A 128,326-nucleotide genomic window follows, 5' to 3' on the forward strand; every position below is an offset into this window, starting at 1 on the left:
AAACTGGTTTCAAATCTTTTGTGTAAATATGAAACAAGGATTGTTAGATCATATGGTAATTCTATTTTTAGTTTTCAAAGAACTTCCATACAGTTTTCCACAATGGCTGTATTAATTTATACTACCACCACCATTGTACAAGGATTCTCTTTTCTCCACATCCTCACCAACACTTGTTACCTTTCGTTTCTTTTCTTTTTAAAATACGGAATGCTCCGTGAATTTGCATGTCATCCTTGCACTGGGGCCATGTTAATCTTCTCTGTATCATTCCAATTTTAGTATTTGTGCTGCCAAAGCGAGCAGTCTTTTGTCTTTTTGATAATAGTCATCTGACAGACATAAAATGACACCTCATTGTGGTTTTAATTTGCATTTCCCTAAGGATTAGTAATGTTGAGTATTTTTTCGTGTACCTGTTCATAATTTGCATGTCTTCTTTTAAGAAATGTCTATTTAGGTCCCTGGCCCATTTTTAAAATGGGCTATTTGTACACAGTTGTTTGCATTCCTTATATATTTTGGATATCTTTTCTGACGTATGGCTTGCAAATATTTTTTCCCAATTTGTAGACTGTCTCTTCACACTTTTGTTTCCTTTGCTGTGCAGCAGCTTTTTTGTTTCATCTAATCCCATTTGTTCATTTTTATTTTTGTTGCCTGTGCTTTTAGGGTCCAATTCAAAAACTCATTGCCCAAACCAATGTCATGTAGTTGTCCCCTTATGTTTTCTTCTAGTAGTTTTACAGTTCCTTGTCTTATGTTTAAATATTTAATACATTTGGAGTTGGATTTGTATATGGTGTGAGATAAAGGTCAAATTTCATTCTTCTGCATATGGATACCCAGTTTTCCCAACACCATTTATTGAAGAGACTTTTTCCCATTGTGTATTCTTAGCACCTTTATTAAAAATCAATTAATCATAATTGATTAATCATAATCAAGTTAATCATTATTCTGTTCCATTCATCAATGTGCCTATTTTTATGCCAGGAACATGAAATTTTAATTATTATTCCTTTGCAATATAGTTTGAAATACTACAAAGATAAAGGCATCACACTGCCTAAATAGCTTTGTTCTTTTTGCTCACGATTGCTTTGGCTATTCGGGTTTTGTTTTGTTTTGTTTTTTCAATCTTTCATTTTTTTTTTTATACTTTAAGTTCTAGGGTACATGTGCACAATGTGCAGGTTACATATGTATACATGTGCCATGTTGGTGTGCTGCACCCATTAACTCGTCATTCACATTAGGTATATCTCCTAATGCTTTCCCTCCCCCGACCCCACAACAGGCCCTGGTGTATGATGTTCCCCTTCCTGTGTCCAAGTGTTCTCATTGTTCAATTCCTACCTATAAGTGAGAACATGCGGTGTCTGGTTTTCTGTTCTTGCAATAGTTTGCTGAGAATGGTGGTTTCCAGCTTCATCCATGTCCCTACAAAGGACATGAACTCATCATTTTTATGGCTGCATAGTATTCCATGCTGTATATGTGCCACATTTTCTTAATCCAGTCTATCATTGATGGACATTTGGGTTGGTTCCAAGTCTTTGCTATTGTGAATAGTGCCACAATAAACATATGTGTGCATGTGCCTTTATAGCAGCATGATTTATAATCCTTTGGGTATATGCCCAGTAATGGGATGGCTGAGTCAAATGGTATTTCTAGTTCTAGATCCTTGAGGAATCGCCACACTGTCTTCCACAATGTGGAACATTTGGAAGTTGTTCAACCACAAACAATGGTTGAACTAGTTTACAGTCCCACCAACAGTGTAAAAGTGTTCCTATTTCTCCACACCCTCTCCAGCACCTGTTGTTTCCTGACTTTTTAATGATCACCATTCTAACTGATGTGAGATGGTATCTCATTGTGGTTTTGATTTGCATTTCTCTGATGGCCAATGACGATGAGCATTTCTTCGTGTGGCTATTCGGGGTTTTGTGTGTGTGTGGTTCTATATGAATGAGGATTTTTTTCCTACTTTTGTGAAAAATGACACTGGAATTTTGGCAGGGATCTCACTGAATCTGTAAACTGTTTTGGGTAGTATGGACATTTTAACAATATTAATTATTCTACTCCATGAACATAGGATTCCTTTTTATTTATTACATCTTCTTCAATTTCTTTCATGTAGTTTTCAGTGTACAGGTCTTTTACTTCCCTGGGTAAATTTATTCCTAAGAATTACTTTTTTTGGTAGCTATTGTAAATGAGATTGTTTTCTTGATTTTTCAGGTAGTTTTCTGTTAGCATATAGTAAACTACTGATTTTCGTGTGTTGATTTTGTATCCTGCAACTTTATTTATTAATCCTCACAATTTTTTAATGGAGTCTCTAGGATTTTCTATATACAAGATCATGTCATCAGCAAATAGCAACTATTTCACTTCTTCCTGTCCTATTTGAATGCCTTTTATTTCTATGGTCTGACTGCTCTAGCAAGGACTTCCAATACCACGTAGAAGTGGTAAGAGTGTTCTTACCACTATGTTCTTCAATACTCTGTAGAATGTAGAAGTGGTAAGAGATCTTGGAGGAAAGGCTTTCAATTTTTCATTAATGAGTATAAGGTTTGTTGTGGGTGTCTCTTATATGATCTTTATCGTGCTGAGGTACTTTCTTTTTGCACCTAATTTGGTTAGTTTTTTTTTTCTTTTTTCTTTTTTTGAGACGGAGTCTCACTCTGTTGCTCAGGCTGGAGTGCAGTGGCCCAATCTTGGCTCACTGCAAGCTCCACCTCCTGTGTTCACGCCATTCTCCTGCCTCAGCCTCCTGAGTAGCTGGAACTACAGGGGCCTGCCACCACGCCCGGCTAATTTTTTTGTATTTTTTAGTAGAGACAGAGTTTCTCTGTGCTAGCCAGGATGGTCTCCATCTCCTGAACTCATGATCCACCCACCTTGGCCTCCCAAAGTGCTGGGATTACAGGCGTAAGCCACCACGCCTGGCCTAATTTGGTTAGTTTTTAACCATAAAAAGATGTTGAATTTTGCTAAATGATTTTTCTGCATCTACTGAGATGATCATATGGTTTTTGTTTTTCATTCTGTCAGCGAGATGTATCACATTTATTGATTTGCTATGTTCAGCCATCCTTGCATCCTGGGGATAAATCTCACTTGATCATGATGGATGACCTATTTAACGTGTTGTAGAATTCAGCTTGTTAGTATTTTGTCGGAAAATTTTTGTACTTAATGCTCATCAAGGACATTAGCCTGTAATTGTCTTTTCTTGTAATAGCCTTGTCTATATTTGTTATTAGACTAATACCGCCCTGGTAAAAAGAGTCTGGAAGTAATCCCTCCTCTTCAATTTTTTGGAAAAGTTTGAGAGGGATTGGTATTCATTCTTTGTTAAATGTTTGGTGAAATTCAGGAGTGAAACTGGTTCTGGGCTTCTCTTTGATGGTCAACTTTTATTACTGATTCAATCTCATTACTCATTATTGGTCTGTTCAGATTTTTCATTTCTTCATGACTCAGTCTTCAAAGGTTGTCTCTGTCTAGGAATTTGTTCATTTCTTGTAGGTTATCCAATTTGTTGGTATATAATTGTTTATAATAGTCTCTTATGATCCTTTGTGTTTCTGTCATATCAGTTGTAATGTCTCCTCTTTCATTTCTTATGTTATCTGCATCTCTCTAACTAAAGGTTTGTCGGTTTTATCTGTTCAAAAAATCTACTCTGGCCAGGTGCGGTGGGCTCACACCTGTAATCCCAGCACTTTAGGAGGCCGAGGCAGGCAGATCACTTGAAGTCACCAGTGCCTCCTCTTAGGATCAGTGGTATTATTTCTATAATGAGTGATCATTTTATTTGGTATCTGTATTAGTCAAGGTTCTCCAGAGAAACAGAACCAATAGGATGTGTGAATATTATCTATATAAATGTGGAAAAAGATACGCGAGAGGAGGGGAGGAAGAGGTTTCCTTTTTTTTTTTTTTTTTTTTTTTTGAGACAGGGTCTCACCCTGGCCAACATGATGAAACCCCCATCTCTACTAAAAATACAAAAATTAGCTGGGCATGGTGGTGAGTGCCTGTAATTCCAGCTACTCAGGAGGCTGAAGCAGGAGAACCACTTGAACCCAGGAGGTGGAGGTTGCAGTGAGCCGAGCTTGTGCTATTGCACTGCAGCCGGGGTGACGAGGGAAATTCCATCTCAAAAAAAAAAAAAAAAAAAAAAAAGTTGCTCAGTACAATAAAACCTTGCTCATTGGGTTCTGTCTGTCCTTTAGTTAGAGATTTCCAGAGATACGAAATAGCCCAAGAGCACTGCAAAACTTTAGAAGTCAGACAGCTGTACAAAGGCAAGGAAAAGGGGGAGGGAAAATAGCCGTGGTGCCCAGATATTTGGCCCAGATATTCTGGATGTTTCTGTGAAGGTGTTTTCTTGAATGAGAATAACATTGAAATCAGTGGACTCTGAAGTAAAGATCACCTTCCATAATGTGGGTGGGCCTTGTCCAATCAGTAGAAGGCCTTAGGAGAACAAAGACTGATCTCCCTTGAACAAGAAGTCATTCGGCCTTTGTACTCAAACTGCAACTCTCCCCTGAGTCTCCAGCCTGCTGGACTACCCTATCAGATTTGAACTCGCCAAGCTTCCACAGTCATGTGAGCCAAATCCTTAAAAGTTATCTCTTGGACAGGTGTGGCGGCTCATGCCTGTAATCCCAGCACTTTAGGAGGCTGAAGCAGGAGGACTGCTTGAGCCCAGGAGATCGAGACCAGCCTGGGCACATAGTGAGACCTCATCACCTCAAAAAATAAATAAAATTAGCTGGGCCTGGTGGTGGTGCGTGCCTGTAGTCTCAGCCACTCAGGAGGCTGAAGTGGGAGAATCACTTGGGCCCAGGAGGCAGAGGTTGCAGCGAGCCGAAACCACACCAATACACTCCAGCCTGGGTGACAGAGTGAGACCCTGTCTCAAAAAAAAAAAAAAAAGAAAAAAAGGAAAAGAAAGAAAGAAATCTCTTCCTCCCCTCCTCTCTCGTATTCTTTCTCTGTGTGTACATATATATAGAAATATACACACATCCTGTTGGTTCTGTTTCTCTGGAGAACCCTGACTAATACAGACACCAAATAAAATGTTAAGTCATTATAGAAATAGTACCACTGATCCTAAGAGGCATCACAACACAGGAGGCACTGGCCTAAAGCACTGGGTAGGATGGGAGCTGTGAGAGTCATTGCCAAGTTTCCATTTCCTCAGATTTCTCGTGGCCCATAGCTTTATTGCACTGCCTTTGTATTACTTTTCCTACTATAGTCTCTAAAATATTACAAGTTCTTAAATAATGATGATGAGTAAAGAAAGGACCACAATAAAGGAAAGGAACAGATGGCTCATGAGACAAGAAGTTCAGTAATACTTACAACAACAAGAGGCGTTACCAGGAGATACACAATAATACATGGTGTTATTATCTCGAACATCCCATAATCTCTCCACTGTTCAAACCACTTTATCACTACATTGATATAATCCAAGACTGCAATTATAGAATTAAAACACAATTATTGTTGCAAATTCACAACTATAAATGTAAAAATATTTATATTTACTGTAAAGTCTATAAATATCAATATGAAATTAAAATATTTGAGAACATCCTATGTACCAAGTCCAAACAAAGTACTTGATAAGTATTTTCCTTTCTACATTTTGTAAAATTTAATTGTTTGGTTGGGTGCAGCGGCTCACACCTGTAATCCCAGCACCTCAAGAGGCCAAGGTGGAAAGACTGCTTGAGCCCAGGAGTTTGATACCAGCCTAGGCAACACAAGAAGACCTTGTCTTTACAAAAAATTTAAAAACTAGCTGGGCATAGTAGTACAGCCCTGTGGTTCCAGCTACACAGGAGGCTGAGGCAGGAGGATCACCTGAGGCAGGAGGATCACCTGAGCCCAGGAGGTTGAGGCTGTAGTGAGCCATGTTGATGCCACTGCACTCCAGACTGGGTGACAGAGCAAGACCCTGTCTCAAAAATAAAATAAAATAAAATAAAATAATATAACATAAAATTAGCCAGCATGGTAGTGTGTGCCTGTAGCCCCAGCTACTCATGAGGCTGAGGCAAGAAGATCACTTGAGCCCAGGAGTTCAAGGCTGCAGTGAGCTATGTTCAAACGGCCACACCCACCCTGGGTGACAGAATGAAATCCAGTCCAAAAAAATTTTTTATTTTTCATTTTTTGCTGAGACAAGGTCTGCTATGTTGCCAAAGCTGGTCTCGAATTGCTGGCCTCAAGCCATCTTTCTGCCTCAGTCTTTCAAAGCTCTGGGATTACAAGTGTGAGCCACTGTGCCTAGGCTTGGTAAGTATTTTCAAATTTCATCTTTTCGACAACCCTATGAGATTATCATCACTATTTTGCAGATAAAGAGACAAAAGTTCATGGAGATGAAGTAACTTGTTCAAGTTCACATAGCTAGCACTTGGCTAAGATGACAATGAATTACTTCCTTTCGACAAATGTACTGGATAAAATGAAAACAAGTTCACAGACACATCTAAGTATATAAGGAAACAACCAACAAAATGCCATATTAATTTAGTGGGAAAGTAGAATTTATCTAATAACTGTACTGTGAAACTGATTATCTATATAAAAAAAAAAAAAGGTTAAATCCCTATTTCACCACATACAAAAATTCCAGGAAGATGTAAGCAAAAATGACAGAGTAAAAATCTCTCAAAATTCTCTCCTATAAAAGCAATGAGAAAGCTACCCAAATTGGTGAAATCAACTTTTTAAACTTTGGAAATTAATCAAAGATTTACAGCAATGCAGAAAGCATTTATTCATGAAAAATGGATGAATCTCAGCAGAAACAGGAATTTTGTGGTGCTTTTCCATGCCTTCTCTCCAGCTTTCAGGCAGCCTTGCAAACCGACAGCCCACAATCATGGTGAAAACCAGTAGCCTGACAGCCACTGTAGAAGGCAGAATAGCGTTAATTGGAAAAATGAATTTAAAAACATGATCTAACTATACATCTACAAGAGACATAGTTTAGACTAAAGAACACGAATAGGTGGAAAGTAAAAGGATAAAAAGATACACCATGTAGGCCAGGTGCAGTGGCTCACACCTGTAATCCCAGCACTTTGGGTGGCTGAGGTGGGCAAATCACTTGAGTTCAGGAGTATGAGACCAGCCTGGCCAACATGGTGAAACCCCGTCTCTAATAAAAATACAAAAATTAGCCAGGCATGGTGGCACATGCCTGTAATTCCAGCTACTTGTGAAGGTGAGGCAGGAGAATCACCTTAACCTGGGAAGTGGAGGTTGCAGTGAGCCGAGACTGCACCACTACACTCCAGCCTAGGCAACAGAGTGAGACTCCATCTCAAAAAATAATAATAAAATAAATTAAAAATAAAAATAAAAAATTAGATAAGCATAGTGGCACACTTTTGTAGTCCCAGCTACTCAGGAGGCTGAGGTAGGAGGATTACCTGAGCCTGGGAAGGTCAACACTGCAGTGAGCCATGATTGTGCCACTGCACTGTAGCAAGGGCAACAGAGTGAGATCCTGTCCCAAAAAAAAAAAAAAAAAAAAAAAAAAAAAGTGTAAATCCAGCATAAAGACATAACAATTATAAACATATATGCATCCTGCAGGGAATCCCAAAATACATAAATCAAAAAAAGCTTCAAATGGATTGAAGCTACAAATGTTAAGAAGTCAAATAATAATTTATTAGAATAAATGTAAGAGAATATTTTTATCATCTTTTGAGGCCTTAAGCAACAAAGAAAAAAACATCTGGGTATAGTGGCACATGACCATAGTCCCAGCTGCTTGAAAGACTGAGGCAGGAAGCTTGCCTGAGACCAGGAGTTGAAGACCAGCCTGGGCAATATAGTGAGACTCCATCTCAAAAAAAAAGAGAAAAAAGATAGATTAATTTAGTAATAAAAAACTTAAAAATTTTTCTATACGTGGCAAAAGCATGATAAATGAAGTAAAACAATAAACAACTAGGAGAAATATTTATAATCAACATGAAAAAGGGGTATTATCTCTAACTTATAAAGAACTCCTACAACGTGAGAAAGGGAAAATTAACCTAAAAGACTGGACAAGGAAAATAAACAGGCAGTGTACAAAGAGAAAATGCAAATGGCTAAAACCTCACTATAGTACTGGAAATACAACAATAAGATGCCATCTTTCATCCATCAAATTGGGCTTAAAAAATAAAAAAGATCTATAATATCCAGTACTGATAAACTGGTAACAACAGCATTCATACACGCCTGGTGGGAATGTGCTTTGCTATACCTTTTTTAAAAAAAAATGTAGTATGGCAGTTTCTATTAAAATTTACAGTGTAAACAGATTTTAAATCAGCAATCCCAGTTTGGGAAATCTATCCTGCATAAATAAAAGCACTACTACAAAAGTAACATATTTATCTATTATAGAAAATTATGATGGACATCAATTTTTATTTTTCCCTGTAACCTAAATCATTTTTTTCTGGCTTATTCCCTAGACTACTTCTGCCATTTTCCCTATAAATCTCTCATTCTCAGCAAAAGAACAGAAAACATAAAGAGGGTTTTCTTCTCCAATATTATTTTATAAAAATTTCAAACATACAAAACATTAAAAGAATTGTTTAATAAACACCCTCACAATCAGTAACCAGCTCACCTAAATTCTGTAATTAACATTTTGTTATATTTGTTATCACGTATCTGTTCATCTACTCATGCCTTAAAGAGGTTGTTTTTAATTCCTTTACCCTTTTCCATGGCAAGGCAATGTTTAAACATAAACAGTGAACAAAGCCAGCCAGAAAATAAACAGTTTTTACCTTATTAATCACTCCAATCTCTCTTTACCATTCATACTTCAGGATTAATAGTTTCCCCAAATACACAGCTTAAAGCTAAATCCAATTCTTTTTATCTGTAACAACTGAATTTATTACTCTATTTAATCTTCATTTTTACTGAAAGGTTTCTCTTTTTTTTCTCTTGAGACAGTCTTGCCCTGTCACCCAGGCTAAACTGCAGGTGCGTGATCACAGCTCACTACAGTCTCAACCTCCTGAGCTCAACTGATCCTTCCACCTCAGCACCCTGAGTAGCTGGGACTACAGGCACATGCAATCATGCTCAGCTAATTTTTCTATTTTTTTTTGTAGAGATAGGGTTTTGCCACGTTGCTGGGCTGGTCTTGAACTCATGGGCTCAAGCAATCAGCCCACCTCAGCCTCTCAAAGTGCTAGGATTACAGGCATGAGCCATTGTGCCTGGCGAGAAGGTTTGATGCTTTTGAGGAATATGCTCAATGCAAGAAAGCACTGCAAATTATCAGCTTAAGAATGGTTCTTGTGTGTGGGTATCTCTCTCCTCCTTACTTAAACATCGTTATGTAAATATTGCCTATCTCACAAGTTATGTTTTCATAAAATGGCCTCTTATATCCTATTTTATTATCTACAATTTCCTTGGGTTTGCCATAAAGACATTATTATTTATGACATCTAATATGCTATGATTCTCAGATTCTAGTCTTGGCACTCTTCTAATAGAGGAGAACAAGAACAAAAATAAAAAATACCTATAATTAAAAAGTGGGAGGCCATCTGCAAATCTTGAAGTGAGAGGATTTCCATCTTTATCATGGTAAAATGCAAACAGCCCAGCAGAGAAACCCTGTAAGAAAAAGTTCAAAATGTCTTAATGTGAAAAATATCAAGGCCGATTACAGGCCTGTGATCAAAAGAGAGCACTGATACCAACTGGGACATAAAAGCACCACGCCAATGCTTCTATAGGAACTTCTCACACATTGGAATCGAACAATTAAGTGTTCTATATTTATAAATTTTAAATTCTAATTACTTGAGGTAAATATTTCTAATGAGAAATTTTCTAAAATACAACATTTTCAATTTATATACAGTATAAATACTATAAACATCAATTACTGTGCTATAATTATATTTCCAGGTACCATTAAGAGTTTTAAAACCATAAAGAGCACCAGCTGTTGTGTTTTTAATTCCTGTCTGCTGTGTGTGTGTGTGTGTGTGTACTTTATGAAATGGTTCTGAAAGTCTGTGTTTTAAAGTTATTTTGGCCTTCTTATATATATAGAAGAATCCTCCCAAAGTGCTGGGATTACAGGCGAGAGCCACCACTCCCAGGCTTTCTTCCTTTTTTGAGAATGTATCAGGTATCACTTCTGAACAAGAGCTGAAAAGATAAAAGCAGTACACTGAGATGCATGGCCAAGACTGACATTTGCTTACAATAGATAAACTTAATTCAAAATGTCTGTGAAGACAAGCATTTGTATGTGCTCAAATATACATGTAAAAAATTATTTAGCTGATCATTTCCTTTCCTTTAATTTGAGAAAGTGGTAAGTCATCACTACTTTCTCCCTGTAAGGATTTTCACATGGTTATCAGAAGCGGCAACATAAGGGCCAGGCACAGTGGCTCATGCCTGTAATCCCAGCACTTCGGGAGGCTGAGGTGGGAGGATCACTTGAGCCCAGGAGTTCAAGAACAGCCTGGGCAACATGGCAAGACCCCATCTGTACTAAAAATACAAAAATTAGTGGGGCGTGGTAGCGCATGCCTGTGGTCCCAGCTACTCTGGAGGCTGAGGTGGGAGGATTGCTTGAGCCCAAAAGGTTGCAGCAGCAGGGAGCTGGACACAGTGGCTCACCCCTCTAATCTCAACACTTTGGGAGGATCACTTGAGCCCAGGAGTTTGAGACCAGCCTGGGCAACATAGCAAGACCATGTCTCTACCACTAAATAAATAAATAAATAAATAAATAAATAAAATTAGCTGAGTGTAGTGGCACATGTCTGCAGTCCCAGCTACTTGGGAGGCTCAGGTGGGATCACTTGAGCCCAGGAGGTTGAGGCTGCAGTAAGCCATGGTAGTGCCTTAAAAAACAAACAGCAGCAGCAGCCCAGGTTCTGCCATATCTACATACTTTCATAGGCCTTTCAGTATCATTAATTCTTAAATCTTAGAATTTTAAAGGAGGAAAAAGCTTTATAAATCTTTTGTTTGTTTGATATAAGGTCTGCCTTTATCACCAGGCTGGAGTGCAGCAGCACAATCTTGGCTCATTGCAGCCTCAACCTCCCTCGACTCAAGCCATCCTCCCACCTCAGCCTCCCGAGCAGCTGGGACCACAGGTGCGCACCACCATGCCCCACTAATTTGTGTATTTTTATCAATACCAGTCCTTTTCAAATCTCCCAAAAATTTAAGAGGAGGGAACAATTCCAAACTTATTTTATGAGGCCAGCATTACCCTGATACAAAGCCAGAAAAGGACACTATAAGAAAAGACAATTACAGACCAATATTCTTGATGAGCATAGATGCAAAAATTCCTCAACAAAATACTAACTTGCAAACTGAATTCAATAGCATGTTAAAAGAATCATCCCCTATGATTAAGTGGGATTTAACTGTAGGATGCAAGGGTGGTTAAACATATGCGAATCAATAAATGTGATACACCACATTAACAGAATGAAGTTTAAAAAAATCACATCATCTCAATAGATGCAGAAAAAACATTTGACAAAATCAACATCATTTCATGTTAAAAACTTTCAACAAATTAGGTAGAGAAGGAATGCAATAAATATAATAAACATTATCAACATAATAAAGGCCATACATGCCAAGCCTACAGCAAACATCACACTTAATGGTGAAAAGCTGAAATATTTTCCTTTAAGATCACAAGGAAGACAAGAATGCCCACTCTTAACTCTTCTATTCAACTTAGTACTAGAATCTGAAATAGAGCAATTAGAAAATAAGTCACTCAAATTGGAAAGGAAGAAATTAAAAAATGTTTCTGTTTGGAGATGATCTTATATGTAGTAAACCCTAAAGATGCCACCAAAAAAAAATCAGACTTTTTTTGGGTGAAGTTGCAATTTTTTTTTTTTTTGAGACACAGTCCTGCTGTGTTGCCCAGGCTGGAGTGCAGTGGCGCAACCTCGGCTCACTGCAAGCTAAGCCTCCCAGGTTCACACCATTCTCCTGCCTCAGCCTCCCGAGTGGCTGGGACTACAGGTGCCCACCACCATGCCTGGCTAATTTTTGTATTTTTAAAAATTGGTAAAGTTGCAGAATATAAACCCAACACACAAAAATCAGTTGTGTTTCTGTACACTAATAACAAATTATCTGAAAAAGAATTTAAGGGGAAAATATCCCATTTGAAACAGCATCAAAAATAATACAATACTTAGGAATAAATTTAACCAAGGAAGTGAAAGATCTGTAATCTGGCAACTATAAAACACTGATAAAAACAAATTGAAAAAGACACAAGAAACAGATACCCCATGTCTGGATTGGAAGGATTATCATGGTTAATAAGTCCCTACTACCAAAAGTAACTGACAGATTCAATGCAATCCCTATAAAAACTTGAATTTCCACTTGCAAAGAGAATGAAACAGGACCCTTACCTTACGCTATAAACAGAAATCTATTCAAAATGGATTAAAAACTTAAATGTAAGATACAAAACCATAAAAATTGTAAAACAAAACAGAAAGGAAAAGCTCCTTGACATTGCTCTTGGCAATGATTTTTTGGCTATGACACCAAAAGCATAGGTAACAAAAACAAAAATGAGTAAATGGGACCACATCAAACTGAAACATTTTTGCACAGCAAAGGAAGCAATCAATAAAATGAAACAGTAACATACTACATAATAGGAGGAAATAATTGCAAACCATATGAAGGAGGCTAATATCCAAAATGTGTAATGAACTCATACAACTCAATAGCAAAAAGACAACTAACCTGCTTTTAAAATGGAAAAGGACCTGAATAAGCATTTTTCCAAGGAAGACATACAAATGACCAACAGGTATGTGAGAAACTACTCAACATCACTAATCATCAGGAAAATGAAAATCAAAACCAGGCCTGGCACGGTGGCTCACGCCTGTAATTCCAGTACTTTGGGAGGCCGAGGTGGGCAGATCACTTGAGGTCAGGAGTTCAAGACCAGCCTGGCCAACATGGTGAAACCCATCTCTACTAAAAATACCAAAATTAGCCGGGCGTGGTGGCATGTGCCTGTAATCCCAGCTACTTGGGAGGCTGAGGCACAAGAATTGCTTGAACCTGGGAGGCCAAGGTTGCAGTGAGCCGAGATTGTGCCACTGCGCTCCAGCCTGGATGACAGAGGAGGGGAGGGAAGGAGGGCAAAGGGGAGGGGGACAAAGGGGAGGGGGACAAGGGGCAGGGGGAGATCAAAGCCATGAAGAGATATCACCTCCCACCTGTTAGAATGGCTGTTATCAAAAAGTCAAAAAATAAGTGTTGATGAAGACGTGGAGAAAAGGGGAACCTTTATACTCTGCTGGTGGGAATGTAAATTGCTACAGTCATTATGGAAGACAGCATGGAGGTTCCTCAAAAAACTAAAAGTAGAATTACCCTATGATTCAGCAGTTCCTTCTTCTGGGTATATATCCAAAGGAAATAAAATTGGCATCTCAAAGACATATCTGCACTTCCATGTTCCATTCAGTATTCACTATAGCTAAGATAGGAAAAAATCTAAATTTCCATTCACAAACAGATAAAAGAAAATGTGATGTCTGTGTGTGTATGCAGTTGATTATTATTCTCCCTTAAAAGAGAAGAAAATCTTGCCATCTGTGACAACGTGGATACGCCTGGAGGACATTATGATAAGTGAAATATGCCAGATGCACGAAGACAAATACTACATGATCTCACTTACATGTAGAATCTATAAAAGTCAAACCCAGAAAAAGAACAATGGTTACCAGGTGCTTGGGTGTAGAAAGAAAAAGGGCAATGTTGGCAAAGGGTGCAAACTTTGAGTTCTAAGATAAATAAGTACTAGACATCTAATGTACAACATGATGCATATTGTCAACATAGGTACTTGAAATTTGTTGCTCTCGGTCTAACTTTAAAAATGGCCATCTAATACTGCCACCTAGTGGTCACTGCAGTTTAAAACACAATGACTCAATCATCACTCCACTTCCAAGACAAGCAAAAATGGCTTTATAAAAATGACATTGTTGGCCTGGTGCGGTGGCTCACGCCTGTAATATCAGCACTTTGGGAGGCCAAGGCAGGTGGATCACTTGAGGTCAGGAGTTAAAGACCAGCCTGGCCAACATGGCGAAACCCTGTCTTTACTAAAAACACAAACATTAGCCAGGCATGGTGGTTCACGCCTGTAGCCCCAGCTACTCGGGAGGCTGAGAGGCAGAGTTTGCAGTGAGCCGAGATCACACCACTGCACTCCAGCCTGGGCAACAGAGTGAGACTCGGTCTCAAAAAAAAAAAAAAAAAAAGGTAAAAACAGCTAACAATGCCCATGAAAAACAATTTAAAATATATACCCCATTAACAAAACCATAATAACTAGAAGACCTAGATATTCTAATATACCTTGTTAAAATATCTGACAATCCATTTATCTTTACATGTTCTGCATTCTTGAGTATTCTAAATGATTCAGTTTAATCAAGCTAATCTCAGGTGGGATTGAAAAAAAAAATTCATGCTTAAGTATAAAGAGACTAATAAACTCCACATTACTATTCCCATTCATGGGTTTTTTCCTAACTTTTCAGGTTATGTTCCTTTTATAAATTTTAGAAAATGCAAGTCTTTTTATTTTTCTTATCCCAAATGAATTTCTCTCCATTAGCATTTTACCTTCTTGACCCTCATTCCCACTGATTCCTCTCTCTCTTTTCTCCACGTTCTTGTCTGTACCTTGGGGCCTGTACGTTGTTTTTTCAATAATAAGGGCCATTCCCACTTCAGAGAGGAGAGTGCTGCCTCAAATGCAAGCTGGCCTAGCCTCCTACACACCTGGGACTGTCCAGAGGGACAACCCCAGAATGCAATAGGGAGAACCAGGATAAAAGAGGTTCCTTAGCTCATTCAATAAAGACAAGCAAACTTCCTGTTAGAAACCTAGATGGAGGCCGGGCGCGGTGGCTCATGCCTGTAATCCCAACACTTTGGGATGCCCAGGCAGACAAATCACCTTAGGTCAGGAGTTCGAGACCAGCCTGACCAACATGGCAAAACCTGTCTCTACTAAAATACACACACACACACACACAAATTAGCCAGGGATGGTGCATGTCTGCAATCCCAGCTACTTGGGAGGGTGAGGCACAAGAATCACTTGAACCTGGGAGATGGAGGTTGCAGTGAGACAAGATGCAAGATGGTGCCACTGCACCCTGGCTTGGGTGAGAGAGCGAGATTCTATCTCAAAAAAAAAAAAAAAAAAAAAGCCTAGATGGAGGAAACAGCCACTGCCCTCAGACTCTATCACCTAGCAGTGGAATCACATGGATGCCTTGGTGAAACACTGAATACAGTAATGACATGAACATACACGTTAACAGAACAGGGGAGAAAAGACCTAGCAACAGCCGGGCGCGGTGGCTCACGCCTATAATCCCAGCACTTTGGGAGGCCGAGGCGGGCAGATCACGAGGTCAGGAGATTGAGACCATTCTGGCTAACACGGTGAAACCCCATCTCTACTAAAAATACAAAAAATCAGCCAGGCGTGGTGGCAGGCGCCTGTAGTCCCAGCTACTCGGGAGGCTGAGGCAGAATGGCGTGAACCCGGGAGGCAGAGCTTGCAGTGAGCAGAGATCGCACCACTGCACTCCAGCCTGGGCAACAGAGCGAGACTCTGTCTCAAAAAAAAAAAGAAAAGAAAAGACCTAGCAACATCTTGCCTCTCCAACATAAAAGAGCAACTCCTTTGGATGTGTAATGCTCAGGAAACACAAAAATTCTACGAAGAAGGTTTTTAAACATTCCAATTCAGTTTTGCTAAGGATATAGTTGAATAGAGTATACTTTGTTCATGCCAGCTCAGTCTTCATTGCTAGATATGTGCGCAGTGTGGTTGTCTTTTCCACATTTAGAGAAAGGTATATTAGTCCGTTCTCATGCTGCTATAAAGAACTGCCTGATATAGGGTAATTTATAAAGAAGTTTATTTGACTCAGTTCCACAGGGCTTGGGAGGCCTCAGGAGACTTAAAATCATGATGGAGGGAAAGCAAACAAGTCCTTCACATGCTGACAGAAGGAGAAGTGCCAAGCAAAAGGGGGAAAAGCCCCTTATAAAACCATCAGATCTTGTGAGAACTCACGATCACGAGAACAGCAGCATGGGTGTAACCACGCGCATGATTCATTTACCTCCCACCAGGTCCCTCCCAGGACACAGGTTTATGGGAACCCCAATTCAAGATGAGATTTGGGTGGGGACACAGCCAAACCGTATTGTTCCACCCCTGGCCCCTCCCAAATCTCATGTCCTCACATTTCAAAACACAATCATGCCCTTCCAACAGTCCCCCTAAGTCTTAACTAACTCCAGCATTAACTCAGAAGTCTGAGTCCAAAGTCTCATCTGACACAAGGCAGCAAGTCCCTTCCACCTATAAGCCTGTAAAATCAAAAGCAAGTTACTTTCTATATACAATGTGGGTAGAGGCATTGGGTAAATACACCTGTTGCAAATGGGAGAAACTGGCCAAAACAAATGGGCTACAGGCCTCATACAAGTCCAAAATCCAGCAGGGCAGCCAAATCTTAAAGCTCCGAAATGATCTTCTTTGACTCCATGTCTCACATCCAAGGAACTCTGGTGCAAGAGGTGGGCTCCCACAGCTTTGGGCAGCTCCGCCCCTGTGGCTTTGCAGGTGTTGTCTGCAGAGTAATTTATAAAGAAGTTTATTTGACTCACAGTTCCACAGGGCTGGGGAGGCCTCAGGAGACTTAAAATCATGATGGAGGGAAAGCAAACAAGTCCTTCACATGCTGACAGAAGGAGAAGTGCCAAGCAAAAGGGGGAAAAGCACACAGTGCAAGCCATTGGTGAATCTACCATTCTGGGGTCTGGAGGGCGGTGGCCCTCTTCTCCCAGTTCCACTAGGCAGTGCCCCAGTGCGGACTCTGTGGGGGCTCTGACCCCACATTTCCCTTTCGCACTGCCCAAGCAGAGATTCTCCATGAGAGCACCACCCCTGCAGAAAATTTATGCCTGGACATCCATGTGTTTCCATACATCCTCTGAAATCTAGGTGGAAGTTCCCAAACTTCAGTTCTTGACTTCTGTGTACCCACAAGCCCAACAGCACGTGTAAGCCACCAAGGCTTGAGGCTTGCACCCTCTGAAGCAACGGCCTCGGCTGTACATTGGCCCCTTTTAGCCACAGCTGGGACACAGGGCACCAAGTCCTGAGACTGCACAAAGCAGCAAGGTCCTGGGCCTGGCTGAGGAAACATTTTTTTCCTCCTAGGCCCCTGGGCCTGTGATAGGAGGGGCTGCCATGAAGACTTCTGACATGCCTGGAGACATTTTCCCCCTTGTCTTGGTGACTATCATTCGGCTCCTCCTTACTTATGCAAATTTCTGCAACCATCTGGATTTTCTCCTCAGAAAATTGGTTTTTCTTTTCTATTGCATTGTCAGGCTTCAAATTTTCTGAACTTTTATGCTCTGCTTCTCTTTTAAACATAACTGCCAATTCCAAACCATATTTTTGTGAATACATAAAACAATGCTTTTAACAGCACCCAAAGCACCTCTTGAACCCTTTGCTGCTTGGAGATTTCTTATACCAGATACCCTAAATCATCTCTCTGAAATTCAAAGTTCTACAGATCTCTAGAGACATGGCAAAATGCTGCCAGTCTCTTTGCTAAAACATACAGAGTCACATTCAGTTCCCAACACATTCCTCCTCTCCATCTGAGACCACCTCAGCCTGGACTTCATTGTCCATATCACTATCAGCATTTTGGCCAAAGCCATTCAACAAGTCTCTAGGAAGTTCCAAACTTTCCTACATCTTCCTTTCTTCTTCTGAGCCCTCCAAACTGTTCCAATCTCTGCTTGTTACCCAGTTCCAAAGTCACTTCCACATTTTCGGGTGTCTTGACAGCAGTCCCCCACTATCTGGTACCTCATTTGATGGAAAATGGAGCCAGGTGATGGCTGCACAGAAGCACGCACACATACATGTAGCAGGTGTGTTGATGGTACCAATGATTCAGTCTCTCAATTCTCCTGTCGTCCTCTGCTCAGCATACCCATTTCTCCTTTGTCGACTGGCTCTATGTTATTTCTACCAACAGAGGACACTAGAGGGAGACTGCAAATTGAAGAGGAAGAGGCACTGACTCCTTCCCGCCTGCTTCCCACAGCTTAATTCCAACAATGCTCCTTCACCCTAGCAAAGGCAGTGCCCTCCCATAGCTGCAGCTGAACTGAGTTAGCAGTTTTGCAGGTCTTCCAACATATACAAATTCGGTACACTGTGCCAGCCCCAGCCACCACCCCCCATGGACCTTTTCTCTAAACCTAGAAATACCACCCAACCAGCAAGTGGCCCCTCCTCAGACGTCTGACTCAATTACACAGGGACCCTTCTGGAAGTTGCAATAATTCTATTAGTTGTGGATTTTTCATAGACACATTTTATCATGTTGTGGGAAGTTCCCCTCTAGTCCTAGTTTGAAATAGGGATGTTTCTATTTCAAAGGAACAACCCTTTGTTCCTTCAGCCCTGGGGAAACTGCAGTTGTTACCCCTACAATAGCTTAGGGTAGTTCTCAAACTGTGACCCTAAGACCAGCAACACTGGCATCTCCTGGGAACTTGATAGACATTCAGGTTCTTAAGCATCCCAGCCTATTGAGTAAGTAACTCTGATGGTTATCACCAGGAATCTGTTTAATGAGCCCTGACACATGCTGAAGTTTGAGAACCACTGCCCACTGACTTGGAGTTCTTATTTCACTCTCTCAGTTGCCTCCTTAACATTTACAGTTAACAATTCTTTCTATGTTATCAGTTTCAATAACTGGTGTATAACAGTCTAACAGTTGCTATTGGAATAAAGAGATCAGATGGCTTCAGTGACGAATTCTATCAAATGCTTTAAAAAGTATTAACATAAATCTCTCTCAAGCTCTTCCACAAAACAAAAGGAAACATTTCCTAACTCATTTTGAGGCAAACACTACCCTGATATCGAAGCCAGACAAAGACATTGTAAGAATGAAAACTACAGGCCAATATCCTTTATGAATATAGATGCAAACATCAAAAAATACTAGTACACTGAATCGAGCAGCATATTAAAGGCATTATTCATTATGAACAAGTGGGATCTATCTCAATAATGCAAGGGTGAGTCAACATATGAAAATCAATGTAATACACTACATTAATAGAATGGGGGGGAAAACACCTCATCTGCTGCTGCTGCCAAAAAAAAAAAAAAAAAAGGATTTGACAAAATTCAACACTTTCATGATAGAAACGCTGAACATCCCTATTTCAAACTAGGACTAGAGGGGAACTTCCCACATGATAAAATGTGTCTATGAAAAATCCGCAACTAATACACTCATTGGTGAAAAACTAAGCTTTCCCTCTATGATCATGAATAAGACAACGATGCCTGCTTTTGACACTGCTATACAACAATGTACTGCAAGTTCTAACCAGAAAAGTAGGCAAGAAAAAGAAATAAAAGACATCCAAAGACATTCAAATTAGAATAGAAGCAGTAAAATTATCTCTATTTGCAGATGACATGATCTAATGCGTAGAAAGTCCTAAAGAATACACACACACACACACACACACACACACACACACACACACAAACACACACTACTGGAGTAAACAAATTCAACAAAATTGTAGGAAACAAGGTCAACATACAAAAATCAGTTATATTTCTATACACTAGCAATGAACAATCTGAAAATGAAATCTAGAAAATAATTCAATTTATAATAGCATCAAAAAGGAAAAAATACTAGAATAAATTTAAGCTAGGAGGAACAAAACTTGTACACTAAGAACTACAAATCATTACTGAAAGAAATTAGAGGCATAAATGGAAAGACATCTCACGTTCATGTGTAGAAAGACTTAATACTGTTAAGACAATCGTACTACCCAAAGTGATCTACAGATTCAATACAATCCCCATCAAAATTCCAACTTTTTTTTTTTTTGTTTTTGTTTTTTTGGTGGGAGAACGCAGGGAAGAAGAATGGAAAAGCCAAAACTAAAATTCACAGGGAATCACAACGGATACCAAATAGCCAAAACAATATTGAAAACAAAGGTGGAAGACTTATACTTCCTAATTTCAACACTTAACCACATAAAGCTATGGTAATTAAAGTCATGTGGTACTGGGCATAAGGATAGGCATATTGACCAATGGAATAGAACTAAAAATCCAGAAACAAACCTATGTATCCATGGTCATCTGTTTTAGACAAGGTGCTAAGACCATTCAATGGAGAAAGTATAGTCTTTTCAATAAGTGGTACTGAGACCACAAATACCAAGACACAAAAGAATGAAGCCAGACTCCTATCTGACATCATATACAAAAATCCACTCATGATGAGTTAAAGAACTAAATACGTAAGAACTAAAACTGTAAAACTATCAGAGGAAGACATAGGGATGAATCTTCATGACCTTGGATTTGGTAACGTATTCTTAGCCATGACACCAAAAGCACAAGCAACAAAAGAAAAAAATTGCTAAACTTGATTTCATCAAAAACTACAACTCTTGTACATGAAAGGGTACCATCAACAAAGTGAAAAGACAACCCACATAATGTAAAAAAATACTTGCAAATCATGTATCTGATAATCATATATCTGACAGAATATCCAGCATACATGAAGAACTGTTTGTAATGCAACAACAGAATTAAAAAACACAGAAAAGGACTCGAATAGATTTCTCCAGAGACAATATACAAATGGCAAACAAGCACATGAAAAGATGCCCAACTTGGTTAGTCATTAGAGAAATGCAAATCAAAACCACAATGAGGGGCCGGGCGTGGTGGCTCATGCCTGTAATCCCAGCACTTTGTGAGGCCAAGGTGGGCAGATCACCCGAGACCAGCCCAGCCAACATGGTGAAACCCCGTCTCTACTAAAAATACAAAAATTAGCCAGGCATGGTGGCGAGTGCCTGTAATCCCAGCTACTCAGGAGGCTGAGGCAGGAGAACTGCTTGAACCCAAGAGGTGGAAGTGGCAGTCACTCTAGCCTGGGTGACAGAGCAAGACTCCATCTCAAAAAATAAAAAAACACACACACAATTAGAGATCAATTCAAACCCACAAGATGGCTATAACCAACAAAACAGAAAATAACAAGTGTTAGTAAGGATATAGAGAGATTGGAGCCTTCCTACACTGCTGATGGAAACTGAAGTGTGTAACTGCTGCAGAGAACAATTTGGTCGTTTTTCAAACAGTTAAACAGAGTTATTACAGAACCCAGCAATCTAACTCCCAAGTATATACCTATGATGAATTCAAAACATATGTTCGCACAAAAACTTGCACACGAAATGTTCACCACAGCATTATTCATAATAGCCAAAAGGAGGGAGAAAGCTCAAATGTCAACTGATAAATGTTTAAAACGTATATATACATACAATGCAGTATTAGCCTTAAAAAGGAATAAAATTTTAACACGCTGTAACATGAATGAAGCTTGAAAACATGTTATGTGAAAGAAACCAGACACAAAAGGTCATATATTGTATGACTCCATTCATATGAAATGTTCAAAACAGGCAAATTTCGAGAGACAGAAAGTAGATTAACGGGGAGGGTACAGGGAGGGTTGAGAGTGAATGCTAAAGGGCACAGGATTTCTTTTTGGGAAAAGAAAAGTTCAGGCATAACCTTGTGAATATATTTAAAAACACTGAATTGTACACTTTTTTTTTTTTTTTTTGAGATGGAGTCTTGCTCTGTCACCCAGGCTGGAGTCCAGTGGTGCGATCTTGGCTCACTGCAAGCTCCACCTCCCAGGTTCACGCCATTCTCCTGCCTCAGCCTCCCGAGTAGCTGGGACTACAGGTGCCCGCCACCATGCCCGGCTAATTTTTTGTATTTTTAGTAGAGACGGGGTTTCACTGTGTTAGCCAGGATGGTCTCGATCTCCTGACCTCGTGATCTGCCCGCCTCGGCCTCCCAAAGTGCTGGGATTACAGGCGTGAGCCACCGTGCCCGGCCTGAATTGTACACTTTAGAATGGTTAAAATGGTAATTTTTTTCGAAATTTAAAACTAATTAAAAAAATAGGGCCGGGCGCGGTGGCTCACGCTTGTCGCTTGTAATCCCAGCACTTTGGGAGGCCGAGGCAGGCAGATCACGAGGTCAGGAGATCGAGACCACGGTGAAACCCCGTCTCTACTAAAAATACAAAAAATTAGCCGGGCGTGGTGGCAGGCGTCTGTAGTCCCAGCTACTCGGAGAGGCTGAGGCAGGAGAATGGCGTGAACCTGGGAGGTGGAGCTTACAGTGAGCCGAGATTGCGCCACTGCACTCCAGCCTGGGCGACAGAGAGAGACTCCGTCTCAAAAAATAAATAAATAAATAAATAAATAAATAAATAAATGACGTTTGTCATGCTGGGATATTTGCTAAAATGGGGAAAGTAACTGCAATTGTGATAAGCAATGATAAAAAAAGATGCCATGAGAGCATTTATTTCAAACTGTGGTAAATAGACATAAAAAGTTATCCTTTTAATCATTTTTAAGGATACAGTCCAGTGGCATTAAGTACACTTTCACACTGTTGTACAACCTACCATTACCATCCCAGAACTTTTCTTACCTTGCAAAATGAAACTTTGTACCCATTAAATAACAGCTTCCTACTTCTCCCTCCCCCAGCCCGTGGTGAGCACTACTCTGCTTTCTGAATGTTAACTACTCTAGGCACATCATTAAGTGGCACCATACAGTATTTGTCTTTTTGTGATTGTCTCGTTTCACTTAGCATAATGTGTTAAATGCTCATCCATTTTGCAACATGTGTCAGAATTTCCTTCCTTTTTAAGGCTGAATAATAGTCTGCTGTATGGATATACCTATTTTGTTTATCCATTCATCATCAGTCAATGGCCACTTAGGTTTTTTTCCATCTTTTAGCTGTTACGAATGCTATGAACGTGGATATACGTGTTTCTGTTCTGTCCCTGCTTTTTAAAAATAAAAATACAGATGGTCTCCAATTTCATGACAGTATAAAAGTGATACACATTTAGTAGAAACCATACTTCAAATTTTTATTTTTTTTCCCAGGCTAGCAATATGTGGTATGATTACTCTCTCGGGACACTGAGCAGTGGCAAGTGAGCTGCAGCTCCCAATCACTATGCAATCAGGACGGTAAACAACCAATACTCTACTGTGCTGATACCGAAAGTGCTGAAACTTCTAAGCTGTATTAAATGCATTTGCAACGTATGATATTTTCAACTTACAATGGGCTTATCAGGATGGAATCCCATCGGTAAGTCAAGGAGCATCTGTAGTTATGATGTTTTTGAAGGGAGACTTTGAAGGAATTTTGTTAAAAATAAAATTTTTTTGAAAACACATACCTTTTGCATCAGCTGAAAGATTACAACTCAGTTTAATTGAAAGCCACCCAACAGAGAACCCAAAAGAGCAATACTATTTGCTTTAAAAAAAAGACACAAAAGACATAAAAGTAACCACTGTAAATTTATTATGCATTAGGAAGCTTAACCTAAAAACCAACAGCATAGTAAAAAGATATGTTATCTCTGTTCATAGCAGAACAGGCTTCAAAATATATTTTCTTTTAAATGTATTCAGTCAGTACACAATCCTTTATAAAAGTTGTATATATTTTTTCTGTCAATACCTTCATTACATTTATAAATACAAGATTTACACAGCACCCCATCAAAAAAAAAAATTAAAACCCTTTACAAATATCTACATATATTTCATACCTATAAAACTTTCAAAGGAGTGCTCTGTTAAAGGTGGGCCCTAGTTAATGGTCCATTTACTGGTGCAGCAAAATACATATAAATCTGTAAAGTTTTCTTTGTCCATAAAACATCTCAAAAAATAGCAAGACACTTATCGTGAAACTCAGCTTCATAAAACCTTATTTTAGAAAGGAACTTAATGTGCATATTCCCATGCGATTCAAAAGTTAGACAGATTGAAATAAAGATGAATTGAAAACAAATGCATACTACAGAGCAGTTAAGGCAGGAGTGTGATGGATGAGAATAACTTTGAGAAGTAGGACATGGGAGACATGGGAAGAAGCAAATCATAATAACGCCTATGAGTCTGAATGTGGATATAAACTTCACTCGTATCCAGTTACTAACTCTCAACCTACTTAGGAATTTCCAAACTGTTAGTAACTTTCTTAGAAGCAGCCTACAATTTCTATGTTGCCACCAGAATGCTTGAGTTGTTTTTTTCTTCTGTAAAATCACCTTGGACCCAACCAGGAAATCAGGTCCAGGAATCTGAGTTGTGAGTTTTACATGATTTAAGTTTGCAATAAAAATTTCTTTCATCTAGTAAAGGTAATTACTATTCAATTTATTTATGTCCAGAAGTATATATATATGCTGAGTTTCATTCTAGCCAAGAATAGGAAGTAGAATAAAAGGAGACTAGGTTTTTATCTGACCTTTGAACAAAGACAATAGATCCCTGATACTGAGTGACTCTTAAGAGTGGCCATTCATCAACACCTATGGGCTGATTCAGAGAAACAGGAAGGTAGAAATTAAGAAGAGATTCTTTACCTGGAATCTTGGCCAGAGATGGCAGTCCCACTGTAGTTCTGTATGCCTTCTGCTGAAAAGGGCATGGAAAGATTGCTGCCACTCTTACTCTATAGTCGTTACAGGAAAGCCATCCTTTCTACCAGAGAGATGACTTTTTCTATTTGAGTTTCACCTTGGGAATTGCACATTAGTTGCAAGGAAGTATTTCAAATTTTATCTTATTCTAATGTATAAACAGGAAAAAAAGAAAAAAGAATGTAAGAGAAAAAAAAAAACAGGAGGAGGAAGAGCAGAATGATGGCGGTGGTATTTATCAAACTTGGCCCTGAAGGATGCCGCTAGCGTCTCCCATCCAGCACCATGAAGTCACCAGGGATGTGGCTACCTCCACGGCTCTCGGAGATGGCGTATGCAGAATCCCACTTTCTGCCGAGTTTACAGCTCAGTGCACTGATTCCCAGGCTCCTCAAATGAAGAGAGCTCCCAGATGCTGCTGTCTTGCAGTAGTGGCTCAATGTCCTCATCACTGCCCCGTTCTGGGGTGTTGGTCAGGCTGCCGCTGCTGCTGCTGTTATGTTTTTGAACTCCACTGGCTTTACTGTATTCAGGAATGAATAAGGCAACCAGAAAAGACATAAGAACTATACATGCCCCAAATAAAAACGGCGGGCCTGGGATGACAGCTCCCTGATGGATGTGGAAAACAAGTGGAGACAAAGAATATAGTTAGTCTCTTAACTCAAAATTATTCCTAGATTACCCAAAAAAACACACCACCAAAAAGTGAATCATTTTCTCATAAGCAAATGTTTCATTAAATGTCAGGTCGACACTCCACTAGAGCTTGGTGTTTGGAATATGACAAAGGACGACTGATTAACTGCTTTTTGTACCACTTCTAAATAGCTTAAGCAAAACTGTAAGCTTGTAAGCAACAGCTGTTTACCTATAATCCCATCCTATGACTTCAGATCATGCACCTTTGTACATGAACATTAATTCCAGCTTTGTATAGACATCTATACTAAATATGGCTTAGAGGGAACAAGGGAAGAAATTTCAAATAAATAGTACAAAAAGTACCCTAGCTCAATTTTTAGCTGGATTTTTAGGTCATTTCAAATTTTAACTAGCTTGGGCTTAGCCAGAGAATAGTGTAGTGATTGTGTAGGTGAAAACAGAATCTGATCAAAGTTAAGACATATCTTTTACATAAGATATTAAATCACTAAAATGACCCCTCCCTGATCCCGAGAAGCAATGAACACAATACTTATTGCTGTCAAATAAAATATAGTAACATACAAGTAAGAATGCTCTCCAAATTTAAGGTCACAATATTTTGCTATAATCATACATAACTGTTGTTACACAACTAGACTTATGACCAAATTACCTGCAGGGGAACGTTGTTAGAGTTCAATTTCGGGCCCAACTCAGTCAGTTCCACATGGAACATGTAGAATATGAAGCCATACAGTGCTGGCCCCAGGCCATTGCATAGTCCTCTTATTCCAGTTATGATCCCCTGGGCAACTCCTGAATCAGAACAAAGAAAATAATGCCAGTCTTCTCAGAAAGGCATCTCAAGATTTGGAGCTGCACAGTACTTTCTCGCAACCATGATACACAAATTCGGCAAGACTGAGGAGAAAGCATGCTCATGACAGTAGATTAGAAGACTTCATCCATTATAAAATAAAATCCAAAACTTATAAAATCACATAAAACATATAAAATCATATACAATAAAAAACTTTAATATCTTCCAATTTCAGGCAATGTCCACTTTTCTGTCAACTGAGATTTCCCTGCTCTGGTCATTTACTGGTGCTTTCACAACAAAACCTTGCCCTTCACCTCTGGCAGCCCTGGTTTCAGGAATACACACCAGTCCCCAGTAGGCAGACTTCATCTTCACAGGTGTATTCCAGCCTGTCTCCCTAGAGACCTACACTGAAAAACCCAGAAGTGCCAAATTCCTAAATATCTCTGCTTTCTAACATAGCAAGCAAAAAGTTAGCTTGAACTGTATGAAATGAATGTTTCTGTAAATCAAAAATGGTAGTATATAATTCAGCCTAATACAATGTGTTCCAAAACTTTTATATTCTGACATTTAGAAACATGTATATTGACATGAATAGGTATAAAAACAGTCAAAAGAAAATCCATGCCCCAAATGACAGGACAGTGTCTGTCAGATGCCAAGGCAGTGACCGTCCTCCACGGATGGGTCACATCTTCACTTCAGACACAGCACCTCCCTAAGGATGCAAGCCAACTGAGTTACTGTAGCCAGGAGTGACATACAGAATGTGTGGTCTTCAAGGGACAATATTTAACAATGAATATGAGTAAGATACCTAACTTCTGATATAGAAAAAAAAATGCAATGAATAAACCATCCTTTCCAATATAGTTTTTTACTAAAACTTTTGAAAGGGCTCTTAGGCATTAAAAAATTTTTCTCCCTCTAAAATTGTCTACTACTTCTTCCTGAATACAATAAGGTGAGCCATTAGGAGACAGAGAAGGAAAGAGATTAAATTTAGCCATGGGAACTGCTTGAAAGGAAAGCAGTCCAGGCATGGGGGCTCACGCCTATAATCTTAGCACTTTGAGAGGCCGAGGCAGGCAGACTGAGCCCAGGAATTCGAGACCAGGCTGGGCAACACGGCGAAACCCCATCTCTACTAAAAATACAAAAAATTAGCTGGGCATGGTAGTGTGCATCTCTAGTCCCTGGTACTTGGGAGGCTGACTGGGAGATCACTTGAGCGCAGGAGGTGGAGGCTGCAGGGAGCCAAGATTGCACCACTACACTCTAGCCTGGGTGACAGAGTGAGACCCTATAAGGGGCAGGGGGTAGGGGGTGGGGGGAGGAAGGGTGGGAAAAGAGGGAGGAATGGAGGGAGGGAGGACAAGACAGGACAGGAAGGGAAGCAGAGGCACGGGAAGGATGGGATACGGATCTAGATGGTGGAATGCTATTTTCCACACAGCAGTCTTAATTTTAATCTCATCTCTCACTCAATGTCTAACTATCAACAACCACACAGACTTTTTCTTACTACTCTCAAATAACTATTTTCTAAATTAAGCTCACAGACTTTGAGTTATTCCAAATAATTAGTGAATAAAGTAATTAAGTAACTCGTGGTTAACTGGTTTTTCATTATTTAATAGACATCTGTTAAAATGTGATTATAGTCTGCTTAATTGTGACACTAAAGAAGAAAAGACGTATCAAAACTGAAAAGGGAAAATGAATAGTTCTATTTCTAATTGTTAGTAATCTGAACTGCTAAGTCTAGCTTTAAAAAATATAAGTGTAAGACCAAAGCAGAGAGGAAAATAGAATGTTCCTATCTGCCAAAGTAAATAGGTATGATAGAAGGGGCCACAAGGCTGTCAGCTCCTGCTGTCGATGGGGAGAACTCAGAGCTTCTCCTGCTTCTAGCAGGGAGGTCTCCCGCTGAAGGAGAAAAACAAGGGGTGGGGCAGTGACCTCACCTTGCTGATCTGACTCTGCATTCCGAGAGACGAGGGCACTGATTGCCGGAAACGTGATGCTGGACATGGCGGCGACGGTCCCTGCTGCCCACATCATCCTGCAATGACAGGACAGGCACAGTCAGGCAGCAGGCCAACCTCAAGGAGCTCACTATTCGGAATGCAATCAGTGGCAAAAGTACAAATGCCTTCTGCTTTCTCCTGTTACATTTTATTTATTTTTTCCTCTTTAAAAATGCATTTTTTTTTTAACCTACAAGGTTACACATCACATTGTAGAAAACGAATGGCCTAGGATGGGGACAGAAGGGCCAGGAAACCTTTGTTTCTTGATTTTACTTCTTTTACAAACTTTTCTTCTCCCTGGTCTCCCTATTGCTATCTTTAGACATAAGCTCAATGAAGTTCGCAAGGAGATTTCTTTTGTTGCTATAAATACATTTTCTCCACTGACTTTTCATTTTTTCTTTGTACCTCTCAAAGGCTCACTTTCACAATGCCCTCGAGCTACAGTTTGCTACCCCTCAACAGAGAGAGCATGGTGTGCCCCCAACTGGAAAAACCGACCCTGCCTTCCTCTTTAGACCTTTGTCCTTCTCTCAACAAAAGAGTCTTAACTATGTATCAGTATGAAGTGTGAGTGAGTAAAGTGAGGCCCCAACTTTGGGATGGTCATTACTGAAAAAGAAAAACCTTACATGATGACAAAGTCTTTTTAACGCTACATGAATGTGACAAAATCAGCTACTGAACCAAAGTTCACAGGAGCAAAATCAAAAAGAACAAGGAGAATCAAGCAAGTTAATCTGGCAAAAAGTCACAGATGGATAGGGGCAGTGGCTCATGACTGTAATCCTAGCACTTTGGGATGCCAAGGCAGGAGGATTGCTTGAGCCCAGGAGTTCGAGACCAGCATGGGCAACATGAGACCTTGTCACTATAAAGAAAAAAAAAAGAAAAAAAAAAAAATCAAAACATTAGCCAGGCGTGGTGTGAACATAAATAAATAAATAAAAATATTAGCCAGGCATGGTGGTGCGTGTACATACTCCCAGCTACTAAGGAGGCTGAGGTGGGAGGATCACTTGAGCCTGGGTGCTCGAGGCTGCAGTAAGCCATGATTGTGCCACTGTACTCTGGCCTAGGCAACACAGCCAGACCCTCTCTCTCAAAAAAGGAAGAGCAAGCAGATCAAATGAAATTCCGAAATTCAGAATGGGCACATGTACTTACTCCCCAAACTAAACACTGATAACTAAGGCAATTCTAGTTTCTCTAAATTATGTTGTCTGTTTGTGTCCAAAGTAAGGACCAGCTCTACCGTCTAAAATGGAGAAGGCATTTCTGCATTTACCCACCAGGCACATGGAGAAATCTGCCACATTAACAAAATAAAACTCATGATTCCTTCTATTTTTTCTTATTCCGCTGAGCTTATTTTGACCTTCCTTCCTGTTTATGGGAATCTAATATGGTAGTAATAACTGCGGCAGAATGCACATGGTTTTGGAAGAAATCTTAGTGTTCAAATTCAAATGATTTATCAAGGTTATGTTATTGCCCCAAGGTCACTCAGTCAATGATAGCTAATGATAGTCAATCATAGTGAAGCTTGCCATAATCAGTCATTTTTTTGTATCTTCTTGTTTTGCTTTTGACTATATTCAATGTCTCTAAAAACTGGCATACGTGGCCAGGCGCAGTGGCTCACGCCTGTAATCCCAGCACTTTGGGAGGCTGAGGCGGGCAGATCACAAGGTCAAGAGTTCGAGATCAGCCTGGCCAACATGGTGAAACCCCATCTCTACTAAAAATACAAAAATTAGCCGGGCATGGTGGTGAATGCCTGTAATCCTAGCTACTCAGGAGCCTGAGGCAGGAGAATTGCTTGAACCCGGGTGGCAGAGGTTGCAGTGAGCTGAGATCGTGCCACTGCACTCCAGCCTAGGCAACAGTGAGACTCCGTCTCAGGGAAAGAAAAAAAAAAAATTGGCATATGCTTTAAAAAGTAGACATAAAATTTTATTTGGGGGCTGGAGGGGAGAGAGAGACACATTCAATTAAGGAACAATTCTGTGAAAGTCCAATGACATAAAGGCAGTCTTTATAAATAATCCTGTTATCTAGCTCCACATTTCCCGAAATTAAAGCCTAATGGTTTCTGCAACGTTGAATACATCAAACCAGCAAAATAACCCTTGCTTCCTTCTCATCACACCCAACCACCCCAAGCTCCTCTAAGAGGCATCTGTCTGGCAGTTCATAAGAATCTAAGAGTGAGGCTTACCAGGCCTGTGATCCAAAACCATACCAGGCTAACTGGAGCATCTGGAAGCCCAAGCCAAGGAGGACAGTATTCTTATTTCCTAATGATCTCATCAAGATGCTAAGAAAGGCCGTCTGCAAAGTAAAGGAGACAACTCTGAAAAACCACATCAACACACGGAATTAAAATACAAGCTCTGTGTGTGAAGACCCTTCCCTGATGACCAGGGACCTCTAAGGGCACACTGCCTGACTCGCGACCTCAGAGTCTGGACAGTACTGATGACCTTCTACAGGGGTGTAGTGTTGGGGGCTCCCAGCCTGATCCGGGGCTCAAGGCTTTCAGCCTCCTCCCTAAGAAGCCTGTCTACCTGGTGCTTTGCTGGCACTTCCTGAAAGGATATCACAACTGTTCACCAGTTACTATGATTGAGAGGGACAGCCTCAGTCTCTGGAGAAATGCTAATCACTTAAATATCTGTGAATAGCAAACTCCTGCTGAACATTTACAGAATATGAGAGCTTCTGCTGGAAGTTTACAAAGTTGGAATTGACGTTAAGTTTGATTTTAACAAATACATACTCTGCTAAATATAACTAGTTGAGATAGTCTGAAAAGGGGTTGGATAAAAGATGACTGGGCTGGCCGGGTGCGGTGGCTCATGCCTGTAATCCCAGCACTTTGGGAGGCCGAGGCGGGCAGATCACAAGGTCAGGAGTTCGAGACCAGCCTGGCCAGCAGGGTGAAACCCTGTCTCTACTAAAAATACAAAAATTAGCCAGGCATGGTGGCGCACACCTGTAGTCCCAGCTATTTGGGAGGCTGAGGCAGTAGAATCACTTGAACCTGAGAGGTGGAGATTGCAGTGAGCCGAAATCACACCACTGCACTCCAGCCTGTGTGACAGAGCGAGACTCCATCTCAAAAAAAAAAAAAAAAAAAGATGGCTGGGCTAACTAGAGTTAATGTTTGATTTTGTAAAAAACCAAAATGATCAACTTGAAAGGTTAACATAATTTACATTTGCAACACATTTCAACAAAAAAATATAAACGGCCTTTGCCTTGATACATCCCCATAAGCCTTGTCAAATGTATTATTTTCATAAAGCAGTTTTGCAGCCTTCTCATTTCTCCTTGAGAGAGGTTACCACAGAAGAATGCTCTGCTTTCCTGGTAACCATTTCAGGGAAACAACCCCTAGACAGTACCATACAATATAGTGAATGTGCCTCAGCACAACAGTGAATTAATTTAAGGACAATATGCTTCACCTTTCCTGGTACTGTATTTACAATAGATGGGGAAATGCTTAATGCTCTTTACTCACTGAAAATTATATATATATATAAAAATATATATATATTTATATAACATATATATTATATATAATATTTATATAAATATTATATATAAATATATATAATATATATTTTATATATATTTAAAAAGATATTTACATAATATATTTTATATAGAAATTTATATATATATATATATTTTTTTCCTCTCTGTTTTTTGAGATGGAGTCTTACTCTGTCACCCAGACTGGAGTGTAGTGGCACGATCTTGGCTCCCTGCAACCTCCACTTCCCAGGTTCAAGCGATTCTCCTGCCTCAGCCTCCTGAGTAGCTGGAATTACAAGCGCGTGCCACCACACCCGGCTGATTTTTGTATTTTTAGTAGAGACAGGGTTTCGCCATATTGGCCAGGCTGGTCTGGAGCTCCTGACCTCAGGTGATCCACCTGCCTCGGCCTCCCAAAGTGCTGGGATTACAGGCCTGAGCCACCGTGTCCAGCCCTCACAGAATATGTTTTAAAGCTCTGATTCATATTTCTTCAGTCCTGGGAACAGTCGGAGTTGAAGCAGTTACAGATTTTCATTTCTGCTTTTCATTTCTACTTACTTTTCAACATTAAAATAACACTGAAACATTTTCCTAGTTGATTTTGCAATCCAGAGATAGATGATAATTATTTACTATTTTGGTTAGTGTAAAAGCAAACAAAATAATTGACCCAGCAGAAGTTAACGACAAATATTCTAAAAAGTAGGGAAGTTGTATCAAAGTTCTCCTAAATCATCTTCTCCAAGAAAACACTAAATGGCAGATGATGCCGGTGCAAGGGGAGCGCCAGAGGCCCCCAGGAGCCTGGAATGGGGAACCACTGTGGCTTCCGAGGAGGCTTAGGCAGTGGCATCGTGGGCCAGGGCCCCTAAGCTGAGGGAGGCAAGGCTGAAGACAAGAGTGGATGCCAGTCACCAAGCTGGGCTGCCTGGTCAAGGATATAATTTTAAAAACATTGTTTTAAATAAAAACAAAAAAAATTTCCCCTAAATTACAACCTCAAAAAACAAAATAACCTCTACACATTATATAAGAAGGAATAGTTCTGTGGACCACATTCACATCAGTTTCTTGATCTGATATTATACTATAGCTGTGCAAGACCTTACCATAGCAGGGGGTGAGGGACTGCCGTAGCAGTTCAGGGAATATCTCCCTGTATTTTTATATGTGGCTTCCTGTGAAACTATGGTTATCAGGGTATTTTTAAAATTTTTTAAATACAGATAAAATGATACCCACCTGAGCCACAATGGACAGAATTCCTACCATAGCTATGAATGCTGCAATTTTAACAGATCCAAAACCTATGACCTGTGGAAATGGAATGAAAACACTTTAGTAACATAGATATTATAAAATAAGGAATATTATGTTCTATTACAATGATAAGCTGAGGAAAATTCATAAAACCAGTGGCAAATTAAGACATGCTGAAAGCTGAACCTATGTAACCAGCAATTTATATCTAAAACTGATATAAGAAATCATTATAAGCAGGCACAACTTAGATTGTGAAATGTTTTTTAGACATTTTCTATGTCTACCTGTTGTTTTATATACCCTCTCCATCCCCAACCCCCAAATTGATAAATATAATGGTATCAAGTAATAAAAAATGAAAGAAAATGACTGACTTTTGATGCTGCCAATACAGCATTGCTCACTAGCAAACCCAGTGGCTCTCAACTTTGCCTGCACATTAAAATCATGATGTGAGCAAAAGACAAGGGATAAGGAGAGCAAGGGAAGGAGACCAGTGAGATGCTGGAAGACCACTGGAGACCAATTAAATCAGGCTCTCTGGGGGTATGAACCAGGCACAGATCTCTTTTAAAAGCTCCCATGGCGATTCTAATAAGCAGCCAAAGTAACTTGGCAATGATTTCTAAGCCTCTGACCATAACAGTATCTCTGAAATGTCTACAACTTTTAAGTCTTAAACATCAAGTTTCTTAAGTTACATTATTTTGGGGCTAGGCGCGGTGGCTCACGCCTGTAATCCCAGCACTTGGGAGGCCAAGACAGGCGGATCATCAGGTCAGGAGTTCGAGACCAGCCTGACCAACATGGTGAATGAAACCCCATCTTTACTAAAAATACAAAAAATTAGCTGGACGTGGTGGCATACGCCTGTAATCCCAGCTACTCAGGAGGCTGAGGCAGGAGAACAGCTTGAACCCGGAAGGCAGAGGTTGCAGTGAGCCAAGATTGCACCACTGTATTCCAGCCTGCGTGACAAAGCGAGACTCTGTCTCAAAAAAAAAAAAAAAAAAAAATAGTTACATTATTTTGCCCTATATTAAAATTCAGGAAAAGGACCTTAAAAATTATGAGATTAAATTATATACCTTATTCTCATTTCATAAATGAGTGTCTTGCTTCCAGGCACACAACTGGCTAATGAAAAGTCCTAGGACTAGAACCTCTGACAGTCAATCCAGTGCTGCTGACATTAAACATTTTGTTAGACGTTTTAAAAATTGGAACCAGAAAAATGTAGATTTAGGGATTCTCAGCCTTTATTTGTAAATATATATTATCGTTAAAAAGCTTTATTAAGATAGAATTTAAGTACCACACAATTCACTCATTTTAAGTGTGTTTTAGTATATCCAAATGGTTTTAGTATATCCAAAGAGTTGGGCAACCATCAGCACAATCAAAAGTGATTTTCATCATTCCTCAAAGAAACACAGCAGCCATTAGGAGTTCTACGCCCCTAACCTTCCCATCCCCCAACCATTAGTCTACTTCCTGTCCCTATGGACTTGCCTATTCTGGGCATTTCATATAAATGAAATCATATAATGTGCAGTCCTTTGTGACTGGCTTCTTTCTCTGAGCATGTCGTCAAGGTTCACCCATGTTGTAGCACATATCTGTACTTCATTGCTTTTTACTGCTGAATAATTAACATTCTAATGTATAAGCATATTTGTTAATCCATTCATTAGCTGATGGACATTTGAGTTGATTCTACTTTCTGGACATTATGAATAATAATCTGTGTACAAGTTTCTGTGTTAGAAGTGTGTTTTCATGTCTCATGGGTATATATACCTAGGAGTAGATATGCTGAGTCATATGGTAACTCTATGTTGAATATTTTGGGGAACTGCCAGGGTGTTTTCTATAGCAGCTGTACCATTTTACATTCTCACCAGCGAGTATGAGGGTTCCAATTTCTCCACATCCTTGTCTGTCTTTTTGATTATAGCCATCCGAGAACATGTGAAATGATTATCTCATTGTTGGTGTGACTTGCATTTCCTTGACGCCTAATAATGTTATTCTTCTTTTCCTGTGCTTATTGGCCTTTTGTAGATCTTCTCTGCAAAATCCTTTGCCTATCTTTTCAATTGAGTTGTCTCTTTATTGTTGAGTTATTGTTAAGATGCTATTGAGTCTTTTATTATAAGAGTTCTACATGTATTCTGGATACAAGTTATTTATCAAATATATGATCTTCAAATATCACATGCAACTTTAACTAAAATGTTAGTGTGTTAATTGCTCTTAGCAGCCAGCAACAATATAAAATAACATGGAATGATTCCGATTTGTCACAATTGGTGGTGGTGGTGACATGAGCATATGTGTAGGAAAAAAGCTAGAATAAAGTAGTCATCGTTGTTTATTACCTACATAAAAAGATACAACTGTTTTTTTTTTTTAGCTTTCTTCCTTGGACTGTCTCATCTTCCTACATTATTTTCTGTGTTAAATGCATATTTAATGTAATGCAAAAATTAATTTAAATGCAAGTATAATTTTCTACATTATCTCACCATTCTTCCCTCTAAATCGCTAGCATACAACCACTAAAAATGAGCGAAAGAGAAATGCCTGGGAAAGGTCGGGTGTAGTGGCTCATGCCTATAATCCCTGCACTTTGGGACGCTGGAACAGGCAAATCACTTGAGACCAGGAGTTCAAGACCAGCCTGACCAACATGGTAAAACCCTGTCTCTACTAAAAATACAAAACTTAGCTGGGTGTGGTGGTGCATGCCTATAATCCCAGCTGCTTGGGGGGCTGAGGCACAAGAATTTCTTGAACCTAGGAGAGAGACTGCAGTGAGCCAAGATCACACCACCGTACTCCAGCCTGGGCAACAGAGCAAGACTCTGTCTCCAAAAAAAAAAAAAAAGTAAAAAGGTTTTATTTATATGCCACCACGTAAAATATGAGTCCCATACTCTCGGGAAAACTATCAGAATGAAGAATTTAATACACTTCATTTTTAAATATCACTAGAAAAAGGGGAATTTATCTTAGGAGGAAGCTTGCTCTGTCAAAGTAAACTATTAGGAAAAGGCCTGCCTTCCAATGAAATCAGTAAAAGACCACAGGATGCAATGGAAAGGCAGCTTAGGTCTGAGCAATCCCAGAGAGCTGAAGAACAGTTGGAAAGGGGAAGTTTTTGGTTTTCTTTTTTTTAATTGCTTTACGTCAATTATCTGTTTTGGGGGACAAAATAGGGTATAAATTTTTTTAAAGTGTCCAAGACTCTAGAGAGGGAAGATTTTGATTAATGCTTTTGAGCCCCCCTGAAGTCCACAGCAGCAGTTGAGCTATGACCTACTGAAGATGCCTCAGCAAGCTGGCTTCAATCAGACCTGGAACAAGGGCATGTCTGAAATAAGTTTTATCTGTTAAATTTAATTAATATTATTAAAGATTTAAAACATTACAGTATATGAATGTTACAGCAGCTTTATGCACAACTGTCAAAACTTGGAAGCAAGTAAGGTGTTGTTCAGTAGGTGAATGGATAAACTGGCAAATCCAAACAAATGCCAAAAACAAAATGAGCTATCAAGCCATAAAGACACGAAAGAATCTTAAATGCATATTATTAATTGAAAGAAACCAATCTGAAAAGGCTACATGCTGTATGAAAAAGGTAAAACTATGGAGACAATACAGAGATCAGTGGTTGCCAGGAGTTGGTGGTGGAGGGAGAGATGAACAGGCATAGCACAAGGGATTTTTGCAGTGAAAATTCACTACGTGATATTGTAAGGGTCGATACATGTTATCATGTCATCATACATTTGTCCAAACCCACAGAATGTACAACACTAAGCATGAACTCTAATGTAAACTGTGGACTTTATGTTAAGATAATTTGTCAATGTAGGTTCATCAGTTGTAAAAATTTCCCACCCTTGTGGGAGATGTTGATAGTGGAGGAGGCTACATATGTGTGGGGATAAGGGATACATGGGAAATCTCTGTATCTTACTCTCAATTTTGCTGTGAACCTAAAACTGTTCTAGAAAAATAGTCTATTTAAAAAAAAAAACAAAACAGGCTGGGCACGGTGGCTCACACCTGTAATCCCAGCACTTTTGGAGACCGGGGCGGGTGGATCACTTGAGGTCAGGAGTTCAAGACCAGACTGGCCAACATGGTGAAACCCTGTCTTACTAAAAATACAAAACTTAGCTGGGCATGGTGGTGCACGCCTATAATCCCAGCTACTCGGGAGGCTGAGACAGGAGAATCGCTTGAACTTGAAAGGTGGAGGTTGCAGTGAACCAAGATCGTTCCATTGCACTACAGCCTGGGGGACAAGAGCAAAACTCTGTCTCAAAAAAAAAAAAAAAAAAAAAAAAAGATAAATTATGTTTCTGCTAATTCTGGTTAATTCTCAAGAAAAAAAATTTTCCACGGTAATTATCTTAATATAAATCATTGCATTAAAGGTGCCCTGTTTACTAATTATATGCCAGCACCTACATTTGTAACTAGAAGCAAGTTCACATGTTTTTTCCTCTGCAGTGGTTTCCTCAAAATATCTTTAGACAAATCTCCATCTTTGATTTTCCTGGTATTGAAAGGCTACTAGCCACTCACTACTCACCTGCCTGAGATAGAGAAAAAAACTTGAATACTGTCCAGCTTCAGGAAGGTATGAAAGAAATACGGTGATGCAGATTAGTAAGACAGTAGAATCTTTTCCAACTTTCTTCAGCGACTGAGAATAAGCAGAAAGAACACACTTAAAATGCCAATACACATTAATGTTGCCAATGTTCTGGGACATCAGCTTCATTATTTTGATCTATTAAGATGAATAACAAAAGTCAAATGGTTAATAAAAGGAAGTTCTATCACCATCTTTCTGAGGAAGTTACAAGTCTTAATTTCAGAGGTATGTTATTTCAAATCATATAGCTAAAAAAAAAGAAGAAAAAAAATAAACCCACAAAACACACTTACCCATCTTTGTTAACATACTGATTAAAATCCCTGAACAGATCCTGAACTTCCTATAAACAGAACCTGGAAATATATTCCTACAGAACCTTTTAAGAAAATCACTTCTCTTGATTTATAATGTAACTTCTTTAAAACCATATTCAGTACAGAGGTTTCCATATATGTAAATTCACTCTACTCTTCAATGTGTTCATGTTCAATTTATCTGTATATCTGGTAGACAAATAAGTACGCTCCAGCCATAAGGTCAAACAGGTAAGAACTTGTTGAATGTTACAACCTTGTTGAAAAATCCTTCTTACATACATAGGATTGTTGAATAGAACCAAATGGTAAGTTAATACCAAAGGAGTGGAAAGCGCTGCAGAGCTTCTAGGTCACCAGACCATAGCTTTTATGTAATTAATAAGCAAAAGCAGCTAATGTTTGTTGAGACCCTGCTGGGCAACAGACACTAGGCTAGTTAATTTACACACATTAACAGTAATCCCCACGACTGCCCTGAAAAGTAAGCCACGGTAGCTCTACTTCACAGAGGAGCTTCGATGTATAACTTGATCACTACAAAGGAAGGTGGGAAGCCTAACTGGCTGGCTCCCAACCCCACTACTGGCTTCCTTCTCTAAATATTTCTTTTGGTGTCTGACATTGTGACAATAATAGAATAGGCAGGATCCCTAGGTCATGCCCTCAGGGGGTATTTTAGAAAAAGTAATTTCTGATTAATTATATGAATCTTTCTGAAAGGTAAACTTGGGGTAGGAAAAGCAAAAACCAAACTGCTGGTTCTTTTTTTTTTTGTCTACAATTTTTTTTTTTCCCAAGAACAATTTCAAACCAGGTAGGGTAGAGAGAAGGTGAGAGATAAGATACTTTTTCCAGTTGTGTGACACATAACCTTCCCATGCCAGAAAAAGAAGGGGGTGGAGAAGGAGAGCAGAGGGAGGGAAGTAGGGAGGGAGAGAGAGAGAGACATATTATAAAAAAAAACAATACTCAATCTGTAACATACAAATTAAATGTCTCTGGTCAAAATTAAAATAACTCATTCAAACCAAAGGCATTTATCCTTATTGAGTTAAAATGAGTGAAAATGACCACTTCAAATGACCACTTTCACTTATTTTGTTTAAAAAGGATGAAAACAACCATGCAAAAAGAAACTTTCTTCCCAAACTCTCATCAAGAATTAACTAGACATTTTCTCTCTTCCTTTATGACATGCTTAAGCACCAATTCTATGTATTTCTTAATACAAACACTAACTCAATCCCTTACTTGCAATTAATTTTGTTTTTCTATTTTTACTAAAGAAATAAGTCAACAACTGCTAGGATCCTTGAGGCTGCACATACATACTTTCATTTGCTTGGCTTAGAAAGACATTTAGGAAAGTAAATATTTCCATATTTTTATTTACCGCAAAAGGGTCTGCTTGTTTCCAAGAAATCTGAGCTCCCCAGGAAACCGGTCTCATTTTCTCAGGCAGAGATTCTGGAACAGCCACTAAGATGAAGCAGATGTCCAGAAGAGCCACCACTGTGGCCACCAGCACAACGAGGCTGTCTCCGTAACTGGCAGAAAGATATGCTCCAATGGCCGGGCTGCTGACAAGACTAGCCGCGAAGGTGGCTGAGACCTGTGGGAAAGCATACTCTCACCCAGGGTCCCCAGGTGAACACCTGTGGGGAAAGCATATCCTTACCCAGGTCCTGCCTGCTGCAGATGCACACCTTCAGGAAAGCACACTCAACCAAGGTCCCACAGGTGCATACCTACAGCCATGCTTCCCTGGCTTTAAGTAAGACAAAAGAAATGTGTTGCATATAAATTTTAAGAATGAAAGAGAATTAAAGTGATTTAAGAATGTGTTCATAAACTATTAACTAACTGGAGATACCCTGCAGAGCTACAAGAGTAAAAAAGGATTATCTTATTAGAAATAAAAATTGTAAAAACCTTCCCCATAAATAAAACATTAGCTCTTTGGTCTTCTTTAACTGGGGACCGGGGATGTGAGATGGTATGAAAAGAATTCCTGCAGGGCTGATGGTAAAACCTACAAACTACTGTGCTTGATTTAATCTTCTAAAAACACTGCACTGTTTGAACATTTTATCATTTGGTGGTCATTTCATTAGCACTGCCGGGGGTTGGGGGGAACCCTCTGCTATTCTTAGAAAAAAGACTATTAACAACAACAAAGGAATTTGTTGAGGTGGAATTTTGAAGCTTTTTGACTAGACAGCTGTAGATTTCTGTCACTCTGTCACCACCTGACCCTATCCAGTATAGAGACCACAGAGCTAGCTAAGCACACCCACAACCTGAAGCCACAGTGAGCCCCTTCACACTGCACTCCCATAAGCACGTGGAATGTCCACTTTATTTTAGAACACAATCTGAATGGTCAGATGCTTATTGGGCAAACTCCAAATTATAACCACACTAAATGTCAAATGCATACCTGTAAGTTAGCTTTTTAAACTTCTAATAGATTTTATTAAAAATCACAAAAATTCTGGTAATAAAAAATTCTTTTTCATCCATCATCTTCAAACTGAATTTAAAAAACAGTATATCTGAAATTAGTATTATATTAAAAGTACTATAAAAGCTAAAAATCAAGTATTTTTGGAGGGAAAAAAAGAATGTGGAAAATTCCAATGTGGGGAATAGGAATCTTTCGTTCAATATTTACTGAGTATCTACTATGTACCAGATGAAGAAAAGTAAGCTTTTGCCCTCAGGCTTTCCCGCTTTATTCAAGAATATCAGGGCAACCAAATAACTGCATTATAAACTGCAACGACACACAAACAGTTATGGGAACATTCCTACACCCTTCTCAGGTGTTAAGGGAGCACTGCTGCAGCATCTTCAGGTGTTAAAGGGTCTATGGCCTCATGAAACTCTATGCAAAATGTGTCTATCTTAAAGCCTAAAGTAGTCTACTTGCTTAGTTTATGTTTTTATCTAAACTCCTCTTTCACTTAACATTCAATACGACTCCAATGAATAAATCTAAAGAATGACTTCACCACAACAAACTCTTAGTGTTAAGTCACTTATTAATATGACTAATCATTGCCGTAGCCCTGAAAGAATTACCACTTTCTTGGTTTACTGAAGAAGTTTGAGTAAGGAAGGTGTACATATCTTTATATTGTTCTTTAATGGGTCTCAAAATGCTCCTTAGAACTTGACTGACACGTTCTGTAATTAATTGGCAATAAATTCTCCTATATCTAGAAGATAGGTAGACTGCAATCCAGGCAGCCTTGCATGCTGAGTTGCTTATGCTGGCTGGGAGCACACTTCAGCTGAGTGCCATTCAGTCTGGATGTGTGTTCTCACTGATTTCTCTCAATGCCCCTTTGAGTAGATACTAACCCTAACTGTCATTATACAATGAGGAGCTGAGCTGGAGAAGGTAATTAAGTCACAGGCACTTCTGGTTAGAAGTCTCTTAAATCTTTCGTGAAAGCACTACTGCTCAGCACAACAGCTGTGTGAAGGGTTTCCCAGCTGAAAGCGAGGAACAAAAATCTAATAATATTGCAGAAAAATGAGTATCTCAACAGGTATTTCCTATGCTGTAGAAGAAAGCTGTCCCTCACTACTCTGTTGGCCAAGCCTTATGGACACACCTTGAATATGAACAACCTGCCTTCTTGTTTTTGTTTTTTCTTTTCTTTTTTTGGCGGGGCAGTCAGGGGGTGTTAATTTTTGGAGTTTTGGGAGGGCATTTTTTTTTTTGAGGTGGGTCTGACTGTCACAACCTGGAGTGCAGTGGCACGATCTCGGCTCACTGCAACCTCAGCCTCCCAGGTTCAAGCAATTCTCCTGCCTCAGCCTTCCAAGTAGCTGAGATTACAGACGCACACCACCACGCTCAGCTAATTTTCGTATTTTTAGTAGAGACGGGGTTTCACCATGTTGGCCAGGATGGTCTCGATTTCTTGACCTCATGATCCGCCCCCACCTCAGCCTCTCAAAATGCTGAGATTACAGGGTAAGCCACTGCAGCCGGCCTATTTTTGTTTTTGGTGTTCCTGAGTGAGCTCCAAATCTTGCCTTCTTCGAAGCTTTCCTATCAGCTTCTATCTCTGTCCTCCTCCATCACGACTGGAGATGCCCCTTTTTAGGGCATGACATGAGAGGGACATTCAGGAGTGGAGGGAATAAGCAAGGAGAGAGAGAGAGAAGGTAGAAGAGTCAGAGGGAAGTGGGGTTGAAAGAGTAATTTTCAAACTACTGATGTCTAAAGTCAACAAAGTAAAAATTGTTGTGTTTTGTGGAATAGTAGTAACTCATTTATATGCCCATCGTTGATTCAGGAAGTTATTCATTCAGTCAGCAATGAATGAGAACTTACTCTACTCCAGGAAGTAGATTTAAAAGACCCAGGAAAAGGAGATAAATAACCTAAGTTTCTGGCATTCAATCTCCCTCCAACCTATTCCCCACAACCTAGCCAGATCATCTTTCTTCTTCCAATTTCTTATTCTGAATATTTTCAAATATGGAGGAAGATGGGAGAAGGGTACAAAGCATACTTCCATGCCTCACAGGTTCAGGCATGGAACACACATGCCCACACATGCCCATCCACATGCTATGCTATCCTTTCCCCGAACCATCTGAAAGTAACTGGCAGAGTCCTGACACTGATGTAAAATGCTTCAGCTGTCTTCTAACAAGTCTTTCTTCTACATAACCATGATGCTATTATCATGCCTGAGAAAATTAGAAACACTGTCAGGTGTGAAATTATCAGAAAAAAGATCTCCTATAACTTTTGTTATTCAGCAACTATGTATTTGATGAATGAGTGAATGTAGTCCTTTTCTACACACCATGTTCCAAATGTATGTCCAAAACACACAACCACCAATAGAGTTAACAATGGATTAACATTGCTGAGGTTTAGCACCTCTCCAAATTAGGTGCACAAAGAGCTTGTGCAACTTGACTGCTTAACGCTCCTCAGGGGATCAGATAACAAGAAACAAATCAAACTAATTTTTTAAAAAATTCAAATGTTCAACTGTAATCCCCAATGTTGAAGGTGGGGCCTGGAAGGAGGTGATTGGATCATGGGGGCAGTTTCTCATGAATGGTTTAGCACCACCTTCCTTGGTTGTTAATAGTGAGTGAGTTCTTGTGAGATCTGGCCGTTTAAAAGTGTGTAGCACCTCCCCCTTCACTATCTCTTCCTCCTGCTCCGGTCATGTGAAGATGCCTGCTCCGGCTCTGCCTTCCATCATGAGTAAAGGCTCCCTGAGGCCTCCCCAGAAGTAGAAGCCTCTGTGCTTCCTTTACAGCCTGCAGAACTGTGAGACAAACCTCTTTATAAATTACCCAGTCTCAGATATTTCTTTATAGCAGTGCAAGAAAGGATTAATAAACTCACTTTCCAGTAAATTTCTAATACAATGTTAATTACTATTCTGGTTAAAAAATATATATAGTCTATTATCTTACCCATCCATAAGCTGTACTTCGCTCGTGCTCCTGAGTGACATCAGCTACATAGGCAAATATAACAGAAAACGTGACCGAGAAGACTCCAGACACAGAAATCATCGCAAAATACCACCTATAAAAAGATTATTTTAATGACCCAAGAGAAGGGGAGTGTATGTACACTTTCATTACCTGAGCCAAAGACATCATGTAAAGATTACACACCAAGAAATAAGTATACTTGTATATGTATGTATACTTAAATATATCAAAAAAAATTTAAGTTAAGACAGGAAGAAGTAGAAACATATTAATTTCATCATTGTTCAAAGGGGGTCAGTACATGCCCCCTAAAAAAAAACAAAAGAAGAGGAAAAATGGAAAGAATAAGGGGATTGGGTAAAAGTTATATTTTTAAAGGTAGCCAACAGACAGAAAAAAAACTTTCTCAAATATCCTAGCTATAAGTAAGGAAAAGACATACAACAAATGATTTGAAAAGATCTACATAAAAGCAGAAATCATAATGAAAAATATTAGTGTACTTAAGACCAAAAATTTATATCATGTGATAGATGCTTTTTTTAAAAACCTAGCTTAAAATTAACAAAGAAAAATCTTATAGAACAAAAAGTGGGGTTTACTCCAGGATAGAAAAATATTTTAATATTTAAAAATCTATTAATATAATTATTCATTTTAATAGCTCTAAAGAGAAAAGGTGGGCGGATCACGACGTCAGGAGATTGAGATCATCCTGGCTAACATGGTGAAACCCTGTCTCTACTAAAAATGCAAAAAATTAGCCAGGCGTGGTGGCAGGCGCCTGTAGTCCCAGCTACTCAGGAGGCTGAGGCAGGAGAATGGTGTGAACCCAGGAGGCGGAGCTTGCAGTGAGCCGAGATTGCGCCACTGCACTCCAGCCTGGGCGACAGAGCAAGGCTCCGTCTAAAAAAAAATAAGAGAAAAGGTAAATAATATCCATTAAGGCTATAAAGTCATCAAATAAAATCTGACATGTACTCAATGTTTTTTAAAAATCTGTGGATACAATAGGAATATTTTTCAGTCTAAAAACCAGCTTAACACCTAATGATGAAACATTACAATACTCCCTTTATATATATGATGAAAATACGCCCAAAATCATCACTTTGATTTACTAATATTCATTAGTCAAAGCAATTAGCAAAAGCAGTGAGCAGTATGAAAACTGGAAGAGAAAAAATTATTTACAGATGACAATAACATACCTAGAAAACCAAGCAATTAGAAGAGCTCATGTTGTAGCAGAACAAAAAAGATAAAATTTATAGGAACAAAACTTAAGAAATGTATAAGATCTAAAGAAAAAAATCTTAAGCTAAAAAAAGGACATTAAAAAGTCCCAATTCATCGGAAAAGCATGACATCTTGGACATAAAGACTCAATACCAAAAAATTCATCAACTCGTAGAAAATAAAATGATTATGGGTATCCAATAAATTCAGCATGTGATAGGTGTTAGCATAAAATTCCTACCAAATAATCAAATGAAAATATTTTCACACGAGCTAAAAAAAAAAAAATCTATTAATAGGATTAAAAACCGAAACAAAACTTCCATATGTAAGTGTGTTCTTCACATAAGAAAGAGCATCTCTGCAATAGGAATACACACCAAAATACCATCTTCTGTTATCCAAAAAAAAACAACTAAGTTACAGCTCACATGCAAATTCCAACCTACCTTTGGTAACCAAATGGGCTTTGGTCACATGCTAAATACTCTCCCGATTTATACAAAGGAAAAAAAAAAAATTGGGCCAGGCACTGTGGCTCATGCCTGTAATCCCAGCACTTTGGGAGGCCGAGGCAGGTGGATAACCAGGAGTCAGGAGTTCAAGGGAAGCCCCACCAATATGGTGAGACCCCATCCCTACTAAAAATCCAAAAATTAGCCGGGCGTCTGTAGTCCCAGCTACTCAGGAGGCTGAGGCAGGAGAATTGCTTGAACCTGGGAGGCAGAGGTTGCAGTGAGCCAAGATCGTGCCACTGCACTCCAGCCTGGTCATCAGTGCAAGACTCCGTCTCAAAAAAAAAAAACAAGGAAAAAAAAACGAACTCAAATTCACATTATGATTTAAAATAGGCTATCAGCCTTATTACAGTATATTTTAAAGTGACTCCCGCCTATTATGATATAAACTATGTTTGTGTCAGTGCCCCACAGCGATGAGCTGACAAAAATAATATATTTACAAAGTCAACTAAAAGTCACAGTGATGAAGATGGGATTGTTAGCCCATTCTCAGGGTTAAGCTCCCATATCTGACATCATGGCAACATCAGCTGCCTGAAGAGGCATCTTTTATTTCTATTTCTTCACTTAAGTAACTTATCTCAGACTAGAATGTCTTCATTCTAGAATGTCTTCACTACCCCATTTATAAAATGGATATAATGACAACTGTCCAAACTGGTTTTCAGTATTACCAGAGAGATCAAATGAAAACACAAGTACAACTGCTTTGTAATAGTTAAGAAGTGCTCTGCAAATATAAGTATAATTCACATGTGACTCAAAACAAGCAGTCAGGAGGTGAAGGGCCAAGTCACTCACCATGGGCTGATCCTCATCAGTGGGATTGGGAAGCAGGTAAAGAATACAGTGCCGAGGAGAAAGGGCTTCCTCCCCCACACATCAGACAGGGCACCTATGAGTGGGGCACTCAAAAAAGAGAGCAGGCCCTGGAGAAGAAACCAAAGCAAAGGTTAGTTTTATAATCTGATCCCTCAATTACCTGTAATTCATATTTTCTAAATGCATTAGCTCTAATTCATTGTATTGCCCCCAAAACAGAATAATACTTTGAAACATTAAATACAAACTACTACTAAAAAAATAAAATTAGGCCTGGCGTGGTGGCTCACGCCTGTAATCCCAGCACTTTGGAAGGCCGAGGCGGGTGGATCACCTGAGGTCAGGAGTTCAAGACCAGTCTGGCCAACATGGTGAAACCCCGTCTCTACTAAAAATACAAAATTACAAAAAATTAGCCGGGCATGGTGGCAGGTGCCTGTAATCCCAGCTACTCGGGAGGCTGAGGCAGGAGAATCACTTGAACCCCAGAGGCAGAGGCTGCAGTGAACCAAGATCACGCCTTTGCACTCTAGGCTGGGCAACAAGAGCAAAACTGCTGTCTAATTAAAATAAAATTATAACCAAAAATGTAAATGTTCTATCAGAAAGGGAAGGAAGAAGTAAAAAAGCTTGTTTTCCAGAAGAAATTAGAAAAGAGAGATGACATGATATATATATACCCACATTTGGCCCTTAAGATGAACACACATCAAGCATATGAGAAGAAGCTAGAAATTTAAATCACTTTAATAAATATATATGGCATATCAATTCTGCACAAAACTCTGCATTAACTGGTACAATGACACCCAAATGAATGTACACCATATACTATCCCCAGGGCCTCACAGGGATAAAGAAGAGGAGTGTACACATGCTTAATGCTCAAAGAAAACTAGATTGTCAACTTTGTCAATCAAAGTAAAGTTCTCTCTGCCTGATGAGTTTAGGAAGGAGATAATCCAACCTGAACAATAACTACAGTTGAAACTAAGAGGAAGAGAGTCTGACATAGCTAACACCACACAGAAGCAAAGGAAGCCAAGGAACTCACATTCACTGCTTCCCCACTATTTCCCAGTCACCCTGTTGGCTGGCCACCTTCATTTCAATGCTACAGATAAGCAGCAGGGTGGGGAGAGCAGGGATGGACAAGAGTAGAAAAATGCTGATGAATAATGAAATAGGTGATGAGTACACAGGTATTCATTACACTATTCTTTTGTGTATCTGAATTTCCATGATCCATCTTAAAAATTCCTCAGCACATCACATAAATAGGACACTCCAAAACCTGGCTTCTGACACACATCCTCTGCTGTGGCTGCCTGCGATACTTCCAGTTTTCTGGACATAGAATGTTCCTGTGTGCCAATGGGCCTTTGCATGCACATCCATCCCACACTTGGAGCCTGGAAACTGCTAGTGATTCTTCTCAATCCTGGGAGAGAAGCACCTCCTCCTCTATCTAGTCTCTTAGCTCTTCTATTATGATTTCAGCACTCCATTAAATCACTTGTTATTTGTCTGTCTTCTCTACTGGATTCAAAATTGAGATTAAGGTCAGAAGGATGACGTTTCTTCTTATCTCTGTACCCATGGTGCCTATCACAGGGCCTGATAAACACTGGTTTTCAAATACGTTTGGTGAATTGAATAGAACTTTTCAGAGAAAATCAACTTACAAAAGTCTCCAAGTTCACATAATTGGAAAGAAAAAGGAACAGATTCCAATCCCCTATCAGCCACCAACTGATTAATCCCCTATCAGCCAATCCCCTATCAGCCACCAGGACAGCAGACATAGGTAAACTGGTAAGGGGTGGGACTCAAAGTGAAGCAGCTTCATTGTCTGGGGAAATACCCGCAATTCATCATCTTGCACCAAGAAGATTAAGGACATGGGCACACATGGGTGGGTGAAGGAGGGGAAAGTTTAATAGGCAAATGAAAGAAGAGAGCTTCCTCGTACAAAAGAAGGATTATTATTAATACTTTATATAAAAGAAGCTGTGGGTAAGTTTAGCTTCAGGCATAGCTAGATGGACACAGGGAAGGAGTCGTTCATGTAGTGTCATCTGGGTTCTCTCACCAATTCTTAGTAAGGTGTCTCAACGTAGTAAGCAGGACAGTTTCTGCAATCCTAGGCTTACTACAAGTCAAGTAACCCCAGTAGACTGAGAAAATCTCAATACCTCTAGCAGAAAATTCCTCTGGAGAAATATCACTGATCTGGTTTGGATCATTTGCCCATTGTCCATGCATCTAGTTTAAATCACTATGCAGCCAACCCTCTGTATATGCAGGCTCCATATCTGTAGATTCATCCAATCATGGATGAAAAATATTTGGAAGAAAACAATTACAAATAAGAACACAACCATAAAAAATACAAATTAAAAAACAATATAGTGTAACAACTATTTACACAGTATTAGGCATTATAAGTGATCTAGAGATGAATTAGAGTATAAGAAGACTGAGAATGAGTGGCCTTACAGGTAGAAAGAAAACTATGCTAGGTCAAGTGAAGAAAGCAAGTAAAGAAAGCCTTTTAAGAATGAAAAAGGGGCCAGGCGTGGTGGCTCACGCCTGTAATCCCAGCACTCTGGGAGGTTGAGGTGGGCAGATCACCTGAGGTCAGGAGTTCAAGACCAGCCTGGCCATGGTGAAATCCCATCTCTACTAAAAATACAAAAAATTAGCCGGGCATGGTGGTGTGCACCTCTAATCCCAGCTACTCGGGAGGCTGAGGCAGGAGAATCGCTTGAACCCAGGAGGCGGAGGCTGCAGTGAGCCGAGATCGCGCCATTGCACTCCAGCCTGGGCAACAAGAGCAAAACTCTGTCTCAAAAAAAAAAAAAAAAAAGAAGGAAAAAGGATCAGAATAATTCTGGTGGAAGAGTGTGGAAGTCTACTTAGTAATGAATGTAAGATAGCATGGCAAAGAAAGAAATGGGGTAGTAGCCTGAGGAGAAAAGGAAAAGAGGTTTTGTTTTTAGATTGGAGAAATGGAATGCTTGTATGCTGGTAGGAATAATTTAGAGGGAAAATTAAAAATACTGGGGAAAAAAGGCATAATTGCTGAATTCTTGAGAATGGATGAGATATGTGAAGAAGCTGGCTTTAGCAAGGAATAAGGACAGTTCATCCTTAGAAACAGGAGAGGAGGGAAAGTATATGAGAACAGATACACGTAGGTGGATAGGAGATGTGATGATGGGAGACTGAAATTTCTCTTTGGATTGCTTCTATTTATTTAGTGACATAGTTAAGGTCATTAGATGGTGGAAAAGGTATTGCCTCCAGACAGAGTAGCTGGAGAATTAAATTCTCAAGGGTTGGGGTTTAGCCAACCAAGTGTGACAGAGTAAAAAGAGGGCACGCTTTATATGCAAAGCAGTAATTATAATGATTGACCACAGAATTTAAGCCAAGAAAGATGAAAGTGAGGATACAGGGGTAGGGGTGACAGTGAAAGGCAGGTAGGATGGGTTTTCAGTGCTGATATACTAAGCTGTAGTACAAAATAGAGTAAGCTAGAATGGTAAGGAGGTAGTGGTTGACTACTAGGATATATAGAGAAACAGTACGTATAATGGTCAGAGTTCGGATGCTGGAAGCAATACTTTCTGGGATAAAATTCTGGTTTGAGCAATTGTAGCTGTGAAACGATGGGCAAATTATTTATCTTTCTTTCTCAATTTACTTACCTATGAATGGGAATAATGAGTACCTATCTCTTAGAAAGTTTGCCATTATTAATACTATGTAATGGTTAGAGTTATTATAAGTGAATGGCTAACTTAGAGTGGAGGGAAATAGATCAAGGAACTGAAAGACCACTATTATTGGAAGGATAATCTGTGTGGATATTGAAACCACCAAGAAATAAGACAGGTCTTTGCTGGGCGCGGTGGCTCACGCCTATAATCCCAGCACTTTGGGAGGCCAAGGCGGGAGGATCACGAGGTCAAGAGTTCGAGACCAGCCTAGGCAACATGGTGAACCCCCATCTCTACTAAAAATACAAAAATTAGCCGGGTGTGGTGGTGTGTGCCTGTAATCTCAGCTACTCGGGAGGCTGAGGCAGGAGAATCACTTGAACCTGGACAGCGGGGAGTTGCAGTGAGCCGAGATAGCACCACTGCACCCCAGCCTAGGCAACAGGGTGGGACTCCGTCTCAAAAAAAAAAAAAAAAAAAAAAAAAGACAGGTCTTGAATACTGCTAAAATTTCCTATTCAGCCACTGGTAGGATTACATTATTGCACATTAGTGGTAAACACAAATTACCTAAATTTGCTCATAATAGTTGTTAAAAACAAAATTTTTAAAGTATTGATTTCAAAACTATTTAATGTAGAATATTTTTTGCTAAATTTAAAATTTTACCCTAATTGTTATTTCACAATTTTTTCTTTTATATTTGTAGAATATACTCCAATAACAGCAACAAAAGGTTTCTCAACAATCTAGAATTGTTCAGAGTGAGACTGAAAAGTTATATTAGCAGTTCATAAAGGTCTGTTGTATGTGGCAACACAATACATTGTTATAAAGCATAATGTATTTATGGAAGTAGAAGGTAGTTCTTTCCAAGTTTGAGAAAAAACATTTCAGATTTTTAACTACTTTCCATTTTGAATTCATTGTTTCTTTCCAAGTTTATGAGAAAAAACTTTTCAGATTTTTAACTACTTTCCATTTTGAATTCATTGTTTCTTTCCAAGTGTATGGGAAAAAACATTTCAGATTTTTACTACTTTCCATTTTGAATTCATTGTTTCTTTCCAAGTTTATGAGAAAAAACATTTCAGATTTTTTAACTACTTTCCATTTTGAATTCATTGTTTCTTTCCAAGTTTACGAGAAAAAAACATTTCAGATTTTTAACTACTTTCCATTTTGAATTCGTTGTTTCTGATGTAAGTAATAAATGTATTTTTACTTTAGGATTCTAATGGTTTTGTGAGGATTATTCCAAACAAGAGTGGTAAATTGTGAATTTTATTTAGAAATGCACTTATGCATAAATTCTGTATGTTACTAACACGTTAGTCATAGTTCTCTGTTTAACTGGAAACAGAAAGTCTGTAAATCATGTCTAGGTTGTGTTTCACTTGTTTATGTATCCACAGTGTTTGTTAAATAATAAAAAGTACCAAAATGGGAGGATGTCTCTGGCACACCCGGCTAATTTTGCATTTTTAGTAAAGACAGGGTTTCTCCATGTTGGTCAGGCTGGTCTCAAACTCCCAACCTCAGGTGATCCACCCATCTCGGCCTCCCAAAGTTGTGGGATTACAGGCGTGAGCCACTGTGCCTGACCTACCCTGACTTTTTTTTACACAATGTGTCCTTCTGAACACTGTAGACCAAGCCCCAGAACCTGCACCTGTGGGAAAGGCTGTATTTGCTATTTGTAGTCAGTCCAGGGGGATCCGAGGGCCACAGTGGTTGCCAGTGTGGGACTGACCGAGGGGGCAAGCCCAGAGCGTTCAGCCATGGCTGAGCTGCACACCAGCACCATGGTAGCCATCCCACCACTATGCCACATGGCCTGGCCTGCCCGGCAAGCTGCTCAGTGGCCCTGCGCACTGTGTACCGTCTCAAGGGCTGCAGGAAGGCCAAGTTACTGGCTGTATAAGAGTAGTACCCCAGGAGCTCCTGAAAGACCTAATGCCAGGACCAGTGTCCCTGGTGATGGAACGTTCATAGGAGCTCTACAAGGACCTAAACCCCTTTACTCCTCTTACAAGGTATCCGGATTCCTGATTATGCCTTTATGCAAGACTTGGCCAAAATGTATGAGCATCCTCTTGCTCTCACTAGTGCCAACCTCAGCTCCCAGGACAGTTCTCTGAATGTCATGGAGTTGTAAGACCTCTGGCCTCAGTCGTCCTTGGTCATTGATGAGGCACAAACTAGGGATAGCCAGATCCCTGAGTGTTGCCTTGGCTCAGCTGTGGTTGACTTATCTGTGCATAGAAAATTTGGCATCATTCGTCCAGGCTGTGCCCTGGAAAGTACTACAGCCTTCCTTAAACAGAGGTATGGGTTGCACCCCTCATGTGCATCCTGCTTGTGAAACTCAGGAAGCAGGAAGGCCCATGGCCTGGTGCTGGATACTATGTGTCCGTCCACTGATAATTGCCAAGCCCTCATTTACAGAGGCCATTGGAGCTCCTGCACTAGTCTGATTTTTTTTTTCTTTTTTTTTTTTGCGATGGAGTTTTGTTCTTGTTGCCCAGGCTGGAGTGCAATGGCACGATCTCGGCTCACTGCAACCTCCGTCTCCCAGGTTCAAGCAATTCTCCTGCCTCAGCCTCCCAAGTAGCTGGGGTTACAGGCATGCACCACCACAACTGGTTAATTTTGCATTTTTAGTAGAGACAGGGTTTCTCCATGTTGGTCAGGCTGGTCTCAAACTCCCAACCTCAGGTGATCTGCCCACCTCGGCCTCCCAAAGTGCTGGGATTACAGGTGTGAGCCACCGTGCCTGACCTAGCCTGACTTTTTTTTACACAATGTGTCTTTCTGAACACTGTAGACCAAGCCCCAGAAGCTGCACCTGTGGGAAAGGCTGTATTTAATATTTGTAGTCTCATATATCAGCCAAAAGCTGAATGGAGAGGTTAACAACATTCCTAGGTGGCCTTATTCTAATAAGTTTATTTTTTTTAATTGAAAAGTAATTTAAATAGCAGATTTAGAATCTAATGAGAGCCTCCTCTCTGCTGGGTGGTAGCATTCAAAATGGTTCAGACCAGCTAAAAGTGCCGATGCTATTTAAAAAGTCTCAGGTGACCAAAGGCATGGGTTGGCCTCCTGAAGCTGGAACCAGGTAGAGCTACAGCCAAACACTCTCTCCTCTGAACCAGTGGAGCTAGGGGTGTCGAGTACTGTAATTGCTGGCGGGGAGAGCAGTCATTTTGGTCTAACGCTAGGACGTCTGCTCAGTTGGTGGGGTTGTCCAAATTAAAGAATATTGAGAAATAAATCTCCACTATCCTTTTCAGCCAGGGACTTTTTTCTTATTTATTCATAAATTAAGTTGTAGTTATACCTATAACATTTTTATCTAAGTCCAGTGTTCTCAGTAGCCTTTTGTCTATTTACGTGTACTAAGTGTTCAACATAATTACTGTTGGGCATTTGAACTTTGCTTTTCTTTAGTAAAAAGACATACAGCTATTTAAAAAAAAGTACCCAAATGATAAAAAATAAATAAAATGCCATTTTACATATAAATATCCTCAAATTCTTTTTGAAAACAGGCAAATAATAAATATTTATTAATATTTAACATTATTTATTATATGAATGTTTTTTAAGAGCTATGAAAATAACGAATTACAATGGCTAAATTCAGCACATTACCAGGGCATAATTTTTTTTTTTTTTTTTTTTTGAGACAGAGTCTCGCTCTGTTGCCCAGGCTGGAGTGCAGTGGCACGATCTCAGCTCACTGCAACCTCCATCTCCCAGGTTCAAGCGATTCTCCTACCTCAGCCTCCCCAGTAGTTGGGACTACAGGGGCCCGCCACCACACCCAGCTAATTTTTTGTATTTTTGGTAGAGACGGGGTTTCACCGTGTTAAGCCAGGATGGTCTCAATCTCCTGATCTTGTGATCCGCCTGCCCTGGCCTCCCGAAGTGCTGGGATTACAGGCGTGAGCCATCACACGCGGCCTCAGGAATAATTTTAAGTATGTTGTTCAGTACAATGTATAATTATGCATAGATTGACATTATCTAAACTGGAAAGCACAAATTAGACCCTATACTCATATGCTTTACTATAAGAAACTAAAAAATACTATTATACTTTAAACCCCTATTTAACTCTTTTCCTATTTAGAAAAAACAAGTGCAGCTCACCGCCAGCATTCATATAATTTTACATATACAAACTCTTTGAGGCTGAAGCAAATCTGATTGATTTTTCAATGTGAAAATAAAATATAAAAAGTGTTCTTGGAGTTATTTCTAAACAGAACTAACATCGGAATCACCTGAATCATCAGAATTGTCTATTTCAAAAAACTGGATTCATCAAATGAATCTTCAGCCGGTAACTGTTCGAGAACAATGTTAACATCACACATAGAAGTGCTGTGTTTTCTAGGATTTGACATTTTCAGTGATACAGTGCTACTATAGTTTGTAACTAGAAACACCACTACTAAAAACAGAATACAGGCCAGGCGCAGTGGCTCATTCCTGTGATTCCAAGACTGTGGGAGGCCAAGGCGGGCAGATCACTTGAGATCAGCAGTTCGAGACCAGCCTGGCTAACATGGTGAAACCCCATCTCTACTAAAGATACAAAAATTAGCTGAGTGTAGTGGCGGGCACCTGAAATCCCAGCTACTTGGAAGGCTAAGGCAGGAGAATCGCTTGAACCCAGGAGGTGGAGGTTGCAGTGAGCTGAGATCACGCCACTGCACTCCAGCCTGGGCAACAGAGCGAGACTCCATCTCAAAAAAAAAAATCATTTAAAAGAATGAGGAACAGTCAGGCGCGGTGGCTCATGCCTGTAATCCCAGCACTTTGGGAGACCAAGGCAGGCAGATCACGAGGTCAAGAGATCGAGACCATCCTGACCAACATGGTGACATCCTGTCTCTACTAAAAATACAAAAATTAGCTGGGCGTGGTGGTGCATGCCTGTAGTCCCAGCTACTTAGGAGGCTGAGGCAGGAGAATCGCTTGAACCCAGCAGGCGAAGGCTGCAGTGAGCCAAGATCTCACCACACTGTACTCCAGCCTGGTGACAGAGTGAGACTCCATCTCAAAAAAAAAAAAAAAAAAAAAAAGAATGAGGAAAAAGAATGCTATCAATAGAATGATGTCTTTTGTTTCCAAAGTCTATATACTAAAGCAATGCGAAAATAATAATAAAAGCAACATGTTTTGTGGCAAAGTTATCTTGGAGTAAATGCAGCACGGCTGGTGAGTATTCTCGGTGCAAACAGGAAAACGGTTTAAAGCCGTTTTTATATATATCATATTAAAATCGACATAATGAATTAAGACTAATTAAATCAAGTGGTTGAGTTATTACAAAGCCATGGCCAGTGTTACCAGCTTGGCTTCCTTCTTCCTCAGATATACTTCTTTTTACTATACCTAAAAAGAAGATGGTAGCAATTGCCCACTTTATTCTGTTGATAGGCAGAGAAGTTAAAAGTTACATAATAATTAAGCCCTTTATAATCTGTTGTGTACACAATAATAAAAATGAAGTTAGGCCTATAGAGTATTCACACTGCTATTTGCCAGTAAACTATTCTATGCCTTATATATTTGTGTTGTATTTTAAAGTGACTTTTAATAACCCAGCTAAAATTTAGATTTCAGTCTCCAGAACAAATAGTATTTGTTTCCCAAACTCCCACTAAAACTTCCAGAGTTAAACTACCAAGGATTCTTGACTTTGGTTCATTACAAACCACATAAAAATTTTTTCTTACCTTTACACCTTGAATGAGACCATTCATGAGGAATGTGTGTTGAGAAAATGTTTCATGTAGAACCTACAAAAAGCAAACATGAAGACAAATTCAAATTTAAGTTAAAGGAAAAATTTTCTGCCTCTCTTAATGGCATGCTACATAAATGAGTCCTGCAATGAAAAATTATAAAATATCAATAAAATCCAAAAAAATAAATAAACTGTGGTACATCCAGACTATCACTAAAAAGAAATGAGCTACTAAGCCACTAAAAAACATGGAGGAACCTCAAATGCACGTAGTTAAGTGAAACAAACCAATCTGAAAAGGCTACTCATTGTATTGTATAATTCCAAGTATACCTGGAAAAGGTAAAACTATGGAAACAATAAAAAGATGAGTGGTGGCCAGGGATTGTGAAGGAGGGAGGGATGAACAGGCAGAGCACAGGGGATTTTTAGGGCAATGAAAATGCTCTGTATGATACTATGATGGTGGATACATGCATTATATATTTATCAAAACTCAGAGTATAGAACACCAAGAGTGAATCCTAAACTACAGAATTTGGGTGGTAACAGTATGTCAATGTAAGTTCATCAAATAAAACAAATGTACCCCTTTAGAAAGGAATGTCCATAGTGGAAAAAAAAAAAAAAAAAAAAAAAGGCTATGTGTATGCAGGGGAAGGGATACAGGGGAAATCTCTGTACCTTCCTCTCAATTTTGCTGTGAACCTTAAATGACTCCTTAAAAAATTAAGTCTTTAAAAAACAGAAATTAAAATCTACTCACAAATTATTTCCAACCTTTCCTCTAACATTATCTTTAAGGTTTAGAAAAAGTTTGTCATCTCAGCTACTGACATTTGAACTCTACTTGCCTGTACTGAAGAAAAAGAAAAGCAAATGAAGGACACCAAATATTTCAAGTGAAGTACCAAAGTTCTCAGAAAAAATCTTCCAAAAATAATAAATGTAAGTCACAGAGATACAGAAATTTTCTTTAAAGAGTAATATAGAACTGTTGAATAACTTGATTTGTCACATGCATCACAAAAACATGGTAAATGCAGAACAAAAAAGCGTATTTTTAAAAAATGCTTATCGGATCATGTCAACTTTTTTTGGGGGGAGAGGGAGTCTCACTCTGTCGCCCAGGCTGGAGTGCAGTGGTGCAATATCAGCTCACTGCAACCCCTGCCTCTCAGGTTCAAGCGATTCTCCTACCTCATCCTCCTGAGTAGCTGGGACTACAGGAACCCGCCACAACGCCCAGCTAATTTTTGTATTTTTGGTAGAGACGGAGTTTCACCATATTGGCCAGGCTGGTCTTGAACTCCTGACCTTGTGATCCACCCACCTTGGCCTCCCAAAGTGTTGGGATTACAGGCATGAGCCACCGCTCCTGGCCTGATCATGTCCATTGTTAACCCATTGTCTCTCAGTCCCACATTCTCCCTTCTATACTCTGTCAGATCAGAGCTAAGAGACTATGGACATTCCTCTGACTCCCTTGCCCCACAGGCTTCCTCTTAGTTTCTTTCAGTGGGAAACAGAGGGTGGAGTGAGTGCTGGTCAACACTGCACCAACACCTCCAGGGTTCTCTCATGCTGTCAAAGGAGCAGCAGTGCTGATCCTTCCCCGCCCCCACCTCAAACCTCACCCTCTCAACCTCAGACCACTGCTATAATCCTACATGGAAAATGATGCAAACTTGCATTCCCTTTGTACAGGTGATGCAGTTTAGGAATAAGAGACCATCATTTTAATTTGGCAAAACCGTATCTATGGATGAATGACAGAATATATACTTAATGAGTTGCACATTAAATAGATCTCATGTAATTTCTGACCGTATGGGCCCATTTCTGAGCAATCAAGCTACAATGCAGGCAATTTCTCTAAACATTTTCAATCCATGTTTTTAAAAACTTTTCTACTGTTTTCTACCCGCCCTCCCCCCAAAAAGGAAACAGTGAAATCTTACTAGAGAAAAAAGTAAAACAAGTCCATAATAATTTTAAAAGGCTAACCTTCATAAAATAAAGCAGTTGTAAATAAAACAGCTATATTCTACTCAGGTTTATGATAAAGTTTAAAAACCAAAATTAAGTATGTAAATAATTTGGCTACAAAAGGCAACAAATGTTATCAGAATAAAGTAAACCTAATAATAAAAGGTGTATTAAATATCTCAGAGAAGATCAAAGCTTTCATTTTTAACATCTCTGTATTAAAAAAAAATCTCAAGCTTAGCCAGGCACAGTGGCATACACCTGTAATCCTAGCTACTGAGGAAGCTGAAGTGGGAGGACTGGCTTGAGCCCGGAAGATCAAGGCTGCAGTGAGCTATGATTGTGCCACTGCACTCTAGCCTGGGCAACAGAGCAAGACCTTCTATCTATCTATCTATCTATCTATCTATCTATCTATCTAAATAAATAAATAAATAAATAAATAACTCAAGGAAAATATCCGCTTTAAGTATTCTTGAGAAGGACTACAGTAAACATAAAATGGCATTTGCTTGAAAAAAAAAAACAGGAAACATTTTAATAGAAAAAAAAATGACACTTGCTTCTCACTTTTAAAACAGTAACTATGAAGTTTTAAGAAATGAACTGTCTTCCAGTACAACAAAGCTTAGAAATATCTACATGTAACAAACATACACAGAGCTATGTTTCTCCACTTCCACAGATATAACAGAAAAAAACATGAAATTAAATTTACAGCATTCCTAGAAAGCCAAGAATCATAAGGCGCTTCTGGATGATACAGAACAGATGAGAAAAGACTGACAACAAAAAAAGAGCTGAAGAAAAGTAGCACTTGAAGGTGAAAGAGAAGACCTTGAAGAATTTCATTTTCCAGAACCCAGAAAGAAACCTCCCAAATCAGAGGAGTAGGAAAAAATGGCCATAAATGAAAAGGTACTAAAAGGTCACAAAGTAAGCTCCCTGGTCTCTTCCTCTCAAAGCTGCTGACCTACAGGTATGGCACCAGGATAACAATCACAAGCATAGTTCTCTGAAAACTGTGGGACTTCTAAGTGGGATACTTGCAGAATTGAATGGAATGAGATTCAAAAAGGATGGTGCCCCAGATCTCTTATGGCTGCCAAAAGTGGACAAAGTCCTATGACCACATAATCCCATAGAGTACTTCAGTACTCTAGAATACCCACACTTTCACAGAGCAAGAGTGCCTATAACCAGTCCCTGCATTAAATTTTAGGGAATAAGGCTTTCCACCTGGGCTGAAGAACTACACTCTAGTAACCACAGGTATCTAGACTACAGGTGGAAAACTGGCTACAACCTGACTGTAAATTTGAAACAGCCTTTGCAAAATTATGACTGAGACAGTGAAAGATCTAACTTAACCGACTCCATCTTGCTTCTAACCTCCAAGCTGTCCTTGTTCATTCCTAGGCATAGCATGAACTAACTTTGGGAGAAACTTAGTTTATGGTTTTTTAAAACAAAGACAATAATAGCCCTTTCCCAAAGCAGACCTCCTTGCCTGGAGACTAGACTGCCTTTGTAGGACCAACATTAGCCACAAGATTAGAAATTATGGTTTATGAATCAGGTGGCTAGAGGCTACAGGATTCTGACCCTCCCCAAACTGTTTCTAATATCACTGCTTGAGATATTTTGCAGACCCTGCACTTAATGGATCAGCTGGCACCACCCAGATCGATAAACTGGCTCATCTGATCTTGTGGCCCCCACTCAGGAACTGACTCAAGAAGACAGCTTCGACTCCTCATGATTTCATCCATGACCAATTCTGTAGTGTGGCTCATTTTCCTCAAGATTGCCTTGGTCTAAGCCTTTTTTATGTCTCCATATATTTTATAATCAGCTCTTCAATAGCCACAAAATAACTTGCTAAGAATTTTGATTATGATTGCATTGACCACAGAATAATTGGGGAAGAACAGACATACTGTCTTTTTGTTGTTGTTGTTTGATTCAAAGTCTCACTCTGTCACCCAGGCTCAGGTGCAGTGGCACGATCTCGGCTCACCACAACCTCCACCTCCTGGGTTCAAGTGATTCTCCCACCTCAGCCTCCTGAGTAGCTGGGATTACAGGAGTGCACCACCATGCCTGGCTAATTTAGAAGAGATGGGGTTTTGCTGAGGCTGATCTTGAACAAAATAGGGAAACAGATGTCATTAGACAAATACCACAGTAAAAACCGTTGCAGACAAGCATTTATGGATGCTAAAATTAGTAGGACAACAGAAAAGGAACAAGATATCTGGATGGTCTCAAAGTATTTCTCCACAACATACTCACTTGAGACCAGGAGTTCAAGATCAGCCTCGCTGAAACCCCATATCTACTATTAAAAAAAAAAAAAAAAGCCAGTTGTGGTGGCACACGCCTGTAGTCTCAGCTACTCAGGAGGTCGAGGCAGGAGAATCACTTGAACCCAGGAGGGAGAGGTTGCAGTGAGCTGAGATCTAGCCACTGCACCCCAGCCTGGGCAACAGAGTGAGACTCTCAATCAAAGAATTAAAAAAAAAAAAAAAAAGCAGACAACAATATGTCCATTCTTCCACAATCAATCTATAGTCAATGCAATCATAATCAAAATTCTTAGCAGATTATTTTGTGGGTATCGAAGAACTGATTATAAAATATATATATACAGACATAAAAAAGGCTTAGACCAAGGCAATCTTGAGGAAAATGAACCACACTAAGGAATTTATACAAGATATTACGGCTGGGCGCAGTGGCTCACACCTGCAATCCCAGCACTTTGGGAAACTGAGGCAGGCAGATAACCTGAGGTCAGGAGTTCGAGACCAGCCTGGCCAACATGGTGAAACCCGGTCTCTACTAAAAATATAAAAATTAGCCAGGCATGGTGGTGTACGCCTGTTATTCCAGCTACTCAGGAGGCTAAAGCAGGAGAATCACTTGAACCCAGAAGGCGGAGGTTGCAGTGAGCCGAAATTGCACCACTGCACTCCAGCCTGGGTGATAGAGTGAGACTCCATTGCCGCCCCCCACCCCCCAAAAAAACATATTACTTAGAAGTTAACACAGGATGGTGTTGGCACAAGGAAATATAGCTCAACAGAATACTAAAAAATTTAGAAACAAACCCGTATGTGGACAGTTGTCTCATTTATGACAAAGGTGACACAGTACAGTGGGGAACGAAGAATTTTTTCAATAAATGATGCTGGTTCAATTATATATTCTTTTGCAACCAAAGTGAATACTGACCCCCTACCAAACACAATGATCTTTTTAGATGATAGGACCACATGAGAACAATAAACCAATAAAGGTTTGTGGTAGAAAAAGTTTTCTTAACCAAGATTTTTTAAAACCCCTAACCATAAGGAAAAGTAAATTCAACTACATAAAAACTTAAATTCAATTAAAGGCCGGGCGCAGTGGCTCACGCTTGTAATCCCAGCACTTTGGGAGGCTGAGGCGGGCAGATCACGAGGTCAGGAGACCGAGACCACGGTGAAACCCCGTCTCTACTAAAAATACAAAAAAATTAGCCGGGCGTGGTGGCGGGCGCCTGTAGTCCCAGCTACTCGGAGAGGCTGAGGCAGGAGAATGGTGTGAACCCAGGAGGCGGAGCTTGCAGTGAGCCGAGATTGCGCCACTGCACTCCAGCCTGGGCGACAGAGCGAGATTCCGTCTCAAAAAAAAAAAAAAAAACAAATTCAACTAAAATTAGTGTCATCCAAAGGCATTAAGAGAACAGAAAGTCCCTGGCATTGAAGAATTCAGGTGAAGATGCTGCCATTCTTGAACTGTGAAAGACAAACTAGAATCTGCAGAGCAGCCTCAGTCTTAAAATTCAAGCTTCTTTTTCCTACTTTTTATTTCAGTGATATTGAGGACACTCTATATTTCATAAGAGTTATGATCTAACTGGCTCTATAAGCCCAAGAATAAAAACCCTTACCACCTAGCAAGAGACCCATAGAACTAGTCAGTAGTAAGACTGAGGTCACATATTGGAAAAAATAAACTAGCCCAGGGTTATAGACAGGGACCATCCAGCAATAGAGATGTTGCTGGCAAGTAACCATAGTGGTGGGTGACCACTAGCAAAAAGGGCTGAAGAGACCTCAGAAGGTTATCCGGGTTATCTGGGTAGACCTGTGTCTTTCCATGCCCGAGGGTCACAACGTCACTATGCGGGGCACACGTAGCTTGGTTTAAAAAGGTCACCTTAGATTTATCTTAGTAAATGTAATAAATCATTTTTTAGATCCTGAAACTTATAATAAAAATACTTTACCTACCCTGAAAAAAAAAGAGAGAGAGAACAGAAAGGCAATCCCAGGCTGGGCATTCTGGCTCACATCTGTAATCCCAGCACTTTGGGAAGTCAAGGCAGGCAGATCACTTGAGGTCAGGAGTTCAAGATCAGCCTGCCCAACGTGGTAAAACCCCATCTGTACTAAAAATAAAAAAATTAACCTGGCACGGCGGCACGCGCCTGTATTCCAAGCTACTTGGGAGGCTGAGGCAGGAGAACTGCTTGAACCCAGGAGGCGGAGGTTGCAGTGAACTGATATCGCACCACTGCACTCCAGCCTAGGCAACAAGAGCGAGACTCCAACTCGAAAAAAAAAAAAAAAAAAAAAAGGAAGAAAGACAATCCAAGAATAAGGAAAAGATATCAATAATAAGTATATGTGTCTGTATAGAGACAAACGTACACATGAAAAAAATTGTACCCAGAATATATAAAGAACTCCTACAAATAAGAAAAAGGCACACAACCCAATTTCTTAAAAACTGTTGAAACACATGAACTGACACTTAACAAAAAGATATTCACATGGCCAATAAATATATGTTATATGTAAAGGGGGTTAACTTCATTGGTCGTTAGGAATATGCAAATTAAGACCATAATGTACCTAGTGGAATGAAATTCAAATTGCTGCTGAAGATATGGAGTCTGCCTGGCTGAAGAGTAAATTGTTCACCCACTCCGGAAAACTTTTAGCACTACATAGTGATGTTGAACACAACCATTCAATTTTACTCCCAGATATATACTCCAAGAAACATGTATACATGTTCACCAAAAGATATATACAAGAAATATTACAACAGCAATATTTGTAATAGGCAAAAACTGGAAATCCAAATGTCCAACACCAGAAGGGATTTGTGTCAACAGACTCCAGGACCATCTCTAAGTTCAGCAATTCACTAAGAGGATTCCAGGACTCTGAAACTGTTATACTTACAGTTTATTACAGCAAAAGGACACAAAGCAAAATCAGCAAAGGGAAAAGGGACATCAGGCAAAGTCTGGAGGAAGCCAGGTGCATGCTTCTAGGAGTCCTCTTCCAGTGGAGTCACACATAAAGCATTTAATTCCTCCAGCAATAAACTGTAACAATGGCCAGGCACAGTGGCTCAAGCCTATAACCCCAGCACTTTGGGAGTCCGAGGCGGGTGAATCACTTGAGGCCAGGAGTTTGAGACCAGTCTGGCCAACATGGCGAAACCCCATCTCTTCTAAAAACACAAAAACTAGCTGGGACTCGGGAGGCTGAGGCAGGGGAATCACTTGAACCCAGGAGGCAGAGCTGCTGTGAGCCGAGATAGTGCAACTGCACTCCAGCCTGGGCAACAGAGCCATGCTCTGTCTTGGGGGAAAAGAAAAGAAAAAGAGAAACTGTAACAACATTATGTGAAGTGTTGTCTACTATGGAAGCTCACAAAAGCCTAGGAGTCCAGGGTTTTTCTTGGTGGGTGATCTTGAAGGCACATAATGAATGACCAGTTACCAAAGCTCTCTAGTTCATGAGAAGGAAAGGAGGTGTTCACCATAAATAATGCTGTTTGCACAAACTGGAACAGTGAAGTTCAAAGATTCAATCACACAAAATGCAGAATATTCCAAGAGCTCAATTCCGGCCTGTCAAGGACCAGTCACAGAAAATGGTCCCCTTGGGAACATGAAAGATGTGAGCAACTCGGGCCTGCTGAATTAATCCTTTCCTGCCCAAGATAACAGAAAATCATATATGGTTATATAACAACACACAATACAACAATGAAATGTTGCTACATACAACATGGATTAATCTCAAAAACGTACTAAGCCCAAAAAGCCAGACAACAAAGAGTATACATTGTATGATTCCACTTACATAATATTAAACACACACACACAAAGGCCAAATTGTCATATTAGAAATGTGACAAGGACAGAAATTACTTAGGATTGTTTCTGGGAGTATGGTATAGTACTGGATATATAAGTGTACTTACTGTATAAAAATTCATCAAGCTGTGTATTTATAATTTGTACATCTTTCTGTACACATTATACTTCCATTAAAAACTTACACAAAAAGGTATCCGGTTTCTATTTTATTTTAGCCATGAGGAAACTTTAGGAAAATATATCATTCTATAGAATCATATTTTCCTCAGATCAAACTCCTAACACAGCTCAAAATCCTATAATTTTATATTGCAAGGGTAGGAGAACAGCTTTCCTATTTTCTGGTTTTTAGGACAATCAGGGAAATACAGAAATTGAAAAGTGCATAAAGTACTGAGATATCAGCTAATCCACTGGTTTTTCTAACTATATTACTCAGAAATATTATAGGAACCCTCTAATGGTTTGATTTGAATTTCTTTCATTTATTTTTTTTTTTGAGACAGAGTCTTGCTCTCTCACCCAGGCTGGAGTGCAGTGGCGCGATCTCGGCTCATTGCAACCTCCACCTCCCAGGTTCAAGCAATTCTCCTGCCTCAGCCTCCTGAGTAGCTGAGATTACAGGTGCCCGCCACCACGCCCAGCTAATTTTTTTGTATTTTTAGTAGAGACGGGGTTTCACCATGTTGGTCAGGCTGGTCTCGAACCCCTGACCTCGTGATCCACCTGCCTCAGCCTCCCAAAGTGCTGGGATTATAGGCGTGAGCCACTGCGCCTGGCCTCTTTTATTTATTTTTTTTAATTTTAATTTTTTTGAGACGGAGTCTCACTCTGTTGCCCAGGCTGGAGTGCAGTGGCGTGATCTCGGCTCACCACAATCGCTGCCTCCTGGGTTCAAGCGATTCTCCTTTCTCAGCCTCCCGGGTAGCTGGGGCTACAAGCACATGCCACCATGCCTGGCTACTTTTTGTATCTTTAGTAGAGACGGGGATTCACTATGTTGGCCAGGCTAGTCTCGAACTCCTGACCTCGTGATCCATCCACCTCGGCCTCCTGAAGTGCTGAGATTACAGGCATGAGCCACCAGGCCCAGCCTTGAATTTTTTTAAAAAGAAAGTATTATAAACCCAGTATCTACAAGAAAAGAAAATTGTCAGACTTCTCACATTTGACGTGACAGTATAAAAAGATTAACAAATTATCTTTCAGTACAGCTGTGTAAACCTATTTCAGTGCTCTGGAATTCAACCAAAGGCATAAAACAAACTGGGAGCATTTATTTATTAAGTTACTGAACTTCAGGCAGAAACGGTGGTTTTCAGTTTTGAGCTGCTACCAGACTCCTGACCCTTCCCCAACCCCAGCTCTGTGGGTATTAGTTTAAGCAGAGCCTGCTGCTGCCTGAGAGGACTCATTGGATTTGGAGTGTTGTCAAGTTAACGGGGCAAACACGGAAGACTAGTGGCAGACTGGTGGACTAGGCCAGGGATATAACAGGTAGTTGTAGGAGGTGAGACAGCCACAAGAGACTTGAAAAGCTCTCCCCAAATCGGTTGACTCTAGATGATATACACACATATAAGAGACTGGAACACACTCAAGCCACTCATACATCCTTGGCCATCAGAAGCTGCACATACTCACAGAGATTCAAGAGAATCTGGCAGAGAGCAAAAGCCAGGGAAGAACTGAAAATGGCCTGAAGTAAGAATGCACTTCCAGCTCACATACAGATCCATTAGTAGAGAGCTGAAAGTTTACTGGCTCGAGGTGTTTTAACTATAATCTCTTTCCAATCTGGCTGATCCCTAAATTATGGAGACAGAGATCCCAAGGAAGCCAAGCTTAAAAATAAAAATAAAAATAAAAACTGAAGAGAGACATCAGCAGCTGCATACTGTAGAGACTTCACAGATTTAGTCCAAGCAAGTTACTAAGCAAGCAAAACGAAAACAACCTTCAAGGTGAGAAAAAAATCAAAATCCATGGCCAAGTGTAGTGGCACACGCCTGTAATCCCAATGCTTTGGGAAGCTGAGGTGGGAGGACTGTCTGAGGCGAGGAGGAGTTCAAGACCAGCCTGAACAACATAGCAAGACCCCATCTCTAAAATAAAAACAAAAGGCCGGGTGCAGTGGCTCACGCCAGTAATCCCAGCACTTTGGGAGGCCGAGGTGGGTGGATCACGAGGTCAGGAGATCGAGACCGTCCTGGCTAACACAGTGAAACCCCGTCTCTACTAAAAATACAAAAAAAAAAAAAAAAAAAGAGCCAGGTGTGGTGGCGGGCGCCTGTAATCCCACCTACTCAGGAGGCTGAAGCAGGAGAATCGCTTGAATCCAGGAGGCGGAAGTTGCAGCGAGCCGAGATCGCGCCACTGCACTCCAGCCTGGGCAACAAAGCGAGACTCTGTCTCAAAAAAAAAAAAAAAAAAGTTAAAGCTTTAGCCAAGCGTAGTGGTGCACAACTGTAGTCTTAGCTACTCAGGAGGCTGAAGCAGGACAATTGCTTGAGCCCAGAAGTTTGAGGTTGCAGTGAGCTATTATTGTGCCACTATTTCAGCCTAGGCAACAGGGCAAGACCCTGTCTCTTAAAAAAAAAAAAAATCCAAAATTGCAAAACTATACTATCTAAATATACAGGTTTTAACAAAAAATGATTGCAATATGCAAAGAAATAAGAACATATAACTCACTCAGGAAAAAAAGGGAGTCAACAGAGTCTCTGAATGTTCCCAGATGTTGAATATAGCAGACAAAAACTTCAAAGCAGATACTATAAATATGTTCAAAGAACTAAACGAATCCATGTTTAAAGAGTTAGAGGAGACCAGGTGTGGTGGCTTACACCTGTAATCCCAGAACTTTTGGAGACCGAGGATTGCCTGAGCCCAGGAGTTTGAGACCAGCCTAGACAACAGTGAGACCCCACTTCGTAAAAAAGGAAAGTATGGGCCAGGTGTGGTGACTTACGCCTATAATCTCAGCACTTTGGGAGGCCGAGGCGGGCAGATCACTTGGGGTCAGGAGTTCGAGACCAGCCTGGCCAACATGGTGAAACCCTGTCTCTACTAAAAATACAAAAATCAGTCGGGCGTGGTGGCCCACACCTAGTCCCAGCTACTTGGGAGGCTGAGAATCACTTGAAACCAGGAGGTGGAGGTTACAGTGAGCCAAGACCATGCCACTGCACTCCAGCCTGAGTGACAGAGAAAGACTGCGTCTCCAAAAAAAAAAAGTATGTTAATTACTCAGTGAATAGGAAATTTCAAATAGAATATAAAAATTATAAAAAAGAAACGTGGAAATGCTGCAGTTAAAAATTCGGTAATCAAAATCAACAGTCCACTAAAATGACAACACAGACAATTTAAGATGAACAAAGAAAGAAACAGTAACCTTGAAGACAAATAAATAGAAATTATTCAAACAAAAGCATAGAAAACAATTGGCAAAAAATAAAATAAAATAAAATAAACAGCTCCTCAGAGATGTATGAGACATTATCAAGTGTAAAAAACTTACCTATGGCTGGGCGCAGTGGCTCATGCCTATAATCCCAGCACTCTGGGAGGCCGAAGCAGGCGGATCACGAGGTCAGGAGTTCGAGACCAGCCTGGCCAACATGGTGAAACCCTCCGTCTCTACTAAAAATACAAAAATTAGCTGGGCATGGTGGCACACGCCTGTAATTCCAGCTACTCGGGAGACTGAGGCAGGAGAACTGCTTGAACTCGGGAGGTGGAGGTTGCAGCGAGCTGAGATTGCGCCACTGAATTCTAGCCTGGGTGACAGAGCAAGACTCTGTCGGGGGGTGGGAGGGGGGTAGCGGGGAATATACCTATAATGAGAGTCTCAAAAGGAGTAAAGAGACAGTAAAAATATTTGAAGAAATAATGGTCAAAAACTTCCCAAACGTGATGAAAAGCATTAATCTACAGAAACAAGAAGCTCAACAAACCCCAAGTAAAATAAAAAAAGACATTCACACCTACACACATCATAGCATAGTCAAACTATCAGAGAGTTGGGCTATTTTTTTTTTTTTTTTTTTTTTTTTGTGAGAAAGAGTTTCGCACTTGTTGCCGAGGCTGGAGTGCAATGACACAATCTTGGCTCACTGCAACCTCCATCTCCCAGGTTCAAGCAATTCTCCTGCCTCAGCCTTCCGAGTAGCTGGGATTACAGGCGTGCACCACCATGCCCAGTTAATTTTGTATTTTTAGTACAGATGGGGTTTCACCATGTTGGTCAGGGTGGTCTCGAACTCCCATCCTCAAGCGATCCACCTGCCTCAGCCTCCCAAAGTGCTGGGATTACAGGCGTGAGCCTCTGCACCCGGCCTAAAGTTTCATTTTTAAAAGATGAAATGAGTTTTAGAGATGGATGGTGGTGACAGATACCCCACATAATAAAATGTATCTAATACTACTGAACTGTATACTTCAAAACAGTGAAAATGGTAAGTTTGTTATGTGTATTTTACCATAATTTTTTTAAATGGAAAAAAAGTGATTTGGTTTATCTATATTCATACTAAAAATGTGTCCTGAATAAACACATGTATTTGTTCAAAGAATATATTTATTAAGCACCGACTATATCCCAGGCAGCACTACGCAAACAGTGAGGAAAATTAGAATCTCATGAAACTCAAAATGGGACTAATTATCCTCATTAACTAATAACTAATAACCTACTATAGGTTTCCTACTATGGAAGAAAAAACTATTGCAATAAGAAAAAAAGAAGGATTAAGGATGCAGGCAATTTTTAAGTCCTCTGTTCCACCCAAGTTATAATTTTAATGAATCAAACTGTGTTTTTTTTTTTTTTTTCGAGATGGAGTTTCGCTCTTATTGTCCAGGCTGGAGCGCAATGGCACGATCTCAGCTCACTGCAACCTCCACCTCCCGGGTTCAAGCAAGTCTCCTGCCTCAGAATCCTGAGTAGCTGGGATTACAAGCATGTGCCACCATGCCCAGCTAATTTTGTATTTTTAGTAGAGATGGGGTTTCTCCATGTTGGTCAGGCTGGTCTCGAACTCCCGACCTCAGGTGATCCACCAGCCTTGGCCTCCCAAAGTGCTGGGATTACAGGTGTGAGCCACCGCACCAGGCCCCAAACTGTATTTTAAATGTGCCAGAAGAATTAAAAACTTTAAAAGGTTCATAGCAAAGTCTTATGTAAGGCTAACGGGTTAACAGCCACCCTCTAAAGTTCTCTGCTGTCTAAACCTTATTTAAGAACAAAGATTATCTGTACCCAGCGGGATTCTTTAGTAAGGCAAAATGATGATTAGGAAAGGTTAAGCTCCAATTTTTTTTTTTTTATTTTTGTTTTTTTAGAGATGGGGTGTTGCTATGTTGTTCAGGCTAGACTTGAACTCCTGAGCTCAAGCAATCCTCCTGCCTCAGCCTGCTGAATAGCTGGGCCTAATGGCATATGCTACTGTGCCCAGCCCATCAATAATTTTTAAAGAACAATTAAGACAACTGAAACTTAACTCCAATTTAAAATGTTTTACTAAAATTAAGTGTTAAATAGTTGTAAGCCACCTAAGATACTGCCCCCGTCATCTTTTCTTTGGCATCTCTCTTCCTTCTAACCACATCATAGATGAAACATACAAGTTCTTGCTAAGATATTCAATACCACCTCTGAAGAAATGGCTATAGATAAGCTACGAAAAACTGAAATTTAGACATTCCTACAATTATTACTCATTGTTACAAAGTACTCACCAATCTGCTATTTACCATGTTCTTAAGTCAAAGACCATTAACATTCTCCTAAAGAAGTTACAGACTTCAACAATGCTCTGCAATTTCCTGTAGGACAGGACCCTGTGAATCGGTGGCCTGTTAGGAACCCAGCCACGCAGAGCAGCAGGTGAGCGAGCATTACCACCTGAGTTCTGCCTCCTGTCAGATCAGCAGCGGCATTAGATTCTCATAGGGGTGTGAACCCTACTCTGAACTGTGCATGTGAGGGATCTAAGTTGCGCTCATTATGAGAATCTAACTAATGCCTGATGATCTGAGGTGGAATAGTTTCATCCTGAAACCATCCCCCAACCAACCCAATTCTGTGGAAAAATTGTCTTCCACAAAACCAGTCCCTGGTACTAAAAAAGGTTGGGAATTGCTGCTGTAGAGTATCTTAAAGATCTTGCTAAACATATACAGTTCATTTGTATAACAGCACCCCCAAGTCTACTTCAATAGGAGCGCAGTGCTACCCAGGAATATTTAAACAGGTGTTTTGTGTTACATGTGGTTCAGAAACCACAATGAAAAAAAAAAATGAAATAAGCTGTTTTAAACCACTATCAAGAGCTACTCCCAAACACGTATCAAGACATACACAGTGATACATGCCTAAGAACTTACCTCTTTCTCTTACAAAACAAAAACCCAGTTCAGCAATACTTACAGTCAACATTGGAGTTGTCAACAGGCCCCACGCAAAGAATTCAAGGAAGATGACAATAGCAGCATGGTACACACTTGGTCGGCCAAAGCCTTGTAGCTTAAAAAGAAAGTTATTATGAAAATTAGCAAAGAAATATAAGAAATCTATTATCTTAAAATGGTATAAAAAATGTGTAAAATAAATTTAGGGCCTACCTCTGTCATTTAAAATAAAACTTCATTCTGTGTTATCCCTGATGCCTTCACTTCCCCTAATAAGGGAAGGTGCTAAGATTATAGACTTTCGGTTGGGCGCGGTGGCTCAAGCCTGTAATCTCAGCACTTTGGGAGGCCAAGGCGGGCAGATTACAAGGTCAGGAGTTCAAGACCAGCATGGTTAACATAGTGAAACCCCACCTCTACCAAAAAATACAAAAATTAGCCAGACATGGTGGCGGGCTACTTGGTCCCAGCTACTTGGGAGGCTGAGGCAGAATTGCTTGAACCCGGGTGCCAGAGGTTGCAGTGAGCTGAAATCCCGCCACTGCACTCCAACCTGGGTGACACAGCAACTCTCTATCTCGACAGAAAAAACGATTATAGACTTTTGATCTGTCCCATCGACGCAAATCACTGGAGCTTTAGTAGAAAATCAACTGGATCTTCAAGAGACTACGGTTCCAGGACCTGACTGCTCTGTCCCTTACGAATTATGTGTTCCTTAGCAACTTAACTTCTCTAGGGCTGAAGTTTCTTTACCTACATAATAAGAGAGATGGGTATGGGTATCACATGCTCAAAGGCCTGAGGGGCAGCTCAGATGACTTTAAATCAGTATGGAGTATCTTGAGATATCCCAATTCCAGAGATGTTTAGAAGCAGAGGATGAAAAGTGTGCAATAATGTCTTTGCACACTCTTATTTATCATCTCTCCGACAGATTACTGCAATAACCTGTTAACTCTGCCTTGACTCGTTTTCCCTGTCCCCTCCAAACTTGTGGTGACATTACACTCAGAGTGAACTTTTTAAAAATACAAATCTTATTCCATCACTCCTGTGGAAAACTGCAAAAATAAAGAGCTACAAATTGCTGTCATCCCTGCACACACACATTTTCACAATATGACTTTGCTGCCAATTCCATCAAAAGGTTCAGTCTGTTTCTCCATGTCCCTAGATCAAAGCTGGTTTGACAACTTCCTCTAACCAACACTTAAGTGAAGTGAAAACATGGATTTCTGAACCTAGATTGCCAAAGATCTTCAAGACTACCACAAGAAATATCTTCCTGCCACAGGCGTATGAGAGGATAAGAAACTCTCCCTATCAAGGCCTCACAGACAAACCAGTTAACAGCCATCACCAAGTGTCAGACATAGGAGTAAGGCCATCTTAGATGACCCAATTACAATCAAGCCTGCAGGTGACTGCAGAAGCACGAGACACACTGAGAGAAATCAGTGAAGAACTCTCGCTGAGTTCTACTCAAACCACTAACCCAAAGAATTGTAATAAATGGTTGTTGTTTTGGGCCTTTAAGTATTAGAGCTGTTTCTTAATTTTTATTTTTTTGAGATGAAGTCTCACTTTGTTGCCCAGGCTGGAGTGCAGTGGCGTGATCTCAGCTTACTGCAAAGTGCTGGGATTACAGGCATGAGCCCCCATACCTGGCCCACATTCTTTTTAATAGCTAACTACTCAGTATCTCATTATATGAATGTGCCATAATTTTAACCAATCGAATACTGATAGGAGTATATGGAATTTTCACTTATTTAAAACTGCTGCAATTAACTTTTTAAATTTTGTAATAATATTAAACTTACAGAAAAGTTGCAAAAACCAAGAGTTCCTGTATATGCTTCACCCAGCTTCCCCAAATGTTAAAATCTTCTATAACCATGGTATAATTATCTAAACTAGGAAATTAGCATTGCTACAAAACTTTAATCTACATACCTTATTTGAATTTTGCCATTTTTCCCATTTTCTTTTTCTGGTTCAGAATCTAATCAAAGATTTAACACCGCATTTAGTTCTCACATTTCTTTAGGCTCTTCCAATCTAAGTCAGTTCCCAAGACTTTTATTTTTTTACTTTCATGATCTTGATACTTTCAGGGAATGCTAGTATACTCTTCACCAATAATTTTATAGTGTCCCTCAATTTGAATTAATCTAATATTCTCTCGTGATTAGACTGAGGTTATACATTTTATTTTTTAAAAATGTCACATCTCATAAAATTCACCATTTTCAAGTGCACACAAGTCAGTGGTTTTTAGAATATTCACAAGGTTATACAACCATCACCACTATCTAACTCCAGAACATGTTTATCACCCCCCAAAAGAAGCCCTACACCTATTAGGAGACATTCTTCATTTCCTTCTCCCCCTACTTCCCCTCAGAACCACTAATCTGCTTTCTGTCTCTATGGATTTGCCTATTCTGGGATCACACATAAATAGAATGAATAAATGGAATCACACAATGTGTAGCCTTTTGTGTCTAGCTTCTTCCAATCAGCATATTTTCAAGGTTCATCCATGTTGTGGCATGTATCAGTATTTCATTCAATTTTATAGGTAAATAATATTCCACTGCATCAATATACTACATTTTGTTTATCCATTCATCAGTTCATAGACACTTAGGTTGTTTCCATCTTTGGCTATTATGAATAACGCTGCTATAAGCATTGATGTACAAGTTTTTGTATGAACATGTTTCCAATTCCCTTGGCTATACACATAACGGTGAAAATGGTGGGACTATTAATATCCTTTTATTAGTATTCTAGGATAAATTTCTAGAAGTGAAGTCGCTGGGCCAAAGAATATACACATTTTAATTTAGAATCCAATTATAATTTAAAAGTTTCACTAATTATGAGTCAAAAAATACTTCATCTTATGTCACCTAACCAACTAATATCTCTAACATATAAAACGCTTCTAAAAATGTTAAGAAAAAGACTAACAGCCCAATAAAAAGATTGGCAAGAAATATGAACCAGTTCACTGAAGAAATCAAATGTCCCTTCAGTAGCCTCATTTGTAGTAAGAAAAATGCAAAATTAAGCTAAATTGAAACACTAGTTCTCAGTATCAGACATTAAAAATTCAAAAATTCAAACATCTGTAAACTTCTATTGATGATGCAATTGAAAAGAAACACAAACTGCAAATAGGAACGAAAAATGGTACACCGCTATGGAAGAAAATGTGGCAACATCTAGACAAATTACATATTTCTCCTTTGAAGCAACAATTCTACTTTATCCCTAAACAATGAGGTGCCATATGCACAAAGCTAAAACACTGTAACAGCAAAAATTAACTCTGGGCCAAGGGAAGTGGCTCACACTGATAATCACAGCACTTTGGGAGGCTGAGGCAGGCAGATCACTTGAGGTCAGGAGTTCACGACAAGCCTGGCCATTATGGTGAAACCCCATCTCTATTAAAAATACAAAAATTAGCAAGGCTTGGTGGCGGGTGCCTGTAATCCCAGCTACTAGGGAGGCTGAGGTAGGAGAATGGCTTGAACCTGGGAGGAGGAGGTTGCAGTGAGCCAAGATCACGCCATTGCACTCTAGCCTGGGCAACAAGCGCGAAACTCTGTCTCAAAAAAAAAAAAAAAAATTCGGCTAACGAATGAAGAAAGGAATAATTAACTTAGAATCCTGCCACTTCACAGCCTCACTGAAATAGTGAATCTAGGCCATGACCATTAATGGTCACTGAAATCACTGGGTAAAAGCTGACAAGGTACAAGAGAATAATCAAACTGATAACACCTGAAACCTGATCAATCATAGAGATTGATCACAGAGATCATTTGCTACATGATGTAATACAACAAAAAATACCACCACTTAAGAAGTATTCTTTGAAAAAACAAAGTGAAACAAAAAACCTGGATTCAATGCAGCCAAGACATAAACCAGTATACAGAAAATGCAGGTAAAACAAGATTGGCCTTGTTGTAGTAGGGTGATGAATATGGGGAGGTATTCCTAATAATATGTAAAGGTAACCACAAAAGAGCTTTAAACAGATTGCTAAAAAGAAAAGAACTTACAGTCTAATTAACAATTAAAAAAAAAGAACAACTTAGTCTCATTAACAATTTTGAGGGATACCTGTCCCACCATATTCTAAGACTGCATAATAATTTTTAAATGTTTTGCCAGGTGCGGTGGCTCATGCCTGTAATCCCAGCACTTTGGGAGGCCGAGGCAGGCATTTCGGGACCAGCCTGGCCAACATGGCAAAACCCCATCTCTACTAAAAATACAAAAATTAGCCAGGCGTGACGGCAAGTGCCTGTAATCCTAGCTGCTCAGGAGGCTGAGGCAGGAGAACCACTGGAACCCAGGAGGCGGAGGCTGCAGTGAGCCAAGATCACACCACTGCACTCTAGCCTGGGGGACAGAGCGAGACTCCATCTCAAATAATAATAATTTTAAAATTTTTGCTAATTTGATTTTTTAATGGTTATCTAATTTTATTTTGTATTTCCCTTACTCCCAATGAAGCTGAGCTTCTTTCCTATGATTAAGAATTTGCATTTCTTTTTCTGTGAACTGCCTATTCATCTTCTGTCAATTTTTTATTGGTGACTTTAATCTTTCATATTGATTTATAGGACCCCTTTAGAATCAATATTAAAAATATTTATACAATGCAACATCAAATTATCATTCTCAGCCAGGAGTGGTGGTGTGCACCTGTAGTCCCAGCTACTTGGAAGGATCACCTGAGCCTAGGAGTTCAAGTCCAGCCTGGGCAACACAGCAAGAACCCCATCTCTTAGGGGGGAAAAAAAATAGGCCCAGTGCAGTAGCTCATGCCAGTAATCTTAGCACTTTGTGAGGCTCAAGTGGCAGGTGGGAGATTTACTTGAGGCTAGGAGTTCAAGATGAGTATAGACAACATAGTGAGACTCGATCTCTCCAAAAAAATTAAAAATTAACCAGGCATGGTGACATGTGTCTGTAGTACCACCTCCTCAGGAGACTGAGGCAGGAAGATTGCTGGAGCTCAGGAGTTTAAGGCTGCAATGAGCTATGACTGCACCACTGCACTCTAGCCTAGGCCACAAAGTGAGACTCCAGTCTCGTTTACAAAAAAAAAAAAGTCATCATCCTCACCTACTGGCATCAATACTCTCTAAAAATAAAAGGCACAAATACACAAATGGACAATAGCTGGAGACTTCAATACTCATTTTCAGTAACTGATAGAACAATTAGAAGATCAGCAAGAAATAGAAGACTTCAGTAACACTGTACACTAACTAAACCCAACAGACATTTATTGAACACTCTTCCCAACAAGATATAAATCCTCATGTGCACATGAGAAGACTATAAAACAAGTCTGAATAAATTTAAAAGGAGTTAATTTAGACTAACTATGTTCTTGACCACAAAGAATGAAATTAGACATCATTAACATAAGAAAATTTGGAAAATTCATGAATATTAAAATATTAAAACATACTCCTGAGTAACAGATAAAAGAAATCACAACGAAAGTTACAAAACTTTCATTTGAACAAAAATGAAAATGCGACACACCAGTTGAATGCAGCTTAAAGCAGCGCTTAACAGGAAGCGTACAGCTGTAGATATGTGGTTATAAAAGATCTCAAATCAATAATTTAACTTTCCACCGTAAGAAACTAGAAGAGAGCAAACTAAACTCAAAGCAAGGAAAGAAAGTAAGATCAGAGCAGATACAAACGTGATACAGAACAGAAAAGCAATACAGAAAAATCAACAAAATCAGGTCGGGTGCAGTGTGAGCCTAGCACTTTGGGAGGTCAAGGCGGGCAGAACACTTGAACCCAAGAGTTAAAGACCAGCTTGGGCAACATGGTGAAACCCTGTCTCTACTAAAAATACAAAAAAGAAAAAGTTTACCTAAGCATGGTGGCACATACACCTATAGTCCCAGCTATTTGGGAGGCTGCAGTGAGAGAATCGCCTGAGTCCAGGAAGTTGAGGCTGCAATAAGCCATGATCATACCACTGTACTCCAGTCTGGGAGAAGGCTGTGAAACCTTGCCTTAAAAAAAAAAAAAAAAAAAAAAAAAAAAAAAAAAAAAAAAGGAGGCCAGGCGCAGTGGCCTGTAATCCCAGCACTTTGGGAGGCCGAGGCAGGCGGATCACGAGGTCAGGAGGTCGAGACCATCCTGGCTAACATGGTAAAACCCCATCTCTACTAAAAATTAAAAATAAAAAAAATTAGCCAGGCATGGTAGTGGACACCTGTAGTCCCAGCTACTCGGGAGGCTGAGGCAGGAGAAATCACTTGAACCCAGGAGGCGGGGGAGCTTGCAGTGAGCAGAGATCGTGCCACTGCAATCCAGCCTGGGCAACAGAGCGAGACTCCATCTCAAAAAAAAAAACAAAAACAAAAACAAAAACAGAAAAAGGAAAGGGAAGAGAAAATCAACAAAATCAAAAACTGATTTAATGAAAATATCAAACTAACGGACAAACCAAGAAAACAGAAGACCTGAATTACTAATACCAGAAATGAAAGAGAAGATAATAATGGTCAACCTTACAGAAATAGAAAGGATTATAAGGGAGTCTTATAGACAATTAGCCAACAAACTGGATAAATGAAATACAAAGGACAAACTCCTAGAAACACATAACCTACTAAAAATGAATCATGAAAAAACAGAAAATATAAATAGACCTATAACTAGTAAGGAGACAGAATCAGTAATCAAAAACCTCCCAGAATTCCAGCAGAGTTAAAGAATTAAAACTCTACCCAAGACATGAAGAGGAAGGAGCACTTTCTAACTCACTCTCTGAAGCCAGCATTACAGTAGTTGCCCCCTTATCCAAGGGGGACACATTCCAAGACCCCTAGTGGATGCCTCGAAAAGTACCAAACCCTATACAGCTGTTCCTCGACTTACAAAGGGGTTGCGTCTCAATAAACTGACTATAAGTTGAAAATAAACTAAGTTGAAAGTCGCTTTAGACTTATGATATATTCAACCTATGATGGGCTCATCCAGACAACCCAATCATAAGTAGAGGTGCATACTCAATGCATATTGCTTTTGCATCAAGGTAAAGTTGAAAAATCTTAAGTCCAACCATCAAATTTGGGACGATCTATATATACTGTTTTTTCCTACACACACCTATGTTGAATTTAATTTTTAATTAGGCACAGTCCTCTTGTGCTTTTGGTCATTATTAAATAAAATAAGGGCTACTTGAACACAAGCACTGTGATACTGCAGTCCATCCGATAACTGATGGCTGACTAACAGATGGACAGCATATAGAGTGTAAATGCTGGATGAAGGGATGGAGCAAGATGGCACAGTATTTCATCATACTACTCAGAATGTGACGTGCAACTTAAAACTGATGAATTTTTATTTCTGGAATTTTCCATTTAGGATTATCAAACTTCTGTCCACTTCGGGTACCTGAAAACCATGGAAAGCGAAACCATAGAAAGCAAAATCACAGATCAGGGAGTACTGCCATACTCTAAAAAAGCCAGACAGGCCAGGCGCGGTGTTCATGCTTGTAATCCCAGCACTTTGGGAGGCCGAGGCGGGCGGATCACGAGGTCAGGAGATCGAGACCACGGTGAAACCTCGTCTCTATTAAAAATACAAAAAATTAACCGGGTGTGGTGGCGGGCGCCTGTAGTCCCAGCTACTCAGAGAGGCTGAGGCAGGAGAATGGTGTGAACCTGGGAGGCGGAGCTTGCAGTGAGCCAAGATTGCGCCACTGCACTCCAGCCTGGGTGACAGAGTGAGACTCCGTCCCCCCAAAAAAAAAAAAAAAAAAAAAAAAACACAGACAAAGACACTACAAGAAAACTATAGGGCCAGGCACAGTGGCTCATGCCTGTAATCCCAGCACTTTGGGAGGCCGAGGTGGGTGGATCACAAGGTCAAGAGTTCAACACCAGCCTGGCCACCATAGTGAAACCACACCTCTTCTAAGAATACAAAAATTAGCTGGGCGTGGTAGTGCGTGCCTGTAATCCCAGCTACTCAGGAGACTGAGGCAAGAAAATTGCTTGAATCTGGGAGGCGGAGGTTGCAGTGAGCTGAGATCACGCCACTGCACTCTAGCCTGGGTGACAGAGCAAGACTCCATCTCAAAAAAAGAAAAAAAAAAGAAAAGAAAACTACAGACCAATTTTCCTTATGCACATTGATGCAAAAATCCTCAATAAAATATTAGCATACCAAATTCAACAGTTTATTACGCAGTTTATTATGGTTATACACCACAACCAAGGACTTATTCTAAGAATATCATAACAGTTCACCCATGAAAACCAATCAATGTAATACAACACATTAAAATAAAGAGGAAAACCCCACATAATCATCTTAATTGATGCAGTAAAAGCATCTGACAAAATTCAACACACTTTCATAATAAAAACACTTAGAAAACTAAGAAAAGAATAAAATTATCTCAAATAATACAGGCCAAATATGAAAAACCCACACTTCACATCATATTCAATGGGGAAAGGCTGGAAACCTTTCCTCTAAGATCAGAAACAAGACAAAGATGCGCACTTTCCCCACTTCTATTCAGTATAATACAATACTGGAAATTCTAGCCAGAGTAATATGGCAAGAAAAAGAAAGAAAAGGCATTCAAACTGGAAATGAAGAAGTAAAATTATCTCTGTTCGCTGGTGACAAGATCTCATAAGTAGAAGACACTAAAAATTCCACACACAAAAAACCTGTTACAACTAATAAATTAATTTAACAAAGTTACAAGATACAAAATCAACATTAAAAATCAGCTGCATTTCTATGCACTAAAGATTAACAATTTTAAAATGAAACTTAAAAAAATTCAAATTGGGCTGAGTGCAGTGACTTACACCTGTAATCCTAATGTTTTGGGAGGCCAAGGCAGGAAGACAGCTTGAGCTCAGGAATTTGAGGCCCTCCCAGGCGACATAGTGAGACCTTGTCTCTACTAATAAACAAAAAATGGCTGGGCACAGTGGCTCACGCCTGTAATCCCAGCATTTTGGGAAGCCAAGGCAGGCAGATCACGTGAGGCTGGGAGTCTGAGGCCAGCCTGACCAACATGGTGAAAACCTGTCTCTACTAAAAATACAAAATTAGCTGGGTGTGGTGGTGCCTGCCTGTAATCCCAGCTACGTGGGAGTCTGAGGCAGGAGAATCGCTTGAACCTGCGAGGCAGGGGTTGTGGTGAGCCAAGATTGCGCCACTGCACTCCAGCCTGGGCAACGAGAGCGAAACTGTGTCTCAAAAAAAAATAATAATCAAAAAACTTAGCCAGACGTGCTGGCGCACACCTGTGGTCCCATCTACTCAGGAGGCTGAGGCGGGAGGATCACTTGAAACTGGGAGTTCAAGTTTGCAGTGAGCTATGATCACCCCACTGCACTCCAGCCTGGGCAACAGTGACACCCAGCCTCAAAAAAAAAAAAAATTCCAGTTGCAATAGCATCATAAAGAATAAGATACTTAGGAACAAATTTAACCAAGAAGGCGAATGACCTCTATGCTTAAAACTGTAAGACACTGTTGAAAGAAATTAAAGAAGGTATAAATAAACATAAAGACATCCCATGTTCACGGATTTAAAGACTTAATATAGTTAAGGTATCACTGTTACCAAAAGTGATCTGCAGATTCAATGCCAGTCCTATCAAAATTCCAATGATGCTTCTTGCAAGAATAGAAAACTCCATCCTAAAATTTATACAGAATCTTAAGGGACCCCCAATAGCCAAAACAATCTTGAAAAAGAAAAAAAGTTATCTCGCACTTTCTGAATTCAGAACCTACTATAAACATATCGCAATCAAAACAGTGTGGTTCTGGCATAAAAACAGACATATAGACCAATGGAATAAAAAGCCCAAGCGGGCGTGGTGGTGTGTGCCTGTATTTCTACCTACTGAGGAAGCTTAGATAGGAGAATCACTTGAGCCCAGGAGTTCAAGTCCAGCCTGGGCAACATGGCAAAGCCCAGTCTTTTTTTTTTTTTTTTTTTTTTGAGACAGAGTCTCGCTCTGTCACCCAGGCTGGAGTGCAGTGGCATGATCTCCACTCAATGCAAGCGTGGTCCACCTCCCGGGTTCACGCCATTTTCCTGCCTCAGCCTCCCGAGTAGCTGGGACTACAGGCGCCCGCCACCACGCCCGGCTAATTTTTTGTATTTTTAGTAGAGACGGGGTTTCACCATGTTAGCCAGGATGGTCTCGATCTCCTGACCTCGTGATCCACCCGCCTCGGCCTCCCGAAGTGCTGGGATTACAGGCATGAGCCACCGCGCCCGGCCTAGTCTTTTAAAACAATAAATTAAAAGCCTGGAAATAAAAAGCCCAGAAGTAAATACATATATGTCACAAATGATATGCAACAAGGGTACCAAGACCATTTAATCAGAAAGGAAAGACAGTCTTTCAGCAAATGGTGATGGAAAAACTGGATATCCACATTAGAAAGAATGAAGTTGGATCGCTACCCTAAACCATATATAAAAGTTAATTCAAAATGGACCAAAAATAACATAAAAGCAAAACCTATGAAACTGTTAGAAGAAAACATGGAGGAAAGCTTCCTGGTATTTGGATTTGACAATGACTTCTTGGATATGGCACCAAAAGAACAGCCAATAAAAGAAAAAATACATAAATCAAACTTCATCAAAATGAAAAACCTTCGTATACCAAAGGACACTATCAAGACAGTGAAAAGGCAATCTACAGAATGGCACAAAATACATGCAAATCACATATCTGATAAGAGATTAATACCTAGAATATATAATAAACTTTTTCAACTCACAGACAAAATAACAACCCAATTAAAAACAGGCAAGGAAACTGAATAGACCTCTCTAAAAGAGATACACAAATGGCCAAGAAGCACATGAAAAGATACATACAGGCCGGGCGCGGTGGCTCATGTATGTATGTAATCCCAGCACTTTGGGAGGCCGAGGCAGACGGATCACTTGAGATCAGGAGTTTGAAACCACCCTGGCCAACATGGTGAAACCCTGACTCTAGTAAAAATACAACAATTGGCCAGGCATGGTGGCGCATGCCTGTGTTCCCAGCTACTCTGGAGGCTGAAGCAGGAGAATTGCTTGAATCCGGGAGGTGGAGTTTGCAGTGAGCCGAGATTGCACTACTGCACTCCTGCCTAAGAGACAGAGCAAAAATCTGTCCCCCGCAAAAAAAAAGAAAGAAAAAGAAAAAAGAAAAGATACACATCACTAATCATTAGGAAAATGCAAATCAAAACCATAATGAGATATCACCATATACTCATTAGGATGGCTACTGTCTTAATCTCTTTTGTGCTGCTATAACAGGATACTTGAGACTGGGTAGTTTATAAATAACAGAAATTTATTTTCTCACAGTTTTGAAGGCAGGGAAGTCCAAAACAAGGTGTTAGCATCTGGGGTGGACAGTCTTACAGCATCCTCACAAAGCAGAAGGTGGAAGGGCAAAAGAGGGTGAGCCCTCTCCCACAAGCCCTTTTTAATAGCAGCATTAATCCATTGATAATGGTGTAGCCCTCATGACATAAACCCTTTGCAAAAGGCGCCACCTCCCAATACTCCTGCACTGGGAATTAAGTTCCCAACACATGAATTTTGGGAGACACATTCAGACTACAGCAGCTGTGATTTTTTTCTTAAATAAGAAAATAAGTGCTGGCAAGGATGTGAAGAAATTAGAAGCCTTGGGTTGGGGGGAGCGGGAAGGGACAGCATTAGGAGATATACCTAATGCTAAATGACGAGTTAATGGGTGCAGCAAACCAACATGGCACATGGATACATATGTAACAAACCTGCACATTGTGCACATGTACCTAAAACCTAAAGTATAATAATAATAAAAAAAAAAGAAAAAAAAAGAAATTAGAAGCCTTGCACACTGTCGGTAGGAATGTAAAATGGTGCAGCCCCTACGGAAAACAGTTTGGCAGGTACTCAAAAAATTAAAAATAGAATTACTCCATGACCCAGCAATTCCACTTTTGGGTATCTATTCAAAAGAAACAATAGCAGGGACTTGAACAGATTTTTATATACCCAAATTCACCACAGAATTCTCTTCACAATAGCCAAACAGTAGAAGCAACCCAAGTGTTCAACTTATGAATGTTTAAACAAAATATGGTACATATATACAATGGAATATCATTCAACCTTAAAAAAAAAAGGAAACTGACTGTCACAACATGGATGAACGTTAAGGACATTGTAGTAAGTGAAATAAGCCAGTCACAGCCGGGCATGGTGGCTCATGCCTGTAATCCCAGCACTTTGGAAGGCTGAAGCAGGTGGATCACCTGAGGTCAGGAGTTCAAGATCAGCGTGGCCAACATGGCACAAACCCATCTCTACTAAAATACAAAAAAATTAGCCGGGCGTGGTGGCAGGCGCCTGTAATCCCAGCTACTTGGGAGGCTGAGGCAAGAGAATTACTTGAACCTGGCAGGCGGAGGTTGCAGTGAGCCGAGATCGTGCCATTGCACTCCAGCCTGGGCAACAAGAGTGAAATAGAAATGGAAATGGAAAGGAAAGGAGCCAGTCACAAAAAATCAAATATGGCATAATTTCACTTATATGAGGTATCTACAGTAATTAAATTCCTAGACAGTAAGTAGAATAGTGACTACCAGGGGCTAGGGAGTTATTGCTTAATGGGCACAGAGTTCAGTTTGGGATGACTAAAAAATTCTAGAGACAGACAGTGGTAATGAGTACACAACAATGTGAATGTATTTAATGCTACTGAACTGAAACTTTAAAAACTATGTTATGTATATATACTAAAATAAAAATAAGTAACTCAAAATACATCATGCATTAAAAATAAAATGCAAAACTATTAGCTTCTAGAGGATTATCAGGAGAAAATATAAGTGACCTTGGTCACATGGTTTCAAGGTAAGTCTGTAGGTACAAGACTAAAGTCATGCCACATGCAAGAAAAAGTTGATATACTGGACTTCACTAAAATTAAAAAAACTGCTCTGCAAAAGACACTGGTAAGTGAATGAAAAGATAAGCCACAGATTGGAAGAAAGTATCTGCAACAATCTTATCTGATAAAGAACTTAAATCAAGAACATAGAAAGCGCTCTTACAAGTCACTAATACAACAACCCAATTAAAAAATGGGCAAATGATCTGAGAAAATGGAGAGACGGAGGGTGACAGTTAATGGATAGATATAGGGACTCTTTTTGGGGAGATGAAAATGTTCTAGAATTAGACAGTGATAGTTCTACAACACCGTGAACATATATTAAAAGACCAAACTGTATACTTTTAAAATGATTAAATATATGGTATGTGAATATTATCTCGATTTTTAAAATGCAATAGAGAGAGAAGAGAGCAGAGATTCTTTTTCTGCCTCTGGAATACTTTAACTACTTTAACTGTATGTGAAGCCTAGAACTGTCAGAGGCGTGTGAACCAGAGCAACTCCATCTTGAACAGGAGCTGGGTAAATGAGACTGAAACCTACTGGGCTGTTTTCCCAGACAGTTAAGGAATTCTAACTCACAGGATGAAGATAGGGAGCACAAGATACAGGTCATAAAGACCTTGCTGATAAAGCAGGTTACAGTAAAGAAGCTGGCTAAAACCCACCAAAAACAAGACAGAAACGAGAGTGATCTCTGGTCATCCTCACTGCTATACTCCCACCAGCGCCACCACAGTTTACAAATGCCATGGCAATGTCAGGAAGTTACCCTATAGGTCTAAAAAGGGGAGGCATGAATAATCCACCCCTTGTTTAGCACATAATCAAGAAATAGCCATAAAAATGGGCACCAGCAGCCCTCAGGGCTGCTCTGTCTATAGAGTAGCCATTCTTTTGTTCCTCTACTTTCCTAATAAACTTGCTTTCACTTTAGGGACTTGCCCTGAATTCTTTCTTGTTCAAGGTCTATCCAGGAATCCTCTCTTGGAGTCTGGATTGGGACCCCTTTCCTGTAACTGAACTACGGCAGCCATCTTGAGACCATGAGAGCCAGACAAATCAACACATTGAAGATGGAAAGAACCTGGTCCTTGACACAAAATCAAGGACCAATCCTGGAACTGTCTTTCCATCAGATTTCTTGTTAAATAAGGTAATAAATCCCAATCATAAACAAGAAAAAGGGGGAGGGGTGACAGGACCGCAACAGTCTCCTCAAAGATGATATACAGATGGCAAATATGCCTATAAAAAGATGTTCATTGCCGGGCGCAGTGGCTCATGCCTGTAATCCCAGGACTTTGGGAGGCCCAGGCGGGCGGATCACCTGAGGCCAGGAGTTCAAGACCAGCCTGGCCAACATGGTGAAACCCCATCTCTACTAAAAATACAAAAAAATTTGCTGGTTGTGATGGCAGACGCCTGTAATCCTAGCTACTTGGGAGGCTGAGGCAGATCGCTTGAAACCGGAAGGCGGAGGTTGCAGTGAGCCAAGATCGCGCCACTGCACTCCAGCCTAGGCGACAGAGTGAGACTCCGTTTCAAAAACAACAACAAAAAAATCAGCCAGTGTTTGAGGGTCCTCTTTTCTATTGCGGTTGACCCCACATGAAAGGGCAAAACTCCGTCTCAAAAAAAAAAGAAAAGATGTTCATTATGTGTCACTTTTAAAATGCAAATGTCACTTTTAAAATGTCATTTTAAAATGCAAATTAAAACAATGAGATTGTTAGAAGGATGGATCTGAAATGCATATTGCTAAATGAAAGAAGCAAGTCTGAAAGGCTACAATGTGTAAGATACCATTTAAAGGGCATTCTGGAAAAAGCAAAACTATAGATAGTACCAGATCAGTGGTAGCTGGAGTTGGAGGGCAGGGTTAAATGGATGAAGCACAAGACACTTTCAGGTAGTAAAATTGTTCTGTACGATATTTTAATGATAGGTAAACAGCACCACGCATTTTTCAAAACCAGCAGAACTTCAGAGAACAAGAGTGAGCCTTGGTACATATTAACTTTTAGAAAACATTTCAGAGGTGGGGAATCCCAGGATGGAATGCAGAATGCAGCAGAAGAATCTAATTGTAGTACAAACACATGAAACAACCTCACTAAAGGGGGTATGGGGAAAGGCAGTGATCCAAGTAACTCTGGGAAATAGTGGAGTCATTTTTTTTTTTACTTGGAAGCTGGAATTTCATCATAGGCAACAAATATTACGTTTTCTTTTTTTTTTCTTTTAAGACTGGAGGCAAAAAAGCTGCACATAAATGAAACTGGCTCAATTTCCCCATAGAAATTATATTTACAGGTCTTTGAATAAACATAGAAACTGACCCTTCCAGTTTTAAAACCTAAAACTTGTATTTGTCTCCAGCGAGTTCTTTCCTCAGGAAAGGGACCCTCAAGCAATGGACTGAAACTCACCAAATCACCATTCGACAATGAGACCCCAGACACCTCTTTCCCCTCATACATCAGGACTGCTTCCTCATCCTTTTCCTAATTGCTGTTTTCCTCACACATAGTTACGTTCCTTTTTTCCATACACAAACTCCCCAGTTTTAGTTGGTCAAGGAGGTAGATTCGAAACTAATCTCCCATTCTCTTCAGCAGGCAACACCTAAATAAAAACGCAAAATTTTTCTCTGGCCTGGAGCAGTGGCTCACACCTGTAATCTCAGAACTTTGGGAGGCCTAGATGGGCAGATCACCTGAGGTCAGGAGTTTCAGATCAGCCTGGCCAACCTGGGGAAACCCCCCATCTCTACTAAAAATACAAAAGTAGCCAGGCGTGGTGGCACACACCTGTAATCCCAGCTACTTGGGAGGCTGAGGCAGGAGAATCACATGAACCCAGGAGGCAGAGGTTGTAGTGAGCCGAGATCGCACCATTGCACTCCAGCCTGGGCAACAAAAGTGAAACTCCATCTCAAAAAAAAGAAAAAAAAAAAAAATTGGCTTTCTATGTGGTGAGAAACAGGACCTAGATCGACCACCTGGCATTTCTGTAACTTAAACACTGTTATGCTATAGTTGAAAGTTGTACCCCATGGAAATAAAGATTAACAATTCTGAAACCATGTGTGCTATGATTGACCAATTAAATAAACTGGATGGCAGATGGTGGAAGCCAGGTTTCTCACTGCTGGAGTGGAAGGTTACAAATAAACAAGAGAAGGAAGCAAGAATGATCCATGTAATCATGGATTGGAGTTGGGCACATCATTATGAACTCATTTTTAACTTCATATAGATACAGATGGTCACAAATGGAAATACTTATAAATGTGTGTATTATATACACCTGTTTCCTCACTCTATCAGCTGAAAGAGCCTAAAAGAAATTACACCCTAGAAACTCAACAGCAATAAGCACATGTAGCGTGACATCTTGGTTTCAAATGCCATTCTCAAATAAAAGAAACCAGGGCTCCCCGGAGAAACAGCTAACTCTGGGACTAGACTGGGAAATATGTAAGAGGAGCATGGAGTATCTTGTAATCCCAGAATATAAGCATGGCAGGCCAGGTCTCACTAACTCAGGCCTCCAAAACAACTGTTGCTGTACAGACTGAGTAGTTAAATATTAAAAGCTGAAAGAGCTGGCCGGGCACGGTGGCTCACATCTGTAATCCTAGCCACTCTGGGAGGCCAAGGTGGGGGGGGATCACCTGAAGTCAGGAGTTCGAAACCAGCCTAGCCAAAATGGTGAAACCCCATCTCTACTAAAAATATAAAAAATTTAGCTGGGCGTGGTGGTAGGTGCCTGTAATCCCTGTCACAGTCCAGAGGAGCCCAAGAAGACTTTGGAGGCTGAAGCAGGAAAATCGCTTGAACCCAGGAGGCGGAGGTTGCAGTGAGCCAAGACTGTATCACTGCACTCCAGCCTCGGTGACAGAGCGAGACTCCATCTCCGGGGGTGCAGTGGGGGGAAGAGCCAGTACCCTTATGCAAAGGCTGGAATTTAACAAAAGCCCACCAAGAGTTTTGCCTAGGCCTTTCCTGGGCCTTAAAGCATGACAAAATAATGAAGGAATTCTTAAGGCCCATTTTAGTATTAAACAAGTTTTACTGTGGGTCTAAAGAAACTTCCCAGGCCTCCACAAACAAGTTTATTGGGGTATGAAGGAACTCCCCAAACCTCCGTGATTTAGCAGGAGACAAGATAAGGGTAATCACCCCAGCACCTGAACCCATTTAGATTAAGTAAATTTACTGAGGCTCCACAGGAAGGTCTTCAAGACTCAGACCTCAGTTATGGACTAAAAGAAGTTAATCATTAAGATGAATGCACACTTACAGGTAGATACATAACTTAGAAGGTATATAAGCGATGGAAACTGTGTAATATTGAGTTGGCCTGGTGATAATTTCCAGGTATTCTCCCTGTAACCCGTTGCAGAAATAAAAACTTTCTTCCTCCCCAGTTCATCTGCATCTCGTTATTGGGCCTTAAGAAATAGCAGCCCAACCCTCAGTTTGGTCCGGGAACATAAGTGTTTAAAAAAAAAAAAAAAAAGATAGGGTTATATATGTCAAAGCACTCCCAATGGCCAAAGCTAGAACAATTTAAACAAGAAAGTAAAGCAATATTGGATTTGGGGATAATCCAAAGTACAAAATAAATATCTATGAGTTCATACTAAAAATGATTAAATAGAAGAGGCAAATCTCCCATGCAGAGGAATTCCAAATAATTTATGCAGACACTCTGCCCCCAAGTAGGTGGAATATAACTACTCATTCTGAAAGTGTGGGCTGCACATAGTGACTTCCTTCCAAAGCGTACAGTATAGAAACGGGTAAAAGAGCAACTTTACAGTGGAGAAATCTGATAAACAGTATCTCAGCCAGGTGATCAAGGTTAAGATCAACAGTGGCACATACTGTTGATATGATATAATGAAAATGGTACTTCATCTCTATGGGCTTCTTCCCAAACACCCGTAATTCCACTCTAATCATGAGAAAAACATCAAGATTAATCTCAATGGAGAAACATTCTACAAAACACCTGATGAGTCCTCCTCAAGACTGTCCAGGACATCAGAAACAAGGAGCGCCTAGGAAACTGTCACAGTCCAGAGGAGCCCAAGAAGACACAACAACTAAATGTAATGTAGTAGCATGAGATACTGGAACAGAAAAAGAGCATTCAGTAAAATACAAGAAATCTCAGTAAAGTATGTATGGACTTTAGGGGTTTTTTCTTTGGCAGTGGATTTTTTTTTCTTTTTTTTTTTTTCCAAACACTCTCCCAAGTAGCTGGGACTACAGGCACACACCACCATGCCTGGTAATTTTTGTTTGATGAGCAATGCCCAAGCTGGTCTTGAACTCCTGGTCTCAAGTGATCCTCTGGCCTCACCATCCCAAAGTGGTGGGATTACAGGTGTGAGCCACCGTGCCTGGCTGGTTTTAGCTGATAATAGTGCATGGACATTGGTTCATTAATTTTGACAAATGTACCATGCCAATGTAAAATGTTAATAATAAGGGAATATGGGTATGGAGTATAGGAAAACTCTATGCTATCTGCAATTTTTCTGTGGATATAAAACTATTCTATAAAAAAGTTTTATTTTAAAAAATAAATAGACAAGAATATAAAAACATCCTGAAGAAGAAAAAGAAAGGGACAGAGGAAAAATTAGTACTATTAAATATTAGAGGCCGGGCATGGTGGCTCACACCTATAATCCCAGCACTTTGAGAGGCCGAGGCAGGTGGATCACCTGAGGTTGGCAGTTCAAAACCAGCCTGACCAACATGGAGAAACCCCATCTCTACCAAAAATACAAAATTAGCTGGGCCTGGTGGCGCATGCCTGTAATCCCGGCTACTTGGGAATCTGAGGCAGGAGAATTGCTTGAACCCAGGAGGCAGAGGTTGCGGTAAGCCGAGATCGTGCCATTGCACTCCAGCCTGGGCAAGAAGAGCGAAACTCCGTCTCAAAAAAGAAAAAAAAAAATATTAGAGCAGGGGTTAGCTAACTACAGCCCACAATCCAAATCTAGTCCACTGCTAATTTTTATAAAGTTTCACTGATATTTAGCAATGCTCATTCATTTACATATTGTCTGTCTATGGCTGCTTTTGTGCTATACTGGCATAGCTGAGTAATATATGGCCAAAAAAACCCTATAACATTTATTACCAGGTCCTTTACAAAAAAAGTTTGCTGACCCCACCCCACTTTGTTTTCATTTTACTTTAATTTTTTGGAGACAGAGTCTCCCCATCGGTCGCCCAGGCTGGAGTGCAATGGTGCAATCTCACCTCACTGCAACCTCCGCCTCCTGGGTTCAAGAAATTTTCATGCCTCAGCCTTCCCAGTAGCTGAAACTACAGGTGCGTGCCACCACACCTGGCTAATTTTTGTATTTTAGTAGAGATGGGGTTTCAGTATGTTGCCTAGGCTGGTCTCAAACTCCTGAGCTCAGGCAATCCGTCTGCCTTGGCCTCCCAAAATGCTAGGATTACAGGTGTGAGCCACTGCGCCTGGCGTCAACCCCAATTTGAATAAATAGAACCCAATGTGGAGTTCACAAATACCAATTATATGGGTATATCAAAAATATACCCATATAATTTATTATGTGAGCAGCTGTTGACATCCCATGACTTTCCTGAGCAGAGGCAGGTACTACACTGCCATATCCCTGTAGCTTCTTTTCCATTTAGCACACATCCTCCTCCTATAATACACAATTCTCTCAAAGACAGGCTCTAGTAATACTTCTCTAAATGTATCCTGAACTCAGAGATAACAGACATTCGTTGTGGCAGAAAAGGCTGGCTTCCTACACTGCCCTCTCCTCAGCTACTCAGGAGGCTGAGGAGGATTGCTTGCTAACATCTTCTCAGTTTTGTTCATGTTTCATTAACTGCATGCTTAAGCTGACCATGGTCACCATCTTGAGACTGCAGGCTAGAGCGCTCACTAGGTCCTGGAGTTGAATCTAATTCAACCATAATAATTCCATGATTTAAGACAGGAATGAGCTACATGGCCCAACTGTGGTCGATAAGATATAAGGGAAGGCATGTGGGAGGGCTTGTAGACGGTTTTTCACTCTCTAAGGGACGCATAACAAAACAGTATTACTTCCAATTTGGGGGCATTGCTGTGTAATGATATGATAGAGTTGCTCAGTCATCTTGAGGCCACAAGGGGTCAATCCTGAAGATCAAAAGCCAGCACACTCGGAAGAGCAAATAAGACTATAATGAGCCCAGGTTCTCAGCAATATCATTAAGCTGCTGTGCTAAGCACTCTATTCCTGGAGTTCTTATGTGCAATAATAAATCCCCTTATTATCAAATACATCATGTATAGGCATTTTGCACAATGCTAACTTATTTAAAATGAAATATTCAAGTTTTATTTTTATGAGCAAGTTAAGAAATCAAGAATATAACTGTCTAAACTGTTGACTCTACTGTACTTCTAAACAACAAAAAAATATTATTCTAAAATATATTCAAATTGAAAACTGGTGCTCCCTAATTTGAACGTACTGCCACAAGGCCAAGCACGGTGGTTCATCCCTGTAATCCCAGCACTTTGGGAGGCCGAGGTGGGTGGATTACTTGAGGTCAGGAATTCAAGACCAGCCTGGCCAACATGATGAAACTCTGTCTCTACTAAAAATATAAAAATTAGCCAGGTGTGGTGGTGCACGCCTGTAGTCCCAGCTACTCGGGAGGCTGAGGCAGGAGAATCACTTGAATCTGGGAGGTGGAAGTTGCAGTGAGCCAAGATCACGCCACTGCACTCCAGCCTGGGCAACACAGCAAGACACCATCTCAAAAAAAAAACAAGAAAAGTACTGCCACAAGACTCATAGTCATTTCTGTATTAGTAGTGAAGACACATATAAAAAAAAGTTTCACTGTAAGCTGCCAATATCTTAATAATTCACATATTTGCTATTTTTTGCCCATATCATTTATAGCTATCTGGTTAGTAAAATGTTCCATCTAAAAAAGTACTTATCCAGGCCAGCCACAGTGCCTCAAACCTGTAATCCCAGCACTTTGGGAGGCAAAGGTGAGCAGACTGCTTGAGCTCAGGAGTTCAAGACCAGCCTCAGAAACGTAGTAAAAACCCCATCTCTACTAAAAACACAAAAATTAGCTGGGCCTGGTGGCACATGCCTGTGGTCCCAGCTATTCAGGAGGCTGAGGTGAGAGGATCACTTGACCCTGGGAGGTGGTGACTGCAGTGAGCTGAAATCCTGCCACCACACTCCAACCTGGGTGACAGAGCGAGACTTCATCTTGAAAAAAAAAAAAATTCTTTATCTGAAAGTTTTTATATAAACATAAGGATGTAGAAGATGAACCATTTTAAAAACCAAACAAATGACTATATACTTGAAGACTTTGCAATTTCTCCCCCTACCTAATAATAATACTGGAATACAAGCAGAAAAAAAGAATTTTACTGGTTATCTCTCCATATAAAATTTCTATAAAAATTATAAAAATTTTCTCAGTACTGTATTAAATGGTTGAATAAATGGCATGCCTATCTCATTGGACAGACCAAGCAGCATTCATTAAATATTTACAAAATAACTGCTTTTCACAACTTTTCAAACAATTTATTAACCACCACCCAAATGAATACAAACTAAGATGCCAAGAACTGTTTTTGTAAATATTCTTATCTCTACCAAGATTATTTTTTTATTTTTTTGTGGGTACATAGTAGGTGTATATACCCAACATTCTGTAAGAGTGAAAATACTCAACTCCAAACGATTCATTCACTCAACACACATTTGTTAACCTTGACTATACCAGCTAGGTGTTGGGGACAATGGTGAGCAACAGGATACGGTCCTTGCTCTCATTTCATGGAATGTAAAATTATAAATGGAAATATACGCTCTGAAGGAAAAGGACAGAGGTTACTGAGTATATTACAAAGACCCCTGAGCAATATCTGGGCAAAAATTATAATTATCCTATAACAGCAGCAACAATAGCAGCAACAGATATGATGCCGGGCCTTAATGAAAGCACATTATATACACATACCTTCATTTTATCCTCACTACAACCTTTAAGATAGGAACTATTATTATCTCGATTTCATAGATGACAAAACTCAGATGCAGAGAATTTAAGTAACTTTCCCAACTCACATAGTAAGTGCATGAACTGGTATTCCACCAAGATAGTCACATACCTCCAGAGTATGTGCTACTAACCACTGTAATATATTACTTTTCTTATACAGCCCAAATGTTTCCACAAATAGAATCAGTACATACATATCGCAGGCAGCCTGCATTGCAGCAACCTGAGTAAGTGACAGGAGTCAAATGTAGCTAGTTCCTCAGGCAAAGCAAAGTGTAGACCTTCACTTGACCACTAAACCTGTTCCCCACACTAAGGAGTTCTAACCTGCTACTGTGTACTTGAGCAAAAGGGCAGTCTCTACCAACCCCTTCGCCTACTTTCTCAATATGACCCAAAAAGTTCAGATGAACTAGGCACCTGGCTTTTCTCAATCAATCAGGTCATCTGCTGTCCATCAAAAAAAGATAAGGTTGGAAGCTGTTCCCACACATGATGGCCAACTCAAAGATCACAATACACAGTAAATATCAGCAACTTGGAAGCAAAAGGAGATAGACTGTCATTTCCCCTGGACATGCAGTGTCATGGCTGTTCTTCCTCCTTGGCTCAGCCTGCTTTCTAATTCCACATTGATGGCCAAGAAGAGTTCAGAGGCTAATGGACAGACAACATAACCACCTCAGTAAGAGAATTAATCACTGGCTTTTCATGAGATAATTTTTAGAAGGGGGTGGTGGCAGCATGTTATTAGTCCCAGATACAAAATGTGACCATTCCTATAAAGTAAAATCTAGATAAGATGCCTTAATTGGGAGGAAATACTACAGATGATCATTGCGTAATCTTAAAATTGCTTTTAAGCCGGGTGTGGTGGCTCACGCCTGTGATCCCAGCACTTTGGGAGGCCAAGGCAGGCAGATTACAAGGTCAAGAGATCGAGATCATTCTGGCCAACATGGTGAAACCCCGTCTCTACTAAAAATACAAAAATTAGCTGGGCATGGTGGCGCAAGCCTGTAGTCCCAACCACTCGGGAGGCTGAGGCAGGAGAAGCACTTGAACCCAGGAGGCGGAGGTTGCAGTAAGCCGAAATCATACCACTGCACTCCAGCCTGGCAACAGAGTGAGACTCCGTCTCAAAAAAAAAAAAAAAAATGCTTTTAAATACAAAGAAAATACTCCCACTATACTGCAATCTTTCAGTTCAATTGAAGATCTTGAGACAGATATCACACACTTAACAATAGCTATAATCTTCCTCAAAGGCAATCTAAGGAGTCATGAGAAGTCAGGGTGGAGCCACAGTTAAGAGAAGATACAAAGCATGTATAGTCTGAATGCCGAAAATGGGAAGCCCACCACTAGGACGGATCAAGAACAAGTATCAATAATAAGGATGAACAGCATGTATCAGGAGAGCAAAATATCAGAAGTGTTAGCAATCCCAAGAGTTTCTTTTGAGTATCCCTTCTCCCACCCCTCAATCTCCTGCTCTCTTTCAATCTTATGGGCTCAGTTGACACTACAACTTTGATACAAATAACCAGTATCTCTACCTCCAACATCTCTCCCTGATTCCTATCTCTAGATTTTCTCACCATCCAGCCTCAAAAACACATGTTAGGAAAAAATAAACGGGGTAGGGGGGAGGCGCAATGGTTCATGCCTGTAATCCCAACACGTTGGGAAGCCAAGGCAGGAGGATCACTGGAGCCCAGGGGTTCAAGACCAGCCTGGGCAATTTAGTGAGACCCTGTCTCTACAAAAAAAAAATTTTTTTTGACACAGGGTCTCGCTCTGTTGCCCAGGCTGGAGTGCAGTGGTGCAATCTCGGCTCACTGCAACCTCATTCAAGGAATTTTCCTGTCTCAGCCTCCCAAGTAGCTGGGACTACACATGCCCACTACCACACCTGGCTAATTTTTTGTATATTTAGTAGAGATGAGGTTTCACTATGTTGGCCAGGCTGGTCTCAAACTCCTGAACGGAAGCGATCCACCCGCCTCAGCCTCCCAAAGTGCTGGGATTACAGGCCTGAGCCCTCACACCTGGCCAAAATATTTTTTAAAGAGTTCACATCCCCTTCCTTCCTTCCTTCCTTCCTTCCTTCCTTCCTTCCTTCCTTCCTTCCTTCCTTCCTTCCTTCTTTCTTTCTTTCTTTCTTTCTTTTCTTTCTTTCCTTCTTTCCTTCTTTCTTTCTTTCTTTCCCCTCTCTGGCCCAGGCTACAATCTACTCGGCTTGCTACTGCCCGCGCCACGGACTGCCTGGGACTGCCGGCGCGCGCCACCGCTGCCTGCCTTTTCTCCTTTCGCTGCAGGCACGCGTTCGCCATCTTGGCCACGCTGGTCGCCAGCTCCTGACGCCAAGTGCTCTGCCCGCCTCAGCCTCCCGAGGTACTGGGACTACAGACGGAGTCTCGCTCACCCAGTGCTCGGTGTTGCCCGGGCTGGAGGGCGGTGGCGTGGTCTGGCCTCGCGGCAGCCTCTACCCCCCAACCGCCTGCCTTGGCCTGCCAGGGTGCTGGGATTGCAGCCCCTGCCCGGCCGCCGCCCCATCTGGAAGGTGGGGAGCGCCTCTGCCCGGCCGCCCCGTCTGGGAGGTGAGGAGCACCTCTGCCCGGCCGCCCCGTCTGGGAAGTGAGGAGCGCCTCTGCCCGGCCACCCACCGTCTGGGAAGTGAGGAGCGCCTCTGCCCGGCCGCCCCGTCTGGGAAGTGAGGAGCGCCTCTGCCCGGCCACCCACCGTCTGGGAAGTGAGGAGCGCCTCTGCCCGGCCACCCACCGTCTGGGAAGTGAGGAGCGCCTCTGCCCGGCCGCCCCGTCTGGGAAGTGAGGAGCGCCTCTGCCCGGCCACCCACCGTCTGGGAAGTGAGGAGCGCCTCTGCCCGGCCACCCACCGTCTGGGAAGTGAGGAGCGCCTCTGCCCGGCCACCCACCGTCTGGGAAGTGAGGAGCGCCTCTGCCCGGCCACCCACCGTCTGGGAAGTGAGGAGCGCCTCTGCCCGGCCGCCCCGTCTGGGAAGTGAGGAGCGCCTCTGCCCGGCCACCCACCGTCTGGGAAGTGAGGAGCGCCTCTGCCCGGCCACCCACCGTCTGGGAAGTGAGGAGCGCCTCTGCCCGGCCACCCACCGTCTGGGAAGTGAGGAGCGCCTCTGCCCGGCCACCCACCGTCTGGGAAGTGAGGAGCGCCTCTGCCCGGCCACCCACCGTCTGGGAAGTGAGGAGCGCCTCTGCCCGGCCACCCACCGTCTGGGAAGTGAGGAGCGCCTCTGCCCGGCCACCCATCGTCTGGGAAGTGAGGAGCGCCTCTGCCCGGCCACCCTGTCTGGGAAGTGAGGAGCACCTCTGCCCGGCCGCCCCGTCTGGGAAGTGAGGAGCGCCTCTGCCCGGGCGCCCCATCCGGGAAGAAGTGAGGAGCGCCTCTGCCCGGCCGCCCCGTCCGGGAAGAAGTGAGGAGCGCCTCTGCCCGGCCGCCCCGTCCGGGAAGAAGTGAGGAGCGCCTCTGCCCGGCCGCCCCGTCCGGGAAGAAGTGAGGAGCGCCTCTGCCCGGCCGCCCCGTCCGGGAAGAAGTGAGGAGCGCCTCTGCCCGGCCGCCCCGTCCGGGAAGAAGTGAGGAGCGCCTCTGCCCGGCCGCCCCGTCTGGGAAGTGAGGAGCGCCTCTGCCCGGCCACCCATCGTCTGGAAAGTGAGGAGCGCCTCTGCCCGGCTGCCCCATCTGGGAAGTGAGGAGTGCCTCTGCCCGGCCACCCATCGTCTGGGAGGTGAGGAGCGCCTCTGCCCGGCCGCCCATCGTCTGGGAAGTGAGGAGCGCCTCTGCCCGGCCACCCATCGTCTGGGAAGTGGGGAGCGCCTCTGCCCGACCACCCATCGTCTGGGAAGTGAGGAGCGCCTCTGCCCGGCCACCTATCGTCTGGGAAGAAGTGAGGAGCGTCTCTGCCTGGCCGCCCCGTCTGGGAAGTGAGGAGCCCCTCTGCCCGGCCGCCCCGTGTCTGGGTAGAAGTGAGGAGCTCCTCTGCCTGGCCGCTCCGTCTGGGAGGTCTACCACGGAGGCCAGAAGCAATGTGGGGGCTGGACGTGGTGGCTCACGCCTGTGGTCCCGGCACTCTGGGGGGCGAGGCGGGTTGATCACTTCGGGCTAGGAGTTCGAGACCAGTCTGGCCAACTTGGCGAAACATGAAGAATACAACAGACGAACCAACCAACCAACTCAGTGACAACAAAACAGGTCTACCCTGGAGTCATACTCTAATTTTTTCTATTTTCCTCCCTTTCTGATCCTTTATCCCACTTTCTTTTTCTTCCTCTTCCTTCTCCCTCTTCTTTGTCAAATAGAGGATTGAGTTATTATCACTGATCCATATAAAGTCCCTCTCTCATTTATTTTAACTCCCACCCCCATTTCTATTCCCCGACTTCCCATGTGCAACCTTCCTAATATGTTTGATACGCATCTTTTTGTTTGTATGTATTTTTAGAAAATGTTTATTGTTTTTGTATGCAAAAAAAATTAATAAAAAAAATAAATAAAAAAAAAAAAAAAAAAAAAAAAAAAGAGTTCACATCCAAGTGCAATTAGCACTCTCAAAGTCAACAAAACCAAAAGAAAACTAATCATAGTAATTAATTTCTCCTCCTGACTTCTCTAGTGATACTACTGTGCTGATTTTTTACCTGATTACATTTTCTCATTCCCCAAAATTCAATCTGCTTCTGGCTCCTCTACTAGTTCCTTAACATCTCTCACATGAATCACTTTTCTTTTTCCTTTTTTTTTTTTGAGACAGAGTCTCGCTCTGTTGCACAGGCTGGAGTGCAGTGGCCTGATCACAGCTCACTGCAGCCTCAACCTCCCAGGCTCAAGTGATCCTTCTGCCTCCCAAGTAGCTGGGACTACAGATACACACCACCAAGCTCAGCCCCTCCCCCCCCTTTTTTTTTTGGTAGAGACAGTAGGCTGGTAACAAATTCTGGGGCTCTAGCGATCCTCCTGCATCTGCCTCCCAAAGTACTGGAATTACAGGTGTGAGCTACCACATCCAGCCAATTTTTTTCTACTAGGTCAAGACCCTGGTCCAGAAGCTCTTTTCTCCCAAGGTTTTGCCTCCTTACCAGTCACTTAACTCTTGTGTCTCTCCACACTCAGGCACTGCTTCAGATAAATCTTCCTGAAGAACAATCATGAGCATAGTTTCTCATTGTTCCCATGATCAAACTTGTCTAAACTTGTGAAGGAAGCAAGCAATAAGCTATGCATAGTTACACAGGCAGCCTTTGAATTGAGGTACTCCTAATTCCTAGAGACTGTGCTCTTCATCAACCAGCCTTGCACGTATCAGTACTACCCAACGCTTTCCAGCCACTATCAAAAAAATTTGTTTCATGGTCTGTGACATAAAGGAGAAGGAAAGAAAAGAAATTTAACAAAGTATTACATATTTCAAAACATAAATGTTCAAGCATGTCTACACTAGACAAAAATCAAAGCAGTCACATGTGCACATCCACATATGGGATCAACATGTGTCCTCAGGCAGGCATATCATACTGGGTAGCCCATTCTTTCATCTTCAAAAGCTGAGCTCACTAATCCTCCCCCAATAAGATTAAAAATGAATGGACTGTCTTGATGCAGCTTCAACTATCATCTCCAAACAAAAAAAGCTCACAAACATCTCTCTCTCTAAATGACGTCTCAGCTACTTTTACTGACTAGAAAATAATGACTTAGATGTCCTGGCAACACCTTCAATTCAACATATGAAAAGCATCTTAATCTACAAACTGCCTTTCCTTCCAACCATTCCAATTTCTATTAATGGATCTTGGTTACAGGGTTAGTCTGTATGACACTCTCCATTATGCCTGTTTCCCTTATGAGCGGGGTAAACATTTATCACACAAATGAGACACTTTTTTTTTTTTTGAGATGGAGTCTTGCTCTGTTGCCCAGGCTGGAGTGCAGTGGCGCAATCTCGGCTCACTGCAAGCTCCGCCACCCGGGTTCATGCCATTCTCCTGCCTCAGCCTCTTGAGTAGCTGGGACTACAGGCGCCCACCACCACACCCGGCTAATGTTTTGTATTATTAGTAGAGATGGGGTTTCACTGTCTTAGCCAGGATGGTCTCGATCTCTTGACCTTGTGATCCACCCGCCTCGGCCTCCCAAAGTGTTGGGATTACAGGCGTGAGCCACTGTACCCGGCCAAGACACTTTTAAGAGTAAAAGAGGGGTCAGGCATGGTGGCTAATGCCTGTAATCCCAGCACTTTAGGAGGCTGAAGTGGAAGCACTGCCTAAGGCCAAGAGTTTGAGACTAGCCTGGGCAACATAGTGAGACCCCATCTCTGCAAAAAAATTAACAAATTAGCCAGGCATGGTGGTGCACACCTATAGTCCTAGCTACTCCAGAGGCTGAGGTGAGGGAATCACTTAAGCCCAGGAGTTTGAGGCTAAAGTGAGCCATTATTGTACCACTGCACTCCAGCCTGGGCAACAGGGCAAGACCTTGTCTCAAGTAAATAAGGAATAAAAGGGGGTCCTTGTTAAGAATTAAGCATAGGCTGGGCAGGGAGGTTCACACCTGTAATCCCAGCACTTTGGGAGGCCAAGGCGGGCAGATCACTTGAGGTCAGGAGTTTAAGACCAGCCTGGCCAACATGGTGAAGCCTCGTCCCTACTGAAAAAAATATGTATAGATACAAAAATTAGCTGGGGGTGACGGTGTATGCTTGTAGTCCCAGCTACTTGGGAGGCTGAGGCAAGAGAATCACTTGAACACAGGAGGTGGAGGTTGCAGCGAGCTGAGATCCCGCCACTGCACTCCAGCGTGGGCAACAGAGTGAGACTCTGTCTCAAAAAAAAAAAAAACAGAATTAAGTGTAGGCAAAAGGCATAAACTGAGATGTCTGATCACCCTACTTATGAAGAGCACACATAATATGGAAAAAATTCTCAAGTAGGAGCAAGGTAACCTGAGTTCTATTCCTGGCTCTGCTGCTAACTATTAATAGCTTCCTGTCTTTAACCAATTTTCTGGCCTTTAGTGCTCTCATACATATACCGAGAAAACTAGGACTGGGGTCTAAGGCCCCTTATAGCCTCTAGTGCATATACATCTGAAAGCAGGATCAACTCACACAAAAGGGTGATCCCTAGACAGGCAATGAGGAAGGAGGGAAGATAGGTCAGAAAACAAGAAAGAGCTTGAGGCAACCCAAACACTCAGGACCAGGAAGTCTGTGAGGCAACGGTGTGTCTAACTTCCAGTATTCATGTATCCTTTCCATTGGTCTTTTTATTTTTTTCTTTTGGCTTTATAACTCATACATGTTTAGTAGAAAACGTATAAATGAAAATAAAGAAACAGGCAAGAAATTATATTAAAATCAACAAAAATCTCAATACCAGCAATGATCACTAGTGTTTTCCATGATATTTCCAGATATTTTTCCATGCAAATACATAAATGTATTTTTAATGTGATAAAAGTTGTGTAGCCAATTTACATAAAAATATATTCACCATATTTATATCAATAGGCATATAGTCATTTCATTCCTTTTAACAGCAGCTTAGTACTCCACCTAATGTATGCGCCACAACTGTTTCACCAAGTCCCTTTTAAATTACAATCTTACATGAATATATATAATTAATACATACATATCTTACAAATATACCTCTGTGGTCTTGTCCCAATAGTGCCTTACAGTAAGTTCCTTGAAGAGTGACTGCCAGGTCAATGGGTATGGGCTTTTTTTTTTGTATACATTAACTGGCCTCCGTAAGTTTCCCACCCAAGGAGTATATAACAAAAGAATGGTAATTTAAGAACTGAAGATTTCTCCAAAGCAGTATTCAAGATGCCTAAAGCTAAAAATAATCTTCACATTTCACCACACAACATCTTATGACTCTTTTTTCATGACCCATGATATTCACATGTATCTGGCTGGCTAATAATTTAAAATATAAAGCCACTATTTTTCTTCAGGGAACATATTACCATGCTACAGATCTTAAATGAAGTTTCTGTACTTCTATTGCATCACAGTATAAAGAGATATTCTTCTACATTACGTGCAAAAGATACTTTCATTTAATTACTTAAGTACTTCAAAGATCTATGCACAAAGAACTACTAATATATAAAATTCACACTTTTGCTATTTTTAAATTGAAGCAATTAGTCAGATGAATAGTAATTATTACCAAGAAGCAGATTATCCACAGAATTTTAAGTTTTTCTTCAGATCTCCTCGTGGCTTGACCTAATTTAACAACAGACAATGTAGAGCAGGGGAGCTATTTAGGCACAGAGTGACTACATGACAATGCCTAACTCTGTGACAGCACACAAATGACAACAAAAAACAATGCTCAGATGACTCAGGAGTCTTTTTCCTACCTCTACTCTTGAATACGAAAAACAAAATTGCCTATATAGGCAACATAAGGAACTAAGCCGTCAAATAAAAATTAGATTTGAGAACAGAGATGAGGAAAGTCCCAGCTCCATTGTTCAGTCAGCCTGGTCACTTTCAGCAAGTCAATTTATCTCCATGCACTGATGTTTCTCACCATTAAATCATGCACTGCTCTATCACCTACTTCAAAGCTATCATGAGAACTGATGAGTCATAGTCAATAAAAACATATCACATTCCTTAGAACATTAATTAGAATATTCATGAATTCTAAAAAAAAAAATAGCAAAACCAGGTGAGATACACTCAATTAAGAAGATTAAATTTAAAAGGCGGGAAAACATCCACGTTTTTAGGTGCTTAGTTATTCTGCCTCATTGGAAAGGTCTAATACTGTATATAAATAATATTAATATGATTTCTAGTAGAACAGTAGATATCAACAGAAATAAGTGCAGAAAGGGATGTGGGAAGCATAGGAAAATGAAGATGGTGAGGGAAAAAACTTTTTTACATCATACATAGTGCCCCTTCCCACCCACCTTAATGAATGTCACAGTAGACATGAGAGTGTTCTCCATAAAAATATTGAGAGGATGGCCCAGGGCTGATGTGAAAGGAAAGAAAAGGTAGAAAACCACCGAGTATGGGGCAAAATAGTAATATTCATATTGAAATACTGATTCTATAAGAGGAAGAAACTTTTAAGCCAGAGAGAAGACAACTGTTAATGTAAAATTAATATAAATGGATAGTAGAAAAAAAAGTCTGAAAAGCTGAGTTTTTCATCCATCTCAAGAAAGAGCCACAAAATCAATCTTTAACAAAGTGGAAAAAAAAACAGTTAACAGTAATCAAAATTACCCTACTGCTTTAAATAACCAAGACACACTGGATGCCAGGCAATGAAGGACAGAGATCCCTGAAAATCAGGAAAGAAAAGATGTGCTGTACTATTATCCCAGCTTACTGCCTGATAAAGATTCCAGGCCTCTGCTCTGGTAGGAAGAACCCAGACAAAGCCTGGAGGACAACTTCCTGAGTTGACACGAAAGTGAGAGCTAATGGAGATCAAGGCAGAACAGAGTAATAGAGGGAAGAGAGATAGAAGCTCAGAGATCTGCAGAAGATCCACTTCAAGAATTCAGCAGGGTACTGATAAGCACATGCATGTGACGTAATTATCAAAAACCAGGGAAAAAACATCTGAACAGTATACAGATCTGGCCAGATGTCACTCTGAGCCTATGCAAGTTTCCACCATCTAACCTTAAAAAACTTTTTTCACTCACATAGTGCTGAGTACAAAATCAGGAAAACCTTGCCTGAGTAGTGGAGAATAATTAGTCCTACAATGAGCACTGCTCCAAATGTGCCTAATAAGATAACTGCAGATTAGACAACGCAGAAAAACGATACAAACACATGATATGTTCTATACATACATGAAATTAAGAAAGTAATTTCATTTACAACAGCATCTAAAAGAAAAAAAATACCTAAAAATAAATTTAACCCAGGAGGTGAAAGACTTATACACTGAAAACGAGAAATCGTTACCAAAAACAAATTTCACCTAAATAAAGACATTTATGTCCACAGGAAGGAAGACTTACTATCACTAAGCTATCAATACTATTCAATGTGATTTACAGATTCAATACAATCCCTATCAAATTCCCAAAGACTTTCCTGCAGAAATGGAAAAGCCCAGGAGTTTAAGATTACAGTGAGCCACAATCACACCACTGCACTCCAGCCTGGGCAACAGAGCAAGACCTTCTCTCAAAAAAATAAGTAAAGAATAAAAAGGAGGTCCTTATTAAGAATTCAGGATCACCTCAAATTCATATGGAATTGCAAAGGACACCAAACAGCCAAAACAGTCTTGAAAAATTACAAAATTGGAAAACACACACTTCCTGATTTCAAAACTACAAAGCTACAGTGATCAAAAGAGTGTGGTACTTGCATAAGGAGAGACATACACCAATGGAATAGAATGGAAACTCCAGAAATAAGCCATGTATGGCCAATTGATTTTGAGTAAGGGTGCCATAAAAGAATGGTCTCTTGAACAAATGCTGTTAGAGCAACTAATTTTTGGCATGTAAAAGAGTAAAGCTGGACCCCTACTTCACACCATATATTAAAATTAACTCAAAGGGATTAATGGCCTACACATAAGAGCTAAAAACATAAAACAGAGATAAATCTTGGATTTGGTAATAGATTCTTATATATGACACTAAAAATACAAGAAAAGAGAGAGAGAGAAGTTGGGCTTTCTCAAACCACAAACTTTTAAAATGAACCAAAGACCTATCATTAGACTTAAAACTATAAAACTTAGAAGAAAACATAGGGCAAAAACTTCATGGTATGAATTTGGCAATGACTTCTTGGATATGACGACAAAAACCCAGGCAACAAAGTCAAAATAGATACACTGGACTTTATCAGAATTTAAAACTTATGTGCATCAAAGGACTCAATCAGCAGAGTTAAAAGGTAACCTACGGAATGGGAGAAAATTTGCAAATCAACTGCCTGCAAGGGAGTGTCTCAGTCTATTTTGTGCTGCTATAATAGAATACCACAGACTGAGTAATTTATAATGAAATGAAATTTACTGGCTCACAGTTCTGGAGAAGTTCAAGAGAGAGGGAACGGCATCTGGCCGGTGCCTTCTCACTGTGTTATCCCATAGGAGAAGGCAGAAAGACAAAAAAGAGACAAAGGGGAGCCAAACTCATTATTTTATAAGGAACCTACTCCCAGGATAACAAAACTCACTGCATTAATCCATTAATTAAGAGTAGGGCCCTCATAGCCTAATCACTTCTTAAAGTTCCCACTATTTTTTTTAAACGATTTTCTTTCAATAGCCCTGACAGTGCCACCTCTTAATACTATTACAATGGCAATTAAGTTTCAAAGTGAGACATTCGCACCATAGCAGGGAGTTAATATCCAGAATATATGTATAAATAATTTTACAACTCAACAATAAAAACAAAAAGCAAATAACCCAATTTAAAAATGGGCAAAGAGGCCAGGAATGGTGGCTCATGCCTGTAATCCCTGCACTTTGGGAGGCCAAGGTAGGTGGATCGCTTGAGCCCAGGAGTTTGAGACCACCCTGAGTAACATGACAAAACTGCAACTCTACAAAAAAATACAAAAATTAGCTGGGCCTGCTGGTGCGCGCCTGTACTCTCAGCTATGAGGATCGCCTGAGCCTGGGGAGATCGAGGCTCCACTGAGCCGTGATCGTGCCACTGCACTCCAGCCTGAGCAACAGAGAGAGAGAGACCATGTCTCAAAAAAAAAAGGAAAATTCTGACACATGGCACACATGGACAAACCTTGGGGACATTATGCAAGATGAAATAAGTCAATCACAAAAAGATAAGGATGAATACCGTATGATTCCATGCATATGAGGTATCTAAAGTAAGTCAAACACATAGAAACAGAAAGGAGAATGGTGGTTGTCAGGGAATGGGAGGGTGGCAAAAAATGGAAAGTTGTTGTTTCATGGGTATAGAATTTGTTTTGAAAGAAGAAAAGGTTATAGAAATTGGCTGCAGAACAATGTGAATATAGTTATACTACTGAAGTCTACACTTAATAATGGTTAAGATGGTAACTTCTTTGCTATGTGTATTTTACCACAATTAATTTTTTTTAAATCAACTGTATTTCTATATACTGGCAACAAGCAATTGTGAATTTAAATTAAAAAAAATTACATTTATGAAATGATACCATTTACAATAACGTCAAGAAATATGAAATGGAATAATCTGACAAAAGATAGGAAAGACATGTCAGCTGAAAACTACAAAACTCAGCTGAAAGAAATTACAGATCTAAAATAAATGGAGAGATACTACATTCATCCATCAGAAGACTTGATCAATTCTTCCCAAATAGATCTTCACGGCCAAAGAATACCAATGACAATCCCAAAAGGCTTTCTTGCGGAAACTGCCAGGCTAATTCTAAAATGCAAAGACCCGGAATCACTAAAATGACTTTAAAAAATAACAAGATTGGGGGACTAACTGTTAGCTTTCAAGTCTTATGAACCTCCAGTTATCAAGACTGCATGGTACTGATGTAAAGACAAATAGATCAAAGGAACAGAATAAAGAGTTCAGAGACTGACTGATATACGGACAATTGATTTTTGACAAAGATGCAAAAGCAGGCTGGGCACGGAGGCTCACGCCCATAATCCCAGCACTTTGGGAGGCCAAGATGGGTGGATAACGAGGTCAGGAGTTCGAGACCAGCCTGACCAACATGGTAAAACCCTGTCTCTATTAAAAATACAAAAATTAGCCAGGCGTGGTGGCATGTGCCTGTAATCCCAGCTACTCAGGAGGCTGAGGCAGGAGAATCGCTTGAACCTGGGAAGTGGAGGTTGCAGTGAGCCAAGACTGTGCCACTGCACTCTAGCATGGGCAACGGGACAAGACGCCATCTCAAAAAAAAAAAAAAGATGCAACAGCTATTCAATGAATAAAAACATATTTTTCGGCAAATGAACAACTGTTCATAAACAAATAATTTCCACCCTTATCTTGCACCATATAAAAATGTAATCGAAATGAAACATAAACCCAATTGTAAAATCTAAAACTATAAAGCTTCCATAAACAGAAGGAAGGCCAAGCACGATGACTCACGCCTATAATCCCAGCACTTTGGGAGGCCGAGGTGGGTGGATATTAAGGTCAGGAGACTGAACTCATGCCTGTAATCCCAGCACTTTGGTAGGCCGAGGCAGGTGGATCACGAGGTCAGGAGATTGAGACCATCCTGGCTAGCGCGGTGAAAGCCCGCCTCTACTAAAACTGCAACTCTACTGAAAATACAAAAAATTAGCCGGGCGTGGTGGCGGATGCCTGTAGTCCCAGCTACTCGGGAGGCTGAGGCAGGAGAATGGTGTAAACCCAGGAGGCGGAGCTTGCAGTGAGCCGAGAGTGCGCCACTGCACTTAAGCCTGGGTGACACAGTGAGACTCCGTCTCAAAAAAACAATAATAATAATGCAAAAAAAAAATTAGCCAGGTGTGGTGGCACGCACCTGTGCCTGTAGTCCCAGCTACGTGGGAGGCTGAGTCAGGAGAATCCCTGGATCCTGGGAGGCGGAGATTGCAGTGAGCTGAGACCGCGCCACTGCATTCGAGCCTAGGCGACAGAGCGAGACTCTGTCTCAAAAATAATAACAATAATATAAAAAAATTAGCCAGGCGTGGTGGCACGCGCCTGCGCCTGTAGTCCCAGCTATTTGGGAGGCTGAGGCAGGAGAACCGCTGGGAGGCGGAGATTGCAGTGAGCCGAGATCATGCCACTGCACTCCAGCCTGGGCGACAGAGAAAGAGACTTCGTCTAAAATAAAGAAAAAAATAGAAGGAAATTCCTATGATTTGTTATTAGGCAAAATTTCTTAAATATGAAACCAAAACCCTGATCTATAAAAGAGCAAATTGATAAATTTCATCAAAATTTAAAATTCCTGTTCTTCAAGACATTGCTGAGAGAATGAAAAGATAGACCACGGCCTAGAGAGAATGTATTTGCCAATCATTTGACGAGGGACTTGCATCTCAAATATATAAAGAACTCTCAAAACTCAATTACAAGAAAACAACCAACCAACAACAACAACAACAAAAAATAGGCAAAAGACAAGAACAGACATTTTGCCAAAAGGGATATACAGATGATATATAAGCTTAGGAAGTTGGGCACATGGCTCACACCTGTAATCCTAGCACCCTGGGAGGCTGAGGCAGGCAGACTACTTGAATCCAGGAGTTCAAGACCAGTCTGGGCAACATAGCAAGACCCCATCTCTATAAAAAATTAAAAAATTAGCTGGGGCTGGGCGCAGTGGTTCACGCCTGTAATCCCAGCACTTTGGGAGGCCAAGGCGGGCGGATCACAAGGTCAGGAGATCGAGACCATCCTGGCTAACACGGTGAAACCCCGTCTCTACTGAAAATACAAAAAATTAGCCGGGCGAGGTGGCAGGCGCCTGTAGTCCCAGCTACGCGGGAGGCTGAGGCAGGAGAATGGCGTGAACCCCGGAGGGCGGAGCCTGCAGTGAGCCGAGATCGCGCCACTGCACTCCAGCCTGGGTGAAAGAGCGAGACTCCGTCTCAAAAAAGAAAAAAAAAAAAAAATTAGCTGGGTATGGTGGCATATGCCTGTAGTCCCAGTTACTCGAGAGGCTGAGGTGGGAGAATTACCTGCGCCCAGGAGGTCAAGGCTGCAATGAGCCAAGATCATGCCACCGCACTCCAGCTTGGGCAGCCAAAGTGAGACTCTGCCGGAGGAGGAAAAAAAAAAAAAAAACTTATAGAAAGATACTGAATGCCACTAGCCATAGGGAAGCACAAATTAAAAGAACAATGAGACATCACTAAAGACCAATTGGAAGGGCTAAAATTGGCCAGGTGTTGGTAAGGATATGGATGAACTAGAATTATCATACAGCGCTAGCTGCAATGTAAAAACTGTACAATTACTTTTAAAATAATTAGTTTGGCAATTTATTTTATTTTATTATTTTTTTAAAGATGGAGTCTTACTATGTTGCCCAGGCTGGTCTCAAACCCTCGGGCTCAGGCAATCCTCCTGCCTCAGCCTCCTAAAGTGCTGGGATTACAGGCATGAGCCACCATGCCCAGCCAACAGTTTCTTAAGAAGTTAAATACATCTACCATATGACCCAGCCATTTCACTCCTATTTACTTTTAAAAAAGTGTATTCAGTACAAAGATTGGCACACGGATGTTCACAGCAGCTTTATTTGTAATAGCCAAAAACTGGTGAGAAGCCAAAAGTCCATCAACAACGGAATGTACAAATTGTGGTTTATCCACAAAATGGAATACTACTCAGTAATTAAAAAGAATGAACTACCGATTTATGTAACACTGATAAATATCAAAATAATTTATGCTGAACTTTTTAAAAACCAAAGAGGAGAATATGCTGTATTTATAAAATAACAACAACAAAAAAAGCCAGAAAATTCAAACCAGCTGGGGGCGGTGGCTCACGCCTGTAATCTCAGCACTTTGGGAGGCCAAGGTGGGCGGATCGCCTGAGGTCGGGAGTTTGAGACCAGCCTGACCAACATGGAGAAACCTCATCTCTACTAAAAATACAAAATCAGCCAGGCATGGTGGCGCATGCCTGTAATCCCAACTACTTGGGAGGCTAAGGCAGGAGAATCACTTGAACCCAGGAGGCGGAGGTTGCGGTGAGCCGTTATCCCGCCATTGCACTCCAGCCTGGGCAACAAGAGTGAAACTCCATCTCAAAAAAAAAAAACAAAAACAAAAACAAAAAAAAAAACGGAAGAAAATTCAAGCCAATATATAGTGACAAAGTAGATAAATTATTGCCTGGAAATGGAGGTGTAGAGGGAGGTAAAAACAAACATTTGAGAGTGATGAATATGTTTACTATCTTGATTATGATAATGGTTTCACAGGTGTATAGACATGTCACAACACAAAACTGTGCACTCCAAACACATATAGTTTATTTTATGTCAGTTAAACTGAATAAGGTTGTTTAAAAAAGACAAGCAAATACAAAGCTAACTATAAAAAAAGTCAGACTAAGGCTGGGCACAGTGGCTCACACCTGTAATCCCAACGCTTTGGGAGGCCAAGGCAGGAGGATTCTTTGATGCCAGGAGTTCGAGACCAGCCTGGACAACAAAGCAAGATCACATCTCTATAAATAAAAATTTAAAAATTAGCCAGGCATGATGGGGACGTACGTGTAGTCCCAGCTACCAGGAGGCTGAGGCAGGAATATCACTTGAGCCCAGGAGTTTCCGGCTGCACCGAGCCATAATCACACCACTGCACTCCAGCCTGGATGAAAGAGCAAGACTCTTGTCTCAAAAATAAATAAATAAATACATACATACATACACATTAAGAATAGATTTCTCTCCAATTCTCACAGAACAATGCTCTTGCTATGCCATAACCTCTTTCTCCATAGCATATCTAAGATTTCATAACCACTTGTGAAAGTTCTACAACATGCTGAACTGGAGGAAGGGAAGAGGGAAAGGGGAAGAGAAAACACATGTAAGAAACTGAGAAATTTCTTTTTTTTTTTTTGAGAAAGAGTCTCGCTCTGTCACCCACGCTGGAGTGCAGTGGCACGATCTCCGCTCACTGTAAGCGTGGTCCACCTCCCAGGTTCACACCATGCTCCTGCCTCAGCCTCCCGAGTAGCTGGGACTACAGGCACCCACCACCAGGCCTGGCTATTTTTTTGTATTTTTAGTAGAGACGGGGTTTCACTGTGTTAGCCAGGATGGTCTCAATCTCCTGACCTTGTGATCTGCCTGCCTCAGCCTCCCAAAATGCTGGTATTACAGGTATGAGCCATCACGCCCAGCTGAAACTGAGAAATTTCAAAAATGCTTCCATAGGGTAATAAAGCATGTTTACGTGTATACAGCCACAAGGATACCTAACAGTAAGAAAAAATTAATGTATTTGTGTTATGTAGAGGAGGCTGTATGCACTTTTACCATTACCACTGAATACTTTCCTGTATATTCTAGTTCATTTAACATCAAAATAAGATATAAAATTATCAACACATGCAATATTTGTGTATATTTATCAAGAAGATCCTACAAAATTAAATATTTTTTGAAAGACAAAGTACAAGTTATCAATGCAGAGTACCACCCAGACATGGTGGCTCATGCCAATAATCCCAGCACTTTGAGAGGCTGAGGCTGGAGGATTACTTGAGGCCAGGAGTTCAAGACAAGCCTGGACAACATAGTGAGATCCAATCTCTACAAAAATTTAAAAAACTAGCCAGGCATAGTGCCACGTGCCTATAGTCCTTGCTACTAGGGAGGCTGAGGTAGGAGGATCATTTGAACCCAGGAGTTCAAGGTTACAGCAAGCTATGATTGTGTGCCACTGCACTCCAGCCTGGATGACACAGTGAGACCTTACCTCTTAAAAAAAAAAAAAAAAAAAAGGGCCAGGAGCAGTGGCTCGTGCCTGTAATTCCAGCACTTTGGGAGGCCAAGGCAGGTGGATCACCTGAGGTCAGCAGTTCAAGACCAGCCTAGCCAACATGGTGCAACCCCATCTCTACTAAAAATACAAAATTATCTGGGCATGGTGGCACATGCCTGTAATCCCAGCTACTCGGGAGGCTGAGGCAGGAGAATTGCTTAAACCCGGGAGGCAGAGGCTGTAGTGAGCCAAGATCACACCATTGCACTCCAGCCTGGGCAACACAGCGAAACTGCGTCTCAAAAAAAAAAAAAAAAGAAAGAAAGAAAGAAATGTACACCACGAATCCCTACAGAAGATGAAAAGAGCCTAAGCGGTCATTATTCACAATTTTATGCCAATTAATTTGACATTTTAGATAAAATGGGCAAATTCCCAACAAAACACAACTTACTGAAACTGACAGAACTAAAAATCAAACAGAAAACCTACGCTGTTCTAGAATTAACCGCCAAAAGGCCAAGAACTATAAAGTTCTAGAACTGTATTACCAATCTTACACAAACTCTTCTAGAGAATAGAAAACCAAACTATCCAACTTGTTTTTAAGGCAGATAGCATTTGGATATCTGTCTCCTCCAAATCTCATGTTGAAATGTGACCCCCAATGTTGGAGGTGGGGCCTAGTGGCAGGTCTTTGGGTCATGGGGGCTGATCTCTGCTCAGTTGTTTGGTGTCCTTCTCACAGTAATGAGTGAGTCCTCGCTCCATTAGTTACCACAAGATCTGATTGGTTTTGTTTATTGTTTGTTTTTGAGACAGAGTCTGACTCTGTCACCCTGGGTGGAGTGCAGTGGCGCCTCCCAGTTTCAACCTGTCTCAGCCTCCCAGGTAGCTAGGACTACAGGCATGCACCATCACACCCGGCTAATTTTTGTGTTTTTAGTAGAGACGGGGTTTCACTATGTTGGCCATGCTGGTCTCCAACTGCTGACCTTAAGTGATCCACCCCACGCGGCCAAGATCTCATTGCTAAAAGGAGCCTGGCACCTCCTCCCATCTCTCTCTTGCTCCCTCCCCCACACGTGATAAGCTGCTTCCCCTTCGCCTTCTGCCATGATCGCAAGCTTTCTGAGGCCCTCACCAGAAGTAGATGCTGGTGCTAAGCTTCCTGTACAGCCCAAAGAACCACTTTTCTTGATAAATTCCCCAGTCTCTGGTATTCCTTTACAGCAACGCAAACAGGTAACACACACCTCCTTTTTTTTTTGAGATGGAGTCTCCCTCTGTCACCAGGCTGGAGTGCAGTCTGTTGCCAGGCTGGAGTGCAGTGGCAGGATCTCGGCTCACTGCAACCTCCGCCTCCCAGGTTCAAGCGATTCTCCTGCCTCAGCCTCCTGAGTAGCTGGGACTACAGGTGCGTGCCACCATGCCCAGCTAACTTTTGTATTGTTACAGACACAGGATTTCACCATGTTGGCCAGGATGGTCTTGATCTCTTGACCCCATGATCCGCCCGCGTGGGCCTCCCAAAGTGCTGGGATTACAGGTGTGAGCCACCGCACCCGGCGACACACCTCCCTTTTCTAGAAGGAAATGATCTCTTGGAGTAAATACTCTTTTATTTTTCAGATTATGACATCTCTTTGCCAGTATCTTTTTCTGTTTGCCAAACAAGGTAGAAAAAAGTTGTCAGGCCAAGCATCATGGCTCTAACCTATAATCCCAACACTGGGAGGCTGAGACAGGAGGATCATTTGAGCCCAGGAGTTTGAGACCAGCCTGGGAAACAGAGCAAGACTCCATCTCTACAAAAAATAAATTAAAAAAAAAAAGCCAGGCATGATGGCACATATCTGTTGTCCCAGCTACTCAGGAGGCTGAGGTGAAAGGACTGCTTGGGCCCAAGAATTTAAGGCTGCAGTGAGCCATGACTGGCCACTGCATCCCAGCCTGGATGACAGCAAGACCCTACCTCAAAAAAAAACAGAAAACAAAAAAGAAAAAAGTTATCAGCTGGACAGTATTCCCTGTGATTACTAGTAGCATCTAAGAACCTGAAATCATGAGTGTCACTGAAACCAAGCAGTAAGGAAATTCCAACACATTAAAATAAAATCAATTCATATAGGGGCTTTAGGACACAGCACCCAGAGTTGACATTAGAAACTGCAAAAAGGGGCCGGGCGCGGTGGCTCACGCTTGTAATCCCAGCACTTTGGGAGGCCGAGGCGGGCGGATCACGAGGTCAGGAGATCGAGACCACGGTGAAACCCCGTCTCTACTAAAAATACAAAAAATTAGCCGGGCGCCTGTAGTCCCAGCTGATAGCGCCACTGCACTCCAGCCTGGGCGACAGAGCGAGACTCCGTCTCAAAAAAAAAAAGAAACTGCAAAAAGGAAAAATGCATAATTCAGGGGTACTAGCATATGACACGAACGTATATGATTAAAAGCATTCACTGTTCTCCCAACGTCCACACACTCAGAAAAACACTGCTACCTGCTCATGCTCGTCTTCTCACTATCTACTGCAAACACCAAGAAAACTCAGTATTCATCACAATTAACATCAACTCCATGCGTTCTCAGAGAAGAGGAAAGACCAGGCAGGAATCTACCTGTGCCCAAAATTAGGTTACCATCAGGATCCAACGGAGAAAGAATTGGGGAATAAACTGAGTCTAGGTTTCTTTGAGTAAACATCCCTCACAAGTTTCTGCTCTTATGCACATAAATTTAGCAACTTTAATTTTTAGGTTGGGGTCTAGTTCCTGTCAACACTAGGAAATGGGAGACAACTACTTTTATCACGGTCAGATCACCTATAGATTGTGATCATTCAATCATACATGCAAAGAATATTACAAAATAATAACAACATTAGTATGTATTAAGGGGCTTACTAGATGCCAAGTTGCAGCAACCCTCACAACCCTATGAGGTAAATGCCATTATTAATCAGGAGTTACGTTAACTTACCGAACTGTGGAAACTGGGATTCCAAGCATGCTCGTCTAATCACTATGCTAATAATGCTTCAACCTGCCAGTTTATTTTTTATTCTGTAAGCCATAAGGAGCCAATGAAAAAAATTAAGGACAACAGTAATGATCATCTTTACATGCTAGAACACACTACTCAGCCATGTGCAAGGTGGACTGACGCTGGGGTGAGCAAGGGTCTTGAAAGAGATAGTCAAAGGCTGGGTCAAAAATGCTGAGGAAAGGAGCATAAGAATGCATAGGAGACGATAAAAACCTAAAATCTGTATCTAATAAACTTAGCTAGACTTTCTGACTGTTGTAAGTATGGGAAGGGATGAAGGAAGCTACCTCGCAGGTTACTAGCTGGGCCACTGGTTAGTAATTACTGCCATCAATTAATGAGACAGGAGGAGGAACTGGTGCTTTAGTTTTTTGTAGCAAGCAGGAAGAGAACAAGTCTACTTAACGCGAATCAAAATGAGAGAAAGCAATTCTACAAAATTTCTCTCCCCCGACAAGATAAGCTTCTCATATTACAGAGATCTTAACTTTGAAATGCTTTTCAAAATAGGGAGTCACTTGGGCTGGGAGGGGACTTCAACTAAGTCCTCATTTTACAGATTAGGCACTGAGGGGCAAGCCTGTTTGAATACTCTGTCCAGGGTGTGCACTGTTCAGGCAAAACCAGGACTAAAAACCAGCTCTGCCGGCTCCGTTCTACCTACTGCTCCTTCTGCTTCACCGGCCCTCCCAACCTACTAATAGGGATTTACATCCCCAAATACGTTCATGTAAACACTTAGCATTCTTCAACTAAAAACAAAATCAGATATGTAAGCTAAAAATCTAAAGCCAAAAGCATGTATTTAATTTCCATAAAATTTCTATTTTTCTTTGGAAAAACTTTCCCATTGTGTCAGTTTCTATTCACTGTAACATTCTCTATATTTCAGGTCCTAAGACCCGAAAAAACTCCTTTTTAAACTTAGGCCTTGAAGAAACGACAAACCCTCTAGGCTTAATATTCCACCATATGAAACCACTGACATAGACAAGGCCTGTTCTGCCGAAACCAGGCCAGTTAAGTTAGGGCTCAGTTGCTTCTGTATTATTGTCAGAAGCCATCTCGACCTCAAGTAAAAGTAAAACTGGAGAAAGAGGCCGGCCTAACTTGCTCCTCAGCTGGTCCCCAGCAACGCCCCTGGAAACTCTGCTCCCCATCGCTAGGACCGCCCCTCCGACGCCGGGAGGACACGGAAGGAGCAGCGAGGCGCTGCCCGGCATCCGCCGCCAACTTCCCGGTCGACGGTCTGATTCAAATGCTCCCTACCCGTTTTCCATGTAGACCTGGAGAGAAACTGCGCCAGGAAAACTGTTATCAACTGTTACAGGGACGGAGAACTCCGAAATAACCAAATTACTACTTATATTCACTGTCCCATGTCTAGCGCCTTTTGAAACAATAACCAAATCCTGTAAAAGTTTTGTCTGCGATGAGCAGTCACTAGGAAAAACCTGTATTCGTGATGAATTCCCCCCCCCCCCCCAGAAAAGGACCGGTTTTCCGAGAGCCGAAGCCCCTGCCCGGAGCGACGGGCTCGCGGGCCCCGGGTGCGACTCCACCCAGCCTCCCCGGGATTCAGGCCGCCGGGCCGCGCGCCCGCGCTCACCCAGTTGCTCCCCGCGGCCTGCGCGCCCGCGCGCTTCTCCGGCATGGCTCCCGCCTCGGGCTCCGACGCCGCCTTCTCCTCCGGCTCCGGCGGCGGCTCCACGCTCATGCCGCGGCCATGCCCGCGCCAGCTCGGGGCGCTCCGGGACGACGGCGACGCCGCGGAGGCGGCGGCGGTGCCCGCGCCCTCATGGGCTCTGCGGCCCGCGGCGGCCTGCGGGTCAGGCGGCGGCGCCAGCGGCGGCGCCGAGGGCTGAGGAGGCGGCAGACGCTGAAGCTGCGGATCAGGCTAGCAGAAGACCGCAGCTCCAGGAACCGACCACTTAGCAAACCGCACCGACCCCGACTCTCGCAGTTGCCGGCGGCGTCAGGGGCGGGCTGGGCGGTCAGGAGACTGTGCCCCGCCCCGCCTCCCCACAGGCCGGCGCCGGGCAGGAGGCCCCGCCCCGCACCTCAGCTCCCGCCTCGAGAACGAGTCCCGCGCCTGAGTAGCCTCCAGCGACACCACGCCCACTTCAGACCCCGCGTTACCTCGCGACTGGCGCCTTGGCATCAGGACTTCGCGGCGCGCGGGAAATACGTCATTTCGAGAGCCCCTACTTCTGATTTCTTTTTCCGGAGAATGTGGACTGAGGCTAGCAAGTGGGGAGGGGCAAACTCGTGGGGGTTTAGTAGTGATTGCAGTTCAGTTCTGGTCTTGGTTTGCGCCAACCCACCAACCTCTCAAGTTTTTCTATGATTCTCCAAGAAGAAAATAATATAATAGCAATGTCTCCCAAACGTACTTGAACACTTTTTATTCTTGACACGATTAATATCTTGCAGAATGTGTAGGACACAGTTGGAAAAGCCTGGCTTCTTATGTTTATTTATTTTGAAAGATATGCACATAATACTTAAGTATAAAAAAGCCTAGAGGCCTGGCGCGGTGGCTCATACCTATAATCCCAGCACTTTGGGAGGCCGAGGCGGCTGGTTCACCTGAGGTCAGGAGTTAGAGACCAGCCTGGCCAACGTGGTGAAACCCTGTCTCTGCTAAAAAAAAAAAAAAAAAAAAACACCAAAAAAATAAGCCAGGCTTGGCGGCGCACGCCTGTAATCCAAGCTACCCGGGAGGCTGAGGCAGGAGAATAGCTTGAACCTGGGAGCCGGAGGTTGCAGTGAGCCGAGATAGCGTCACTGCACTCCAACCTGGGCGACAGAGTGAGGCTGTGTCTCAAAAAAAAAAAAAAAAAAGACTACAAAACAATAATAGATTTTGATCTTTTTACAAACATCAATAGAAAAAAGAATAAAATTATTTCTATTAACAGGATTAATAATTTTAATTGAATTAAAGTTATTTCATTTAAGAATTTTTTCAGGTTGGACGTGGTGGCTCATGCCTGTAATCCTAGCACTTTGGCAGGCAGAGGTGGGCGGATCGCCTGAGGTCAAGAGTTCCAGACCAGCCTGGCCAAAATGGTGAAACCCCGTCTCTACTAAAAATACAGAAGTTAGCCGGGCGTGGTGGCGGATGCCTGTAATCCCAGCTACTTGGGAAGCTGAGGCAAGAGAATCGCTTGAACCCAGGAGGCGGAGGTTGCAGTGAGCCAAGATGGTGCACTGCACTCCAGCCTGGGTGACAGAGTGAGACTTCGTCTCCAAAAAAAAAAAAAAAGCCTCTCTTTCGCTTCCCACCCGCCACCCCCAAACACACGCACACACACTTTGCAGAAGTCGATACTTTTATTTATTTATTTAATTTATTTTTTGAGAGTCTCGCTCTGTCACCCAGGCTACAGTCACCCAGCCTAGATCAGTGGCGTGATCTAGGTTCACTACAACCTCTGCGTCCCGCATTCAAGCGACTCTCCTGCCTGAGCCTGCGGAGTAGCTGGGATTACAGGTGCGCGTCACCACGCCTGGCTAATTTTTGTATTTTTAGTAGAGACGGGGTTTCACCATGTTGGCTGGGCTGGTCTTGAACTACTGACTTCAGGTGATCCGCCCCCCTCGGCTCACCGAGCCGGCCTGGTCTTTTTTTTTTTTTTTTTTTTTTTTTGCGACTAAATTTCGCTCTTGTCCCCCAGCTTAGATCAGTGGCTCGATCTCGGCTCACTGCAACCTCTGCCTCCCGGGTTCAAGCAATTCTCCTGCCTCAGACTCTCGAGTAGCTGGGATTACAGGTGCATGACACGACCTGGCTATCTTCCGTATTTTTAGTAGAGACAAGTTCACCATGTTGGCCAGGCTGTTCTTGAATTCCTGATCTCAGGTGATCCACCCGCCTCGACCTCCCAAAGTGCTGGGATTACAGGCGTGAGCCACTACACCCAGCCTGATTTGTCTACTTTTCTGAATGATTGTTTTAACAAATAGTTTTTAAAACACAAAGGGAATATATGCATAATGTCATGCTGTTTGAGTATTATGTTTATGCCACTTATGAGCTTGCGTATCAGTTTCTGATTCCTGTATCCATGAAACAGAAAATTTTGTAGACTGTTTTTTTGTTTTGTTTTGAGACAGTCTCGCTCTGTTGCCCAGTCTGGAGTACAGTGGCGCGATCTCAGCTCACTGCAACCTCCGCCTCCCGGGTTCAAACGATTGTGGTGCCTCAGCCTCCCGAGTAGCTGGGACTACAGGCACCTGCCACCACACCCAGCCAATTTTTGTATTTTTAGTAGAGACAGGGTTTCACCATGTTGGCCGGGCTGGTCTCCAACTCCTGACCTCAAGTGATCCGCCTGCCTCAACATCCCAAAGTGCTGGGATTACAGGCGTAAGCCACCATGCCCAGCCTGGACTGTTTTCTTAAATAGACTTACAATAAAGTTATCCTAGAGGGAATAATGGAGTTTTTGGAAGTTTATTTTCGTTATCACAAAAGCCACTAAAGTTTGCTATAATACTAGCAGTGTATATTTTTAACTATGGAATAGGCTGTGATTCTACTGAGGCAAACTTATAAATTATACCAGATAAGTATACCATTATATCTTTGATGGTTGATATTGCCATATCAGCTATATCAGAGTAATATATGCTAATACAGTTCTTTTTCCTAAGAGGAGAAATTCAAACAATTTGCTGATTTTTTTTTTTTTTTTTTTTTTTTTTTGATACAGAGTCTTGCTCTGTCACGTAGGCTGGAGTTCAGTAACGCGATCACAGCTCACTGCAGCCTTGACCTCCTGGGCTCAAGTGATCCTCCCACCTCAGCCTCCTGGGTAGCTGGGACCACAGGTGCATAAAACCATGCCTGGCTACCTTTTTTATTTTTGGTAGAGACAGTGTCTCACTGTGTTGCCCAGCCTGTTCTCCAACTCCTGGGCTCAAGCAATCTTCCTACCTCAGCCTCCCAAAGTACTGGGATTATAGGCGTGAGCCATTGTGCCTAGCCTTGCTGATTTCTATTTAATATTTTTGTTGAGATTTTTTGTTTTAAATAAATTAATTTCATCTGGTCCTGAAGCTGGATTTTTTTTTTTTTTTTAAGATTGGGTTAAACCTAATGCTAAAATAGGGTATCTAATAACTGAGAGTCTTTAATCCCCAAGACTATCATCTGGTTTAATGATTCACTAGAAGAACCCTAAAAAGTTATTTTACTCATAGTTACAGTTTATTATAGTGAAAGGATATAGATGAAAATAGCAAAGGTAAGAGGCAGCAGAGTCCACGAGAGACCACGCACAAGCTTCCAGTTGTCCTTTCTGAGTAGTCTATGGGCAGCACCTAATTCTCCCAGCAATGATATGGATCTGGGTGCTGTGCTCTCTCTCTCTCTACTTATGTGTGCGTGTGTGTGTGAGTGTGTGTGTGCGTGTGTGTGTGAGTGTGTGTGTTAACAATACATGTAGTTTCAGAAGTTCTAACTCTGTGGAAGCAAATTTTCCAACTATAGTGTTTATGTACGGTTCTTTTTGTTTTTATCCTGATAGTAGCCAGTCAAAACAGTTTTCCAAATCAATTCAATTTATTTCTTATTTACTCAAATCAATTATTTTTTGATTGAGTAATCAATCAAAATTTTATTTATTTATTTACTCAAATCAATTTATTTTTTCCCCACTCACTTTGGTGAGGTTATGCCATACCTTTGTAATATAATTAAGTTCATTTGTCATGCCGGCCATTCTATCCTAAGATCCCACTTTAATTTGCATAAAGTTAACTCTCTGCGGTGTATCATTCTGTGGATTTTGACAAATGGACGGGCCAGGTGCAGTGGCTCAGGCCTGTAATCCCAGCACTTTGGGAGGTCGAGGTGGGAGGATCACTTGAGACCAGGAGTTCCAGAGAAATATGTAGTTAGGCATCTACTGCCACAAGACCCTAAATATTCCCTTGTGTGGTCAATTTGTAATCAACAGAAAGGGGTAAGTGGTATTGAATTCATCACTTTTTATATATAATCTGAATCTTTTTTAAAGTATGATGCAATTGGGTTGTTCAATAATGTCTGTGAGTCTTGTTGTACTGGCAGTTGTCTGCTGGGAAGGAAATCCAGAGCTGGCACCTGCATGGCCCAGATCCAAGCCAAGGTGTATAAAGCAATACCTTCACATGGTATCTTTGTTGCTCTGTTTCTCCACCTGTCTACTGTTCCCTGTGTGAAAGGATAACAAACTGTCTTACGATAATAGTCTAAATGTTTAAAACACACTTCACTTAATTTTGTTTGTTCCAAGCACTACTTTGTAATTATAAAACAAATTAACAATTATAACCTAATGTGTTAAGATAAACTTATTTTCACAGATTTTTTTCTTTTTGAGACAGAATATCACTCTCTCACCCAGGCTGGAGTGTGGGGTGCAGTGGTGCAGTTTTGGCTCACTGCAACCTCTGCCTCCCAAGCTCAAGCAATTCTCCTGTCTCAGCTTCCCAAGTAGCTGGGATTACAGGTGCATACAACCATACCCAGATAATTTTTTTTTTTTTGAGATGGATCTTGCTCTGTTGCCCAAACTGGAGTGCAGTGGTGCAATTTTGGCTCACTGCAACCTCCGCCTCCTGGGCTCAAGTGATTCTCCTGTCTCGGCTTCCCAAGTAGCTGGATCACAGGCACATACTACCACACCCAGATAATTTTTTTGTTTTTTCAGATGGTGTCTTGCTCTGTCACTTTATAGTGGCACAACCTCAGCACACTGCAACCTCCACCTCCCAGGTTCAAGCAATTCTCATGCCTCAGCCTCCTGAGTAGCTGGGATCACAGGTGCCTACCACCACACCCAGCTAACTTTTGTATTTTTTTTTTTTTTTTTTTTTTTCTAGTCTCTTTCCATTTATAACGATCAGAGAGGAGAAGGTACACATGGCTCTTTTGCAGACAGCCACTTGGATAAATGTTGTTGTAATTATTACCTGTGGCACAGCAATATGGCCTGGACATTCCACAAACATGTAGTCACTATTTGGAAAGAGGTCTGCACTTCATCAACTGAAAGCCAGTGTCATATTAAGGACTTAATGAATAATGAATAAAGACCAGCATTCACATGAGTTAAATTAAAAGTTGTTTTTTTTTCCTTTTTACCATACAGAGCCTCTGCTTTGACTCAATATTTAATTAAAGACTAGAATGATTGCTATAATAAAACACATTGTTAAAGCACATTGTAAAATATGAAAAAAATTTAACGTTTCATACATTTCTATTTTCATAATTTATATACCCATGAAAGTTACTCAGATTTATCTCTTTATAGACTTTTTTTTTTTTTACTTTTTTTTATTAATTTTTTTGCATACAAAAACAATAAACATTTTCTAAAAATACATACAAACAAAAAGATGCGTATCAAACATATTAGGAAGGTTGCACATGGGAAGTCGGGGAATAGAAATGGGGGTGGGAGTTAAAATAAATGAGAGAGGGACTTTATATGGATCAGTGATAATAATTCAATCCTCTATTTGACAAAGAAGAGGGAGAAGGAAGAGGAAGAAAAAGAAAGTGGGATAAAGGATCAGAAAGGGAGGAAAATAGAAAAAATTAGAGTATGACTCCAGGGTAGACCTGTTTTGTTGTCACTGAGTTGGTTGGTTGGTTTGTCTGTTGTATTCTTCATGTTTCGCCAAGTTGGCCAGACTGGTCTCGAACTCCTAGCCCGAAGTGATCAACCCGCCTCACCCCCCAGAGTGCCGGGACCACAGGCGTGAGCCACCACGTCCAGCCCCCACATTGCTTCTGGCCTCCGTGGTAGACCTCCCAGACGGAGCGGCCAGGCAGAGGAGCTCCTCACTTCTACCCAGACACGGGGCGGCCGGGCAGAGGAGCTCCTCACTTCCCAGACGGGGCGGCCAGGCAGAGACGCTCCTCACTTCTTCCCAGATGATAGGTGGCCGGGCAGAGGCGCTCCTCACTTCCCAGACGATGGGTGGCCGGGCAGAGGCGCTCCTCACTTCCCAGACGATGGGTGGCCGGGCAGAGGCGCTCCTCACCTCCCAGACGATGGGTGGCCGGGCAGAGGCACTCCTCACTTCCCAGATGGGGCGGCCGGGCAGAGGCGCTCCTCACCTCCCAGACGATGGGTGGCCGGGCAGAGGCGCTCCTCACCTCCCAGACGATGGGTGGCCGGGCAGAGGCACTCCTCACTTCCCAGATGGGGCGGCCGGGCAGAGGCGCTCCTCACCTCCCAGACGATGGGTGGCCGGGCAGAGGCGCTCTTCACCTCCCAGACGATGGGTGGCCGGGCAGAGGCACTCCTCACCTCCCAGACGATGGGTGGCCGGGTAGAGGCGCTCCTCACCTCCCAGACGATGGGTGGCCGGGCAGAGGCGCTCCTCACCTCCCAGACGAGGCGGCCGGGCAGAGGCGCTCCTCACTTCCTCCCGGACGGGGTGGCCGGGCAGAGGCGCTCCTCACCTCCCAGACAATGGGAGGCTGGGCAGAGGCGCTCCTCACTTCTTCCCAGACGGGGCGCCCGGGCAGAGGCGCTCCTCATTTCTTCCCGGACGGGGCGGCCGGGCAGAGGCGCTCTTCACTTCCTAGACGGGGCGGCCGGGCAGAGGCACTCCTCACTTCTTCCCGGACGGGGCGGCCGGGCAGAGGCGCTCCTCACTTCTTCCCGGATGGGGCGGCCGGGCAGAGGCGCTCCTCACTTCTTCCCGGACGGGGCGGCCGGGCAGAGGCGCTCCTCACTTCTTCCCAGACGGGGCGGCCGGGCAGAGGCGCTCCTCACTTCCTCCCGGACGGGGCGGCCGGGCAGAGGCGCTCCTCACCTCCCAGACGATGGGTGGCCGGGCAGAGGCGCTCCTCACTTCCCAGACGGGACGGCCGGGCAGAGGCGCTCCTCACTTCCCAGACGGGGTGGCCGGGCAGAGGCGCTCCTCAGTTCCCAGACGGTGGGTGGCCGGGCAGAGGCGCTCCTCACTTCCCAGACGGGACGGCCGGGCAGAGGCGCTCCTCACTTCCCAGACGGGGTGGCCGGGCAGAGGCGCTCCTCAGTTCCCAGACGGTGGGTGGCCGGGCAGAGGCGCTCCTCACTTCCCAGACGGTGGGTAGCCGGGCAGAGGCGCTCCTCACTTCCCAGACGGTGGGTGGCCGGGCAGAGGCGCTCCTCACTTCCCAGATGGGGCGGCCGGGCAGAGGCGCTCCTCACTTCCCAGACGATGGGTGGCCAGAGGCGCTCCTCACTTCTTCCCGGACGGGGCGGCCGGGCAGAGGCGCTCCTCACTTCTTCCCAGACGGGGCGGCCGGGCAGAGGCGCTCCTCACTTCCCAGACGGGACGGCCGGGCAGAGGCGCTCCTCACTTCCCAGACGGGGTGGCCGGGCAGAGGCGCTCCTCAGTTCCCAGACGGTGGGTGGCCGGGCAGAGGCGCTCCTCACTTCCCAGACGGTGGGTGGCCGGGCAGAGGCGCTCCTCACTTCCCAGACGGTGGGTGGCCGGGCAGAGGCGCTCCTCAGTTCCCAGACGGTGGGTGGCCGGGCAGAGGCGCTCCTCACTTCCCAGACGGTGGGTGGCCGGGCAGAGGCGCTCCTCACTTCCCAGACGGTGGGTGGCCGGGCAGAGGCGCTCCTCACTTCCCAGACGGTGGGTGGCCGGGCAGAGGCGCTCCTCACTTCTTCCCGGACGGGGCGGCCGGGCAGAGGCGCTCCTCACTTCTTCCCGGACGGGGCGGCCGGGCAGAGGCGCTCCTCACTTCTTCCCGGACGGGGCGGCCGGGCAGAGGCGCTCCTCACTTCTTCCCGGACGGGGCGGCCGGGCAGAGGCGCTCCTCACTTCTTCCCGGACGGGGCGGCCGGGCAGAGGCTCTCCTCACTTCTTCCCGGACGGGGCGGCCGGGCAGAGGCGCTCCTCACCTCCCAGACGATGGTGGCCGGGCAGAGGCGCTGCTCACTTCCCAGACGATGGGTGGCCGGGCAGTGGCACTCCTCACTTCCCAGACAGGGCAGCCGGGCAGAGGCGCTCCTCACTTCCCAGACGATGGGTGGCCGGGCAGAGGCGCTCCTCATCTCCCAGATGGGGCGGCCGGGAAGAGGCGCTCCTCACTTCTTCCCGGATGGGGCGGCCGGGCAGAGGCGCTCCTCACTTCTTCCCGGACGGGGCGCCCGGGCAGAGGCGCTCCTCATTTCTTCCCGGACGGGGCGGCCGGGCAGAAGCGCTCCTCACTTCTTCCCGGACGGGGTGGCCGGGCAGAGGCGCTCCTCACCTCCCAGACGATGGGAGGCCGGGCAGAGGCGCTCCTCACTTCTTCCCGGACGGGGCGCCCAAGCAGAGGCGCTCCTCACTTCTTCCCGGACGGGGCGGCCGGGCAGAGGCGCTCCTCACTTCTTCCCGGACGGGGCGGCCGGGCAGAGGCGCTCCTCACTTCTTCCCGGACGGAGCGGCCGGGCAGAGGCGCTCCTCACTTCCCAGACGGTGGGTGGCCGGGCAGAGGCGCTCCTCACTTCCTCCCGGACGGGGCGGCCGGGCAGAGGCGCTCCTCACTTCCCAGACGGTGGGTGGCCGGGCAGAGGCGCTCCTCACTTCCCAGACGGTGGGTGGCCGGGCAGAGGCGCTCCTCACCTCCCAGATGGGGCGGCCGGGCAGAGGCGCTTCCCACCTCCCAGATGGGGCGGCGGCCGGGCAGGGGCTGCAATCCCAGCACCCTGGTAGGCCAAGGTAGGCGGCTGGGGGGCGGGGGCTGCCGCGAGGCCAGACCACGCCACCGCGCTCCAGCCCGGGCAACACCGAGCACTGGGTGAGCGAGACTCCGTCTGCAGTCCCAGTACCTCTGGAGGCTGAGGCGGGCAGAGCACTCGGCGTCAGGACCTGGCGACCAGCGTGGCCAAGATGGCGAACGCGTGCCTGCAGCGAAAAGGCAGGCGGTGGCGCGTGCCGGGAGTCCCAGGCAGTCCGCGGCGTGGGCAGCAGCAAGCCGAGTAGATTGCATCCTGGGCCAGAGAGGGAAAAGAAGAAAGAAAGAAAGAAAGAGAAAGAAAGAAAGGAAGGAAGGAAGGAAGGAAGGAAGGAAGGAAGGAAGGAAGGAAGGAAGGAAGGAGGCAACTTTTGTATTTTTAGTAGAGATGCGGTTTCACCATGTCGGCCAGGCTGGTCTCGAACTACTGAACTCAGGTGATCTGCTCGCCTTGGCCTCCCAAAGTGGTGGGATTACAAGGGTAAGCCACTGCGCCTGGCAACAGATTTTAGTTTAAGATAATGTTCTAATCAAAACTTGTTTTCAGTATTTGCAATGCATTATCAGTCCTATTTGAGAGTATTCAGTTAGGTTGGTGCTTTTGTTTTTCTTTTTTTTTTAATGGAGAACTATCCTTACTGAACCTCCTCAATTATTTGCCTTCCATTCAGCACTAGGCTAAAAGGCAGATGTGAATTGCCATCTGGAAAAAAAGTATATTTGGCAATTATACATACCAAGATGATTCAGAGTCAAATGGACCGGGCAAACGTTTTATACAAAGGGTGGAATTTTAGTTAGAATTGCGATCATTAAAAAGTCAGGAAACAACAGATGCTGGAGAGGATGTGGAGAAATAGGAACGCTTTTACACTGTTGGTAGTGTAAACTAGTTCAACCATTGTAGAAGACAATGTGGCGATTCCTCAAGGAACTAGAACTAGAAATACCATTTGACCCAGCAATCCCATTACTGGGTATATACCCACAGGATTATAAATCAAGCTACTATAAAGACACATGCACACATATGTTTATTGTGGCACTATTCACAATAGCAAAAACTTGGAACCAACCCAAATGTCCATCAATGATAGACTGGATTAAGAGAATGTGGCACATATACACCATGGAATACTATGCAGCCATAAAAAAGGATGAGTTCATGTCCTTTGTAGGGACATGGATGAAGTTGGAAACCATCATTCTGAGCAGACTATCACAAGCACAGAAAACCTTGACACAGGACAGGAAACATCACACATGGGGGCCTGTGTGGGGTGGGGGGCAGGGGGAGGGATAGCATTAGGAGGAATACCTGATGTAAATGAGGAGTTAATGGGTGCAGCAAACCAACATGGCACATGTATACCTATGTAACAAACCTGCACGTTGTGCTCATGTACCCTAGAACTTAATAATAATAATAATAAAAAGGTAGAATTTTAAGTGACCCAGGCAAAGGGTTTATTCTACAATGTGTGTGAACCATGTAAAAAGTAGGAATGTAAGGACTTTTTTCCTTGCCCTACTTCTGTTTCACATGCTAGAAATATATACAGCATGCTGCCTGCTGTCCCTGTAGTCTTCACAACAGAAGTGATACCATCTCTATGCCAGAAGCAGGAATTGCTGATGTAGGTCAGCCCCTCTTTTCCTTGTCATCCTCGCATAGTCAATGATCAAATCTTGCTTATGCCCTTTCTCACCTCCTATCTCTTTCACCACTCCATCAAAGCAACTATTGTGCCCTATTTATTTTATATGTCAGATTGTTCTATGCCTGCTTACTGCCTTAGTTCATACCCTTCCCATTTCTCAGTAGTTTGCTGTACATCTTTGGGTTCACTTCCACTTATGCATGTATTCTTCACACAAAATTAGTCTTTCTCACCAAAAGCAATTGTAACAAAAGCAAAAATTGACAAATGGGATCTAATTAAATGTAAGAGCTTCTACATAGTTAAGAAACTATCAACAGAGTAAACAGCCTACAGAATGGGAGAAAATTTTTGCAAACTATGCATCTGACAAACGTCTAACATCCAGGCTCTATTAATATCAGGAACTTAAACAAATCAACAAGAAAAAAAAGCCAATCCCATTAAAAAGTAGGCAAAGGACATGAGCAGACACTTTTCAAAAGAAAACATACATGCAGCCAATGAACATATGAAAAAAAGCTCAATATCACTTATCATTACAGAAATGCAAATCAAAACCACAATGAGATACCATCTCACACCAGTCAGGATGGCCATTATTAAAAAGTCAAAAAATAACAGATTCTGACAAGGTTGCAGAGAGAAGGGAATGCTTTTACACTGTTGGCGGGAGTGTAAATTAGTTCAAACCATTGTGGAAAGCACTGTGACAATTACTCAAAGAGCTAAAAACAGAACTATCATTCAACATAGCAGTCCCATCACTGGGTATATTACCCAGAGGAATATAAATCATTTTATCACAAAGACACATGCATGTGAATGTTCACTGCACTATTCACAATAGCAAAGACATGGAATCAACCTAAATGCCCATCAATGACAGGTTGGATAAAGAAAATGTGGTACATACATGCCATGGAATAGTATGCAGCCATAGAAAAGAATGAGATAGTATATTTTGCTGGACCACTCATGGAGCTGAAGGCTATTATCCTTAGCAAACTAGCACAGGAACAGAAAACCAAATACCAGATGTTCTCACTTATAAGTGGGAGCTAATTGATAAGAACTCAATGACACAAATAGGTGAACAACAGACAGTGGGGACTACTTGAGGGTGGAGGGTGGGAGGAGGGAGAGGATTAAAAAAATAACTATTGGGTACTAGGCTTAGTACCTGGGTGACAAAATAATCTGTACAACAAACCCCTATGACACTAGGTTACCTATATAACAAACCTGCACATGTACCCCTGAACCTAAAAGTTTGAAAAAAAAAATGGTCTTTCTAAAATACAAATCTATCTTACGTCACTTTCTTGCCAAAAATTCATCAAGATATCCTGTTTTCATGAAGGAAAAGGCTCTGGTACATTAGCGTGACATGAATGCCTCAGGCTGTGGCCTCTCCCCACCTGTCAGTCTTATCTCCTGGCATTTTTCTACACCCATATCACTGGGTTCCCATCATCTGTGAGGCTCCCTCAGTCTGAAATAGCCTCTTTCTCCTTCTCCTCCAGCTATTTATCTAATTCCTGTTAAGACTCAGCTCAGGTATGGTCTCCACCAGGTTTTCCCCAAGTTTCCCTTTCCGTATTGCAAAACGTTTCCTTGCACCTTCTGTACACTTTGTTTAGATTTCTGTCAACATATAGTTCTCTGAATGTTCAAACAAACAAACAAACAAACAAAAAACACATAATCTTGCTGGGCACGGTGGCTCACGCCTGTAATCCCAGTACTTTGGGAGGCCAAGGCGGGTGGATCGCTTGAGGTCAGGGGTTCGAGACCAGCCTGGCCAACATGGAGAAACCTCATCTCTACTAAAATACAAAAATTAGCTGGGCCTGGTGGCGGGCGCCTATAATCCCAGCTACTCAGGAGGCTGAAGCAGGAGAATCACTTGAACCCGGGAGGCAGAGGTTGCTGAGCCAAGATCATGCCATTGCACTCCAGCCTGAAGAAAGAGCGAGACTCCATCTCAAAAAACAAAAACAAACAAACAAAAAACATAATCTTATCCAAAGAGATAGTGAGCACATGTCAACATTTTATTTATCTCGGCAATAAGGGAATCCATAAAGTGGGTTCAAAGGAGAATTTGAAAAACTAGGATTATTACAGTCAATGTGAACAAAATGGAAAGATGAATTAATATTGGCACATTAGATGCAGCCCTAGTTAATGTCCTATTGAGCAATTAAACTGTAGCAGTTGGGGTTATCTCATTTTTCCACCATGGAAAAGAAAACCAACTCATCAGTTTCTTAGGAGATAATTTCTAACTTTACAGGGCTGTAAAATATCTGAGCCTAATCAGTAATAACGTCAAAAATAAATAGTCAAAACCCTTTGAGAGTCAGAAGACCCTTGGCTGGGTTTGTCAGACAATCGTCTTATAGCATGACATTGATGGAAGTGGAATCTCTTTACTTTTTTCCAAGTTTTGAGTAATTTTGCCTAGCACTATCATTGTCTACCCTGATGCTATACTTTTTAATTCACTTAATCCTGGCATACACTGTGACTTGAGAGAACTTAAGCGTTGGTGTTCAAACTGGGGTATGTATACCCCTTGTAATATGGAAAGACTTTTCAGGGGTTACGTGGCCATGGATAGCTTTCAGATGACCAATTTCCAGGCCCTCATCCTAGGTGTGTACCCTTTCCTACAGCTAACCTGCTCCCTGAAATGTCTCTGTTCTGCAAGTTCCTCTTTTCCTCCCAGTCCAATCACCCTTCTGCCACCTCACCAAAGCCTCCCACCCATCTCAGCCTGCTCATGAGCACACCCTGAGACCTAAACACTCCCTTTTTCCATTAAGCAAAAGAGCCAAATTGGCCTCAAAAGTCTGACAAAAATATACTGAAAGCCAGTCTACAATATCCTGGAAAATACATTCTTTATCTACAAACTAATGATAAATGTAAATGTCAACTTAAAAGTGTAGGGGGGATGTTAAACAGTTTATTAACTTTTTTTTTTTCCTTAGGAGATAGGGTCTCACTCTATCACCCAGGCTGGAGTACAGTGACATGATCATAGCTCACTGCAGCCTCAAA

The 128,326-nt window shown here is 41.9% G+C and overlaps 1 protein-coding gene, 1 non-coding gene and 1 pseudogene across 3 annotated transcripts; 1 reads left to right on the forward strand and 2 right to left on the reverse strand.

Moving 5' to 3' along the window:
• Positions 1 to 199: 199 nt before the first annotated feature.
• LOC129479907 (U6 spliceosomal RNA) lies at positions 200 to 306 on the reverse strand. The gene has a single exon (XR_008656836.1). It is a non-coding gene; the product is annotated as a U6 spliceosomal RNA (small nuclear RNA).
• Positions 307 to 23,654: 23,348 nt separating this feature from the next.
• Positions 23,655 to 114,938, reverse strand: MFSD14B (major facilitator superfamily domain containing 14B). Of its 2 annotated transcripts, XM_055271854.2 has the most exons (12): positions 114,483 to 114,938; positions 70,267 to 70,362; positions 55,665 to 55,727; positions 46,166 to 46,293; positions 43,581 to 43,695; positions 39,514 to 39,732; positions 37,735 to 37,848; positions 33,105 to 33,176; positions 30,535 to 30,647; positions 28,248 to 28,345; positions 26,128 to 26,270; positions 23,655 to 25,418 (listed from the first exon to the last, which is right to left on the reverse strand). In XM_055271854.2, exons 1-12 carry the CDS (start codon positions 114,588 to 114,590, stop codon positions 25,167 to 25,169), a joined length of 1,521 nt encoding a protein of 506 aa, XP_055127829.1. In that variant the 5' UTR covers positions 114,591 to 114,938; the 3' UTR covers positions 23,655 to 25,166. The 2 variants fall into 2 exon arrangements, with proteins under 2 accessions (XP_055127829.1, XP_063492291.1); XM_063636221.1 differs by lacking the exons at positions 70,267 to 70,362; positions 114,483 to 114,938 and adding an exon at positions 48,382 to 48,501.
• Positions 49,471 to 52,492, forward strand: LOC129478249 (threonylcarbamoyl-AMP synthase-like; annotated as a pseudogene).
• Positions 114,939 to 128,326: the final 13,388 nt, after the last annotated feature.

This window comes from Symphalangus syndactylus, chromosome 3 (assembly GCF_028878055.3).
Source record: "Symphalangus syndactylus isolate Jambi chromosome 3, NHGRI_mSymSyn1-v2.1_pri, whole genome shotgun sequence".
Classification (NCBI taxonomy): domain Eukaryota; kingdom Metazoa; phylum Chordata; class Mammalia; order Primates; family Hylobatidae; genus Symphalangus; species Symphalangus syndactylus.

Bases quoted from the DNA above. Each gene is read 5' to 3' on its own strand.
- MFSD14B (XM_055271854.2), bottom strand. From the start codon at position 114,590: ATGAGCGTGGAGCCGCCGCCGGAGCCGGAGGAGAAGGCGGCGTCGGAG. The intron at 55,728-70,266 runs GTAAGTATTGCT...TGCTTTTTGTAG, and splicing joins TGACAACTCCAATGTTGACT to GTTCTACATGAAACATTTTC. The intron at 33,177-37,734 runs GTGAGTAGTGAG...CCATTTCCACAG, and splicing joins TTTTTCTCTATCTCAGGCAG to GTCATAGGTTTTGGATCTGT.